The sequence below is a fragment of the Sus scrofa genome, chromosome 6 (genome assembly GCF_054392235.1).
Source record: "Sus scrofa isolate SSC_HxYL_T2T_F1_AM1 chromosome 6, Sscrofa_HxYL_maternal_Yorkshire_Landrace_v2.0, whole genome shotgun sequence".
NCBI lineage: Eukaryota > Metazoa > Chordata > Mammalia > Artiodactyla > Suidae > Sus > Sus scrofa.
In genome coordinates, this window is record NC_139388.1 from 69,793,635 (window position 1) to 69,933,523 (window position 139,889).

The 139,889-nt window shown below is 54.9% G+C and overlaps 3 protein-coding genes and 1 long non-coding RNA gene across 14 annotated transcripts; 2 read left to right on the forward strand and 2 right to left on the reverse strand.

The window, feature by feature from the left end:
• Positions 1 to 334: 334 nt before the first annotated feature.
• Positions 335 to 36,221, reverse strand: CEP104 (centrosomal protein 104). 10 transcript variants are annotated; one of them, XM_021095230.2, is made up of 22 exons: positions 36,016 to 36,221; positions 32,231 to 32,355; positions 23,043 to 23,216; positions 22,618 to 22,756; positions 21,410 to 21,472; positions 21,058 to 21,134; positions 18,318 to 18,486; positions 17,896 to 18,051; positions 17,066 to 17,293; positions 15,281 to 15,484; positions 14,620 to 14,787; positions 14,171 to 14,344; positions 12,051 to 12,227; positions 10,662 to 10,868; positions 10,249 to 10,356; positions 7,531 to 7,567; positions 7,286 to 7,352; positions 6,666 to 6,774; positions 5,176 to 5,314; positions 4,961 to 5,028; positions 3,482 to 3,572; positions 335 to 2,484 (listed from the first exon to the last, which is right to left on the reverse strand). In XM_021095230.2, exons 2-22 carry the CDS (start codon positions 32,341 to 32,343, stop codon positions 2,462 to 2,464), a joined length of 2,691 nt encoding a protein of 896 aa, XP_020950889.2. In that variant the 5' UTR covers positions 32,344 to 32,355; positions 36,016 to 36,221; the 3' UTR covers positions 335 to 2,461. The 10 variants fall into 10 exon arrangements, with proteins under 10 accessions (XP_020950889.2, XP_020950887.2, XP_020950888.2 ...); XM_021095228.2 differs by having other exon boundaries at positions 335 to 2,633; XM_021095229.2 differs by having other exon boundaries at positions 10,249 to 10,371.
• Positions 36,222 to 36,418: 197 nt separating this feature from the next.
• Positions 36,419 to 49,334, forward strand: DFFB (DNA fragmentation factor subunit beta). Of its 2 annotated transcripts, XM_021095232.2 has the most exons (7): positions 36,419 to 36,694; positions 38,787 to 38,913; positions 40,979 to 41,167; positions 42,302 to 42,381; positions 44,213 to 44,383; positions 45,451 to 45,551; positions 48,235 to 49,334. In XM_021095232.2, exons 1-7 carry the CDS (start codon positions 36,572 to 36,574, stop codon positions 48,467 to 48,469), a joined length of 1,026 nt encoding a protein of 341 aa, XP_020950891.2. In that variant the 5' UTR covers positions 36,419 to 36,571; the 3' UTR covers positions 48,470 to 49,334. The 2 variants fall into 2 exon arrangements, with proteins under 2 accessions (XP_020950891.2, XP_084818768.1); XM_084962642.1 differs by lacking the exons at positions 36,419 to 36,694; positions 38,787 to 38,913; positions 40,979 to 41,167 and having other exon boundaries at positions 42,302 to 44,003.
• Positions 49,335 to 52,499: 3,165 nt separating this feature from the next.
• On the reverse strand, positions 52,500 to 59,407 carry C6H1orf174 (chromosome 6 C1orf174 homolog). The gene is given in 4 exon segments (NM_001244820.1): positions 52,500 to 53,096; positions 53,520 to 53,972; positions 54,704 to 54,799; positions 59,280 to 59,407. Coding segments are annotated over 4 exon segments (678 nt in total). The 5' UTR covers positions 59,295 to 59,407; the 3' UTR covers positions 52,500 to 52,982.
• Positions 59,408 to 59,548: 141 nt separating this feature from the next.
• Positions 59,549 to 67,847, forward strand: LOC146402534 (uncharacterized). The gene is made up of 3 exons (XR_014806971.1): positions 59,549 to 59,951; positions 62,777 to 65,950; positions 66,882 to 67,847. It is a non-coding gene; the product is annotated as an uncharacterized LOC146402534 (long non-coding RNA).
• Positions 67,848 to 139,889: the final 72,042 nt, after the last annotated feature.

The following is a 139,889-nucleotide window of genomic DNA, read 5'->3' on the forward strand; positions in this document are numbered from 1 at the left end:
TAAAAATACCCTCTCACAGAGGAAAAAACCACATGAAGAGACTACAAACCTCTGATGGGCACCGTGAGAGCACTCAGGAAACATCGCATTTTATCCCACGGATAAAACCGATCAATAGGCCTCTCTAATCTACATGCTGCTTAAAAAAGGCTTTAGGATCTTCAGCAAAGCCCATTTTGATAAATAGCTTATTTAAGGAACTAAATTCTCTCCTGGCAACTCAGTGCCCACTACCCCTCTCTCAGCAAAATCCAGCACTCCTGAGGTGTCAGGACTGAGCCACACCTGCGTGTTTACTTTTTAATTATAATCTTAAAGTAAAAGTGACACAACATTTAGTAATCTTTTTATTAATATACTCAGGGAGAACTAACCCCTAAGCCCTAAAAACAACAACAACAAAAATATATTACTTAGATACTTTATAATTCTGGTACCTGAAATAAATAGAAAACTATGTCAAAATATTAAAAAGCTGCAAATTTTCATTAAAAGTATTTACAATGGAGTTCTCGTGCCAAATTTATAGATACAATTCTTTTAAATTAGATAGAATATTCTGAAATACGAAAATAGAAATAAATATTGTTAAATATCCGCAACATACTTATGAAATTTCAGTTATTAATTACTGTTCCCAGTTTAGATATTTATATCTAAATACGAATGGCCAAAGGAACTTACAGTTTCTCTTATATTTCTTTACCCTTTATTCTTGGTTCCTTAGTCATATATACCTCTGTAAAGCCCTTAAGAGCCACTGGTCACTGCCAGGAATCGTTTTTAACATAAACACGTGATTCTTCTATAACCAGTAAGCCTAGTCTATTTTAAATGCACTCACTTTTGTCAATCACTAAAGATTATGTGTTTTTACAAATACCTTCTTTTAGTTGTAATATATAGAAAACATTACATTTATATTTTTAAACGTTTTAATTGGGAGGAAAGCATAATTTCTTGGTTAATTTTCCCCACTGTTCTCTCTAGAGAAGCCTTTTCTCTCTACTTCATCACCAGACTGGACGATCATGGCAACGTCCCTGAAGTCAGGGAGGGTCGTTTTTAGTAATTCCTTAGCATCCACCCGCTGCCCCGTCTAGTAGTTTCACATTTTTCTTCTAAGCTCTTCATAGAGTCTGCTTCTGAAGGGCATTCTCAGTCTTGCTCAGTGCTCCGCGTCAACCGCATGAGGAGATGTTACTTTACCAAAAACGGAGGCGGATTAGTACAAGCCCATGGTCACGAGCACATCCAGGGAGCGCGGTGCTGAAAGGCGCGCTCAGCTTTTTAACATACACTCTGTCATCTCACTTGGCTGGGAATCAAAACCATTTGCGCGCTGTTGGTGCCAATTCGGTCGAGTCCATGCATCTCTAGCTGGCATCCTGAGAGCCCGTCCTGGTCATGGGTGAGACAGAGAGAGCCAACTTCTCTGGGCCTCTAGTGGACTGGACCTCTGGGGACCACAGGTGTGGACAGGAGGGTGGCATTTCCAAGCAGCTTTCAGACAAACACCGGCTGTGCCCCGAAGCCACCTGACGCCACTTGCACGGGACGGGGGGGGGGCTGCCTGGGAGCTGGTCGGGAGACTGGATGCTGAGGTTTGCTTTCATCGTTTGAAGTGGTTTTTGGTGTTTAAAGTATCAAGCGGAGGGTTCAAGAAAAGTGAACTTTCAGCTCCAATTCTGACCCGGTCTGAGCGGGACAGGATGACAGACGCCCTGAGGCCGCTGGCCTGCGTGGAAAGCTCCCCGGAGTATCACAGAGGAGGTCGCTCGGGCTAGAGTCTCTACCAGCCCTACATGTGCCCCAGGGGTTTAAGGAAGGGCTGCTGGACTGGCATGCCTGCTCAGGAGAGTAGGACCCTCGGGGATGTCCTTTCACAAGAGTAAAGCCTTGTGGCCCGGAGGGAGGGCCTGGCATGGAGCCACTAGTGTTAGTTTAGATGCCCGGGTGGGGGTGGGGGTGCCAGGCAGGCATTCAGCAGGCGAGAGCCAAGGGCCCTTCCAGGAACCGCTGTTTGGACCTTACTTCTGGCTGCTGTGGACACGTGTGCTCCGCAGGCCTACGTGGCGGGCAGGTGTGTGGGGGGCACCAGGACCAGCATCCTGTCCCACCTCCCGGCCCGGCAGGCCCTGTGGGCCTTCGGCCATGGCTGACAGAGACCCACGTGCGAGCGGTTTATAGGAGGTTTTTATGGAACTCACTCCAAGATGAAGAGAGAGGATGCTGGGCCCTCGACGTGGACCCGTGGCTGCGGCCAGTGCATTTCTCATCGCACAGAACAACCTCCCTCCTGGGAGCCCGGGCTGAGCAAGGGGGGGAAACTGTGAGCCGGGCTCCAGGAAGTCAGGGCCGGACGGGACACGGTGCCTCCGTCAGCCCCACGCACGGCGTCCATGGGGGGACGAACAGGGCAGAGGGGGTCCATTTCTGGGGAGGCTTCCAGGAGATGTGCTCAGGCAGGAAAGCTGTTCGGACCTTTGGGGACAAAGGGGACAGACGCGTGTCATGTCACCGCTTTGTGCATGTCCTGCCGGAGCGCCTACTCAGGCCCCCCTTGGGGGTGGGGATCTTGCTTCCGCCCCTCGGTCCTGAGGTCCCTGACGTGGTCGTGGCTGGGCCTTTACCTGCGGTGACAAAGACAGCATGGGCGCCACGTTGGAGGGGACACCATGGTGACAGGATGCATAGCCTAGCGAGGCCAGAGGAGCCGGGGGCGGGGGTGGGGGAGACGGTCCCACCGGGGGCTGGCACCCTGCATGGGTCACAGCCACAGGCGGCCAGGCCATGCTGGCCACGCGAGAGGCTGCCCAAGAACTGAGGGGACCTGATGCAGGGCGGGGAAGGTGCTGAGCCCTTTACCTAATCTTTAGCTTCAAAAGAATTAGCTCCCAAAACAAGAAAACCAGCAGTGGTACGACCCGAGCTGCCTCCTGGCTGAGTGACCGAGGGTGGCTCCCCGGCCTCGGCCCCTGCCTCACAGGAATGGGCGTGGGGGTGGCAGTGGGGGTGTGGGGATGGCAGCCCTCCCTCCCCCCGGGGTCTGGCGGCCTCGGCACAAGACTGTTTCCTTCTATTCTCGCAGATTATGGGCCCCTAAAACAAGGCCCTGTGGCCAGCAGGCTTTCAGGTCAAGACCGGCTTTCCAGGGAAAACTGTCCCTTTCTTGTAAGGCCTCCTGAATCGGACATGAAGTCACTGAGACTGTGACTCAGTGATCAGGCCACAGCCTTCTCTGTGGGTTACGCCGCCTGACTGCACCTGTCCGGATGTGTGAGCTGGTGGCGTGGAGACCTCCAGAACCGGGGTGGCCCAGGGAACACCCGCGTGTGGTGTTGGCTTTTGCGGGAGCCACTGCGCAGCCTGGGGGAGGGCAGGGTTGTCAGGGAGGGGCCTTCAGCAAAAGCTGGTGCCACATGACGCAATCAGGCCACTGGTTCGGGACACCGAGGGGGCCCTGGCCGCAGCCCCTTACCCGGCGGCAGCGCGGGTGGCCGGGGCAGCAGGTGCGTGCGGCGCAGGTTCAGCGTGCAGCCCATGGGGCCCATCAGGTGAGCCTTCCAGGCCTGGAATGAGAGAGGCACGGGGACGACTGAGCCAGAGCAGCTCTGCGCTGCGGCCGTGGGAGTGGCCCCCGAGCTCTGCGTGTCCCGCCTGAGGCCCCGGCACAGCGCACCCGAGAGCTGTTGAGCACCTGCTCTCTTAAGGCAGCGGCCCATACCTCACAGCCCTCCTTGTGCTTGTCCCCACTGAGCACAACGTGCTGAGGCTACTGTCACACAGGTGTGGGGACGTGTGATGCTTCGGGGTGTGTGGCCAGGGGCTGAGGGTGGCCCTGCTGGATAGTCGGCAAGGACACAGGGACCTTGGTGCTAGGATAACGAGCAAAAGGCTTTCGCCAGCGCCTGTGACAGCAGGGACAGCAGGGTCCTTCCCCAGCCGAGCCCGTGGAGGACAATGCAGCCCAGCAGCCCAGCGTCTGTGACACTTTCTGACAGGAGAGGAGAGGAGCCCTGCACAGCAGGACAGACAGAGGCTGAGGGGCAGCCTGGCCTGGTCAGTTTTCTGGGTCCAGAGAAAGCCAGAGGCATCGCTGGGTCCATCTCCCGCACCAGGGCCCCGAGGGCCGGGACCAGGGTGCCCCCTGCAGGACGTGGTGGGTGGAGGCAGGTCTGGCAGCGAAGGGCGTGGGGGCAGAAGAGGCTGAGCAGGAGTGACCCTGCCCCTGACGCTGAGGCCTGGGGCATGGAAGGCCGGGGACATGGGGGAGCCATGCAAGGAGTGGGGGGGAGGAAGACCTGACCCCCCACCCAGCGGCTGCATCACAAGCACGGCTCCTGCTGGCAGGGGTGGGGAAGCGCCTGGAATCAGACTCCACGGGGCTTGGTTTTACTCATCAAAAGGGACGGGGGCGGGGGGGGGGGGGAGTTCCCGTCGTGGCACAGCTGAAACGAATCCAACTAGGAACGAGGAGGTTGTGGGTTTGATCCCTGGCCTCACTCAGTGGGTTAAGGATCCAGCGTTGCTGTGAGCTGTCGTGTAGGTCGCAGACGAGGCTTGGATCCCGCGTTGCTGTGGCTGTGGTGTAGGCCGGCAGCTATAGTTCCAATTAGACCCCTAGCCTGGGAACCTCCATATGCCGCGGGTACGGCCCTAAAAGGACAAAAAACAACAACAAAAAAAGGGACCAGGGGTTACAGCATCCGGCCAAGACACCCGTCAGGGTCCCAGTAAGGAGAAGGAAGCCAGGAGCAGGAAAAATAAAACCCTTTGAGCTTCTCCCCACAGAGCCTCAGAGACGTTCAGAGGTTCTGGCAGGAGAGGGTGATGGGAAGTGGAGCAGTTTCGCACGGAGCAGCCGTGGAGCCGGCCTCCTCCCCAACACCCGCTGCCCTGTGGCTGGTCTGGCACCGACAGCAACCTCGACGGCACCCCCCCAGCCCGGCCCCCTCACCTCTTCTCCGGGGCTGAAGTTCTCGTGGCACAGAGGACAGCGATTTGCCAGCTTCTCCGGTTTCGCAGCTGAAATGATTTCATTGAGACAAGAACGTGTCACTCCTGTGACACATGAACGGGGGCAGAAGAGCAGGGGCGCCGGCGGACGTGAGGTCTGACCCCCCACCCCGACCCCGCAGCCAAGCCCCTGGGGGACCCAGGGCCGGGGCTCACGGTTACAGTCCTTCGTCTTCAGGTGTCTGGGCAGCTCCTCCTTGAGGACAGCCTCGCTGCAGCGGTAACACTTCCCAAAGCTGTCCCTCCTGTCACACTCCGTCAGCAGGTGCTCCGTCAGGCTGGAAATCTCCACCACCTGGATGGATGCCGAGATGCGGAGGTCACACCGCAGAGCAAGCAAGGCGCCTCCTGCCTGGCTGTCCCGCGGGAGGGGCAGTACCGTCTGTGACCTCTGCAGCCACTCGGCACACCTTGCTGAAGACCCCATGTCCTGCTAGCAGGCAAAGGCCACTGCTAAGGGGGACAGGGAAGCCATGGTCCCTGCCAGAGCAACACCCACAATGGGGTAGAAGGGCTCAGTGGCTCTCCGTGTGGCTTTGGGTTCAAACCCAGGTTCCCGGCCAGTCCTAAGACTGGGCACGGAAACAGACGATGAGAAGGGAGCCCTTCGCCACTGTGACACCCTAGGGCTTCGTGCCACATGCCAGGGAGCCAGGCCCTGCTGGTGCACGAGCCCCCCCGCCAGCCGGTGGGTGACGGATCTTTGGGCTTGAGACCCCAAGGACAGGAGAAGGTCAGCCTCCTTCTGTCTAGAGCAGGGCCGGCTGCATCAGGGGAAAGACGCAAATGGGGGCAGGGGGGCTTCTCAGAGAGGCTGCCCGGAGCATCAGCCATGAAACATCAACAGGGCGGGAAAGGTTAAGATGAAAAGCCGCTGCTGCTACTGAAAAGGCCGGACAGCGTGGGTACAACACAGGCAGGCAGCAAAGGACGCGCATCCAGCTGTGTCAAGAACGGCGACAAACCTGTCAAAATGAGGCTGGAGACCTGATTCAAAACACGGGCCAGAGACCACAGGTGCTTGATGAGAGAGGTCAGCGAGAGGCTGGTGGGGGGATGGCGCCATCCCATGACTGGCAGGAGACGCAGGTGGGGAGCCCACCTGGTGGGTGGCTTGAACCGTGGCAGCACAGCTGGGGAGGTGGGTGCCTGGCCACTTGGGGTGCTGCTCGCTCTGGCTCTGCAGCTGGACGCAGGTGCACCCCCCAGCTACGCGCTCACGTGCGCTGGAAGACGTGCCCGAAAGACTCAGTGGCAGCGCTGTTTAAAACTGTCTCCAGCCGGATGCCACCCAGATCCGACAGAGCAGGGACAGTAAGCATGGTGGAGCGGACAGCGGAGCAGCATGAACCCCGACAGACCGCCCAAGCGCGACACGGAGCACACCCGGCAAGAAAGAGGAACAGAGACAACGATGCCCGGAGGGGGAGGTGCCCAGGCACCCAGCCTGGGCTCATTTTGTGCCAGTTCAGGTGCTGCAACACCGACTTGTATACATTTACGTGTGGGTCTCACACTTGGATAAAAAAGTCGGAAAAATCAACGCGAACAAAAAGAGGGCTACACCCTCGGTGACCTTCACGCCGCCCTTCCTCTGCAGACGCTAGGACGGGGCGCTTGTGGGACGCGCCCTCCAGGAGGCTGACCTGTCTGCAGTGGTCGCATCGTGTCAGCATGAGGCAGTGCTTCCAGTAGTGCAGGTCCAGGCCCTCCTCGGTGAAGGCCTCGCTCCTTTCCCCACAGAAGATGCACAAGCTGAAACGGGGCGGGGGGGGGGGGGGCGTGAGAAACGAAGCACAGGCCCGGCTCAGCGGTCCCTTCCTGCCGGCTCTCCGGGGGCTTCGTGACTCCCTCCCCCGTCTCCCCACCGCGGGCGCCAGCTTGCTGGATGGGGCCCCACTAAAGGGCACAAAGGCGCGACTGCACCGAGCAGGCGTCTGAGATGGAGCAGCGGAAGGTCCCTGTGGACTCCGGGCTCGTCTGCATCACTGAGCAGAGGGGACAGTTTAGGTCTCAGGCAATCAGATGGATGTCTTGCTCAGACGCCCCTGGGCTTCTCTTTGCTGCTGCAAGTGTGTCTAGGACACCCCGACGGTTGACGGTCGGGGAGGCGGGGTGGCCACCTGACTCAGGGTCAGTGCCGCTGCTTTAGGTGACAACTTCCTGCGCTTGTGAAATCACTGAAAGAGCCGTTGGCTCACACGGTCCTGGTGAACCGGGGGGAACACGTTCTCTGGACGGCACCTTTGTGGGGCTGGTCACTCACTTGTCTAAGTCTTGATTCTCTGGAATTTCCGGAGCACGAGGTGGGGCCGCTTCCCTTCCTTGAGGGGCTGAGCAAATGAAAACAAAGTAGCTGAAATAGCTTTTTACAGAAAACATCTCCAAAGCATCAGCCACCAGCCGGGTGTGACCCATGTAAGAGATGCAGGGCGGGGAAGGGACTCTGTCTCATTCAGCGTGGACCACACCCGCTTCCCCCTGTTTCCCGGCGAGGGCGCTACTACGTACCCGGCCTCCTGGCCTCGGCAGCTTGGCTCTCCTTGTCCTAAGACACAAGAACAGAAAGATCAGGGACAGTGGCTGCAGAGGGTCTCTCCAGTACCTACTGTGACCCCGAAAGCATAGCCCCAGGGTCTGTGGAAGAATGTCCACCCGTGAACAACACGCGGCGTTGTTCAAAACCCTCGGCGGCTTTTCTGTCACCTTCCAGCCTTTCATCCTGTTCTCCCACAGCCCCTCTCTCGGGGACCCCGTCTCTATGGCAAGTGTTGCCCAAGGCCACCTGCCCCCTCCTCCTAGCTGCCTGCCCGCTGTCGGTGCGGCCCGGGGCACACTTCGTGGGCTTTCTGCACCACATGATCCCCCCGCCCCCCGCGACCCAGCCGGGCCCCCGTCTGTCTGCACAGACCCCGCGGGTGCTCTGCTCACGACATAAGGTGTGTGTCACCTGCACCTTTCTGCTGCTCGGCAGGACCTTGGGTCTCTCATGTCACTCAAACCCGACTTGGTCAGACCTCCCACTCTCCTCCCAGCCTCTGACGCAGACAGCGGCACGTCTTCCGGGTACTCAGGCCGCAGGACCTGGGGACATCGGTGCTATAGCCCCCACAGGCCCTGCGTTCACACCTCCCGGAGGACGAGGATGGAAGTCGGGGGATGAGCCCTCTCGCCTCGGCTTCCCAGGCCGCCTCCCTGCTCCTCCAAACACAGTGACCGCGTCACTGCCTCTGAAATGGTCTTCACTGTGCTTCAAAACCCTCGGCGGCTTTCTGTCACCTTCCAGCCGTCTCCACCATGCCCATGGTCCCCTGAGCGCAGCCCTGGCCTCAGCTCTCCCTTGGATGACCTCTTAGGGCCTGTCACACTGTGTCCCTGTGCCAGCCTGCTCCCCCCATTGTCTCCCCACTTCCTCATGGGTCTTGGCTGCTGTCCGTCCCTCCCCACGGTGAGAGGTGACAGTCTTGTGCTCACAGCTGTCCCCTGGGGGGATGAGGGCAGTGCTGGGCACGCTGCTGCCCAGGGCATGACAAGGGAGAGGACTCGCTGTGCCCATGGGCTGGAACCTGCCCTCCTCCAAGTGCTCTTCTCCCCGAGGCTCCCTGCTCAGGGTGCTGTGACCCAGCGCTGCTCAGAGCAGGTCACGGGGCAGCATGGGCCTGGCCCTCCCAGAGCTCCCCCCGGGTGTCAAGCCTCCCTCCCCACATGGCCTCAACACCTCCGTCTGCACAGCCTGACACCTGGTGCCACTGGCCGCCCGGCCTGGGGAGGGGGTCAGGCACCTGCCGTTTCACAGAGCAGGGACCAGCCAGTCCCCCAGACGCTGCGTGTTGTGCCGCAGGGCAAACGTGGACACGTGACACGTTTGTAGAAAGTCAATGTTTACATGACAGGAAGTGACTTCTCTCAAACCGATCTCTGAATACGCAACCACAGAGCAGTTTCAGAACCGGGGAGCTGGACAGTCTGATGCTTGACTCACAAACAAGGTTCGCGTGACTGATACACCAACAAGTTTGCCAAGAAAGCAAACTTACACAAACGGATTCTAGGCAGCACAAAATTAAATCTTGTTATAACTTTTAGCTTAACCTATGCTTTGAACAGATTAGAAAACTACCTAGTAATTAAAAAAAAATTGGGGGCAGGGCCAGGGTGTGCAGCAGCTTGATTTGGGACCTCAGGGCTCCGACCAGGGACTGAAGCTGGGCCACAGTGGGGAGAGCCCTGCATCCTAATGCCTAGACCACCAGGGAACTCCCAGTAATTCTGAAATCTTCCCAAAACTCATGAGTAATCAGGCAATTTAAAAATTCTCTGCTCCTCTCATGAGTTCTGAGGTGAACGAATGGCGTGGTGGTTGCGCAACAAGGTAAACGTACCTAACGGCGCACAGCCGTGCACCCACCGACGGTTAAAATAGGACACTTTACGTTATGTATGTGTGGGTTTTCTGGCTGTGCCCATGGCCTGGAGAAGTTCTCAGGCCAGTGACCAAATCTGCACCACAGCAGTGGTGGTGCCAGAACCCTGGGCTGCGGCACCGCGAGGGAGCTCCCTGTGTGGAGTGGGATTTACAACCATAAAAAGGGGAAACAACATTCCGACCTGCAAGACCCCCTCAGTCACCATCCGGGGTGGCGGGCCGGCATCCAGGCCCTCCCCGAACGCCCGGGCCACAGCGCTCGTCCTTGCCTCTCGCTTCCCATGAGACCCGCCCTCGGGACCCAGCTCGGGCCTCGCGGGGCTGGGACTCTCGTGGGCCGACCGGCCTCACGCGCCGCCACTCCCTCTCACTGTTGGCCTGGGGGACTTGTCACAAAAACCAGAGTGATGAGGTGAGCTGAGAGCACAGAGGCAGGGCAGCTTCGAAGGGACACGTTTCCATCAACCTAGTGCCGGGTGGTCCTCGCGTCGGGGCCTCAGCGCCTCCCGAGGGCGCGTTTGCCCAACACCCAGCCCTGACCAGGCACAGACACCAGATCCTCAGGTCCACGCTTGCTCCCCCGCGGCCGGGACGGGGCGCTCGTCCCGGGAGAAAGACCAGCGTGTGTGTGTGTGTGTGGGGGGGGGCTTGTTTACCCCAGACGAACTCGCAGCGCGGCAGGAATAAAGACACCCACGCGTGTGAACCCGGGAGAAGCACCCGAGCCCGCGGGCGTCTGCACAGCGAGGAGTGGTCCCAGGCCTCCCGCGCGAGCCCAGCAGCGCAGCCCGACCTGGGCCCACCTGGGACTCCGCCTGCGCGCCCTCCAGGGCCGCCAGCTGCCCGTGCAAAGCTTTCATTTCTTCCTTCTTTCGCTTCTCGGCCTCGTCTGCAGCTGCTCTTTTCTGCACCTGGTGCGGGATGATCTGCCATGAGAACTGCGTTTAGGGCGGTCTGACACTGAGAGCCGGGAGCCGCGGGGAAGCCATGTTTCCACCCGTCGTGCCACCGCCCCGGAGACTGACGGCGCACCTGGGATTCACTTTGGCTACTGTTGGTGAAACTGCAGCCACCCCGCGGCCGCGTCACTCCTGTCACGGGCAGGAGGCGGGGAGCCCCGGGCCAGGGGAGCAGGTGGGATGCCAGCTCTGGGGACTGTGTCCTCAGGCGTCCCCTGTGCCACCACCTGCTGAACTCGGGCTGAGAGTGGACTCACCCTGACTTGGGTATCCGCAGGTCTGCCGTCTATTCGGGCAAATCCCTCAAAGAGGGTTTTGTACAGGACGTTCCTGCGGGCGGCGCTGTCGTCAGGTGGCAGGTGCTCCAGGACGGGGCTGCGATGCTGCGCATACAGGTCCAGGATCATCCTCACAGCCGCCTCGCGAACCTCGCGCGCCCTGTGCTCCAGCGCCCGCACCGAGAACTAGGAACAGGGCAGGGCGGTTCCGGGTCTTAAAACAGCCCCGCTTGTGTCCTTACAAACATTTGAAAGGTAAAGATCTGGACGCCCCGCCCCGAGTTCCAGTCACTCCAGTCACTCAGACTCAGCTGTCCCCACTCGGGTTACCCGCACAGCTGAACTCAGGCTGTATACACACAGTCATGAGTGGTTTGCGTTTTTTCTGCTTCAGGTCTTAACTAACATGTTTTCAAATCTCTTTGCGGTCGTGGTGTCTGACGTGGGGGCTCCGTCCCCAGACCAGGGACCCAGGCTGGGCTGCGGCAGTGAAAGCTCAGCCTCTGGTCCACTGTGTGTGCCATGGACTCTCAGCCACAGAGAAAGGACAATCCCTTCACGCACCCCTCCAGACAGTTTGCTGTGACCGTTTACGGAAGCAGAACACTGACTGTGTGCAGGTCTCTCTGGCCCCGCCCTGCCCCCTCCCGGTGGGGGGGGGGGCGGGGGTCGAGGGGAGGCCGGGGTGGGGGTGGGCATGTGGCCCCGACTGCTCTTGCCACAAAGTGCACCCGCCTGCTGTGCGTCCTGGGAGGTCTTTCATTGGACGTTACAAATGGTTTACTGGGCTTTTCATTCTGGCCCTGTTTCCTCCTATTCAGTGTTACCTTTTAAGGCCCGGGCATCATCAAGACCCACTTCCTCCACCCTAACCGCCTGACGGACGTGTCACATGCACAATCACAACGCACTGTCACTGCACAGAGGGGCCCCCATCCCCTGCTGGTGCCCTGGACTGGACGCCCAGCCTCGTGCTGGCTGGGCCGCCTGACTGCCCCTTGCGCCCCCACCCACCACATGGCTAGACTGGACCCCAGACCCTGCAGCCCGCATCCCTGCACCCTGTTGAGAAGTCCTGACGGGCAGGGTCCACTGGAGGAAGAGCCCAGAGCACTGGCTGGGAGGGTGGACGGAGGGAGGGTCAGGGCGGCACCGAGGTCTGTGCCTGAGGCCAGGGTGAAGAGCAGGCGCCCGTGCAATCATGGAGTGGGCGCAGCTCCCTCCCCCCACGGAGGTGCTGGGGCAAGAGGGGAGGAGCGACTGGAGACGCAAGCTGGAGAGTCTTGCAGAAGACGGGCAGTGCCCCCAGGGAGACACCCGGCCCCTCCCTTGTCCTGAGGTGGCCCTCCCCAAGCAGCGCATGCTCACCTTCATCACGCTGTCCACGGTGAAGCCCGTGCCCTCTGTGCCCAGGTCCTTCAGCAGCCGGGCCAGCAGGGACATCTGACTCATGGCCAGGTGAGCCGAGCAGTTTGCTTTCAACGGCTGGACCAGGTAGGACGGGATGATCTGGAGAGACCGGACTTCCTTAAACAGGGCCACTTCCTGTAAACGCAACAAACTTGTTAACTTTCACAGGAAGGTGCAGGGGCAACTTAGCGCACTCCTCCAAGTAAGCGCTGACGCAAACCGGAAGTAAAGAAAGGACAGTGACGGTGGCGGTGACGTCACTGGCCTATGAGCTCATATTCCCATGAGTCTAATTAACACTTAAGACAGGGAGTTCCCGTCATGGCGCAGTGGTTAACGAATCCGACTAGGAACCATGAGGTTGTGGGTTCGATCCCTGGCCTTGCTCAGTGGGTTAACGATCCGGTGTTGCCGTGAGCAGACATGGGCTCGGATCCCGTGTTGCTGTGGCTCTGGCATAGGCCGGCAGCAACAGCTCCGATTCGACCCCTAGCCTGGGAACTTCCATATGCCGCAGGAATGGCCCAAGAAATGGCAAAAAGACAAAAAAACAAAACAAAACAAAAAAACCCCAAAAAAACCACTTAAAACAAAAACCCAGAGGCTACCAAATAACATCACGATCACGTGGAGATTAATGAAAGCTTTATAGAAAATGTGATCAAGACATAAAAGCTTCTCTTCTCAGGATTCTATAACCTCAAGAAGAAGGTTTTCTAATTTCTAAAATTCCAGCAGAAATTAGCTCTGCTGTGAGAACCACCATTTCAACTCTAGCTGAACTGAGGACACATGGGTTCAGACGAGAGCGGGTGAATCCCGGGCATTTTCTCCTTGCTGCACCCTCAGCGTATGGAAGTTCCTGGGTCAGGGATTGAATCTGGGCTGCAGCTGTGACCTATGCCAGATCCTTAACCCACTGCACCGGGCGGGGGATCAAACCCGCACCTCCACAGTGACCTGAGCTGCAGTCCGATCTTTAACCTACTGCGCCTCAGCGAGACCCCCACAGCATGTTTTAATGTCTCCAAGCAAACGAGTCTTCCTATAATTCAGAGACTTATCATTTAATGAGCCAGATGCATAAAAAGAAAAAAAGGGTAAAATACTGAAGAAGGAGCCTGAAGAGATGACAGAACGTTGCTAACATATGAGCTGCAACATGGAAAGGAGTCACTTTTCGGCAGGTCCACAGGCCACAGCACCCCAGACACCCTCATCTGGCAGCACAGTTAACTCTTTCTCAGCCTGTGAGTGCTTCTGAACCAAAAGGGAAGAAGCAGGAGCAGCGTGAACAGCAAAATCCCTGAGCAACAGGTGTGCGCCCTGGAATCGGGGCTCGCCGCTGGCGGGACCCTGGTGCAGCAGGAGAGCGGTGGGAGGCCGCTCAGCACCGCCAACGGCTCGGTGCCCTGTCCCCGTCCCTGCATGCGACACGTGGGATGGACCCAAACAGCATCACGTATTCCATCTCTGGAAATTTAAGTGCGCTCTTCATGTGGGAGAATTGACCCCTCTGCGAAACCACGGACGCTGGGGATGCCTTCCCCAGAAGGTCTTGGACGCGACCCCAGGCTTCCCGAGGCCCACACGTGACCCTCCGCTTGCGCCCTCCCAGGCCAGGTGCGGTCCCCAGCCTAGAACAGCCAGCTCTCCGGCTGCTCGGCTGAGCGGGGCCCCGACTGGCAAGTGCTCACGTCTGCCTCCGCACCTCCCCTGGCGCCCGGCCAGAGGCCGCGGGGCTGCTGAAGGAGCGAAGACCATCCCGGGAGAAACCGAGAAACGCCTGTTTCTTTACCGCATTCCCCTATGCTGATGGGGTTTTGCACCTACCTTGATTTTTAAAAAATAACAGCACACGCTGAATAAGAGAAACGCTGCAAGAGCAAACTCTACCTGACAATCCCGTCTCGGGCAAAATGGACCCTTTTTAGTGCCTAAGGGAAGCACGACAGAGACTCACTAAGGATGACCCGTGCTACTCCGGGTGGGCAGAACCTTGGGAGGCATGAGGACCTGTAGGCGTGGCGTTATCTGCTTATTATTTCCGGTTTCCAATTTCACAGTGACGTTCCTACCTGAATAAAATTTGAAGCAATAACACGGAGGCGAGCAGAAGAATCTCCAGTTCTCGTGAGCAAAACGGGAATGGTTCTTTCCACACAGTGAGCTGTTTCAAGTTTGCTCAGTTTATGTTTAGGAATATACTGTGTGATGATCATTTTCAACAACTTCAAAGAGGCCTGGAAGACCTGAGAAAAAGGTGATAAAACCCGTGAGCCGCTTTAACTCAACCACGGGATGCATGGCAGCTCCCAGCGCCCCACGCAGGCTTCAGAGAGACGCCAGCGAGCGTGTGTCAGCCAAGGGGAGCCAGGCCTGTGGGCACGAGGCGGCAGGCACAGCCAGGGAGGCAGCCTGATGCCGCACTCGCCGTGTCCTTTGCTCGGGGCCCCAGTCCTGCGCGGGTGGCCACAGGGCAGGGGGCCAGCCACCTCCGGCTGGCACACGCGGGGCGGGGCCTCACCGGGGTCACGATGTCTCGAGCGGCCCTCCTGACGAGGAAGACGGCCGCCCGCAGCGCGTTCTTCACGGCCTCCTTCGGGGTCCCGAGCGGCAGGTCAGCCAGCTGTGCGGACAGCGCCAGCAGCGACTCCTCCCGGTGCGACCACGTCTTGGAATAGGCGGCGGCCACCTGGGGGCGGGGCAGCTGCCTCAGGGCGGCCCCCGCCCCCCCGCAGCCCCGGCCTTGGTTTGTTTCAAAGCAAGACACAACTTTTCCAGTAAGAGGACCTCTACCGATCAGGTATGTGCATTTAGAGAAATACCCCCCCAACAAGGAAAAGCTAAGTCTGTGTTGCAGTCTGAAGGCACTGGAGCTCCCTGGTGGCTCAGTGGGTTAAGGACCTGGTGTGGTTCCTGCTGTGGTGGGGCCACTGCTGTGACATGGGTTTGGTTGTTGGCCCAGGAACTTCCGCACGCATGGCCAAGAAAAAAAAAATACATGAATGTATTAAAAGAGTTCCACCCCGAGAAATCTTTTGAAGCTGGTGACGGTGTTGTGTTTTGTTTGTGCCGCTGTGGTTGCCCCTGGAGTGGGCAGTGCTCAAGGGTGGGGGGCAGCGTCCAGGGTCCTCCACCAGCCCAGTCCCGGCCCATCCCCGGTGGGCAGGCGCCTCTCTCCTTACCAAGGCCTCGCCCAGCACATCCACGGCAGAGCTGGCTTCACGCAGGGCCTTCTCTGTGAGCGGCTCCGGCTCGCCCACGACACCTCCCCGGGGAGCCTCGGCCGGCTCCATGGTGCTCCTCTCCGGCTCCGGTTCTGCAGCCACCCTCCCGGGCTGCTTGCGGGTCACAGGAAGGGGCCGTTCGTCGTAGGGCAGGGACTCAAGCTGCGTGAGGAAAGGGCGGCTTCGGGGCTCAGGTGTGGGATCCTCCCCACCAGCCCCGTCTACACCCACAGGCGCCTCATCTGAACACAGTATTTTGCTAATATCAGTCTCATCAGATTCGAATAACTTACACAACAGGGTGTCACTGAGAAACACCAGAGCAGGGTTCCTATTTCTTTTTAAGCTCATTACGGACCTAAGGAAAAGCAGGCGGACGCTGCCCCAGTTACTACTCACCGCCAGCAATCTCAGCACACTGAGAATAAAAGTCACCACATTTTTTTTCTGGCAAGACCTCTGGTTTTCCTTAGTTTATGGCTAGGAAATGACTATCGAGCCGCAGCCCTGTACGAACAGCTCTGAGCTAACACAGGCGGCCAGAGTGTCAGCTCCTGTCGCCCCCTTTGTCTGCAGAGCTGCTAAACCTCCATCGTACCAGTGGGCAACTCCTGTGCTCGAGCTTGGATGCCCACGTGGAGTGATGGAAAGAGGGACACCCCCCCACACCACGCAGTGGGCCTACTTTCTCGGGGTGGGGAGGCAGACACGCAATTACACAAGCAAGCGTGTAGCAGACTCTCAGAGTCATTTTCTGAGACAGGTGTCACCACGACACTGAGCAGACAAGGGGACTGTTCATTCACTTGGTATCTGATGACACACAAACTGAGTGTCCAGCACATGAGAGAGCAAGTCTCTCTTCCTCTAAAGTTTACTCGTAGGTGTAAACTGAGACATGCTGAGACGTTAAGCAAGGAGAAATGAGAGTTTAAACGGAAGTATTACACGTAACAGTCACGTTACAGGCACGCTGTCCCTGGAGGGTGATGGTGACACTCGCAGAGTGACCGGGATAGCTGAGGCAGGAGGGTCCTCTGTGCTGCCTGGCGTCCTCCCTTCCTCCCCAGAGTCCCCTGGCCACACGGCTGTGTAGGCCAGGAGCTCCAGGGAGGCCCTAACAGGCCAATGGGCACTTTTGCTGTTCAATCCCGGTCGCTGCCCTGAGGCCGATCTCAGCAGGGTAAATGGGGCCTCTGCTTGGAAGGGCGTGCGCTCCTGGCCAGATGCACAAGGCACAGACCTGAAGCCAAGGCCACGTGCCCTAGGGCATCCCGGAGCCACGGAAAACAGCTTCGCAGAACAGGAAGAAACCAGGCTTTGAGCTACAGAATCAGACACCCCTGAAACCTGCACAAGCGCTTCCCTTCCTAGTTGTAAATGCCACTGGCCCCGGGGTAGCAGGGAAGCAGGCTCTGTTCCCAACACAGGAAGTCACGTGTAACGTACACGGCATGTACCGAGGCTCTGCTGCGGTCACCCCGGCTCAGGCGCCAGACCACACCGCCTCATTCACTCCAGGAAACGGCCCCTAAGCAGCCGTCTGTGCACTGTTGCCAAGGGAAAGCGGAGGCTCGGAGGACGCTGCCGGCTGGCGTCCAGCCTCAGCGTTTCTGCACGTCCCCCGGATGTAGGCGGGAGAGGCGGTCCGTGCCCTGCGCCCTGGGAAAGCACCAGGCACAGCGGGTCCCCACCGCGCATCTGCTGACTAAACTGCACACAGTGCAAAACCGAGTTACCTACGTGGGTCTTGGGAGGAGGGTCTGCGGCGGGAGGGGGCCGGTGCACGGTGGGATGCTGTGGGGAGGCCTCCAGGAGGCGTGATGAAGGCTTCTCCTCAAGGAAAGGGGCTGCAAGCTGGGTTTCTGTCCCCTTTTCTTCTGGCTGTGGCGGCGGGAGCACAGGCTGCTGGTGGCGAGGGCTGCCTGGACGGACGAGGGGCTGAAGCGGCAGATCCAAAGGCCTTCGCATCTGGGAAAGAGTGTGGCCTTCAGCTCCCAGAATCGCCGCAACACGGGGCCCGCCCTTCTCGTTCCTCCAGGGGAGCAGCAGTTTTGGAGGCAGAGCCTCGACCATGAGGCCTACGGCCACGTCGTGGTCCTCTCCTGTCTCTGGGTGGCTGCTGCGTGGACCCCTTGAGTGACACACGCACCAAACACCCATGGGACCCTGAGAGTCAGCACGGGGGGTGCTGCGGGCGGGCAGGGAGCCCCTGCTGGACCCCAGCAGACTGTGCTGTGCACGCCGTGCCCCCAGAGCAGCCTGTCCTGTCACCCTAACCACCCAGCGGCTGGTAGGTGCCAGCAGGTGCACCAGGCAGTGAGCCCCAGAGCCTGCGCTCGGCACTGCTGCCTGGGCTCCGGGCCTGCCTCCCAGCCCAGAAGGGGGGCTCTGGAGGGGGTGCACCTCCTCTGCCACTGGCCAAGGCGGTCAGGGAGCATGGGGCACGGCCATTGGTTCACAACCGGCGGGGGGAGGCAGGCAGCCACCAAGGGAGGAAGCCCTTCCACCCGACCCGCGAATCCCCCACCAGGGTGCGTCAAGGCCAGGCTGGGGCGCGTGGCCGCACCCACCAGCTCGGCGCCTGCCAGGTCGTGCAGCTGCAGCTGCTGGTACACGCGGAGGCGGTACTGCTCCATCTGCCGCTTCTTCTCCTTGGCCAGGTCATAGTCCTCCTTCTCCACGGCACAGCGCTTCTCCACCTCGTACCTGCCCAGCCGCTCGCCCACCTGAAGCACAGTGCCAGATGCAAAGACAGCTTTAAGGGGAAGGACGGGGAGCAGGGGGCGGGGCCAGCCGCCTGCTGCTGTTGGCCTCTGAGAGCCTCAGTCTCCTGCCACCTCGGGGTGCAGGTGGCACTGAGGCCTCTGGAGTGTGCGCTCACGCCTCCATCCGCCCGGGGCGGGACGGCGAGGACACCCCTGAACCCACGCTGAGCCCCGCATCCCTCGGAGCCCCGGTCGCAGGCCGGGAGGAGCCTCTTCTCTGGAGGTACCTTGTGCAGGTCGGCAATGGCTTGTTTCAGCTTCTTGGCGTGGTCGTAGCGCTCCTGCCGCACCGCCTCGCGCTTCCTCTCGTCCAGCCTGCGGATGATCTGCGCCACCTCGGGGTCCTGGTACATGTCGAACGCCAGGTCGTCCAGTGGGGAAATATAGTCAGACTTGCTGGAGGGAAGAAAAGGGGGAGTCAGAGCCAGTGTGGGCCTCCCTGAGGCTGCGGGGGGAGCGGCGCCCCGGGGGCTCTGTGCTGGGGATGCACAGGCAGGAGAGCCCCGCACGCCCCCTCGCCCCCGCCCTCTGTTCTGGGGCGTTTCCTGTTCTGGGGCTTCAGGCCCCACAGCAAGGGCAAGCAGGTCATTCTGACCCCACAGCGCCTGCTCTCGGGCGCCTGGGCCGGGCTCTGAGGGAGCTGCACGGGCAGGACAGAGCACGCCGGTCACTTGCAGATGTGGGAAACCCAAACCCAACCCAGCTCTGAGCAGGGCCCAACCCTGCAGAGCCCAGGGCTGCCTCTCGGGCCACAGTAACATTAGAGACGGGGAACCGGCGCCTCGGGGCCGCGGCTCAGAGCCTCACCATCCAGCCCTGCAGGAGATGAGAAAAACCCTCCCCAGATAAAGGACTTCAGAGTCACCCGGTGACCTGCGTGGGTAAAGGAGCCCCTCCCTTCCAGTTCTGTGGCAGCCCAGCAGCTTTCTTCTGGGCCTAACGTTTAGACCTGCGACACCAGCCTAACGACTCAGCAGAAACGGCAGGGTACACGGTTCAGAGGCAGAAAGACGCCTCCCGCTGGCTTGGACCTGGCTGTCCTTGGGCACAGACTTTGTCAAGATGCTCCTTGTCATAAAAGTTTGGCTGATTAACAATAAATTCACACAGGACAGCGGACCACGCGATCTTTCAAAACCACCAAGGACCCCATCCCCCACTCCATGAGTGCAGGCAGTCTTCGGGAACAGGAGGGGGCACGGTGGCCGGGGCGGCTGTGAGCAAACTTTGTCCTGTTCAGGGGTGACTGAACAGGAGCATGTGGCAGCGTCTCCAGGGTCCCAGTGTCTCCAAGATCCCCTCCAACTATTTCTGCCTAAACACACGCTATGCGCTCAAGTCTAAGTCGCTCTGCTTTGACGTCCCAGAGACGAAGTCACAACTTCGTTATGGTATAAACATCCCCCAGAGGAGAAAACGAGGCCGAATTCCCTCTTTCCACGGATGCCCCGTGGTACCAGTGGACTTGGCCTCGGGTGCTGTACACCCCTCAGGACCACCTGCACCTTCAGGAAGGCTCCCCCCTGGGGGAGGGGGGCAGGACAGGAACTGCAGTCTACCATCCGGTGGCCAACGTGACATAGAAATAACTTAAACAGAAACCACCAGAGGCCTCTAGCAGGATCTGAACCCGCTTGTGAGCATGGCTGTCCCCTTGGCGGGAGCTGCGCTGAGGGCGGCGTGGAGGCGGCAGTGAGAAGATGCTGACTGGGAAGCGGAGGGCACCACCTCGTGGGGCGAGGACTCCATGGGGCGGCAGGATGGGGGGGGCTGCGGGGGGGCTGGGTGGGCGATGAGGCCTCCACTCTGGTGCATCACGTTCACCCCCGACCAGGTGGCCTAGCCCGTCTCTCAGGCTGCAGCCCGGGAAGACCAGGCCCGCGCACGCTTGGCAGGCCAGGGGCTCCCGAGTGACCACACGAGAACAGACTCCACGTGTGATGCAGAGGAGAGACAGCAGTTCTGAGCATGTGCAGTGAGTGGGGAACCACAGGTTACGGACAGCCGCCTGCTGTCCACTGACACCTAAACTCTTTACCTTTTCGTTACTGGGGAGCTGCTGTCGGAGGAGGGGACCTGGGTGTCGTGTTGATTTCCTCGCCTTAACAAGCAGCAGGCAGGTGACAGGGGTGCTGAATGGCTCTGCCCCAGAGAGGTGCCTGGGACAGGGTGGCAAGGGCCATGCCCTCCACGCCTGACCTGCCAAAACCGGGGAGCAAGCCCGCCACATCTGTACGACTGTCCACGTGAGGAGTGTGCACAGGAATTCGAGGAACTGCCCTGCCCTGTGTCTTCTCACTCCCTTCAGTTTTAAAGCAGACACGAGATGAAGAGTCTCCAGGAACTGATGACTTGGGCCTGTTCATACCTTCAATTCTCACCTGTGATTTCTGCCATCAAAGGACAGCTAAGAGACCTTTCATCGGAGTGCCTCTTAGGAACTTTCTCGTACTACCGGGACACTCAAGAAGTGAAGTCAGGAGTTCTCGTCGTGGCACAGTGGTTAACGAATCCGACTAGGAACCATGAGGTTGCGGGTTCGATCCCCGGCCTTGCTCAATGGGTTAACGATCCAGCATTGCCATGAGCTGTGGTGTAGGTCACAGACACGGCCCGGATCCCGCATTGCTGTGGCTCTGGCGCAGGCTGGCAGCTACAGCTCCGATTCAACTCCTAGCCTGGGAACCTCCATATGCCGCGGGTGCGGCCCTGGAAAAAGACAAAGACAAAAAAAAAAAAAAAAAAAAAAAAAGAAGTGAAGTCATCTCTGTTGGGCAGTGACTGAAGATGCGCCAAATACAAGAGTGACCTTCATCTTCCATTTGTTTAAGGCAACCCCTTCAGCGGCCTGTCTGGCTCTAGACTGGATGGGGAGGCCCCAGGCTGGGGTCCTCGGCGCTGAGCCGCACTTTCCTGGCTCCAAGGCAAAGCTGCAGAGGCTCGCTGCCCAGCGGGCGGGGCTCTTACCCAGAACAAGTTCCTTCGAGAGCGGGGTCCTCCGCCGTGTGCCCCAGATAGTGGTCAATCAGCTTCTCCCTAGAGGGCTGTGGGAGAGAGGGTTCTGCTCAGTGTCTCCGAGAGAAGAGGCACAGCACAGGACAGAGAGACAATCGACAGAAAGACGGCCCCAGTCTTCTGGAGGCACCTGCTCAAGGTGTCAAGTGAAGGGCAGCCTGGGATTCAACAGCTGCAGAAAATTACCCACGAGCTGTTCACCAGATAATTCTGCCGAGACTCTGAGGATGAGACACTGACAAAAGTGACCTCCTCTTGTTGGCAGTAAAGCTTCCGCTTTCGGAACGAAACTCCCCCAACTTACGATATTGCTTTCGTCACCGAAATCTGCAGGGTCTCCAATGATATTTATTGCAACCAAAGCAACCTAAGAAAGAGTTAATCAATAGACATTAAGTAGAAAGCATGTGCCACGACCTCACCCCTTATAACACACTCTGAGCCACACTGTCATCAAAGGGGATGACACACATCAAAACGCAGTCCTTGGGAATCTCACGCTGCTGAGAATTAGTAATCATTTTTATAAGTTAACATTCTAATGCTGAGCCAAGTGGCTGTATTAATGTTTGAAGGATATTAAAATAGTAATCGCTAAAAAGACCTCCAACGTTTTAGCCTGGCTCAAGGTTAACTCGAGTGAACTCAAGGTTAACTTGACTCAAGGTTAAGGATGCAGTCATGGGTACACAAGGGCGGTAAATTAGACGCCCAGTGAAAAGCTGCCCCGAGACACCTCGGTTTGCCTACGTCAGCGATTCTCCCCGGAGGGGGAGGAGCTGCCTTGCTGGACCCCTTCCTAGAGAATCACCAGAGCGGAACAAACCCGGGGGAGGGGGAGGTTGGGGGGGGAAGGGTTCACGGTCGTCTCCCGCTGACGGTCACAAACAGACCAAGCAACGGTCACAAACGGACCAAGCAACGTCGCTCAACCCAGGGCTCTCCTTCCACGCACCTGCTCAGCGCAGGCCTCTGACCTGCTGGAGCCTGCGGCCTGCCTGGGGCAGTCAGTGTTTGTGCTAATGAATGAGGCTGCTCTGGACATAGTAGTTATGCCAACAAGAGAAGAAGGAAGGAAAAGGAGGGAAAGAGCCAGGAGCATTAAACCACATTCCCAGTTTCCGCCAGGAAACTTCATCTCATAAAAGTTCAGTGGGTTTATCTAGAGCAGTGCTGTCCAACAGAAACAGGAGTCAAGCCACACACGTAATTTTGAGTTTTCTAGCAGACGCGGAAAAAGAGTTTAAAACTGAGAGCGAAAGTTGATTCTAATGATACATTTAAATTTAATCTATCCGAAGTATTTGCATGTCATCCTGTAGCTGAGTCTCGCTGACACACCCCGCCCCTGCGGCCGGGCCAGCCGCACTGCCAGCGAGCGCAGCCGCAGGTGGCCGGTGGCTCCGAACCAGAGAGTGTCATTCTGCCACAGAAAGGCCCGTGTGAGGGAAGGCACGACCCCGCCACGCGGGGGAGGGACGGATGCCATCGAGGGGAGGCCGAGCTCCTCACCTGATTATATACGTTGTACTTGTTGATGTGGTTTTGGTGAAAAATCAGCTTAAGAAACTGTCCTACTGCATCCACATAAACTGATTTTAGTTCCCGGGCTTTGCAACCTGTCTTTTCATTGTCACACAGAGAGACGTAGCTGCAAGGAAAAACACAGCTCTGGAATCCTGTCGACACAAAACCACAGAGCCCCCCTGCCCGCACGCAGCTCTACAGGCTGGAAGGAACATCGAGTCTGGGTGACCGAGCCCAGAGATGAGGTTCGGAATTGTACCTTTAGCCGGGCTCCGTGTCTGACAAGCAAGCGGAGTGCTACTGGCAGGAAGGGTGACGCTGCTGCCAGTACAGGTGCCTGCAAGGGGCCAGGAGCAGGGCGGGCGGACGGCGCCCCCTGCACACACGCACGTGCGGAGGGCCGCTCTTACCCCAGCCTCCGGAAGCGCTCGGCTTGATACGGCACGAAATACTCGGGCAGGCTCTCGCTGACGTAGAACTCGATTTTACTGGCGATCATGTACTGATGAGCCAGCAGCTGCAGCTTTCGTATTCGACACCGCTCCACCATTTGCAGGACAATTTCTTGTGGAAACTGGCAAAATCTAAAAGCAAATACACTTGTTTCTGCGCAGGATCGCCAGAGAGGGTCTCGAGATGCTGGCCCCCTTGCTTCCACGTACTGTGGGGGCTGCGGGGGCTGCCCTGCTCTCCAGCCTTCCACTTGGAGCTGAAGCTCCGAGGAAGGACTGGGGGCCGGGGAGGCGGGGGTGTCTGTGGCCCCCCAGCCAGAATCATACTTGGAGCAGCTGACTCAGGGTCTGAAACGAGATCTGAAGTTTATCATGCGACAGACCCCTCCATCTAAAGAGGCTGCCCCCGTGAATCGCCGGGTTTCTACCCGAACCTAAACACCCCAGGAGCCCGCCTTCCACAGGCCTGGGCTGAGGGAGCGGTGATCCTGAGTGTCTTGTGCTCCGTGGCCGGGGGGGTGGGGGTAGGGTGGGAAGAAGCCCAAGCTGTCAACACGGGTGCTTCTAACTCTGCTCAGGAGGACACGGCACCTTATACACCTTGCGCCGCGCTGCGTGGTCACGACGGCAGCAGCAGGCGCTGAGGTGTGGATGGTGTGTGTGCCGAGCTGGCCGGCCCTGGGCATTGAGGGCACCCAGTGGGAGCGGGGGGCACGGAGGACGGGCCATCAGGGAAAGCCCCCAGCACATGGCATGACCCTCTGTGAGCACAGAAGTGACCCATCTGCTGGCCTGCTGGGCGCTCCCTGCCAGCCATGCTCCAGAGAAACAGGAGCCCCCAGCCAAACAGCACCAGAGCCAGCCTGTCCTTGCTGCCCACCAGCACACACAGACGCGTGACCCTGCACCCCTTGGGCATCAGATGCGACAGATAAAACAGGCTCCTGACCCAGCTCCCCCTGCCCCCCGCCCCGAGCCAGTCTCCTCCCGGCTTCCCCTTCAGCAGGGGCACTGCTGGTCCCTGTGACCACGCTGGTCCTTAGACTCCAGGATGGTCCGGCCTCCCATATGGCCGCTCTGGAGGCTCACGGCCGTGTGCCAAGCGCCTGCTTACACGAGGCACTCGGTGCGCGCCCCGACCATCCGGGGACTGGACAGAGAAGAGCAGAGAGAGGAGCTCCAGGCGGACGCTAGTGTTTAGCTGAGCGATGAAAAGCGTGAGTGGGGAGAGTGCCGACGAGAAAGTGGGGCCAGTGACTACGCAGGGAACAGACTCACTCTGGGGGGGTGCGTCCCCGGGAGTTCCTAATGCCAAGCTATCAAAAACCCAGAGGTCACAGGAGAGGTGCGTGTGGGCAGGAGGGCAGCCAGGGCAGAGGGGACCCGGCAGCCTGAGCCTGGGGCACCCTCTGGCCAAGCACCACTTCAGACACTTAAATACTTACTGGTTTTGTTTCTAGTTTTTTATCTGTAAATTATTTTTTGGCCATGCCCATGGCATGTGGAAGCTCCTGGGCCAGGGATCACCCCTGCACCACAACAGCGATCCAAACCACAGCAGTGACACCACCAGATCCTTAACCTACCGCGTCGCAAGGGAACTCCGAGACATTTCCTGCTTTTACTTTGTATTAATTAATGAACTTTTGGGCCACGCCCCCAGCATGCGGAAGCCCCTGGGCCAGGGATGGACTCTGAGCCCAGCGGCAGCAACACTGGATCCTCCACCGGCTGTGCTACAGCAGCACCTCCCCACTGACTGCCTTTAAATGCAGGACACGCACAGCATAGTTTGTGGTGAGGTCATTCTAGGCATAAGGACACAGTACTCTCTTGTGGAAAAAAAATCCTTTATTATTTTAAAAAACCTTCAAAATTGTTTAAAGAAAACTAAGCTGCTTGACAAAAGTTTGAAGCTGTGTATTTTAAAACCCTTCAAAAAAGGGCTATGTGCAGTTATTCAAATGTAGCTTATTAAGAATGTATGGATGGCTCAGCAAACAATCTGACTCGTATCCTTAAGGACGTGGGTTCAATCCCTGGCCTCGCTCGGTGGGTTAAGGATCTGGCATTGCCGTGACCTGTGGTATAGGTCATCGGCTCGGATCCCATGTTGCTGTGGCTGTGGTGCAGGCGGCAGCTACGGCTCCATTTTGACCCCGAACCTGGGAACCTCCATGTGCCCCATGTGAGACTCTTAAAAAAAAAAAAAAGAATTTATAGACGAATCAAAAATACTCCTTAAACGGATTAAAAGAAGAAGCAATGCACATACAAAAGTGAATGAAGGGAAGTCCCATCTAAGTGGAAGCCAGGGGCCCTGAAGGGGGGGCTCAGGCAGGCACCCTCCTCATCCTGGCTGTCCTCCAAAGGGCTTTCGCCCAAAGCAGCCCCTCCTGACGCCTCTTCTCCAGAAAGTGAGGTCTGTCTTTCTCCTCTGTCCCCCAGACTTGCTTACGGTTTCTCCACAGTTTGCATGTCCCCAGCTGCAAGTTGCTGCCACTGGAATAAGCTCACTTTGCTGGTGAGATCATGGGCTCTCTTATTTATAAGGCTGACATCACATGTGGCCAGAAGTGGGGTCTGGAGATGAGCCTCTGAGATCCTAACAACCCAGGCCCTCCTTCCCCTGGCCCCGGAGGCCTCCTCCTCCTTTGGGGCCAGCAAGTCCCCTCTCGGGTTTGGGGCTCCCTCCTTCTGGGTGAGCTCTCCCACTTTACCCGGGATCTGCTTCTTGCTCTCTGGGGAGGCAGTGTTCTCTGGGCAGGGACGAGTTCGTTCTCCCCTGGCCCTGGCCCCTCTGTTTAGGCCTCTGAGAGGTGCACGCCTGCTCCTGAGCTCCGACCACCACTCAGCCACGGGCGGAGTTTTCTTAGGAGGACACCACACTAGAGTTTCTTTCTCCTGAAAGGGGGAAATGGCTCCAGGATTTGACAGCAGCCGTCCAAGTAGCCAACCAGGCGAGTCTAACAACCCTCAATGTCTTTTATTTGCTCTGTCAGGCTCATGAGAGCTGATTTTGAGAACACTAATCATGTGCCACCTTTGGATCAGCTAACACTTTCCTTATGGGCAAAATCTCCAACTGAAATTCACAGAATCCAGGGCTCCAAGATTAAAACGAATCCCTCGAAACCTCTCCCCAGAATTAACACCCTGTAAATAGGCATTGAGCCCGTAACAGCAGATCTCAAAGCTCGGGGCCCCTTGTGCCAGTCCTGTAACACCCTGCTTTAGCTGTGAGAAAGCCCAGGGGCTGAGGATGGAGGTCTGCCTAGGAGCTCAAGATAAACGACGTGCTGAGCCCCAGCGCCCTCTTGCTGCTCATTCCTGTGGGCTCCTTCCCCACCGAAAGCAGAACCTTCACTGTGCTCCCTGGTAGCCCGTCGGTAAGGTGAGCCATTTCTTTTTGCTTTCACTGGGGAAGGACAACAATACACCTGGACAGAAATGCTCAAGGGTTTTCCTCAAAGTCCTTGCTTTGCACAGACCTTAAAGGCCGACCAGGACAATACAGCTTTCGCAGGCTCATGCTTTATTACAGTACATGGATAACTTGCATCTACACTTTCCTTTGGAAACATCACAATGAGGCAGCGTTAGCCTGTTGAATCTTTTAGCCTTAAAGGGTCAAAAAGTCTCTGAGGAAACACTGCTCAGGCCTGATGGTTCAGGCACCTGATCTTAGAATGAGGCTACATTTAGCTCTGGGTTGGCTTCATGGTGTCCCGAACTCCCCCAAACCTGAAACTCAGCCCAATTAGGAGGTGGTGTTTTTTTTTTTTTTTTTTTGGCTAGCTGGCTACTGTCAAAACTGGATTCCAAATTTCTCTCGTATGGCCCAGCCCCTACATGTCTTATAAAAAAACAACAAACCTGACCGGGGGAGACTGGGATGACACAACCTTTGGAGCCTTCGAGAAAAGCATGAGAAAGGCCCCTGCCCGTGAACATCCGAATTACCAGCTGCCTTTTCTTCTCTTGGTTGTGAGGAGGAAGGGACGCCTTCGGAGTGCTCGCCCCAAACACAGGGACCATCATCGACCCATTGGGTATTATAGCCGACAGCTGGACCCTGTGCCATGGGGACAGCCCCCTTGTCTCAGAGCCATTCCTGCGACGTACCTTCAGGGAGACACCAAAGTAATCATAACAAGAGTCGTAATGATCATGGGATTCCCTCTAACCATCCTGGTACCGGTGTGGTGGGGGCCTCTTGAATGTACCTTTGGGTGTCTCTCCTGCTAGGAAATCCTCTTAACGCCCCCCTTCCCCTCTAACGTGCTGAAATAACCTCGATGCTGCTCTTTTCCCTCCTTTACCGACGAGACCCCGCCACACTGCCTGACACTGAGTTCACCTCCTGACTCCTGCACTCATCTACAGGGCATTCCTCCACCCAGTGCAGTTTTCACGGTGTACTCATAGCTCTTATTTAAAGGATGAGAAGGTCTGCTGTCCCGACTCCTCCGGAGGTCATCAAGGCAGCACCTGTGCCTGGGGCTACTTCAGCCCAGCAGGTGGAATTATACACTTTACATATTATAAAAGGCTCATTCCTTAGCCAAGGGAAGACCCACCAATGTTTATGGTATATAGACCCAGAGCTATCTACACCCATGGCCGTTATGCCTTCAGGGTGGCCCATGACTGGGACGTCACGGAAACAGCAAGGCTTCCTTAGCTCTGATGGGACTAAAATGAAAAATGGCTCATGTCCAAAGTGTATTAGACGCCATACTTTGGTCAGCTGCTCTGGCTATTATCAAGGTCCCTGGGCACTGTGGGATCCACGCCCTGGAAGTTAAAGGAAATCATCTTGCTGATGTTTTGGCCAAAAATGCTGCTCTTGAAGGACCCAATGGCTAAAGCTCTGTCATGGTCCACAGGGATAACTCCCCACATCCACCAGATGATAATTTGGAAACACTGAGTAGAAATGCCCAATGGGCCCCCAAAAAGGAAAAAGATACTGGAAATTAAGTAACTGTAGGCTCGCTAAAAAGAAAGAATTCTTGGTTTAGGTCAAACAATAATCTTGTCCTACCAGAAGTTCTAAAGTTCCCATGACTGACCACTGTACACGCATTAAGCCATTGGTCTACTGGCAAACTGATAGAGTTCATGAACCGATACTGGTGAACCTAATGCCTCAACATTGACAGATGAGTCCATAAATGCCATGACTTCTGACGGAGTCCTACCTGCACCTCCTGGCTACTCTCCTCTATGTGGAGGTTTTGGTAATGGACCCCATGCTTGGGCAACTTGTTGTCTCGATGAAATTAAAGGATGAAAGAACAGTGTGCTCATGCTGCACCCACTGGTCTACTTCTCTTCAGAACAAAACAGGAACCTCCCATTGGTCCACCCCATTAAACCTCAGTTATCTTAAACGGGAACTTCCAGGAGGCATACGTGACTCAAGGAAAGCCTTTCTTCCCTTCAGTCCACTAAGTACTAAGGAACATATAATTAGAAATCTCTTCCTAACACTGGAAGGGTGGCTAATTCCACAGTGGAAGGAGTTGATAACTTACTGGCTAAAGTTGTTTCAGGTAAGTGCATGGCTCCCAATTACCCACTTGCTGAGCAAGTAGATGTTGGTACAATAGCACACACCACCTGTTGCACATGGATAAATGTCCCTGGAGAGGTGGATGAAAGCAAAATTTCAGGATGGTGACGGTTTCTCATTGGCTGGGCCATTGCTGGACAAGGACAAAATATTTTTGCTCCTGCTGGGGCAGTAAAGTCAGCTTCTTCCTGCCCAGGAATGAAGGAAGGTACATGTCTTAGAGCTCCCTCAAGGCTCCCTTACTCTATTTTGAGGTATTCCCTTTATTAATTTTCACATTTCCCCCTTTGGTTCAAGAACTGTCTCCAGAAGTATCACTGATCAAGAGTCAAGTTTTCTGCATTTCATGGTTTTTGTCTCACAGTGTCAGTTCACCAGCCTGAACTTCTGCTTTCATCCAATGGCCTTCTGTTCAAAGCAGCCCCTCCCAACTTCCCCTTTTGTCTATAAAGTAACATTTCTCTCCTTTGATTCCCAGACTCGCCTATGGTTTCACCATGTTCTCAACTGCAATTCCTCTGCTGTCCTGCAATAAGCTCATTTTGCTGGTAAAATAACTGGTTAAAAAATTAAAAAAAAAATTTAAGGTTGACATTACCTAAAAAGGCTAGTGTGTAGCATTCAAAATAAACTGACAACCCTAGATTCCTTTTTGAATAACATTTAACAATAAAAAATTAATGCCCTGAGGCTCTGATCATTGGTGTGAACTCTGTGCTCTCTTGGAGAAATGTGTCTCATGTGCTAGAGATTGCAGGATCCTGAATTCCCAGGTCATAAAAGGCACTGGAGAAACTTCTCCTGAGCCCCTGTAAAGACCCCTACCAGAGCTGTATCTCTCAATGCCTGAGCATATGCCCTCTTTGCTCTGGGCTAACAGAGCACCCCGTCCTCTCTTTGGGAGACTTGGTTTGAGGGCACTTTTCTTTGTCTTCCTATGATGTGCTTGTCCTTAGGGAACACTCTACTGAACTCGAGACCCTAAGCCAAACCCTGCGTGAGTCTGCATGGTGATCAAGGCACATATATCCTTTCTCCTGGTGTAGTCTAAAAGTTTAATACTAAAACAAGTATGCCCTAGAATACCAAGCCAATATATGAAAGAATCATATTAGTATTAGTTTTATAACTGTTACTAAAAAGGGTGCTCTGTCTGTATATTTAAGTACCTTTAATTTATGCATAAACAGTGAACAAGTGTGTTAGCATAAAGGATCTCTGCAGAAGGGAAACGCAGGCGTGCAAGTGGGAATGGTAGCGCTTTTGGTACTTTTGCACAAAACTGGCCCCAGCTCACTCCAGGCCCCCCACCACCTTGGGGAGAGGCAGGACTGGACTGGTCTGTGCCTGGGGGTAGAGCGTGGACATGCCCGAGGTCCCCTGCATGGAGGTGTTTCTCAAGTCCCACTGGAGCTGGCGAGGCTTCCCTGGCTGGGCGCGGGAGTGGCGGTGACCAAGGCAGCCCTGTGATGCTTACTTGTCTGCAGATCAAGCCCTTGTTCATCAACATCCACTTCACTGGCAACACGGGGCTTTGTGTCCCCGTCTGCTTTGTTCTTTGTTTCATTTCTCGGTTCATTGAGAAGGGACCTTGTGTGCTGGGGCCCCTCAAACAACCCAAAAAGAAAATATATTTGAATTTTAAATGGGATTTACATTCGATTTTTTAGCAATATATCTTCTGAATAAAAGTAAGTCATAAAAGCCACATGTAAATCAATGAAGTTAAAACACAGCCTCGCACCACACACAAAAATTAACTCAAAATGGCTTAAAGACTTACGTATAAGACCTGACACCACAAAACTCTTCGACAAGAACATAAGCTCTGAATAGTCTCTGACATAAATGTTTTCTTAGGTCAGTCTCCCAAGGCAATAGAAGTAAAAGCAAAAATAGACAAATGGGACCGAATTAAACCTATAAGCCTTTGCTCAGCAAAAGAAACCACAGACAAAATGAAAAGACAACCTACAGAATAGGAGGAAGCATTTGCAAATGATGCGACTGACAAGGGCTTAATTTCCAAAATATACAAACAGTCCATACAACTCAATAACAAAAAAACAAACAACCCAATCAAAAAATGGGCAGAAGACGTAAATAGACATTTCTCTAAGGAATATATACAAATGACCAATAGGCACATGAAAAGATGCTCAACATCCCCAATTATTTGAGGAATGCAAATCAAAACAGCACCTCACACTGGCCAGAATGGCCATCATTAAAAAAAAATCTAAAAATAACGAATGCTAGAGAGGGTGTGGAGACAAGGGACCCCTCCTACCCTGTTTGCGGGAATGTAAACTGGTGCAGCCACTATGGAAAACAGCATGGAGGTTCCCCAGAAAACTAAAAGTACAGCTACCATCTGATCCACCAATCCCACTCCTGGGCATCTATTCGGAGAAAAGATAGACATGCTCCCATGCACCCCAATGGTCTTGGCTATTCACAACAGCCAAGACATGGAGACAACCTAACTGCCCAGTGACAGATGACTGGATTAAGATGTGGTACATAAATACAATGGAGCACTACTCAGCCATAAAAGGGAATGAAATAATGCCATTCACAACATGGAAAGACCTAGAGACTTTTTTTTTCCTTTCTTTTTAGGGCCACACTTGCAGCATATGGAGGTTCCCAGGCTAGGGGTCTAAACAGAGCTACAGCTGCCTGGACCGGATCCAAGCCATGTCTGCAACCTAAACCACAGCTCACGGCAACGCCAGATCCTTAACCCACTGAGCAAGGCCAGGGATCGAACCTACAACCTCATGGTTACTAGTGGGTTTCGTTTCCACCGTGCCACCATGGGAATTCCGGAAAGACCTAGAGATTATCATACTAAGTCAGAAAGAGAAAAACAAATACCACACGATATAAATGTGGAATCTAGAATGACACAAATGAGCTTATCTATGAAGCAGAAACAGACCCACAGACATAGAAACCAGACTTGTGGTTGCAAGGGGGAGGGGGTGGGGGAGGGATGTATTAGGAGTCTGGGATGAGCAGATGCCAACTGCTGCAGAGAGGACAGCTAAACAACGAGGCCCTGCTGTACAGCTCAGGGAATTACATTCAAATTCTGTGATAAACCGTAACTGACAGGACTATGAGAGAGAAGATATAATATAATGGAACCATTTCGCTGTAAAGTAGGAAGAAACACGACCCTGTAAATCAACTATACTGCAATAAAGAAATACATAAATACAAAGAACACCAAGGCACAAGTGCAGTCGCAGGTGAGCCTGCATGACCCGCCCTCAACCAGGGACCTGGGGGCGGGGGTGGGGGGGTCAGTTCTCCTTCCACTCTTTTGTATTCGCACGCTTCCTAAGTGAATGTGGGTTCCCGTTACAGGGGAAAACATTCAACAATTAAAGAAAAACACAGCAGGAAAAAAGTCCAGTGCCTAACTTGATGGGTGAGTCTGCAGAACCTCGAAGCTGCTGAGCCATGGAAGACCCGCAGCTCGGCCCCAGAGCCCCAGAGCCCCCGCATCCCAGAGCCCCCACGCCCCGGAGCCCCACCACCCTCGGCCCGTGCAGCCCACCTCGGCGATCTCCAGCCGCTGATGGTCGGTGCGTGGATCATTAGCTCCCGGGCACTGAAGCCGTCTTCGTGTCCGGAGGAGCTGACAACTACGAAGCCGATCTTGTGGGGCATTCTGCCACAGGGCTGTGGAAGAGCAAGGAAGATCTCAGCGGCTGGCGGTAACACTGCAAGGGTCAGTTCACGCCTTGCACACACACAGAGTGACCCACGGCCCGCTCAGGACGGTGTCATCACTGAAAGAATCTCGCTTCTCCTTAAGCACTTTTAAAGGCATCTCTAGCACCCTGTGAGGCATCATTCAAGTTACCTTGACTTTGCCCAAATATATGCCCAACAAGTCTGTCCAGTGTTACGCATTGAACTGCGTCCCCGCCCAAAGCTAGGATGAGGTCCCTGTACCCGCGATGTGATGCAGTCACATGGGGGGGGGGGGCTACTCCAACACACCTTATGTCCTTATCAGAAGAGAGCGGGGACACACAGGGACGAGGCCAAGTGGCACCAGCCCGGCATCTGGAGCCAAGGGCTGCCTGGGGCCGCCAGGAACCGGAGGCAAGGTGGGGGCCCCCCGGGGCCTTTAGAGGAAGCAGAGCTCTGCACATTACACCCTGATTTTGGACTTTGAGCCTCTAGAATAAGTTTCGTTGTTTTAAGTCATCTAGTGTGTGCAACTCTATTATGGCAAAAACAAAGCCTCTTGCTAAGAAATGAATACAAAGTTTTTCAAATTAGTTAAGAAACTAATAAACCAAGGTGTGAATAAATTACATAAAAGTAAGGGGAAGGGGGCAGTTTAATCAACAGCATAATAACTGCTAAATGAAAACGCTGACCAGCGGAGGGAGAGCAGAACCCCAGGCAGGACCTGGGGAGCCTGGCTGAGTGGCTGAGTCTCTGAGACGTTTGAATGTCGCCTGGATGACTCTTTTACGACATGATGTTTTAGCAGAGCTGACTTGGTTCACGGTTAGACACCATTGCTCGGAGGGCGGCATCATTGTAGTGATGGCTAGTTTTGCCCACCCCTCTGAAAACAGCACCTCCATCACGATTTCCCTGGGGGATTCTGACCCCCACCCCCGCCGCCAACTCCCACCGCCGGGCTCTGGCTCCCACCCTGCACTCCCCAGCCCCAGCCTGCAGGGCACATCTCCTGGGCTGGGTTGGCCCACGAGTTCCACGTCCCTCCTTAGTAACCAGTTCAGGGATGAGACGTGAGAACAGGACCAAAGTGACTCAAGCCAGGACCCTGCTGGGGCTGCTGGAGGCCAGGTGGGGAGATCCTGGCCAGGTAGGGTGGGCACGGGGAAGCAGTGCCCAGAGAGATGGAGACGCCGCTGTGTGAGCCCCAGGACTTAAAGCCCAAGGACTCACGGACTTCTGGTTACTCTCGTCACTAAGCCCATGGATGCTCTTCAGAGGGCCCATCTGAGCGAGGCGTCAGTGTGCAACCACGAGTCCTCACGGACACAGAGGATAAAGACTCCTGCAGGACACAACTAACTGGGGTTCTCAGGAGGAGGCAACATACAGGCATATCTCACGTCAAATGTGCTTGTTTTACAAGCTGGAGACATGGTCTAAAATTGCCTTTGATTTTGACTGAGAACTTGAAGAGGACAACATCAACAAACTAATTATTGGCTGGCACCAGCCAATGTTTCTTGGAATATATGAACAAAAGGACTAAAAATAGAGAAACCACTATTAAAGATCCTGGTTATTTTTGTACAAAGCTCACTGCAGGATGTCACAGGATGGCAGAGGAAAATCAAACTAACCCCGAAAGTAATGAGTCGCAGCCGCAAAAACTGGACAAGTGTGATTTACTCTGCGGTGCGCTGCAGGGCTGGCCTGTGTTCCAGCTCCCACGCCGGAGACAAAAAGTCTTGCCCAGCCTGCGGCTCTCCCACGTGCTGGGGCTGTGCTGGGGCTCTCCACCTGGACTGGCTTTCCCCGTGGCCACAGTACTTCCCCTACCCCACCTACCTCTGCACCTCCCCCTGCCCTTTCTGCAGTGGAGTCTCACTCGTCTTGACTCTGGAAGGGGCTGAATACACCCCCTCTCCTGGAGCCCAGTCCACGGCCAGGTCCCCCCACCCCCGCCGGGAGCTCTGCCCCTGCCCAATGAACCCTCCTCAAGCTCAATCTGCTGTTCTAACTGGCTCTCTGTCACGGATTCTATTACTTTATTTTATTTATTTATTTATTATTTTTAGGGCTGCACCCTCAGTATATGGAAGTTCCCAAGCTAGGGGTCCAAATGGAGCTGCAGCTGCTGGCCTGAGCCACAGCCACAGCAACATGGCATCTGAGCGGCATCAGTGACCTATCCCACAGCTCATGGCAACGCTGGATCCTTAACCCACTGAGCGGGGCCGGGGATCAAACCCGAATCATCGTGGATCTTAGTCAGGTTCCCTACCGCTGAGCCAGGACAGCAACTCCTGTCATGGAGTCTAAGGCCCAGGCAAATGTGGCACCACTCAGAGTTCGATCCCTGTGCTGGGAACGCCCCATGTCCTTCGGTCGCCTTCAAGAGCAGGGCCTGCTACCTTCTCTCCTACCTTGAACACAGAGCTGCGTCTCTATTAAACGTCTTCTAGTGAATGTCACGCACCTTGAAACTCCACAGATCCCAAATACTACGCATCTTGCCCCACGTGTCTACACACCCGCTGCCTTAGGTGGTACTTTAGCAGGCAGATGGGCACCTATTTAAACTTTCATGACAACTCTGAGACTCCAACTGCAGAGAAGGGGAAACTGAGGCACAGACGCCTGCCCTGGGTCATCCAGCTCTGCAGCCAAGCAGGCAGGGTTTGTCCTAGAGCTGGTCAGATTCCAGGGTTTCTGGTCTGGTCAGGTTCCAGTACTCCCTGCTATGGCGCTATGACTTAGAAACGGGACTCTACATCTGAATAAAAAACGTGTCCACTATGGTATGTTGTGACCATAAATCCAAAACACGGTAGTGGCATTTAGGAACCAGGCTGGAGAAATGCCCGGGAATCGCAGAGGCTATGGTGTTACCTTCGTTTGGGGATTTAAAAAGGATTCCTTTCTGGCCTCGTCCTTCCACCATATACCGAGGTGCCTGCTGTGTAAATCTTCCAGGGTTACATAAGATAGGCGGGGTGCCACTAAAGGTCCCTACTGTTAGGCTTTGTAACATTTTGGGGAGAAGCAAAGCTCTGTTGAATGCGGGACTGCAGCCGCTCTGCTGCACAGCGGTCCTCATTCCAGATGCACCCGGGTTGCATCACCCGCGAGCGGCCGTCACTCTCCACGGCGCCTTCCTCTAGCCAGGAGGTGACGGGGCGGCTCCTTCTACGAAGCCTGCTTTTCAATGCGCATCAGGGGTACTGCGACTCCACATTAAATCGAAACAATGTGGAAACTCCTGGACCCCTTGCTCAAGACCAGGAGACAAAAATTGTATCCCCTTTCCTTAAAATGATTCTCGGTCAAGCAACTTCAAGGCTCCGCCGTACCCCGGAGCGGCCCCGAAACGTTAAAGGTTAAAGCGCCGGCTCGTCCCGCACCTCGCCGGCACAGAGTTGGTGTTGGGGTCGCCGTCCCGCACGGAGATCGCTCAACTCATCGTCGCCAAACTCGGGAACCGAGCGGGGGCGCCGCGGGCCGCCCGGGGCGCTGACGCAGCGCGCGGGCCGCGCCCACAGAGGCCCCGTCGCCCCCGGGCCCGGCCGCGCCACCGCCTGCACCTCCTCCCAGGACCCGCCGCCCATGGCCCGCCCGTCCGCCCCGACTCGCTCCGCTTACCTGTCAGGATGTCCGCACGACTCCAGGCTCTTCGCCGCTCCCGGTAGCGCCGCGTCCTCGACGGGGCTCAGGCGGCCCCTCCTCCGCCGCCCCCGGCCGGCCCGCACCCCGGAGCCGCAGCGGCGGTGGCGGCAGAAGAGCAACCCCGGAAGCCAGCGCCCAGTGCCCGGGCTGCGGCCGCCGCTCTCATGACAACCAGGCTGGCCCAGCCCGGCCTCCGCGCGTGCGCGACCCCGCCCTGCCGCGCCTGCGCACAAGGGAGGTGTAGCCCAACGCTCTCCCGGGCCTTCTGGGTAATGAAGTTTCCCGGGGGCCGCGCCTGCGCACAAGACGAGGTCTCCCCTTCGCTTCCCGGGCCTTCTGGACAATGAAGGCTCCCGGGGGCTGCGCATGCGTACAAGGCGGGATCAGCCGCCACATCCTCCGACCGTCTGGGTAATGTAGTTTCTGGAGGGATGCGCTCAGCCTTGATTTCCCCAGTCGTGGAGCCCACCTGAGCGGACCCCAGGCTGGGCCAGCCAAGCAGGTGCTGTCCGCGGGGCCAGAGGCTCTGAGGATGTCTGCGGTGTCCCGGAAACCCAAGACGTTCAAGCTGCGGGCCCTGCACAGCCAGAAGAAGTTTGGGGTGGCAGGCAGGAGCTGCGAGGAAGTGCTGCGGAAGGGGTGCCTCCACTTACAGGTTTCTCGGGGGTGGGGGGCTGGTGGGCTGCGGGGAGGACTTGGCTTGCACGCACCTCGGGAGGCGGGGAGCTGGGGTGCAGGGGGGCCTCTGCTTGGAGGCCCTCCTGGTTGAGTCGGGTGGCTGAGCGAGCCTGCTCGGAGCGCTCCTGGTGAGATGGGACAATGCCGACTTCTCCTGCACCGTCAGGCATGCCAGAGCCCAGGCTGCGGCGAGCCAGTGTATTCCCGAGTCCTGACAGTCGTTGGGAAGGGGACACTGTCCACATTCCACCGGCGAAGAAGCTGAGCCTGACCGCGGCCCATGGCCACGTGCCCAACCCGGTGCTTCTTACGCAGGGCTGTGGTGGAGTCCACCGACCGCCGTGGGAATCAGGCGCTAGCACCCTCATTTCACAGATGAGGAAACTGGCACCCAGCGGCTAAGCAACCGGCCTTATTCACTGAGGAACGGCTGGCATTTAATCCCAAGACTAGCTGCACCCAGAGCCTCTTAGCCCAGCTTCTGTGGGGGCGGGGGCTGCAGACAGGCGGAACTGGGGTCCTTTCAGGCTTCCGGCCGTCCTGCTGCTGCATCTCAGCGGAGGCCTGAGTGAGGTCTCTGTCCCAGCGCTCAGGTGCCCACCCACTTGGGAGAAATTTGGGGAGAATAAGAAGTGCTGCTTTCCTACCTCAGAACCAGGGAGTGGGGCAGACGTCTGGGCCCCGGAACCCCCATTTCCTGTGCTGTGGAGAAGGCCCCCCACTTCCTCCTCTGGCTCTGAAGCCAGTCAGAGCAGGGGGACTTGGTGGAGGGACCTGGGACACCTTCCCGCGTCTGACCGTGAGGCTTGCGGCAGCTCTGGCCTGAGATGCAGGGACCGGTCCCAGTCCTCGTGCACTAACTTTCTCTGGGGCACAGCCCCTTGGCCTCTCCCTCCCTCAGTTTCCCTTGGTGTGAAATGAAGGGTTTAGGCTCAGGGGCCTTTAAAGTCCCTTTGGGGAGTTCCTCTTGTAGCTCAGTGGGTTAAGGACCTGACGTTTTCTCTATGCAGATGTGGGTTCAATCCCTGGCCTCGCTCAGTGGGTTAAGGATTTGGCGTTGCTGTAAGCTGCAGCGTATGCTGCAGACATGGCTTGGATCCAGGGTTGCTGTGGCTGTGGGATAGGCTGAGGCTGCAGTTCCCTTGGACCCCTAGCCTGGGAACTTATATATGTCGCAACTGTGGATGTAAAAAGGAAAAAAAAAAAAAAAAAAAAAGCCCTTTGGCACTAATGTGCCATTGTTCTTACCCTTATTGTATTAATTTCCTCAGCTGGGTTTAGACCAGCACTGTGGTTGTGCGAGTGTGTCTGTGTGAGGTGGAGAGAGAGGGGAGGGGTTGCTATAAAAATTCATAAAACTGATGGGTCCTCAGCCTCAGCAAATTCACAGTCCCATGTGCTGGTCATCCTCCCGGAGACAAGCAGGGAGTCATCTTCAGTATGATGTTCACCTTAATTAATCATTACCCCTCCACGCCCCTGGGAGAAACGCCAGCAGTAGGCGCGGGTCCTGACACCTGCCACAGATGTGCCTCAATGACGGGGATGTGTTTACAGGCTTAGAGGAAGCAGTCAGGTGTCATTTTTGGAAAGAACCTTGGATGGAGGGTCTTTGAAAGGGTCGAAGTTGTGAATCCCATAAAGCAGTCACCGCCGTGACTGTATTTTCCTGACTCTCCATGTCTTAGAACGACCTACAAGAGGAGCCCTTGTTTTGTTTTGACATGCTCTGTTTGTGCAGACTGCATCTCGAGCATGCCTTTTTCTTTTTCCTTTTTGCAGCTGCACCTGCGGCGCATGGAAGTTCCCGGGCTAGGGGTCTAATAGGAGCTGCAGCTGCCAGCCATAGCCACAGCAATGTGTGATCGAGGCCAGGGATGGAACCTGCATCCTTATGGACAGTATATTGGATTCTTAACCCACTGAGCTGCAGTGGGACCTCCTTGAGTGATTCTTGAAAACGGAGTTCCTTCTTGTTCTCTGGGGTGGGGGGGCCTGCAGATGGGAGGGCTGCGGGCTGCCACCCCAAGAGTGGCAAATAAGCTTCCTGCTCTTGCCCTTCTCCTCAGCTCCCTGTGCCCGGCTCCCGCCTGTGCCTCTATGAGGACGGCACGGAGGTGACTGAAGATTACTTCTGGAGTATCCCCGATGACTCGGAGCTAGTGCTTCTCACCACGGGCCAGACCTGGCAGGGCTGTAAGAGCTGGGGACCTTGGAGGTGGGCGGGGAGGCTGGTGTGTCTTTGGAGGTGCAGAGGGCCTGCCTGGGGCTCCAGGGACCCACTCGTCCAGTTGGTTGTCCTGTGTGTCTTTTTTCCTTTGAGAACAGTTCCTTTAGGGGAATTCCCATTGTGGCGCGGTGGAAACAAATCCGACTGGTATCCATGGGGATGCGTGTTTGATCCCTGGCCTCGCTCAGTGGGTTAAGGATCTGGTGTTGCCATGAGCTGTGGTTTAGGTCACAGACGTGGCTCAGATCCTGCGTTGCTGTGGCTGTGGTGTAGGCTGGCAGCTGCAGCTATGATTGGACCCCTAGCCTGGGAACCTCCATATGCCGAGAGTGTGGCCCTAAAAAAAAAAGCAAAAGCAAAACAAGACAAATAAAACCCCACTTCCTATGGGAGTTCTTGCTGTGGTGCAATGGGATTGGAGGTGTCTCTGCAGCGCCGGGACGCAGGTTTGATCCCCAGCTGGGCACAGTGGGTTAAGGATCCGGCATTGCTGCAGGTGGCAGCTGCCATCCTGATCTGATCCCCGACCTGGGACTCTGTGTGCCAAGAGGCAGCTGAAAAAGAAAACAAAACAAAAAACCAAAAGAGCCCTCCAGAACAATTCCTTTAGTTTTATCTATGGTCATGTGAGGTTCCCTGGTAACCCTAAGGGCAGAAGGGAGGGCTTGGGGCCTGCCCGGTTTTGTGGGTACGGAGGAGCCAGAGAGAGGGGCTGCGAGTCGGCCGCTGCTGTGTTGGCGGGCGGCGGGGGAGGGGGGTGCTGCTGCTCAGGCTCCTGTTGGACCTTATTGGAGCGGGTGCTTGCGGATGTCCAGAGGTGCTTCTTTAGGGGGTTTTGAGTTGGATGACAAGTGCTATTTGGGCTGTAGGCAGGTGGCAAGGAGTCCCTCCACCCCTACCCCACCCCCAGCCTCTAGTGCCCTGAGAGGGAAGGGGGCTCTGAGGGCCTAAGGGGTCCCGCCGCCTCTGCGGAGAAGGCGGGGAGAGGCCTCAGGGCGCGCAGGTGTGGCCTGGCGCCTGGGTTGGGGCTCTGCTCTCAGCAGCCAAGCTGACACTGCTGCTGTGTGCTCTGGGAGGCCGGCAGCCTTCCTCTGCCTGCCCCAGCCTGTTTCCCACAGGCTCCTGGCGTTATTGCTGCTGCCTTCCTGGCTGGTGGGTGTGCCCTGGGGTCTGGATGTGCATGTCCCTCGGGGCTGAGGCTGCTGACCACCTTCTCCTGGGCTGATGGACCTTCCGTGTCTCTTGTCCACTGTCTAGTTGGATTTTTTTTTTACGGTCGAGAGTTTTCCCCTAACGTGTGCTGGGGATGAGTCTTTGTCAGATGCGTGGTTTGCACGTGTGGGCCTCCTGCTCTGCAGCTGGTTTTTTCATTCTCTGCGCAAGTTTTTAATTTCGATGAAGCCCCGCTCGTCCCCTTTCCCCTCCCGAGCACATGCTGTTGGCCTTTCGCCAAGCCCTAGGCCGGGAAGATGGTCTCCGTCCTTCCGCACCAGTTGCCATGACCGCCCGACTCGTCTTCCTTTCACTGGTTGATTTTTGGACGCCGGGCGCTCGCCCTGAAAGGACCGCGGGGCTGTGCTGCCTGCTCCTCCTGTGTGTCTGCACTTGTGTTTGGAGGACCTTGGGGAGCCTCAGCCCCCAGTGCTTGCTCAGAGGCTCACTGCTTCGGGCGGGTACAGAGTGGCCCCGGGAGCCAGCAGGACGGGGAAGGGGCCACCTGGAGGGTGACTCGAGGGAGGTCCCAGGATTGCGCTTGCGCTTGGAGGAGGGAAGGCCCAGGGGAAGAGCAGCAGCTCGCCCCCGTGGCTTTTGTTTTTCTGCATCGAATCCCCTCCCTCCCACCTGTCCTCACACCGCTGGGCTCACGGTCCCAGCCTCTCTGGCAGCTGCCATGGCGGGGTCTGCAGGTCCCAGGGGAGGAGGTTGGCGGGGTGGGGGCGTGGAGGGGGGTTTCTGGCCCCGGCAGCCCTGAGTCTCCCCAGGGCAGTGCTCTGAGAACTGGTGGCCTCTCTGTTCCCCCTCCGCTGACAGATGTGAGTGACATCAGCCACTTCCTGAGCGTGTTCCAGAAGCCGCACGCTGGGGTGATCCAGGCTGCCCGGCAGCTGCTGTCCGACGAGCGGGCCCCGCTGCGGCAGAAGCTCCTGGCCGACCTCCTGGGCACCGTCAGCGAGAACATCGCGGCCGAGACCAGGACCGAGGACCCGCCGTGGTTTGAAGGTGCCTGCTGGATTCGGATTCGGGCGGGGGCCGGGGAATGGGGGCGACTGGGAGGGGGCTGCGGGGGCGGTGAGGTCTCCTTCGAGCCAACTCGAAGGCCGAAGGGGTCTCCGTTTCCAAGATCCAAAAGCTCCCCAAGCACAGAGCCCGAGTCCAGGCAGCCCTGAGACTGGCTGTTTATCTTTATTTATTTATCAGCTGTGGGGAAGGAGGCATGACGTAAAATTGACTCTCCACCATTTCTAAGCATCGCGTTCCCCAGCATTAAATTGATTTACGTTGTTGTGCAGCCGTCGCCCCATCTGTCCTCAGATTTTCTCATCTGTCCCCAAACAGAAACTCGGTCTCCCTTAAATACTCCCTGCCCTTCCCCCCCACCCCGCCCCCAGCCTCCTTCAGTCTCAGTGCACCTGATCCTCCAGGGAGCTCGCAGGTGCGGGATGGTACCGTTGTTGCGGTCTTTGTGCCTGGCGTGCTTCACTAAGCATGATGTCGTCCTGGTTCCTCTGTGTGGTAGCAGGTGTCAGGATTCTGTCCCTTTTTTTTTCTCTTTTTAGGGCATATGGAAGTTCCCAGGCTAGGGGTCGAATTGGAGCTGTAGCTGCCCGCCTGCGCCACAGCCACAGCCACGCCAGATCTGGCTGCGTCTGCAAGCTACACCGCACGTCACGGCAATGGGGAATCCTTAACCCACTGATCGAGGCCAGGGATTGAACCCGCATCCTCATGGATCCTAGTCGGTTTCATCACGGCTGAGCCACAACGGGAACTCCGAGGGTTCTGTCCCTTTTTAAGGCTGAGACTCCATCACGTGGAAGGACCATGTCTCCTTTCCCCATCACTCGAGCTGCTCCCCGCTTTGGACCCGCCTTTTAGGCCAGGCAGAGGCAGCCCTGAGAGACCACAGCCCTCTTGGAAAAAGGGCTGAAGGGCCGGAGGGCAGAAGCCCCTCGGGGGGGCCTTTGAGATGCTCCGAGCTGGTGGCCCAGACTCCCCCGCAGAGGAACGCCGTCCAGGCTCAGGCAGGTCCTGTCAGAGCATCTCCAGGTGGAGCAGAGCTGTCCGGCCTTCACGCTCCCCGCCCCGGGCAACTTGCACCCTGGGCTCCACGCCTTGTCTCTCTCCTCCCGGCAGGTCTGGAGGCCCGATTTAGGAGTAAGTCTGCCTACCTGAGGTACAGCTGCGAGAGCCGGATCCGAAGCTACCTGAGAGAGGTGCGTCTGCACCGACGCCAGCTGTGCCAGGCGGGTTTAGGAAGCCAGCTCGGCTGTCAGAACTCCACCCCCAGGGTGGGCATGGATGTCGGTGGAGTTTGTGGGCTGGTGTGGGTGCTGGTGCTGATGCAGGTTTAGGTGTGGGGCAGGTGCTGTATAGGTGTGGCTGCTGGTGTAGGTGGTGGTGCGGGTGCTGCTGTGGATGCAGGTGTAGGTGCAAGTGCAGGTGTGGGTGCAGGTGCTGATGTCGGTGTGGGTGCAGATGTCAGTGGAGATGCTTGTGTCGGTGTGGGGTGGGGGTGGGTGCAGGTGTGGCGGCAGATGGACGTGAGCCAGCAGTGGGCTGCTTGCCCCGCGCGAGCTCCCCTAGTGCCCCTCTCGCTCGGGAGGGGGCGGACTTGCAGCTTTTGTCTCCCTCTGCTTTGCATGACCCCTCCCTCGGGTGGTGACCTGAACTCATCTTGAAACGTCTTCAGCTGCCTGGCGTCAGTTTCAACTTGAACTCTGTTCACCGTTCTGCCCATGGATGACCTTGTGGCGGGGGCGGGGGCGGTCCCCTTTCTGTCCCAGTGCTGCCGTTGGCTTTCCCCTCTGCACACTGACCTCTGAGAAGCACGGAAAGGGCTCCCATTGTGGGTCTGGGCTCTGCCTCGGTGGGCTCCCTTCCGGGGGGGCATGAGAAGCAGGTCGATGTAGACTTAGAGCCGAAAGGCTCCCAGTGGGAACACTCTTCACCTCTCAGAAGTGGGTCCTCAGGCCGCGTGCTCGGTTCTGCTCCCTTTCAGCAAAGAGGTGGCCGTGGCTGGCAGGGGACAGCGGGGTGGCTGTGGAGGGGCTGGCGCCTGCGGTGCCTCAGGAGAATGTCACCCCGGGGCCCCGCGAGGCCAGAGCCCGGCGGCTCCTTTCCAGCCTTCACAGGAGGACAGGCAGAGGGGGTGGCACGCTGGGTCCCCGGTCTCTGTGCTCTGTGTCAGCCCCTCGCAGAACGAGTGTTGGAGCCTGGGGTGCCCGTGGGCTTCGCATCTTTCCCGATGTTCTCGCCCCTGTGCTGCGTGGTTGCACGTCGGCCATGGGGCGTCTTGTTCCGCCCACTGCACCCCCCTCTGCCACCCCTTGACTCTGCCCCGGCCGGTATCGGGACTGACATTTATTGTGGTGCTGCAGAAGTGCCCCCGTGCTCCCCTGAGGTCCTGCCACCCAGAAGGCAGCCTCAGGCCTGGGGTGTGTGTGGGGCCCTGGCCTGGCCCGGCTCCCCCATCCTCTGTCCCCCAGCTCTGCCTGCTCCTGGCCGCCCTCGGGCTCCTTCCGTGCTGGCTGCCAGGCCTCTCCTGGGCATCATTCTCAGACTCTACTGAGAGCCAGCTCTTCACCCTGGGGGCAGTGTGCTGCCGTGTTGTCACTCCCTCTGGGCCAGGTGGCCACCTCGCTCCTACCCAGTGCCCGTGGGCCCAGGGGTGCCCACGGGGCTAATCTCCACCTATGCCCTGGTGGGCGGGGCGGGAGGTGGGCGGGGGACAATGAGGCAGCGGTCGTGCCTCACCTGCCACTCTCTCTCCAGTTCCTGCTGCAAAGCCGTGGGGAGCACTTGCGAGACCGGGCAGCCAGGAAGCCTGGAGCTGGAGGTTGTTATCTGTCTGAGCTCAGACCCCGACCTCAGGGCCTCACCAGGACCCCAGGGGGCAGCGTCCAGACCCCTCTCCCCGACCTCAGGGCCGGGCTGGGACCCCAGCAGGAGCATCTCCAGAGGCCATGATGTTGAATGGACCGGGAGCCCGGCTGTGGGTTTCGGGGCGTGGGGCCAGCACTCAGGGATGTCCCTTGCTTCCTCCAGGTGACCTCATGCGCCTCCTTGGTCAGTGTGGCAGCTCGGGAGGAGTACCTGCAGGTCGTGGGTGCCATGTGCCAGGAGCTCCAGGCCGCACGGTACAACGGCAGCTACTTTGACCGGGGGGCTAAGGCAGGCCGCCGGCTCTGCACGCCCGAAGGCTGGTTCTCCTGCCAGGTGAGCCTCCAGGCGCCCCTCAAAGGCCTCCGAGGTGGGGCAGCCCTCGCGTGTCAGCCCAGTTGGGGCGAGGGGAGGGGCAGCTTGGCCAGTGGTTCCCAGGCTTTGGTGGCGTTGGAACCCGTGGGGGGCTGGTGAAGGACGCTGGGCCCCACGCGGGGCTTCTGTTCCAGCAGCTCCGGGCTTGCCCCTGAGAGTCTGCATTTCTGACCCATTCCCAGACGAGGCTGCGGCTGGTGCCGGGGTGCTGAGGGGGAGGGAGGACCCAGGCGCTCGCTCAGGAGCAGAGGCCCCCCGGGGTCAGAGGGGGCTGGATGGTTGGGGTGGGCTGATGGGTGTCTTGTCCCCTGGGTGAGCCTCCAGATGAGGTCGCCAGGTTTCTGGGTGGCTGGACTTGACATTTCGGGCCTGGGCTGAGTTTGGTGCCTTGGTGAGTTGACAGCAGCTGGAAGCAGCATCCTGAGCTGTGGAGGCGGCCGAAGGGGTGCCTCCCGCTGTTTATAAGCTGTGCTTGCCTGTCCAGTGAAAACCCTCCTGCCACGGAGGGGGCGCCTCTGCCTGGGCAACCCCTTCCAAGAGGGTGGAGGCCTGGCCATCCAGACGCTGCTCCTTCCCAGCTGACTGCATGTCATGCCTCACGTGACCTCTGGCCCCTGGGGAGCGTGACCTGAGCCCGCGGTGTGTGGGGGGCAGACAGAGCCTTCACCCCGGCCTGGGCGGCTCTGGGTCAAAGACCTGTAATCAAGTGGGGTGGGGGCTTCCTGCAGGGAGGCTGCGAAGGCCCTTGGGGGTGGGTGGGGCCTGTGGTGGAGCTGGGGGCTTTGGGGGGGGCGGTGATGCTTTAGCATGAACCCGCTGCCCAGCCTGTACAGGTAATGGAAATGCTGGGGAGCCCTGGAGGGGCAGAGGGGGGGCTGGTCGTGCCCGCCACCCGCTGGGCATGGGCTGTGATTCCTGCGGGGAGGGTGATGGCAGTGGCTCGGGGAGGCTGGGGATGCAGGGGTGCACGGAAGGAGGCTGGCGTCCTGGGCAGTGGAAGGGCTGACGTGTCCCCTCCGTCTGCCCAGGGTCCTTTCGACACGGACGACTGTGCCTCCAGACACTCCATCAACCCCTACGGGAACAGGGAGAGCCGCATCCTCTTCAGCACCTGGAACCTGGACCACATGTGAGTGCGCGGGGCTGAGGGCCATGGCCACAGGCCCGGGGGGCGCCCCCGGCCCAGCCCGGCTGTCCTTGTTCCCCACGCCCCCACTCACGGGTTAGGCACCCACGGAAGTCAGGGGGTGGGGGGTGCGTGTGCCTCCTCCCCTCACCGGCGTGGTGGGCTCTGATCCCCGTCCACACATGCTCGGCCCTGCGTGTTGCACCGCCAGCTCCCATCTGAGGGCGGGGTCGGTGGTCGGCACCTCACAGGTGCTGCCCTGTGGGTCCCGTGCCTCGTCCAGGATGCGGGACCTCTGCCTTATGGCTCATAGGGCATTTCCTGCTTCAACCAGGTGAGCAAAAGTCTTGGCCAGCAGGATCGTGTTATGTGTATATTAACTCACCCTTGAAAAAGAGCAGAAGCAGAAAGTTTTATTATTGTAACTGAGATGCTTCTCTTTTTAAAAAAGTTTTATCAGAGTAGAGTTGATTTACAAAGTTGTGTGATTTGCAAGTGCCCAGCAAAGTGAATCAGTTATGCATATACATGTATCCATTCTTTTTCAGATTCTTTCCCCATATAGGTTATTACACAGTATCTGAGATGCTTCTCTTTCTTTTTTCAGATTTTTTTTATTACTCAATGAATTCTATTCCCTTTATAGGTGCATAATGATCATCACAACCCAATTTCATAGCACTTCCATCCCAAACCCCCAGCCCATTCCCTCACCCCACACTGTCTCCTTTGGAAACCATGGGTTTTTCAAAGTCTGAGTCAGTGTCTGTTCTGCAAAGAAGTTCATTGTGGAGTTCCCATCGTGGCGCAGTGGTTAACAAATCCAACTAGTATCCATCCATGAGGTTGTGGGTTCGATCCCTGGCCTTGCTCAGTGGGTTAAGGATCTGGCGTTGCTGCGAGCTGTGGTGTAGGTTGCAGACACGGCTTGGAGCCCTCATTGCTGTGGCTGTGGTGTAGGCCAGTGGCTATGGCTCTGATTAGACCCCTAGCCTGGGAATCTCTATATGCCGCGGGAGCGCCTCTAGAAAAGGCAAAAAAAGACACACACACACACACACACACACAAAGAAGTTCATTGTGCCCTTTTTTTAGATTCCACATGTAAGTGAGAGCATTTGATGTTGGTGTCTCACTGTCTGACGGACTTCACTTAGCATGGTAATTTCTAGGTCCATCCATGTTGCTGCAAATGCCGTTATTTCTCTCCTTTTAATGGCTGAGTCATATTCCATTGTGTATATGTACCACATCTTCTTGATCCACTCCTCTGTTGATGGACATTTAGGTTGTTTCCATGTCTTGGCTATTGCAAATAGTGCTACAGTGAACACTGGAGTACATGTGTCTTGTTGAGTCATGGTTTTCTCTGGATGGATGCCCAGGAGTGGGATTGCTGGATCAGATGGTAGTTCTATTTTGAGTTTTCTAGGAATCTCCATACTGTTTTCCACAATGGTTGCACCAATTTACATTCCCACCAGCAGTGTACTAGGGTTCCCTTTTCTCCACACCCTCTCCAGCACTTATTGTTTGTAGACTTTTTGATGATGGCCATTCTGGCTGGTGTAAGGTGGTACCTCATCGTGGTTTTGATTTGCATTTCTCTAAAAATGAGTGGACATCTTTTCATGTGTTTTTTGGCCATCTGTATGTCTTTGGAGAATTGTCTGTTTAGGTCTTCTGCCCATTTTTTGATGGGGTTGTTTTTTTGGTATGGAGCTGCAGAAGGTGTTTGTAAATTTTGGAGATTAATCCCTTGTCAGTTGATTCATTTGCAAAGATTTTCTCCCATTCGGTGGGTTGTCTTTTTGTTTCGTTTAGGGTTTCCTTTGCTGTGCAGAAACTTTGAAGTTTAATTTGGTGCCATTTGTTTATTTTTGTTTTCACTGTCATGACTCTAAGAGTCTGCTTTCATTATTATTTTTATTTCATCCTTTGGTCTCAGATGGCTACTCACTGTAACTCAGCCTTTCTCTGCGTTTTGGGGCCGGGCCCATGGACACCAGCCCTGTGAGCTACGGGGTCTCCAGTTCCACCGTCAGCTCATAAACTTTTCCACTTGTTACTGTGAGGGCTTTGGATCTGTTGTTTATAAGTGAAACCACTTTACACAAAGTGATGTCACAGTTATTTTAAGTGGACACACGTATATGCATCTAGACGTCCAAGATGGGGCTTGGCAAGTTCCCGTTGTGGCTCAGTGGTAACGAACCCTAGTATCCGTGAGGACATGCGTTCGATCTCTGCCCTCACTCAGTGTCGCTGTGGCTGTGGCGTAGGCCTGTGGCTTCGCTCTGATTTGACCCCTGGCCCCGGGACCTTCCATGTCATGTGAAAGTGGCCAGGTTGCTCGCATCGGGCTGGCCAGCCTGGAGGTGGGGGTGCAGACACCTTCAGCCCGTCTGTGGAGGGGTGTCCAGGTGCTTGTCCAGTGGCAGCCAGATGAGCCCTGTCCCTGCGCCCTCCCTGCTGGCTGGGACGTTCTGTGTGGTCCCTCGGTCCCTCGGGAGGTCTGAACCGCTCCCCTGTCCTCCCTGGAAGCAAGCAAACTAAGGTTTACGTCTCAGCTGAGGGGAAATGTATTCAGCCCAGTGTCTCTGCGTTTCGATGGACGGCTCGGCTTGGCCCAGCAGGTGCCGTGGAGGTGGCGGCAGAGAATAACGTCCTTGACCTTGCTTTGCAGAATAGAGAAGAAGCGCACAGTGGTCCCCACGCTGGCTGCAGCCGTCGGCGACACAGAGGGGAGGGTGGTGGACTGGAAGTACTTCTACAGCCTGCTCTTCACCTTGGACAACCTCAAGCTGGTCCATGTCGCCTGCCACAAGAAGACCACGCACAGACTCCGCTGTGACCCCAGCAGGATCTACCGCGCCCAGGCGGTGCCCAGGAGGAAGCGGCCCATTTGCCGGCGCCGGTGACGTGGCCCTGGGCAGCACGTGCCACCTTCTGACAGGTGCTGCTTTTTTTGGCCACTGGAAAAAAAAACCTTGAAAAAGGCTTCCCACAAATTCTGGTTTCGGCAGCTTTCTGCCGCTGTTTTCTGCACCCCTGCGAGCCCAGGGGACAAGTCTGGTGGCTCCCGGGACGCCCGGGGTCAGGAGCAGCCTGGCCCCTGTGTGCATGGGTGTAGTGTCCTCGCTCAGGAGGCTCCCAGGCTTCGGGGACTTGTGTGTTTCGGCCCCAGCCCCGCTGGGCCTCCACTCCCAGGCAAAGGCCTCTCCTCAACGCTCCGAAGAGTTGTGACCCTTTTGGGGTAAAATACAAGGATGTTCGCTGCTGTATTGTTTATAACAGCAAAAAGCGGGACAACCTCCCTCTGTCTGTCCAGGGGAACGGCCGATGGTGGCTGAACTATGGGAAACTGCTGTGCGTGTGGGTTGAAGGTGGCCAGTTGTCATTAATTTCTGGATTCAGTCCTACATCTATGCCATGCAGAACTCTGTAACAGTTTCAGGCATTTAGGTGAGAACTGGGGAGCCCACTGTTAGGGGCACAAGGCAGGCAGCTGGGCCAGGCCAGGGTGATCCAGGTGTCTGTCACACGTACGTGCTGTTGGTGCAGAGACAGGAGGGGGTGCCCCGTGTGGGAACAGCAGGCACGGGGGTGGGGGGTGCGGCATGACTGGATTATAAAGGATCATTTTCTCAATCATGCATTTTATACTACTTGAAGTTTCTGAAATGAGCATTTCATAATTTAAAAAATTAAAGTCATATTTTGTCATAGTTGAATTTTTGCCTTTATTGTGTAATCACAATAAGCAATAAAAAATTTTAAAACACAGACATGTCAAAAAAGTTTTCACTCATGGAGAATGACGAAAAAAGGGGTCAGCGCGTTTAAAAAATTGACCCAAGTTACATTTTCCTCACTGAGGTGCCAGTCCCGTGGGGGTGTGAGAAGTGCGGCCTCAGTTCCTGGAAGCGGGGAGGGGGAGGCCGGACGCCAGGATGTGGACAGGTCCGGTCTGTGCAGCAGGGAGGAGGGCCCAGACCCCGGCTGCTCCCTCGGGCCCGGCACTGCCAGGCCGGGGCGGGCTGTCCGCTCTCCCTGCTGAGGGGCTTCCTGGCCTGTTTTTTGAGGGTGGCTCAGCAGAGGTGTGCTAAGACCCCCCAAGCCCCCGGAAGGGCGCGGGGACCCCCTCTGGTCACGTAGGCTTGCTGCCCGGGCACCAGGGCCGCCCTGGGAGCCCAGCCCTCAGGCTCCTGTCCACCTCCCTCCTCGCTCTCGTCTGCGGGAGGCGGAGGCCGGGTCTCCCCAAGGCCCTCCCTTGGGTGCTGGGGGACTGTGGTAGGTGAAAGAGGCCCCGGTCAGGAGACTGTCCCCCAGGCCCGGGCAGGTAGCGGACCCTCTGCAGAGTTCGTCTGCCATCTGGCCTTTTTCCACAAGATGGGGAAGAGTCTAGGTCCTGGGGGTGGCGAGTCGCATGCTCAGTGGGTGAAGACCCGATGTGAGGCCCGGGAGGGGGTGGCCTGCTGCTGGAAGGTGCTGGTGTGGGAACGCACTTCCAAGGAACGCCGGGGTGACCCCCGGGCTGCGCCGGGCTCTGCTCAGCTGGCGAGGCCGTGACCAGCACTTCCCGTGTCCCCACGTCCTGGTCCTGCAGCTGTGGGCCCTGCAGGGAGCTGATGAGGGGAGGGTGTGATGGGGTGAGGACAGAGACCACCTCAGCAGAGGGCGGCCTGAAGAGGAAGCCAGGGCCAGAGAGGTCCTGAGAGGCCACGGTGGCCTGGGGGGTGTGTGGGGAAGACCCCTGGGGCCAGGGAAGTCCTGGGTTTCAACCCCCAGATTTAGGGTGGGGCTGCCCGGTCCGAGAAAGGCCTGTCTCCAAACGGCCTTGACCCATGGGGCTCCCAGCCCTGGGCACCGTGGGGAGGTCTCTGCACAGCCCAGACCCCCGGCCTCGAGTAGCAGTGACCCAGGTGGGGAGGCTGGGGTCCGAGGAGCCATGGCCCTCAGGTGGGCGGGCTGCGTGCCTGAGGCCATGCAGAGATGGACCCTGGCTGCTCGGTGGGGGGAGTGTCCCCGTGTGACTCCTAGAGGGAGATGCCAGAGGCTGGCACAGGGTTCCTCCTGGACCACGAGAGTAACGACTGGGCCCAGTCCCTGGAGTTCCGTGACTTCGAGCCCAAGGCGGGCCTGGGTCCCCGCACAGGTGTCGGCAGGGGCCCGGGACCCTCACAGAATATGCCTGTCACGCTGTGAAGACATCACAGTAAATGCTTCCGAAACCTCGCATCTGTCACACGGCCCGGCGGGTCTGGGGTTCATTCCAAACGCTGGCAGACGGCCGGGGCAGAGGTGTCCTCAGAGCCCTCACAGTTTGAGCAATTTCAACACACGTTTTATATACATACATCTGGCCGCGCCCACGGCATACGGATGCTCCTGGGTCTGGGATCGAACCTGTACCAGAGCAGCGACAACGCCAGATTGGATCCTCAGCCCACGGTGCCACCAGGGAACCCTTAACAGGTTTCACACGCTCTTTCGGACTTTCCCTCATCCCCGGGCTTCTCCCCAATCCCTTCCGTCCAGCTCGTCACCCTGGACAGGCCAGGCATGCTTGCTGTCGAGCTGCCCTGCATGTGAGCACAGGGCAGGCTCCCCTGGTCCCAGCTGCCTCTCTGCGGGGACACCTGGCGTTCTCCCCAGGGCCGCTTCGCCCTCACTGGGCAGTGACCATCAGGGCCACCTCCTCAACACCCAGAAGGCCCGGGCGTTCCCTGCGCTTCAGCGAGACCCTCCCCCCGCCCCGGAAAGGGCTTCCTGTGGCCCCGGCTGACGCCCGAGGAGGTGGGTGGGAAGGGCTGTGCACTTCTGGTCATTGGTCAGAGAAAGGTCTGGAACACCTGAGGAGCCTCCTGGGCCGCTGCGGAGGAAGCTCGGCTGGCAGGGCTGTGCCCAGTGAGGCCTGCGTGCCAGCAGGGGTGGGCATCCCGGGAGTGTGGTCACATGCCGCATTCTGGTGGGACCAGAACACGCCTCTCGGCAGGTGGATTGCGACTCAGCACGACGCTTCCCCTGGGAGTCAGCGCCCGGAGGACAGAGCCCCGAACCCCACGCCCTGCGAGCCGCCATTCCCGCTGAACCTCAAGCTGTCAGTCCCTCTCCCCGGCTGCTACCAAAATGCCTTACAAGCAACACTGTCAAATTATTAAATAACTCGTTGATCAATAAATCACCACATCATTCAGAGCCGGGATCACAGCTGCCGAAGGGATGACGGCCGCACAGGAAGCAAAGTGGCCGTGGTGGAAGGGCTTCGGGTGGCACTTCGGATCCGGACCATCACTGGCGGTGGGGGGGGGACCCACAGGGCCCCCGGGGGACGTTAGGGGAGACACCCCATGTTTGTGGCCCCGTGAAGGGGAGGGAGGCCCAGCTGCAGTCCCTAAACCAGGGGTGTCTGTTTCACAGCCCAGCAACAGGAAGACGCCGCTCACTTGTGTGCACCCAGCTGTGCCCTCCTGAGCTGCAGGTGGCTTTCCCCTCTGCGCCTGTCATAGGCACTCTGGATGCCCTCCCAGTCCTTGCCATGGTGACCTGGGCCAGCAGCTGGTGACATGGAGGGGCAGCAGACAGGTGGACCCACGGCCCCCCAGCAGGAACGTCAGCAGGTGCCCCTGGACACAAGGGCCTGATGTCTCCGGCAGGGCAGCTGCCACAGAGGGAGCTTGGCCTCGTGGGATGGCTGCCTCCCCGCCACATGGGGCCAGGAGGGCACCGACACCCAGCATCTCAGAAATTCCTCACCCTGCCCCAGGGGAGGGGCCACGGCCCACCTGCAGCCCCGTGCAGGCTCGCCCGCCACTCCTGGGGCTGCGCTTCCGGGCCCAGGCCTCCGGCCTCTCACGGTGCCAAAGCAGAGCCAGCCCCGCGCTGTTGGACAGCGAGGACCTGTTCTCAAACGTCTAGACAGGAAATCACCTGGGGGACAGACGCTTCTTTAAAAATACTTTCAAAATAGATTTTATTTCTGTCCCACGTGTACTTTGCTAAGCGTCCAAGGTGGCTGTCAGCTTCGTGCAGAGAAGCACAGGAAGTTCTCTAAGAACAGGCAGTGAGTCGGTCCCGAGGATGATCAAATTTTGATTACGGAAAATAAACTTGCATTTATCAAAACTAAAGAGCTTTGATACAAGATGTTTTTCACAAAGCATCTCATTCACGAGAAAGGTGGCTCCAACCACCACCGCGTGTGCCCAGATGTGAGAAAATACATCACCTGGAACGAGCTGCTTGCCACGCGAAGGTCCTTGGTTCACCGGAGCCAGTCTCCCACAGGCAGGCGGGGTCTGCGCGGCGGCCTCGCGCGGGGCAGTTCTGCAGTTTCGCTCTCAGAGACAAATTCTGTATAAATCCCGTAACCAGCTGCACTGTCGACTGTGAGCTGAACTCAAGAGCCCAGGAGTCGCCGTGGGGCCGTCCCTACATTTCTGCATCGTCGCCATCGTCCTCGTCATCGTCCTTGGCTCTGAAATGCATCTTCCTGAACTCCCGCCTGCTCATGGACGGGCAGGAGGAGGAGGCCGGCGGGAGGTCCTTGCGGGAAGAGAACATGGGCTCAGCACCCAGTCCCCCTGGGAAGGGGTAAGACTGGGTCCCGGCCCCCAGGCCCTGCTCTGGCAGGAGCCTGCACCCCTGCAGTAAGATGAGGGAAAGAGGAAAGGCCCCGGGTTAAGGCAAAAGCCAGCCCAGCCAGGGGGAGGGCAGACGGGACCCAGACACACGCAGGCCCGCCCACGGTGGCAACGCTCCTCATCCTGGTGAGTGTGTGTGTGTGCGCGTGCGTGTACTCACACCCCACCCGGCAACTGCTCTGTTTCCTCCTCCTGGGTTCGACTCCTCCCGGGTTAGACCCCTGGTTTGCTCTGCACTGAGGCAGCATCCACACGCCGTCCATGGGGTGATGACCCAGTGGGTGCTCTGCTGGGGGCCACCCCCGGGGCAGGACAGTGGCCTCACCTGCATGAGCTCCACATTTCCAAAGAAGCGGCTCACTGGCATGGGCTGGTTGCTGTCGTCGTCCAGAAGGACGCTGGTGTCCAGCTGCAGGGCAGGCGTGCCCCGCTCTGCGTCCAGCACTGCCCCGTCCTGCGTGGGGCCACCGCCATCAGACTCGCCACTTGAAAGGGCCCCGGGTCTTGGCGGGGCCGGCGGGTGAGCACCCTGTGCTGGGCACGTGTCGGTTGAGGCTCTGCGGTGTCCCGGGGGGAGGCCTGCCACCTCCTCTCCCGGGAGCAGTGCACTGGCCTTGGCCAAGGCCAGAGGCTCAGGTCCACGTGGGCTCTCAGCGGGCACGGTGGTGCCATCACTCTGGGGGACTAGTTTCTGTAATTCTGATTTCCCAAGGTGACCTCTGTCGTGCTTGAACTTCTTGGAGGTCCGCCTGTCGGGGGCTCTGTGTGAGGAGGCGGTCTGCAGGGACGGAAGAACGCAAGGAAAGACCAGACGTGTCTCGCATTACAGGCAGGTAGCAAATCCAAGAGCCTCAACCCCAGAGGCTGCCACTCCTGCTTGCATTTAACACTGTTGCTGCCAGAGCCACGACTTCTAGGACAGGGTGGTCTGCTGTCTGACACTAAAGGGGCAGGATCCGGACACGCCCGACGCCCTCCCCTGGGGGTGTCGGCACTTAGCAAAGGCAGAAGCAGGTCCTGACATAAAACGATGGCCTGAGAACCAGCTCGCATTCATTTCCAGTAGACGGTGAGCCCAGGAGGTGGGGCCTCTGCTTCATGGCAGCATCACGTGCCCAACAAGCTTGTGAACTTGACTCAGCGCAGCTTTAAGGAGCTGAGCCCTGGGCTGGGGGAGGGGAAGCCCACAGTCGCTCATGGAAAACCAAGTCCAGCGGGACCCCTGCGCTGCAGCTTGAGAGAGCAGCCCCTGGAACTGGGACCACTGGGCCACCCGGGACAGTGGGCGCAGGACCCCCCTGCTCCCCTGTAGGGTAAGCAGCACAGCCTGTGCCAAGGTCACTGAGACTGCCCAGCAGAGGCATGCAGCCCACGGCCCTGGGCGAGGAGCCCCAAGGGCGGGTCCTGCCCGACAATCACGGCCTGTCTCACCTTGCCTCTGGTCTGTTCCCGACGACCAAGGCTTTCTAATAGAGTGACACGTTCCGTGTAAAGGGCGGTGAGACTCACCTGACATGCCGTCCGAGCGGACGTGGTGACGCGGGCTTCCTGGGCCAAGCAGCTCCGGGCTCGGAGGCGCGCCGAGGACCGCACTGCACCTGCGAGCTGGGCCAGACCACAGGCCGGTCAGAGACCCCGAGGACAGGCCCGCCCGCCCTCACGTTTTATGACTGTGGGCAGACAGACACCCAGCAGGCCCGCTAGATTCGCAAGTTAACTCTGGTGGCACTTTGGCTCTAGTTTATCTGTGAGTAAAACTACCTCTAAGGTCCTGGCTCCAAAATGTCAAAAATCAATCACGTTTTTTCTAACCTGGAGAACTGCTGCTCTTCAGCCAGGCAACCCTGTTGTTTCCATGTAAACAATCCCTAAATGAGAAACTTGCCATCACCGAGGCCTTCCTCCTTCCAAGTGGACTGGTTAAAACTGCGATGTCAAGAGCAAAAATGTGGTTTCCCAAAAAGGGTGGGAACACACAGACCTCTGATCCATCAGCAAGAGGTGCTCCTCAGACCCTCTGCCCCCGTGAAAGTGGTGAAAAGTATTAAAATACACCCATGAAGTGAAAACACTGACAGAGACGTGGCAACACAATTGCGAGTCTGCGGCGTCGGAGCTCTAGGCGGCGAGGTCAGCGCCCAGGACGCCCTCCCCTGCTCCCAGGCCCAGGGCTTCTTCCCAGGGGAGCGGGTGGGCAGTGGGTCTCATGCTGCCCTCAGCCTACCTGTCTGAGGCTCAGTCCCCAGCAAGTGCTGCCGAGGGGGGCTGCCTTCTGCCAGGCCCCCACCTGTGAAACAGAGGTTCTGCATTGGGCAGACCACGAAGGCTGGGCCTCTGCTCCTCACACCTGCTGGGGAGCCGGTGGGTCCAGGCCTGGAGAGGCTCTCGGGCCGCTGCCCAGCCCTTCCCCCACGCCTCAGGTCCTAGAGCAGGGGTGTCATACAGAGACACCAGTCACTGTCCCCAGGGGGGCCCTGGCTCAGAGACTGTGCCTGGCGGGGGTGCAGGCATCAAACAGGGAGCTCTTGATGTCTTGCGACTGCATTTACAGCAGCGAGCGGAGCGGTTCACGCCTGGGGTCCTCAAGAGCAGCGGAGGTCAAGACAGGTCAAGACGAAAGGCAGATGGGAGGAAAATCAAGACAAACTGCAGGCCAAGGGCTGTGCAGGAAAGATCGGGGAGGCAGTGCGGGAAAGAACAGGGAAAGACACAGCCGAGGAGCCCCGTGGGGGCAGAACAAATAGCAAACACTGACCTTAGAAACATTCCTTCCAAGAAGCTGGAAGGTGAGTGGGTGAGTCTGCAGAAAATTTATGCCCCAGGTCATGGCTGAAAGCAACGGAGGCGTTGGCTGGCAACCAGTGGAGTTTGAGAGCTGGGTGTGGCCAGTAAGGGGGGGGGCGCCCCAGAGAGCACTGGGCCCCCTGCCAGCTGACTGAGGATGCCCACTCTGCCCCACAGGAGCACCTCAGAGCTGCAGCCACGGGGGCGGGGGGCTCCCCTAGGTTAACCCGCCCATGTCTAAACAATAATAAGGTGGAGACGGGGACCAGTACCCAGAGCTGCCACAATATATTACCTAAAAGGTCCAGTTTTCAACAAAGTTATGAAGTATGCAAAGAAATAGGAAAGCAGACTCATGCCCTAGATTAAAAGCAGGCAACAAAAACTGCCTGAGAGTAATCAGATGTTGGATTATCAGGAAAGAACATCAAAGCAGCCATCATAAACATGCTCAGAAACTAAGAGAAACCATGTTTAAAGAAGTAAAAAAAAGCTTTGATGACACTAATAGGGACAGAGCAAAAAGGGCGAACATAGGTGATTAAACAGTTAATTCCGCTCGGGGATTGTAAGGAGAGGAGAAAGCCTGGGAGACCCCTGTAAATTAATGACCACACTCTTCTCCTTCAACAAAATCGAGCGGGCCAGCTGACCAACAAAACCAGGCAGCAGGAGCAAAGCCAGGTCTCCAAACAATCAAAGACTGAGACCCACATCCTGCTCAGGGAGGTAAGTTAATGATTTCTCGGACACGCTTCTCTGCACACACTAAAAACAAAAATGTAGGAAAGGGTGACATTATACTGCAACTTTAGATGATTTCATATTTTAGTACATGCTGCTGCCTTTGTGCTCATTCCACTGCACCACGACAGTCCCAGTTTGACTACATGGGGACAAGAAAACTCCCCAACCGACGGGGAGGAGGAGCTGATGATGGAAGCTTGATGTTTACTCAAGAATAAGGAAGAGTAAACACTCACTCTTTCTCTGATTATAAAACTATCCCGCTAAGTTCTCAGGGTGGCGCTCCCCTGCCTACCTGCCTGCGCGTCTCACACGCACCCTGATTCATCACTTCTATCTACTACTGTGTCTCTGCACTGAGACGCAAAGAACCAGAGCTCCTCAGAGCCCACCCCCTGCCCCCAGATGCATTTCTGCGGTTTCAACATCACGTCAAATAGAGATCATTAATCAAAGAATAGAAATCATGAAAAAGAACCAAATGAGAATTCAGGAGTTGAAAATGACTAAAATAAAAAAAAAATTCACTCGCAGAGGCTCAACTGTAGATGTGAATGGCAGAAGAAAGAATAAGTGAACTTGAAGAAAGGACTGTAGATTTGACAAGAACCGAGAGAAATCAGAAAGGAGACTGAGGTGAGCCCAGAGAGTCCACATGGTGGAACCACTTCGTACAGCAGCGTACGGGGAATGGAGTACCTGGAAGAGAGCAGCAGGAGAAGTAATGACCGAGGACTTTCCCAAGTTACTGAAAACACAGGAATCTCAAAGAACTGAATGCCTGGGATGAACACAAAGAGATCTGTAAGCAGACACAGCACCACATAAATGCTCAAAGCCAAAGACAAGGGGGAAATCTCGGAAGCAAGAGGAAAATGACTCCTTAGGTACAAAGGGAGCCCAGTAAACAAACCACTGAGTCAGGAGAAACAACGGCAGCCAGGCTATGGAGGGTACAGTCAGACACCTCCAAAGTTCTTAAAGAAAAACAAACAAACCCCCTGTCACCCAAGAATACTATATCCAGCAAAGCTACTCTTCAAAAATGAGGGGAAAGCAGACACTTCCAGATAAAGCAAGTGACCCCAGACTGTAATCCAAACCCACAGTTAAAAAGAGAGCACCAGCAAAGGTAGCTGTGTTCTAATCAAAGACAGTTTACATGTATGTCCCCACCCCACCCCCGTGATTAAGACGACAACTGCCTACAATAATCCACATGCTATGTATGCAGCAAAGTGCCCTGTTTGCTCATCACAGTTCAAAGGAGGTGCAAGGGGGGGCGGCTAAACAAATGACCACCGACCAGGTAGAGTAATTGCCACAATGTATTACTGGGTTTTTTAACTTTAAATAGTCACAATACCCCATCGGAAAAGTGGGTTAAGGGAACACAGCTATATAGGAGTCATTTTGTATTTCTTACTGGAACTGAGCTAGTACAATCTGAAACTGACTCTACTGTTACAATGTCCATAGGGAAACCTAGAGCAACCCCTGAGGGAAAGAACAAACTAAAGAGTGAAAAATCGTTAAATTAAAATGATACATGAGAATAGGAGAACAACATATAAGTGTGAAAAAAACAAAAAGTACAATGACACGTGAACACAACTAAGTTGATAACTGGCTATAAAATCCATCAAAAGGTGGAGACGTCAGACTGGGAATGACCCATCTTCGCGGGGTGAGCAGGAGACACACTTCAAGTCACAGAGACAAACAGTAAAAGGGAAGCCCAGGTGCAGCTCCCACCGGCAGGAGGCCACCCCTCCCCAGGCAAGGGCGCATCCTGAGCCAGTCCCTCACCCTAATTCCCACCGCTCGCCAGCTACCCAGGGCCAGGAACTGGCGCCCCTCAACCCTCACCAGCCTCTGGGGTGGACCACTCATCACGCGCCCCCGCTTGGGCTGAGTGACCCCGGGCTCTGGTGGCGGCGGCAGCAAGCACAGGAACCTCTGGCTGGGCAGCATCAGCACCAGCGGGCCAGACCAGTTCTGGAAACGGAGCCCGCACTCCATCCCAGGACGAACTGGGACCCCCTTCCCGGGATGTAGCCTTGAGGTTCCCACCGTGGGGGCGCGGCCGGAGGGGGGCGTCCCCTTCAGGGGCGTGGCCCTGGACGTCCCTTTTGGGGGGCGTGGTCCCAGAACGCACCTTCCTAGGACGTAGCTTTGGAGTCCCCACCCTTGGGGCGTGGGCCAGGAGGAGTTCCCTCTTGGGGGGGCGTCACGTGTGGTGGGCGGGGGAGTCCCTTCCAGGGGCGTGGCCCTGGGGGTTCCCTTCTGGGGGCGTAGCCGGGGGGGGGTCCCTTTCCAGGGGCGTGTCCCGGGAATTCCCTCCTGGGGGGCGCCCGCCTTCCGGAAGGCACGTTGGGGGGGGGTCCCCTTCCAGGGCCGTGGCCCGGGACCCCCTTACGGGCGACGTCGAGGTCCAGGCAGGGACCCCTATCCGCCTAAGGCGTCCCGCGGCTCCTCCTCAGCTCTCAGACAACCGACTGCTAGACCCCTTGCCCCGCCAGGCGCAGCTCCTGACTGGCCGACGCCCTCTCACCTTCCGGCTCCTCATGAGTGTGAGCGGCGCGCTGCCGCCCCCAGCCCCGCCGCCAAGGCCCTGCACCCTGCCCAACGCTCTCCAAGGGAGCAGCGACCCCGCCGTTCTCGGCTCGCGCCGCGGCGTATGACGTCACCAGAGACCTGGCCAATCACAGCTGGGCGTCCCAGGCACGTGCCCCAACAAACTCGGCGTTTTACGTGGCGGGCAGGGGCGGAGGCCATGTTTGTGAGGGGCATCTCCCGTGGGGCCGTGGGGTCCCCACGCTTAAGCGGGGCAGGCGGCCATGTTTGCGAGGGGCTCCGTTGTCGTCCCAGGCCGTGTGCGTGGAGGCGGGCGGGAAGCGCCTGCGGGCCGGTCTTTCCACGTCCGTCAGGCCGGCGGTTTCCCCGGGCGCTCGCCCTACCTTCGGCGCAGCGGGAGCGGTGCTGGAGTCCCTGGCGAAGGGCGCGCCAAGCCATCCTCCGCCGTGGTCGCGAGGCGGCGGATGCGCGCGGGGGCCTTCGCGGGCCGGGGTCTTGGGCAGGTGCGTCGGCTCCAGGTGGCCGAGGCTCACGGACGAGGATGAAGTCCGCGCGGTTCTCGGTGCTCTGGGGCCGGGGCCACCCGCCTCCGCGAACCGCCCACCTTCCCATCAGAGACGCAGGGACCACCCGTGCTTCACAAAAAAAAGTATTGTTTCCTTTTGTTATTTATTTTTTTTAAATAAGTGAAAACATTCAAATCGGGCAGTTTTGTCGGAAACATTGGGTTGAAAGTTGTACCGTCGAGGGTCCCTCCGCGCGTGGTTCCCTGGCAGAGGCGTGGTTCCCTGGCAGAGGCGTGATTCCAAAGACTGTCACGGTGTCTCTGCTCGGAGCCAGTGACTCCCCCCAAGGCTGGAGATGCCTTTGGGGCTCCTTGTCCGTGCTTAAGGAGTGAGAGCCCTTCAGGATCCCGCCAGAGCTCTGTGCAGGCTGTCCTCTGTTTCTTTATTATCATCACCATTATTTTTTTGGTGTGTTTTTAGGGTGGTACCCACGGCATATGGAAGTACCCAGGCTAGGGGTCTAATCAGAGCTGCAGCTGCTGGCCTACACCACAGCCATAGCAATGCAAGATCTGAGCCATGTCTGTGACCTACACCACAGCCACAGCAACGCCAGATCCTTAACCCACTGAGCGAGGCCAGGGATGGAACCCACATCCTCATGGATGCTAGTCGAGTTTGTTATCACTGAGCCACAGCGGGAACCCCGGCTCCCCTGTCTTTAGAAACGCACTCTTAAGCAAGCTGGTGGAGCCCCTCTGCTTGGAAGGCAGCTGGGGTTTTGCTTTCGGCAGTGGTGAAGCCACTTGCAGCCTTAGTGCACATGACCCCCCCCCCACACACGCAATGCCACACGCCCACCTCCCTGCCTGTCCTGACCACTTTCCTTCCCAGCCTCGCGTTTCTCACCAAGGGCAGTTCCTCATGGTACACGCCCCAGGGAACAGACGAAGGTGGCCTGGCAGGAAATCCATTTGAAGAGAAAACTGATAAAATCACTACCAGCCATTTAAAACAAAGTAGTACCATGTTAAATACCTAACCTGTCCCATTTCCACTAAAATTGGTGTCATCATAAGCTGGGTTCAGGGCTTTATCCTGGACTCCTTGAGAGCTCTGAGTTCTCATAAACTAGAGGTGGGTTGATCACTAGAGTTTTTGGCCCCACGGTTGTTTTTGGTTCATGTCAGTTGAGATAAACACCACACTGCTTGAACAGGCATGGCTGGCGGATCCTCTCCCGGTGGTTCTGAGTCGAACATCCCAAAGGACTCTGCTCCCCTCTCCCCACTGCCCACCTGGGTTTCCAGCTGCCCAGGGCCGTCCTTGACAGCTGGAGGGCACTCACGGCCCTCATCCAAACAGCGACGGTTCTTGCTGCTTGTCAACAGCAGGGCCCCACAGCTGCCGCCCCTCCCTTGTGGGTGCTGCCCACAGGAGCCAGGCCTGCCCCTGCTAACCGGCTTCCTCGTGGCTTCTAGGTTCAAGCCCAACAGAGTTCAAAGAACCTGTTTGGCCCAGAGCAGCGCCTGGCACAGGGCAGCCGCTCCGTGACTGTTGGTTGAATGAATACACAGAAGACTCTATGGGATGGCTTCTGGACTCATCTAGCCCTGCTGCTCCTCCTCCTCCCTCTCCGCTGGGCTCCCCCCTCCCCAGCCCCCCCACCCATTTTACCTGGCAAATTCATTCTTCAAACCTCAGTGTGGCTTCGACTTTGTGTCTGGGAGGGAGGACAGTAGCAGCTGTCCCTGCCAAATGCCCAAGACAAGTCTGCCTATTAGAGGGTTTCTTGGGATTTTTAAAAATAGCATCCTGCATGCTTCTTCCAGGACGTGGTCCTGGGCTGGCTCCCTTCTCCCCTCTCTGCTGAGGCGCCATGCTGCACCCTTCCCTCTCTGGCTCTCAATGTGGGGAGTCCACAGTGGTGATGAGCTCGTGCCAGGCTGGCTCTTTTGGTGCTTTGGTCTTGGGGGATGGGCATCGGTGGAATAATCGCATGAGAAAATCTGCAATGTACAACCGTGGTAAGAGCCATGGGGGAGAAGCCACACCAGGGGCGGCACATGGGGTGTCAGACCCACTCAGGGGAGGTCAGATAAGGCTCCTTGGGGGAAGTGACAGGACGTTGGTCGGGAGTCACCTCTGCCCTCCAGAACCCAAGCCCCTTTCAGGTCCCCTGCGCCCCGAGCAAATAGACAAGTAACTGGTGACCGGCAGAGTGCCCCCCACCCCTGCCCCCCAGGTCCCCCCTCATGGTGGGGAGGAGTCCTTCCTGGATTCCCCACCCTCCCCACCCCCCAAGCTGCCACGCTGGGATGTGACCCCTCACTGAGGGCAGAGCCCAAGTCACGCCCCTGCATGTCCTCCTGGGTCCTCTTTGTGGGCCCTGTGTATCTCTTTTTCTTCCTTATCGCCCGGAACCCCTGCGCCTTCAGGGTTAGCAGCCCAAAGAGGGCGTCCTCATGGTGGCAGGAGGTAGGATGCTGGTCCTTGTTGGCGATTGGTCCCCCACATGGACCGCAGGCTCCCTGAAGGCGGAGACTGTGTTCTACTCACAACCGCAGTCCCCAAACCCACCCCGTGGCTGGGACATGCTGGCCCAGGAAGTGCTCGCCAGTGATGGGTGGCAGTGATGGCACATAGAAGCCGAGGATTGACGATTCCGAGGATACTGTATTCTCGTCCATGACACCACTTTCCTGCTGAGCCCTGGTGTGTCCACAGCTTAGCATCTGCCTTTCACGAACCCAGCGGGGCAACCCTGCAGGGCCGGTGAGAAAGTCAGAGGGTTTTCCACTGATTAGCAGTTGGCAGATTCATCAACTGGGACCACCCCTGGTCTGGAACACATCTCATTAGTGCCAGCAGGCGGTAGCCTGTGCGATGAGGGATTGTCCCTTATAACCCGACCCTTTGTATTTAAAAGGAAGATGTAACAGGTTTTTTTTTTTTTTTTTTTTTTAAGTGAGAGAAAAACCACAAGCAGAAAAAATAAAAGGCTTACGGTGGGATGTGGAGCAGACGGAGCCCTCGTTTGTTCCTGGAGGGAAGGCAACAGGACGCAGCCGCTCTGAAAGACGGCTGGGTAGATTCTGACAAACCCAAACACACTCTTACGTACGACCCAGTAGTCATGCTCCTTGGTATTTTCCCAAAGGGGCTGAAGGCCTGTGTCTTCGCAAAACCTGCTCATGGATGTTTATATCAGCTTCAGGCGCAATTGCTGGATTTCGGAAGCAACTGAGGCGTCCTTCCGTAGGTGCATGGATAAATTCACTGCCCTGCATCCAGACCGTGGAGCATAATTCAGGGCTAAGAAGAAATGAGCTGTCAAGCCAGGCAAAGACATAGAGGACCCTAAATGCGTGTTACCAAGGGCAAGACGCCCATCTGAAAAGATGGCACAGTGTATGAGTCCAACCGGAGGATGGTCTGGAAAAGGCAAAACTACAGAGATGGAAAAAGAGGGGTGCTTTCTAACTGGGGGTTAGGTGGGGAGAGATTTTTTTTTAATACCCCAATCAAGTTTGACAAAAGTACTATTTTATTTTAATACCAACATGAACATGTTATGGGGAACTCAAAACTTTGCTGGATGTCACACATGACACACAAAACTTGAAGAAAACTTCCATTTGAGGTGGCGGCATGATCATCTTCCTCTGCCTTTTGGATCGGGGTCACGAGCACAGGGGTTTTTTAGGGCGCTGAGCTGTAACGATCGCTGCAGGTCATCATAAGCTTGTCCAAACCCTTAGAACATCCGACACCGAGCATGAACCCTAGTGTAAAACGATGGACCTTGAGTGGTGTCGGCGTTGCTTCATCGACTGTAGCAGACACCTCCCTCTGGTGGGGACGTTGGGGCTGGGGGACATGCGAAGTCTCTGTATCTTTCCTTCAATGTTGCTGTCAACCTGAAAATGCTCTAAGAAACAAAGTTTATAGGGGGAAGAAAAAGTGGTCAATTTCAGCAGCAATTAAAAAGCAAAAGAGAAAGCTCACAGCCTGATGTTTATTGTTTTGACGTGGAAGAAAGTTTGCTCGGTAGCTCAGCTCTCCTGCCGGACGCGGCTGGGCAAGTCCCACAGGGCAGTCACAACCCTGCAGTTGTGCAGCCGTCTAATTCCTCGCAGGAGTCAACCCCACGCACATTTGCCAAGGTCCTACAAGGCAGCAGGCACCTACAGGGGGTTGACAAGGACGATTAGCCTCAGAGTCCCAGAGGGCACATGAGAGGCACAGAGCTCCTGTGATGCTGGAAAGGGCCAAGACGTTCCGAAGGGCCACTGGCGCTGAGCAGGAAGCAATCTGTGCAGTGGGGTTGGTCACGGAAGGCTTCCTGGAGGAGGTGGCACTGGCCTTGGGCTTTAAACATATTAGGAACATCTACCAAGAGGTGGAGGAGATGCAGGTACGGGACCCGGTGTGCCGGTGTCTGTGTGTAGGAGCCCAGGGGGCTCTGATGGATCTCATTAGTGATGGAACATCAGTGCCTTTTCTGTCGGTGGCTTTGCAGGCTTATCAAATAGTCCGTGACATTAAAACGTTTGAGAACAATAGGTCATTTTCTGCTTCGTCTCCTGCACCCTGCCAGGAAGAGGGGTCAATGGCGGGTCTGTCACACAGGCTTGTGTTTCAGCAAATTCATGGGCAGGGGAAGGTTATCATCCAGGCCAGACGCCAGGCTTCTTCTGAGACCTCTCCCCACGCTGGTGCCATATCCTCTCTGCCTTCTTGGCAGGAAACGCGGCATCTCCCTTCTTCAGAATTTTTCCTTCATCTTGTTTTTCCTCGTTCGCTTGGCTTTCCATTCTGGGCTTCTGTCTTTCCTCTGCAGCTCATCGTGTGTGCTCTAAAAATCTAACCGTGTTTCTGTCTTCATGGAGAGCAGCTCCACACCACTTGGGGAGGTAGTCAGGAAGTCCCCATAAAGCCTCACGCCCCAGTGACACTGGCTGGGTGGAAGATCCCCAGAATCAGCCAGGAAGGGTCTCCAGATGCCTTCTCGATGCACTGTAGCTGCCATCGTCATCCATTCGTTTCATTTGTCCAACATTCATCGACCTCTGAGTGTGGGCTGTGCTTTGGCGCCTTGAGAAATATCACAGCCAATCACACAGCTTGACTGATCGCTGGCAGGGAGCTCCTGAGAAGGGGCCTGGGTCGGGGGGCTTGGGATCCGAGGGACCCCAGAACATGCCTCGAAGCGGCAGAGAAACACCTCAGGCAGCTGAATCTCAGGAACCGCTGGGTTCCCATTTGCCCTGACAACACAAGGAACACAGCCGGGTATTAACGGAACCGCAGTCAGCACGGAACGTTCAGGCCTTGAACCCCATCATTGTCCTGGTGCTGAAGCTCCAAGCGGTTAGCTGTGTTGGGACAAAGCCCCTGGCTGGGGAGGGGAATCGCAGTGGCCTTGTCCTTTGAGTTGAACTCCAGGGATCTGCAGAGCCTGGAAAAGGCTACATTTCCAGCAAGATGCAGAAAATGCTGTTTTATGAGACCCTCTGGGAAGAGCTCCCTGCTGGGTGCGCTGGCCCTCGCGGGTCAGGGGCAGCAATGGCGGAAATCAGCGTATGATCATATTAGCATGAAGCGAGGCCCGGGCGTGGAAGGGAAGGTGTAAATTAGTCTCTCGCGGCAGATTTCTCTCTGCCTCCCACGCACAAGTGCTTGCGAGCTCCTTCGCCCTCTTGGCTGATTTGGCTCAATGTCAATGACACGTAAGGGACAGCCGCCAATGAAGCCAATGAGCCCATGCATGTGGCTGTCACTGACTTGGTGCTTTTCCCTCTGCCGCCGAGCTGGCACACAGCCCGGGCGCAGGAATGACCTGCTCTTCAGGCACGGGGTGTTCAAGGCGTCGCCTTCGTCAAAGTCAGAGCATCACAGGACCCTGCCCCCAGACCCCGGGGAAGGCCACCCAGGAGAGGGCATGGTGTGGCTCTACCGGCTCTCACTGATGTCCCTTTCTGGTGGGACATGGAACCAATTAGTGCCAGGAACAACTGACCTCGTCTAGGCTCATCCCACCCAGAGCCTCACGGGTTAATTATCATCGGGTTCCACACCCTCTGAGTGTCACCTGACTGCAGGGACGTTTCAAGATGCCACACCCTCCCCAGATGTCCAGGTGATGAAGCCCCTCTGAGGGGACGGCGAAGGGGTGGGAGGGCAGACAGCGGGGCAGTGGGTGTGCGGCCGGCCCGAGCCTTCCCTCCAGGCACCTTTCAACCCCTTGAAAGCCTGGAAAGCCATTACCATGCAATTTTGCTCTCGGGGCTGTGGAGTTGGAGGGATTCTGCAGCAGCAGCCTTTGCTTGGGAAGCAGGCAAGGTCTGTTCCCCCATCCCCTGTGGCCACACAACCCGTGGGTCTGCCTGTGAGCTGGGGCGCTAAGGCTGCCAGAAGGCCCCCCCGTCCACCTGGGTCAGAGGGGTCTGGCACAGGGAGCAGAATGCAAGTGGCTGGCCTCTGCTGACACTGGATGGCTCCTCTGCCCGCAGGAACCTCCCTTCCTTGAAGGTGTCTGCTTGTCCCCCCCGTCTCTGCCCAGGCACCCCCATCATCCTGCTTTCTGAGAATCAGAACCGACGCAGGTCTCTGCGTTCCGAGGCAGCTGCATGCCGGACGAGAACTGAAGGGGTATCCCCAGGTTACCTGGGGCCCCTTCCCACAGCCCGCAGGTGTGAGCGAATGTGCAGGTGTGAGCGGATGTCAGCACGTAGCCTTGCTCTCAGGTGCTGCCTCTGCCGGGGCTGCCCTGCCCCCGGTCCGCTGCCATCTTTCCGTCTCGCTTGGGTGGGAGCCGCCCTCCTGCCCCGCTCCAACCTCCTTTTCAGTCTGGGCCCCAAACAGGAGGTGGATCCTGCTATGTTGTTTGGTCTCCACACTGGTCTCGGTTCTTGGGGCGCTGGCTCCGGGACAGGGAGCAGCTAAGAAGGTTTGTGCCTTCTTGAGGGATGGATGGTGAGCCATCGGGAACTGTGGATATTTTCAGGTGAATGCAGCGCAGGAGCTCAGAGTGAAAAGGAGGAGGTGACTTTTTCTGATGCATTTTTCAGGCTCAGGACACATCGCTTCAGTCCCGGAAGACAGATTCACACACACGCGTGCACGCATACACCCCTCCTGGGGACTTCAGACCAGCTGCGAAGTTAAAGGACACAAGATGTCATTCAGTCACAAGTCTGGGGTCCCCAGGACCACCTGCAGAGTTGCTTATTCTCTGGAAGGACTCCCAGAACTCACGAGAACTGTTACCCGCAGGATCACGGCTTCTGCAGGGAGAGGATGCCCTGATCAGCCCAAGGAGGCCACGCATGGGCAGGGTCCCAGGACATGCCCGGGGCGGACCCCTCCCCGTGGAGTCAGGATGCCTTACATCTCGGCACTGATGTGTGACGCCAGCCTGGGAGGCTCTCCTGAGCCTGGTGCCCCTTGCCCTTGTTGGGGAGCCTCGGTGACAGAGGAGTGACAGCCATTAGTTGATTACTGACTGATGGCTGATGACCACATGGCTGACCTCAGTCTCCAGGTGACTGATACTCAATGATTCCCCCCAAATCATGAGCTTGCTCTTTCTGGCCCTGCCAGCCCCACCCCGAGCCTCCCAGGAGAGGCTGTCTCCCCCCCACCTCACTTCACTGGACCACGCAGGGCGACCGGAGGCCCCCAGAAGTGACGACAGTCCTATCAGGCAGCACGTCTTAGGGGTGACAGCCCGCAAGTGGGGCACAAAGGCCAGATTAAACTCTAACACAGGCAGACACACAGACACGCAAAGATGGATGTGCAGACTGACACACAGACCCACACAGACACACACACGACACAGACAGAAAGACAGACAGACAGACACACACACACAGACATACACAGACAGACAGAAAGACAGACACAGACACACACATGACACACACACAGACAGACTGACAGACACACAGAAAGATACACAGACACATAACATGATGCAGACAGACAGACACACACACATAGAGACAGACAGACAGACACACACACTCAAAGATAGACATATACATTGAAAGACACAGACAGACTCACACACACAGATACACAGGCAGACTGAAAGACACACAGACACACACACAAACACAGACAGACAGACACGGGCAGACTGACAGGCGCACAGAAAGACACACACACAACACAGACAGAGAGACAGACACACGCACAAAGACAGACACACACAGACAGAAAGACAGACACAGACACACACACAACACACACACCGACACAGACAGACTGATAGACACACAGAAAGATACAAAGACACATAGACACACACACACACAATGCACACAGACAGACATACACAAAGACACACAGACACACACACACAAAGACACACACAGACACACGTGCAACACACAGACACACACGACACACACAGAGACACAGACCGACAGACACACATAAAGATACACAGACACATAGACACACACAGACAAACACACACAGAGACAGACAGACAGACTGACAGCCACACACACACACAGACAGACACACACACTGAAAGACACACAGACACACACACAAACACAGATAGACAGACACACATGGGCAGACTGACAAGCGCACAGAAAGACACACACAGACACAGACACACAGAAAGACACACACAGACACAGACACACAGACAGACATAGAGACACACAGACAGACAGACAGGCACACACAGACAGGAGGGAAACCAGAACAGCATGGCTCCGTGGTCTGTAACTCCCCCTCGCACAGGCTGGTTGGAACTTTCTGATCTCTTTTTCCTGATTTCTGCTGAATTCCCTGGAACGAATGCCCATTGTATGTACCTGATGACAAAGCTTTTAGAGAACATTTTTCCTCTCGGGAACAAAAGGGGCACCCTGCCCTTCTCCCTGTGAGAGAGAGACGTTCTTTTGAATGATTTTTTAATTTACTAAACGTTTTTGATGCTGTTGCTTGGAGGATACAGCCTTCCAGCAGAGAGGCACGCAGATAATGATGCTTTAATATTTGTGCTGCTCCGGACAGCGGCCAGTGAAGGCCCGGGGCAGAGGCTCGGTGGTGATTTGCAAGACAACGCCTGTCATCTTGCCGTGACCATGAAAACAGGACACCAGGCTGCCAAGCTCAGCCTGGTCCCCTCCCCAAGGCCACGCGGGGACCAAGCGAGGCTTCTCTCTCCAGCCCAGAACGACCGCAGCTACCTGTCCAGACCAGAGGCCAGCCTTCCCTGTCTGCTGAGAAGTTCATTATGTGTACCCCCCAAGAGACGTTGTGGCCCGCTGGTCATTGTCTCCCTGGAGTGTTAAAAAAATAACATATTTCAAGGTCAGTAAAGTTGTGATGGTTCCACGCACCTGAATTGGTGGTGACCTGACCGCCTGCAGGCAGACCTCTGTGTCTGAAGGGTGAACGTTTCAGCGACTGCTTTCTAGATTTCCCTGCCAGGACGCTCGGAGCCATGTACTGCTGACTCTGGAAATAGCAGGGCTGCTGCTGAGGGCTGTGGTCCAGGCTGGGGACGCCCACCCAGCTCCTGAGCCTCCCACCTGTGCGACTTTTGTGCCATGGACCCTGAACCGTGGAGTCAGGGTGCAGCGCCCTGATGGAGGGCTCAGGCCAGAGATGCTGAGCGGGATAGGGGGGCCAAGCAGAGGCCGGACCTGGCGCTGGAGTGGATATACAGGTGTCCCAAGGGGTGGGGTGCCCCCAACTTCTGACCAGCACAAGAGCCTCCCCTTTGCAGAGAATGGGATGTCCACACCAAGTGGCATGTGCCCGGATGGGAGTGGGGTCCCCAGCAGGCTCCCCATAACTTTGAGGAAATAACACTGGGGACATTCCGGCATCTGAGTCCCATGCTAAGGGGACAAGCACAGTGAGTCTGCGTGGCTTTTTTGAGCACTTTGGGGGTGAGGCTGGTTCTAAGGCTCTCTGTGGATTACAGCCTTCCCTGCTCACTGCCCCACACTTCCATCTCTCAGCAGAGAGCTTCTCTCTTGGCCCCATTTAGACCTGGAAACTGGGGCCCAGAGATGGGCTGTGACTGGCCCAAGACCACAGATCAAGGAGGAGGTGGGTCGGGCCCAGGATCCGTGTCCCCACTTCTCCAGCACCTGGGGCTCTGCAGGGAGGGACCTCGACTCCAGGGCGGGGCTGGGGGCTGAGCAGGCAGCCCCGAGGGAGGGAAAGCCCTGACGGATCCGGGCCTCCTCACCCACCAGGGTCTGGTGTCTCTGTCCCCAACGCCAGGGGGCAGGATGAGACAGGGAACGGCTGCGGTGGCTCCTGGCAGCAGTCGGAAGGCGGGTGCCGCGCTCAGGGCTGGGGGTGGGTGCGGTGGGGGCAGAGAAAGTGGCTCTTTTCTGGGGAGCTTCAGACCCTCTGGCAGGCCGGGAGTGGGGTGAGCAGCAGCTCCTTCTTCAGAAAATGTGCACTTTCAGCTTCTCAGGTTCTGGACACCTTGCCGATCGCCGGGGAGTGAAATCAGTTGTACAGTGGGAAAAGAAAATAAATTATTAAAAAAAAAAAGATGAATTAAGGAGCAGTGGCAGCTGCTCTCAGTACGGAGCTGTTGGAGGGGAGCAGGCCTGCTGGGCGGTGCCTGCAGGGACGCCCGTGTCACTGCCTGGGCTCCCCTGGAGACGGCGTGGACTCCCTGGGGGTCCCCGTGGCTTCTGTCCCCGGGGAAGTGGGCGCTGTGTTTCTGCTGCCCGGAGTGTTGCCTCCGGCCTGGGACTGGCTCACTCCCGCTCCCCTTGGCTGGTCTTTTTAAAAGTATACACTTAAAAAAAAAAAAAATCGAGGTCTAGTTGATTTACAGTGTTCTGTTAGTTTCAGGTGTTCAGCACAGTGATTGAGTCATAAATGCATGTATGTTCATAGATATGTTTTTTCAGATTCTTTTCCCTTGTAGGTTATTAGAAAATAGGGGGCATAGATCTCTGTGCTGTGCCTTTATTCCTTGCTGCTTATCTAGTTTATTTATAGTTGTGTGTATCTATTTCTTCAGAGAGATTCTATTTTATCTCGCCCCCCCTTTCCCCGTTGGTAACCGTAAGTTTGTTTTCTTTGTCTCCAGACCTATTTCTGTTTTGTAAATAACTTCATTTGTATCTTTTTTTTAAGATTCCACCTACAGGCAAGAGCATATGATATTTGTCTGGCTTCGTCTGGCTTCGTCCAGCTTTCTCTGTCTCCTTTGCTGGTCTTTCCAAGCTCATTTGTGGCTCAGGGACCTTCCTGCGTATACGCGGGAGCCCGGACCCTCGTTGGGTTCACCAGTGTAGACCCTCCCACCTGGCGGGTGAGCCCAGCTCCTTGTGCTTGGGCCTCGGCCCGCTGGGACCCAGGAGGTGCCACGGGGACTTGGGACTGGGTGTGGGGGGGTTGTCTGTCCCTCCCTTCCTTGCCCCACACTTCCCTGGACTTCTAGGAAACACCTCTTCTTTTGTAGGCTCATCTACTGGTCCAAATCCCTGTTGCCAGGGTGGGGAACAGAAGCCCAGGGGGCGCAGGCAGTACCCAAGCCCTGGAGGCCCCTCAGGGTGGCTCTCTGGGGACTCCCCCCACCCAGGCACCAGGGATTCCTGCCTCTTTTGCTCCTCCAGCTACACCGCTTCTTCCCTTTTCTCCCCGAGGTTTCCCTCTCTCTGCTTGTGTCTCCTTCTTCCTTCCTCTGCGTCTAGGGGACATGCATCCAAGCCCCCAGCCTGGTAGCAGGAGGGGCGTTGCCACCCTGTCTGCCTTTTGCTGTGGTGAGAGGTTTGGGGGACAGGGGCTGGGTCAAGGGGTTCCCAGAGCATGGGTGGGGCTGTGCTCCCCAAGCCCCAGAAGAGGCTAGTCCTGGTTGGGCAGGGCCAGTCCCCGCCAAGGCTCGGCCTCGATGCTGCCAGGTCCCCGCCTGGGTTACTGCCTCCACCCCGGGTCCTCAACCAACGGGCAAAGAAACCGAGTCGGGTCGAAACATGCGGATGTGCTGTCAGACGCCAGCGGACACAGGTTTCCTCTGGATCGAGTCTGCTGGGCTTCACGGGGATCTGAGAGGGGGACTGTGGTCCCAGGGGCAGGAGCCCACGGGTCTGTCGGTGAGAGGAACCAAAACCCAGCAGAGACGTGGAATGCCGCCCGCTGGCCTGCTTTCCTGAGGCTGCCACCAGCCTTGGGGCCCGGTGCCTGCTGCCAGCACAAACACAGATGCGGCCCTGTCCCGTGTCCAGAGAGCAGGCGGGACACGTCCCTGACCCCTGACCCAGACCTGGTTCCACGTGGCCTTCGGGGTCGCCAAGACCAGGCGGCCTGTCTGCAGCCTCATCTCACCCGGCTGAAGCAGAGCCCCCTCTGTCCTGATCAGACATGCTGCCTGGGGAGGCAGGCAGTGCTCCAAGCTTGGCCACCCTTGGTACTCAGGATGTGTCTGTCCTGAGTCATCACTGAGGCCCTGGCACCTGGGCATCATTGCAAGACCACAGGACTTTCAGGTGTCACCTGGGCTGGGCCACGGTGCCCAGATACACGGCCAGCCATCATTCTGGATGTGTCTGTGAGGGTGTTTGCGGGCGAAAGGAACAGTTAAATCACCGGGCTCTGGGTGAAGCAGGGTGCTCTCCATGGCATGGTGGGCCTCGTCCAATCAGGCGAAGGCCTGCCCAGAACCAAGGGCTGCTGACTCACCAGCAAGAGGAAACTCTGCAGCCAATGGGCTTCGGATCTGAACTTCAGAAGTGCCTCTCCCTGTATCTGCAGCCTGCGGGTTTGGGGCTTGCAGGCTCTGTGACTGCAGGAGCCGATTCTTTGCACTAAATCTCTCTCCGTGTAGACACACATCTTTTTGGACTCTGGGTTGGAGTCAGAGCCTTGACTCCAACACCAGGGCAGGACACGGTTGGAGTTTTCTGAGACAGAAGAAGGAAGAAATAGCGACTGAGAAGCAGCACCGAGGGAGGCTGAAGAGCCTCCATGATGCACTCGGGTGAGGGGTCTGTGCGGTGATTCTGGGAACGTGTTCCTCGTTACACGTGTAGACAAGGGACACGAGATACTCAAAAACTCTAAATAACTCTGAGTTTTTTTTTTTTTTTTTTAAGAATTCCAAAATCAAGTGCTAAGTGATAAGAAAGCATTGTGGGGAGTTCCCATCACAGCTCTGCGGTAATAAAGCTGACTAGCATCCATGGGGATGTGAGTTCAATCCCTGGCCTCGCTCAATGGGTTAAGGATCCAGCGTTACCATGAGCTGTGGTGTAGGTCACAGATGTGGCTCGAATCCCATGTTGCTGTGGATGTGGTGTAGGCCAGAAGATGCAGCCTGGGAACTTCCATGTGCCATGGGTGTGGCCCTAAAAAAAGCAAGCAAGCAAACAAACAGCATTGTGTTCAGATGTGATAGGCAACATATTTTGTTCTTTCTTTGTGGTTTATAAAGCCATGGCACACCTTGGAACTGATGAAATGTGTTTAGTTTTTATTTATTTCAGGCTGATTCAGACAGATCTGAGTTGGAGGTTTAGCTTTGTGACTAAGCAGCGTGTGACCTTGACCCCATTCCTTAACCCCAGGTGCCCCGTCTGAGAGGGGGGATGATGGGGGGGTAATACCCTGTGGGGTGCAGGCGAAAAGGGCAAACCAGGCACATTGGCTCCAGCCCAAGAGGTGATGCAGGTGGCAGAACTGCAGCCCCAGGCCTGGCCTCAGGGTCTGCTTCTCCTCGCTTCAGGTTGTGGGCAGGGGCAGGATGCCAGCTCCGGGCAGGTCCCCCCAGCTTCCTGCACCTGTGAATGCATCAGGACTGGTGCTGACCGGGTCCTGACCGGGTCCCAGCCCCTGTGTGAGCCAGGGGACGGCCAGAGCTGAGTGGTCCGGCTTGAGTTACGCCCCCTTCCTGAGTGGGCTTCCCGAGCTCGCCCCAGATGCCAGGGGAGATGGGGTTCCCAGGGCAGGGGTGGTGCTGGGGGCCCCTGCTCCCTCTTCTGTGAGACAAAGCACCCGGCAACCTGGCACAGGGGCTGGGGTTCTGCCAACTGGATTTTTTCCCTCCTGCCCTCCCCCTTAGCCTTCGCTGGGTCGGAGGGTGCAGAGAGAAGGGGGTGGGGGCGGCACTCTGAAGGAGACCCCCACCCCTTGCAAGCACGAGAGAGCTCAGGTGGTTTTTCTCCATGGGGGGCTTCTCTGTGCAGAGTCCCCCCACCCCACCCCCATGAGGGGCGCACTGGGAAACCCCTGGTCATGTCCTGGTCTCTGCCTGCAGGCGGGGAGCCAGCCCTTAGCCTCCTTTTCCAGAATAAGCACAGGTGTTTCTGCCTGTGGGGTGGGGCGGGAGGGCAGATGAGAGACAGACGCTGGGGGCACCCCAATGACATTCACGCAGCAGCTTTCCGACGAAGCTCTTGAACTAATTCCAGGTCGGAGGCTCATCCAAAAACTCCCGCAGCATCCAGCCCTGGATGCTGGAGCCGTGTCAGATGGTGATCAGAGGCCGCCAACCACCGGGAAGGGCTGTGTAGAGAGTCGGGGGCTTACTTCCAGGGTCCCCACCCCTGGGACTTGCGGAAGAGGAGCCTCACGGAAGACGAGGCCCACGGGACCCTTCATCTCCCAGCTGGATGCCCCGACTGCCTCCCTCCTGCCGCTGGACCCCCATCAGGCCATTCACTGGCTACAAAGGGCTCGCCCTCTCCTGCGCTATTTGTGGCTGCACGGCTCACGTGGGTCTCCTGCTCGGTGGGGAGGAAGCCTTTGTGCGGCAGGAAGGCCCGGGGGAGGCCAACCCCTCCTCCACCTCATCCCGGCCCACGCGCATCAGCTGCTCTGGCGGGGACAGTCCTCCTCCTTTTCCAAAAGGGCCTCAAAGTCATCTGTGTGGACACCTGTCCCTCCCAGGGACAGTGATGCGCTTCCCTGTTCAAGGCATCGATCCTCTGTGAGGGGCAGAGATGGGGGTGGGGGGCTGGGCTTGTCTTGGCGGGTTTGGGACCCTCCATTCTCTTTGGCCACTGTATGTTGTGATCAGGGCATGTGTTGGCAAGGTGGCAGCTGGAGCCCAGGAAGCAGTGGAGAAGTGACCTCTGGGGACTGCGTCTGCTTAAAGTCCAGGGATGTTCTGACCGACGGATGGCACTATCAGAGAATGACCCAAACACCAGCCACGTTCCATACCCTGAAATGGGCTGCTGCCGGCCGACTGGCCCCCTGTCCCGGGGGAGCCCAGGGGGAGGCCATAAAGGCTCCCAGCTGCCCAGCCCCTGTGGCACTTCTCACCACTCAGGAGTGGCACCTGTGTTTTTTCCCATTCCAGAAATTGCTCTGCGTATCTGCCAGCCTGCTGCCCGGAGCTGTCGAGGTGTCTGGGCTCTCGTCCCACGAGCAAAGGTAGGCTCTGTGGACTCTGCAGTTCTGGGGGTGTCGTGGGCCCAGGTGCCACGCCCACCTGTCCCTCGTCCCCAGATGTTCACTGACGGGCATATCCTCCTGCCCATTTCTGCAGGTTTCTGGGGACCGTGGGCAGGGATGCAGCCAGGGCCTGGGGGACAGGCAGCCAGCCTTGGCCTCTCCTTTGGGGCGAGATGCAGCTAAATGATGGCAGAAAGCCTTCTGAAAACCGCCTTAATCGAGTTTCACAGTATGAAGGTTGAGGCCTCCGGGAGAGGCGCCGGGCTGGGCTGGGGCCCCAGGGAAATTTCCAGGGGGATGCAGACCCTCCTGCAGCTCCTCTTTGGGGTGATGGTTACACACTTCTGTGTCATCACCAACGGCACAAAGTTGTGTGTACAATTGCCAAAACTCTTGGAAATGAACGCTCTGGAACTGTGCCTTTTGGAGGGTATGTAAATCATACATCCGTTTAAAAAAGTTTCCCCCTATCAGCTAGCACTGTCTGTTTTTTTCTTTTTCACATCTAAAATGGGGATTGTGGGAGTTCCCGTTGTGGCTCAGTGGGTTAAGGACCTGACATGGCCTCTGTGAGGATGCAGGTTTGGTCCCTGGCCTTCCGCAGTGGGTTAAGGATCCCGCATTGCTGTGGCTGTGGTGCAGGCCGGCAGCTGCAGCTCCGATTGGACCCCTAGCCTGGAAATGTCCATGTGCCACGGGTGTGGCCCTAAAAAGACAAAGTGGGGATGGTCGTGAAAACTAAATGAGATACAACCAGGCAAGGCTCTTGGTAGGGGCCCCGGGACCTGGTAAGTGGGCAATAAAGGCTAGCTGTCAGCATTACCACTACCCTTCTTTTTTTTTTGTCTTTTTGTCTTTTCCAGGGCTGCACCTGCGGTATATGGAGATTCCCAGGCTAGGGGTCTAATCGGAGCTGCAGCTGCCGGCCTACACCACAGCCACAGCAACACAGGATCCGAGCTGTGTCTATGACACACACCACGGTTCACAGCAACACCGGATCCTTAACCCACAGCACAAGGCCAGGGATCGAACCCAAAACCTCACGGCTCCTAGTCTGATTTGTTAACCGCTGAGCCACGACGGCAACTCCTTTTTTTAAATTTTTTTTATTTTAGATTTTTAGGGCCGCACCCGCAGCATATGGAGGTTCCCAGGCTAGGGGTCAAATCAGAGCTACAGCTGCCGGTGTACACCACAGCCACAGCAACGCCAGATCTGAGCTGTGTCCACTATCTATATCACAGCTCACAGCAACACTGGATCCTCAATCCACTGAGTGAGGCCAGGGATTGAACCCGCAACCTCATGGGTCCTAGTCAGATTCGTTTCTGCTGGGCCACGACGGGACCTCCATTCATTACTACTACTTTTTATCATTCCCAGTAGTGGGTCTGGATCCTTCTGCTGAATGAAAAGCATTCATTTGTCAGTGGAAATGTGTTCAAATCCATCTTTCCCGAGGCTTCATGTGAAAACCTCCCCCGCCCGATTCAGGTCCTCTCCTTTCCCGAGTGCAGCCCATCTGGATCAATGTGGTGACTGTGCCGTCATCTCGGACGCGGGGCCTTGCCTGTCCATCACCTACCTACCTGTCCCGGGTGGCAAGTTTCATGGGTGGAGGGAGAAGGGTGCCCTCGTTTCACCGAATGCTCAGCACCCAGTGTGGTACTGGACACGGGCGCTCTTTAGGAACAAGGCTGGAGTTCCCGTCGTGGCTCACTGGTTAGCGAATCCGACTAAGAACCATGAGGTTGCGGGTTCGATCCCTGGCCTTGCTCAGTGGATTAAGGATCCGGCATTGCCGTGAGCTGTGGTGTAGGCTGCAGACGTGGCTCAGATCCCATATTGCTGTGGCTCTGGTGTAGGCTGGCAGCTACAGCTCCGATTCAGCCCCTAGCCTGGGAACCTCCATATGCCAGAAATGCAGCCCTACAAAAGAAAAAAAGGGAAAAAAACCTTGGTTTTGACCTTCTTATTACATTCAACCTGATAAAGCTTTTGTCCCTTTTAATGGGAGGTTCCATGTCTTCCCCCTCTCTCCCCGGCACCCTATCTGCGGGGCCCTTGAATGGTGGCAGTGCCTGCTTTCCGGGTTTGCTGACTGCATCCTCCTGGTGCTGTGTATCGTGTTTCTCTGTCCTGAGTCTTCCTGAGAAGAGGCGGCTGAGAGCAGAGGCTCAATCAGACTCTGGTTCGGTCCCCTGGGAGAGGTGCACGCAATGCCTGCCTTCGCCCTTTTGCGGTGGGAGCTGCTCTAGCAGGTTGCATTGTGTTCCTCCAAAGCGTAGGTTCAAGGTCAAACCCTATTCCTGTGACTGTGACCTTATCTGGAAAGAGGGCTTAGCAGACATGGTCGGGTTAAAAGGAGGTCATCCCGGATGAGGGTGGGTTCTTATCCCGTGACCGGGGGAGGGAGATTCGGACACAGATGGACAGAAAGGGGACCGCCTTGTGAAGACAGGGACACACACACCTGGGGGAGAAGGCCACATGGCAATGGAGGCAGAGGCCAGGTGAGAGGTCAACAACCCAAGGCTGAGTCACCAGCACCGGAGCTGGGAGGGGCCTTCAGCAGGAAGCAGTCCTGTGCCCCCTGGTTTGGGCTTCTGGACCCCGGCGCTGTGGAGCTGCTGCTGTTCTGAGAGGCAGTGCAGAACCAAGGTTGTCAGCCAGAAGCTTGGATCCGGGTCTCCATTCTGCTCTGAAGCACGGGGGACCTGGGACCAGCTGGCCAGCCTCTCCAGGGCTCGGTGTCCTTACTGGCAACTTCTGGGCAGTGTTCACACGACCTCCTGTGGCTGTGCCAGGGAAAATGGGCTGATGCCCCCGAGGGCTCGAGGAGAAGCCTGGCAGGTGGTAAGTGCTCACGACTGGTTGTCCCTGTTTTCGGCTGAGACAAGTGGCCCTGCCAGGGGTGGGGTAGGGTTGGGGGAGCAGCGTGCCCAGACCCCTGGGCTCCCAGCCTGGATTCAGGCCCTGGCCTTCAGGGGCTCCACTCCCTTGACTGCCGGCCTTGCTGCATCTTCTCAGGATCACACACCTGGGGATGGCTCAGGACCCCAGAGTCATGCCTGGTGGTTCCCCAGGTCCCCACTCTCCCAATGACAGGCCACCATCCCACATGGTGTGGGTAGGTGGGTGGGCATGGCTGGAGGAAGGAGAAACAGACACAGGCCCAGAGGGGTTCCAGAGGGGATGCCCAGCCTCCTCTGTGTCCCAGGGGAGGGGCTTTCTATAGGGCGTGAGGGGAATCAGCCTTGGCCGTCGTTTGGCACCAGGTGGGTCTGGAAAGGCCAGCTGCCCAGCATGTGGGCCCCTTGGCCGAGGCGTGGGAAGTGGGCTGGGGAGCAGCCTGATGGCCGGCCGGGAAAAACAGGCCTATCCTGGGTGTCCTGCTGTTCAGAAGTCGGGTCGCGTGGGGACAGGCCTGCTCATTGAATATTCTGCGTCTCCCTGGTCGTGGACGGAAGCATTAGGTAAGGCACTGGCGGAGTTGGAGGGATTAAGAAAAAGTTTGAAATCATTACAGATGCTGGCAGCTCCGACTGAGCCAGAGATGCTTCCCATGGTGGCCTTTTTGAAGTTGGCTGTCCTGAGGGTGTTGCTGGAGAGACTGACTCAGGGCAGCTTCCAGGAGCTGGATGAGGCCCTCCTGCCCCCCCCAGCCCCTCCTCCCGGGCCCCGCCCTCCCTGGGGTCCTGCAGCCTGCCCCCACCCCCAGAGGAGAGGGGTCCCCACATTCTCCGGACCATTGATTTCTTAAGTAGCACGGCTGCTGCTGCTGGCACTGCCCTATCACTGTGGGCGAGGGGAGTGACAGGTGGCTTCCCCCAGCTGTCAGCAGCCAGAGAAGAGCAGCGATGGGGGCGGAAAATTGCCGCCCAGAGGGGACGAGTCCGCTCTTCCGAGAGGCCTCGCGGTGGATCAGCAGCCTCTGTCTTGTTCTGATGGGTCATGGCCTCCCGAGCAGCCCCTGTGGCTGCTGCTTGCACCTCCATGCAGAGGTTCTGTCGGACCTCGAAGTCTGTAGCCCCAAACAGGTTCACGCTCTGCGTTCACCACCCCCCGCCCCCCTATCCTGGCCGATGGCCCTCTGTCCTCCAGCCTCCCAAGCCACTTGCAAGTCCCTTGTCCTCCCGGCCCCTCAGGCAATCTGCCCCCCCACCCCCCGCCATGTCATGTCTCTGTCTCCCCCCTTCCTCCAGTCAGCCTCCCAGGGACCCTGAATTAGTGGCAGAGGACACAGCTGTCTCCAGTCAGATGAAAAAGGCCCTTCCCAGCTGGGGCCGCCCGGACCAGTTTGTAATGAGGTGCTGTGTAAGCAGGGGGGCTGTGTAAGTGAGCCTGGCCTCCCTCCTCCAGGAAGCCCTCCTGCCCTCCAGATGGGGGGTCTCCCCACAGGCTCAGACAGACGGCGGGAGACCAGAGGAGGACTCAGGCACCTGCCCAAGGTCCTAGGGCCAGGAGCAGCGGGGGTGGGTCTGCAGCTGGGCGTTGGGAGAGCCCAGGGGGCCGGCATTGACCGAGGGTTCGAGGGGAAGTTGGAAAAGAGATGCTCGTGGTGTTAGTTTTCTGCTGCTGCCGTGACAAATTTCTACACACAGTGGCTTAAAGCCGCACAAATTTGTTCTTTTACCCTCTGGAGTCCAGAACTTTCAAACGGGGCTCTGGGGCTGTTTCCTTTTGCAGGCTCCTGGGAGAATCCATTTCTTTGCTTTTCTCGGCTGCTATAGGCACACACATTCCTTGGTTTGTGGCTCTTCTCCATCTGCAAAACCTACAGTGAAGCATCTTCTGTCTGACGCCGACCCCCGCTGCTTCAGTCTGTGAGGTCTTTGGGATGACATTTGGCCACGTGCGACGACGGAAAAAAAAAAATCACAACCTGAAAGTTAACTATTATGCTTTATGTAGTGGCTTTCTGAGGACACAGGCCCGGAAGGCAGCCTCACAAAACCAGCTCTGAGGGACAGCCGAAGAGGTCAGAGAGCAGTCAGGATTTAAAGAGATGTTTGCAACAAAACCCAGGTAGTTGGAACATCAAAAGATGACGGTTAATTAAAGAAAACCAGACATCTCGAGTTAATGAATTTAGTGCTTTTCTGTGGATGGGAGAAGCAAGAGTCTGGGCCCATTGAAATTATTCCTTTGATATGCACCTCGGCTCTGTGGGGCCAGCATCCTGCTTTTCTCCATCCTGAGTTCCCTCAGGGTACAAGTCCGTTGTAGGAGGGCGGGGGAGGTGGCTGGTGGCTTGATGGCTGTAACATCCTTTGTTTACTGAAATGGCAGGTGGCACTCTTCATCCACAGAGTAATCCAGGGTAATCCCATGTCCAGGTCCTTAACTACATCCGTCAGCTCCCTTTGGCATGTTCACAGGTTCCAGGGACCAGGATAGGGGCATATTTGGGGGCCATCGTTCAGCCAACTGCAGCCCCTGTGGGCTCTGCTTAAGCAGTGCCGAGCGTCCTTGGCTTTCAGAGAGGTGGGGGTGGAGTGACACCTGATCTGAGCTGCCCTATCGAATGGGGGGCTTGCTTGGACGGAGACGTCTGACGCCCCCAGTCGCGAGCGAGCTTGGCTTTGGCAAACCCCGGGGCAGGATTCAGCGCTGTTTGTGGGGGGAGATTAAAACTGCATCAGGCTCTGGAAGCTTCTGCTCCCAGCACCTGACAGGGACAGAAGGGGCTGCTTTATGGGAGGCTCATTAAAAATGAAAACATGATGTTGATTTCAGCAAACCTAAATTACCGAGGCTGGTGTAAGTGGGTAAATATTTCAGGCTGCTGTTTATTAAGTTTCCACCCACAGCACCTCTCTGAATGTCTCTGAGGGGTCTCGGCTGGGTGATTAAGGGAAACCCCACTTCCTGCCCCAGCGAGGAGCTCATGGGGTCACCTGGGGGCCAGCCACCAGTCACCGGGACCCTGAGGCTCTGCTTGGATGCAGCTACCGGCACAGGGGTAATTACAGGAGCCAGAGGAAAAGGAAAGAGAGTAATGGCTTGGTGATTCTGTTCTTCCTGGGGAGGGAAATTAGGACACAGACAATGTGCAGACTCAGCTCCTGCCCTCCTCCCCCTTGCGTGGGTGCAGAGGCTTCCAGGGCGCTGGCGGTGGCGGAGGCCACCTGAGCCCCACTTGTAATGGGTCTGGATCTGCTGGCTGCAGAGGTGCCTGGACACGGGATGTGTCTGCTTGGCTTTCTCCCCCGAAGCTGCAGGTGTAAGAGCACCCTCTGCCCCAAGAAACCGCACAAAGGGCTGCTCCTCCTTCCAGCTACCTCTGGAGCAAGAAATACCCGTACCAGGCCGTTGGGGGCACCGGACACCAGCAGCGCGGTCACGGGCCAGCCTAGGCGACCTCACCCTCTGCTGTTAGTGCCCCCTCTTGACAAGCTTGTGGGCAGGAAAGGGTTTTAACTCAAGAGGGTGGCTTATGTGGTGGATTTTATCCCCCAGACCCATGTGCTGAAGTCCTTGGCACCAGCATCTCAGACCCCGACCCCTTTTGGAGATGGGGTCTGCTAAGAGGTCGTTAAGGTTAAGTGAGGCCGTGATCCAGTGACATCGGGGTCCTTATGGGGCAAGTTTGGCCATGGAAGTCCTCATTCAGGGGGAATGCTGTGAACACAGATGGCCACCTACCACCAGCGAGCAAGCCGGGAACAGCCTTCCCCTGGCCTCGGAAGGACCAGACCTGCCGACACCTTGGGTTTGGACTTCAGCCTCCAAAGTAGGAGGGACTAAACTTCTGTTATTGAGGCTGCCAGGCTGTGGCGCTTGGAAACAGCTGCCCCAGGAAACGAAAAGAGCAAATTGTGTTCCTTCTGGGAGGGAAGAGCTGGCTTGTCCTGGCGCGGCACCTTTAGGCAGCAGAAGCTGCGTCTCGGTCAGTTTCCTTTAACAGCACGGAGCCATTTCTTTCTTTCTTTTTAGGGCCGCACTCATGGCATATGGAAGTTCCCAGGTGAGGGATCGCATCAGAGCTGCAGCTGCCAGCCTACACCACAGCCACATCAACTTGGGATCCGAGCTGTGTCTGTGTCCTACACCACCGCTCACGGCAACGCTGGATCCTTACCTACTGAGCAAGGCCAGGGATTGAACTTGCGTCCTCATGGATACCAGTTGGGTTCTTAACCCACTGAGCCACAACGAGTACTCCCCATCACCGAGTGTTTTCTATATCCCCAGCTGTCCAGAGTGGGAAGGTGAGCTCCCCCAGCACAGGAGAATACAGGACTGTGGGGGTGCTGAACCCTGCAGAGGTTGGTTCATTTGCTGCTGTCCCTCCAGGCAGAAGGAGAAAGCGTTCGGCAGGTCCCAAAGCTGGTGTAGGCCTTTATAGGGCTGAAGACACGGGCAGATGAGCCATGAGCTGCAGCTGTGCTGCTGGAACCCGGAAGCAGGTGTGTCCAGGGTTCCCCTTTCTCCTTTACCCTGATCTCAGCTGCTCTAGTCAGGGGTGGGCTTAGGGATGGATGTTTGTGGTTCTCTGAGATTCTCCAATCTGTGGGTTTATGTCTGTCACCAAATTGGAGAAGTTCCTTAACCGTTATTCCCCAAGTATTTTTTCAGTGCTGTCCTCTTTCTCCCCTACTTCTGAGGCTCCAATGAGATAAATGTTAGACCTTTAAAAAATAGTCCCATAGGTCACTGAATTTTTATTTTTTCAATTATTCTCTCTACTGTTTTTATGATTTCTATTGATTTAGCTTCAACTTCACTGACTCTGTCATTTCTGATCTAGTTTGACCCCATCCAGTGAGTTTTAATATTTAAATTATAGATAGCATTTTTGAATTCTGAAATTTCCCATGGAAACAAACTAAATATCCATTGAGAGGTGAATGGATTAAGAGATGTGGTACATATATACAATGGAATACTACTCAGCCACAAAAAATAATGAAATAATGCCCTTCACAGCAACATTGATGTAACTAGAGATTATTGTATTAAGTGAAATAAGTCAGAAAGAGAAAGATAAGAAAATTACCATACCATATCACTTACATGTAGAATCTAATAAACCTATCTACGAAACAGAAACAGACTCACAGACATGGAGAATAGACTTGTGTTTGCCAAGGGGGAGTTTGGGGTTAGTAGATGTAAGCTATTACATCTAGAATGGATAAGCAAAGAGGTCCTATTGCATAGCAGAGGGAACTATATCCAATTTCCTGGGATACCACGAAAATAATACGTAAAAAAAAAAGAATGTATATGTATGTATGACACTTTGCTGTTCAGCAGAAATTAGCACAACGTTGTGAACCAACTACACTTTAATAAAAATTAAAATTTCCATTTATTTTTTCTTCATGTCCTCTGCTTTGCCAAGACTTTCTCTTTTTCCTTTTGTTTCAAGAGTGTTTGTGATTGCCTATTGGAGCATCTTTATAATAGGTGATTCAAAGTGTTTGTCAGACAGTTGCAATGTTGGTATAGGCTTGGCATTGGTATAGGCTTGGCATTGGCAATGATTATTTTTTTCCATGTGTGTTGAGGAAAAAAAGCTGGTTCATCACATGCCATGTAATTTTGGATTATATCCTGGGCATTGTGAATGTTATGTTATGAGACTTGGTGCTTTGTTTAAATACTTTGAGAAATGGTTTTATTTTTATTTTAGCAAGAAGTCAACTTGGTTGGGTTCAAACCACATGTTCCAACACATCTTCTGTGGTTGTGGTTCCAGTGTGGGGGGCTCTTCAGATCTGTCCATGGGTGCACGATCCAGAGGCCAGCCTTTGGGCTGGGAGGGGGGGTCAGTTCTTGAAGTCTTTGATATTCTGTCTAGGATTAGATTCGTGCCTGCCATGTGCAACTTGGGAGGTGAGACCAGGAGTTTATACCACACTATGGAGACCCTTTCCATAGCTCTTCCTCTCTGCAATCTTCCTCATCATCTCTGGCCTGTTATGGTCCTTCGGTTAGAAACCCAGGGCTCTAGTGACCTTGCTCTGACATGCATTTCTGTGACTACACCGTGATCTGGTGTCACGTGGCGGAGAAGGAAAGCGGAAGAGGAGCAAAAGGGTTTTCCATGGCTTTTTGGGATCACAGTTCCACGAATTGGAGAGGAAGTTTCCCCTTCCCTCAGAATTTTGGCTTTTGTGGGTTGTAGTTGTGGTCCTACACACAGTGCCGCTGGGGGCTGAGATGTGAAAAATAGAGAGGAGAGAAATGATGTGGGGTTTCTACATTCACTTTGAGCATTTAGGAGGATCTGTTCCTGCTCCTTGAGCCAGAATCAGAGGGCTTTCCCTGAAGCTTTCTATTTGTGCCAGTGCTCACTTTTTGGTTGTGGGTTGCATTGTGTTCAGGCCAAGCGTCACTAGAGGGGAGAATGGTGACACTGTTGATTGGGTGGTATTTTAACAAAATCTGGTTTTCTTTCTCCATCTCCCTGCTCTGTTTGCTTTTCAAAGTCCTCCAATAACTGGTCCATGCATATGTGCAGGTGTTGCAGTTATGTTCAGTGGGAGAGACAAGTGGTGTGTGCTTACTTCAATTTTTTTTCTTTTTTGTCTTTTTCTAGGGGCGCACCTGTGGCATATGGAGGTTCCCAGGCTAGGGGTCGAATCAGAGCTGTAGCCTCCAGCCCATGCCAGAGCCACAGCTTCGCTGGATCCGAGCTGCGTCTTTGACCTACACCACAGCCCACGGCAATGCCAGATCCTTAACCCACTGAGAGAGGCTAGGGATCGAACCTGCAATCTCATGTTTCCTAGTTGGATTCGTTAACCACTGTGCCACGACTTCAATTTATCTGAAGTTGGAACCCTTGCCATTATGTTTTAAAGATAATTTCACTGTATAGGATTCTAGGGTTTTTTCCTTCAGAAATTTAAGGATGTTTATCTGCTGTCTTCTTCCTTACATTGTTTTCAATAAGAAACCTGCTGTCATTTTGATTTTTGTGCATCTTTATATATCATGTCTTTTTCCTCTGGCTAATTTTTATATTTTCTTTTTATCCTTGAAGCCAAGCAACTGGATTATGATATGACTTTATTTCTGTTATGCTTGAGGTTCATCCATCTTCTTGAGTGTGTGGTTTGTAGTTTTTTTAAAAATCAAATTTGGAATATTTTCAGCCATATTTCTTGAAATAGGCTTTCCGTTCTCCACTTTTCCTTTGGGGATTCCAATTTCACAGTTCTAGGCTATTTGAAATTATCCTCCAGTTTACGAATTCTCTGTTAAATTTTAAAGATGATTTTTTCTCTTTGTATTTTGTTTTGGATAATTTCTATTGCTTTGTCTTTCAGTTCATTGGTCTTTTCTCCTGCAACACCTGATCTGCTATTAATTCCATCCAGTGTATTTTCATCTCAGATATTGTAGTTTTCATGCCTACAACTTTGAGTTATTAAAAAAATTTTACATGTGTCTAACTTTTTGAATATATGGGATTGGTTGTAATAACTTGTTTCCATCTTTAAAAAAATATATTTTTTAGAGCTATTTTAGGTCACAAGAAATTGAGAGGAAGGTATAGAGACTTCCCATGTATCCTGTGCCCACACACACGCATAGCCTCCTCTGTTATCAACATCACTCGCCAGATTCATACATTTTTCACCAAGGAGAATTTAGTTCAACACCAAGGAGGAACCTACTTCAACACGTCATTATCACCTAAAGACCTTAGTTGACCCTAGTGTTCACTCTTGGTGTTGCACATTCTATGGGTTTGGACAAATATATAATGACCTACATGCAACACCGTAACCTCATTCAGAGCATTTTCCTGTCCTAAAGCCCCTGTACTTCCCTTCATCCTTCCCATCACTCCTAACAAACACCTATCTTTTTATCGTCGACATAGTTTTACCTCCAATGCCTAAATGTTATATAGTTGGAATCATACATATGTAGTTTTTCCACTGGCATCTTTCGCTTAGTAATCACCTTTAAGTTTCCTCCATGTCTTTTCATGGCTTGATAGGTCATTTCTTTTTTAGTGCTGTGTAATATTCCACTGTCTGGATGAACCAGTTTGTTCATCCACCCACTGAGGGACATATCGGTTGCTTCCAAGTTTTGGCAATTAGATTAAGGATGCTATAAATAGCCATGTGTAGGTTTTTGTGTGGACATAGGTTTTCAACTCATTTGGGTAAATACCAGGAGCATGCTTGCTGGATTGCATCGTAAGAATATGTTTATTTTTGTAAGAAGCCACCAAACGGTGTTCCCAAGTGACTGTACTGTTTTGCATTCTCACCGGCAATGAATGAGAACTTCTATTGCACCAGATCCTTGCTAACATTTGGTGTTGTCAGTGTCCCAGATTTTTTTGCCATTCTAATTGTTGTGTAGTGGCATCTCATTGCTGTTTTAATTTGGAATTTCCTCATAATATGATATGGAACATCTTTTTATATGTTTTTTTCCCATCTGTACATTTTCTTTGATGAGGTGTTTGTTCAGGTCCTTTGCCCACTTTTTAATTGGGTTGTTTGTTTTCTTATTGTTGAGTTTGTGTGTGTGTGTGTGTGTGTGAACTACACAACAGCTGTGGCAACACTGGGTTCTTTAACCCACCGAACCCGGGCTGGGGATCGAACAGTGACCTGAGCCACCGCAGTCTGATTATTTTATTTTATTTTATTTTTTTGCCATTTCTTGAGCCGCTGCTGCGACATATGGAGGTTCCCAGGCTAGGGGTCCAATCGGAGCTGTAGCTAGCTGCCAGCCTACGCCAGAGCCACAGCAACGCGGGATCTGAGCCGCATCTGCAACCTACACCACAGCTCACAGCAACACCGGATCCTTAACCCACTGAGCAAGGCCAGGGATCGAACCCACAACCTCATGGTTCCTAGTCAGATTCGTTAACCACTGCGCCACGACGGGAACTCCGCAGTCTGATTCTTAATCCACTGCACCACAGCAGGCAGTCCTTATTGTTGGGTTTTGAGTGTTCTTTGTATATTTTGGATAACAGTCTTATCAAATGTGTCTTTTGCAAGTTTTTTCTCTCAGTCTAAGCAGAAAGTTGTCATTGTCTTTCACATTGCAGAAGGTTTTAATTTTCATTAAGTCCAGGTTACCAATTATTTATTTTATTGTGCCTTTGGTGTTGCAGCTGAAAAGCCATACCTGACGTCTTCTAGGGTTCCTCTTGTCTTATCTTCTAGGAGTGCTCTAGCTTCGTGATTGACTTTTTGGTCTATGATCCATTCTGAGTTTATTTTTGTGAAAGCTGTGAGTCCTGTGGTTAGATTTTCTTTTCTTTTCTTTCTCTATTTCTTTTGTCCTTTTTTTGTATGTGGAGGTTCAGTTGTCCCAGCACCACTTGTTAAAGAACTTCTTTGCTGGATTGCGTTGCCTTAGCTCCTTTGTGAAAGAGCAGTTGTCTATATTTACATGGGTCTATTTCTGGAGTCTCTATTCTGTTCCATTGACCTATTTGTCTATTTTTCCCTGGTACCACATTGTCTTGGTTACAATAGCTTTATAGTAAGTCTTGAAGTCAGGTAGCATCAGCTCTCCAACTTTGTTCTTCTTCAGTATTGCTTCGACCTTAATGCCTCTTTAAGTGTTCTTGTCTGCTCTTCGAACATCGATGTCAGTTCTGAGCTGATTGATTTTTCTTCTTATTACAGGTTGTGTTGTCAAGCTTCTTTGCATCCCCAGAATTTTTGATTGGATGCCAGACACTGGAATTCTATGCTTTTGGGTGCTGGATATATATATTTTATAGATCTAAAGAATTTCTGGGCTTTGTTCTGAGATGCAGTTATTGGGAACATTTTGACTTTCTCAGATCTTGCCTTTAAGATTTGTCCGGTGGGACCAGCAAACCAGCCACAGTTACCCTGAGTGATTACTCCTAGACCAGATCAGGATGTGGTCTGGGGGGGGTTAATCCCCATGACTGAGCCAAGACCCTTCTGAGTGCTCTATCCAACCCACCATGAATCATGAGAATTTGAAGATTTGAAGTCTGGGTGTGGGAACAGTAACAATTTGCAGCCTAGTGTGAGCGCTAACACGTTGGGGGACTCCCTTCTGCACCCCTGGGGAGTTTCCTCTCTTATCTGCACAGATGCCTCCTTTGCCGAATACCTGAGGGGATCTTCTGCAGCCCTTCGACATTCTCTCTGCAGCTTTCTCCTCTCCAGTGCTCTGTCCTGTGATCTGGGTCCTTCGGTCGCCTGGATTCCCAGCTCTGTCCCCTCCCCTCAAGGTCCCTGTGCCGCAGTCTGGAAACTCAGTATAGCACGTGGGAGTCATCTTCACAGTCACTCTGTGTATTTCCTCTGTCTCCGGAACTGCTTTCCTTTCCATTGCTGCCTGATGTCCATGCCATGAAAACTATTGTTTCATCTTTTTTTTTTTCTTCTCCCTTTTATGGAGGTTGTTTTAATTGGGACTGAAATCCAGTCCCTGTTGGTCCACTTGGCCAGGTGCCCAAGCCTCTGCCTATAGACCGTTTGACTAGAGGAGAAGTGTCTAGAAAATGACACTAACACTTATTGAGCACTTGCTGCATGCCAGGAATAGTTCTAAGAGCCTTGTTTCTCTTATCTATAGAATTTTCATGTTAGTTCTTGGAAGTAGGCCCCGTGGTCATCCCATTTCCCACAGGAGGTGACTGAGCCTCGCAGAGGTCACTCCTCTGTGAGCAGTGAGGTCGATCTCGGCAGTGGGGCCCAGCCGCCCTGCTGTCCTCCTGCCCCATTAGAGGCGTTACGGACAGGCTTCTTCAGCAGGAAGTTAGTTCCAGGAGGCTCTTTGCAAGGGCCTTTTTGGGCCAGTGAGGGCTGTGTTTGAATTAAATTTGACAGTACTTTTTGTGGGTCTTCAAACACTGAGGTGACCTTTTTCAAAAAGCCTAGAATAGAATTCTGGTGGAAACCTTAATTCCATCATTCCTTTTTCCCCTCCTTTATCCCACTGCGTGCTTCTCTGTGGATGTGTATTTTGCCCACAGTTGAAGCTTGGACATTTGGGGGGCCAGGGGAGACCCTTTCACTTTAGAAATGGGGATCTTTCTTGGTATTCTGGTGGTCCATGCCAGGGAGGAGGAAAACAACCCAGCTACGGCCCACGGTCTCAAGATGACTGGTGCAGCAGAAGCCAGAGCTGCTTGTACGGGGACCTTCCTGAGCCCACCTCGTTCGGCCCCCACTCCTCCATCCAGGCTTTGTCAGGTGCCACCAGGCCCTCCCTCACTGTCTCATGTGCACCTGGGTGCAGCGTGTCTGTTTATACGCTGTCTCCCCTCCTGGGGTGTCAGCACTTGGGGCAGAGGGGTTCGATTTTTATTCCTTACAACAGAGACAGTGTACAGCTGTATTGGGTTCTCAGCGAAGACAGCACGAATGAATGATAAATGAGTGAATAACTCGGACATGTGCAGTGAGGACACCTCAGGCCATCAGAAACGGAAAAGCCGATTCCAGATGGCTTAACTATGAAGAGATGCAGCGTCTCATGTGACCACAGGTGCTGGGGTGAGGTGGGCTGCAGGCACAGCACCGTCAGGGCTCCAGCTCCCCTGTTCTGCAATTCCCTGGGCTTGGCCTCTCTTTGTCCTTAGGCAGCCTCCCTCATGGCTTTGAGGAGGGTGCTGCCAGCGCGCATGGGACCCACCGCTCATTCACTCCCAGAAACAGAAAGATGGGTGGAGTGAAACTCCTCCTCATCCCTCTGATTGGCCAGCCTGATTGGTCACATGTCCGCTCCTGGACCTATAATAGTCAGCAGGAGAATTCCATGTGTTGATTGGCTGAAATAATCACTGGTGAGGAGGATGGCAAACTGTGATTAGTTAATCGGGGTCCATCCAGGATGAGAGAGGAACTGGCCTGCCAAGTCCACAGTGGGTGCGGAGGAGGGGTGGGAGGCTCCCTTCCCCCCACCCCAGTTCTCCCTCTCTTCTGTGAATGTTTTTTGGGCGCATGCTTGGAGCGACACGGGGCTGAGTCTTGGGCTGCCCAGGGACTGTCCCATCAGGCCCCTCCCAGTTTCCCTTTGGGGAGGGATTATAATCACTCCATGTTATAGATGAAAGAACAGAGGGGCAGACAAGTTAAGAAACTTGTCCAGAGTCACCCAGCTTTCAGGCTGACACCTGCATCCACAGAAGAGGCCATTAGGCTTGTGACTACCAGTCTTTTCGAGATGGGATGGTCTCTGTGATTCCCAGGGCACTGGGTCACACCATCCTACATCCCCCCCGGCCCCCATCTTTGCGCCTCCCTCCCAGGGCCGAGCATCCTCAGCGGGCAGAAAGCGCAGGCTGCTCGGGCACCTTCAGCTGCATCCCAGAGTTCTTGAAGTGCAGGCGACCCTGCCTGCCTGGAAACGGGGACCACCACCCACCTGGCTGGGGCGGGAAGGGCAGAGTCGCAGCCTGGGGCCTCCACCCTCATCCTGGCCCTTGGCCCCCAATTCAATTCCTTTGGGCTTGCACAGGGTTCAGTGACTGTGAGGCCCTTAGAGGGACGTTGGCGGGGCTCATGGCATTGAAGTTCCCACTGAGCACACAGGTGTCTAACAGCACAGAGAGATGAGTCCGTGAATAAGGAAGATAAAATATTTAGAGAGCATTGAGGCTGAGGCTAAGTGAGCACCCTGGGGGCAGCCAGCTTGAGGGGCTGGGCCCTGGCCGCTGCAGCTCAGTCAAGACCACCAGTCCCTGCTGCCGTGGCAGCAGTCAGGTCAAAGGTTACAGATCTCAGAGTTCCCCTGTAGCAGGTTAAGGACCTGGCGTTGTCACTGCTGTGGCTCAGATTGCTGCTGTGGCACAGGTTCAATCCCTGGCCCAGGGACTTCCACAAGCTGTGGGCACAGCCCAAACCAAAAATTAACCATTCTCACTGGTGGTCTGCCCATTCCAGGCACTGGGCCATACATGCCCAGCCACTGGACAAGCATTTGTCATGCGCCAGTGACATCGTGCTGTCCAGGCTGCCTGCATCAACTCATTAAGCCCTCGTGACTGCCCCGAGCATAGACACTCTCTTTCCCATTTTCTTTTTTTCTTTCTTTTTTTTTTTGCTTTTTAGGGCCACACCCGCAGCACATGGATGTTTCCAGGCTAGGGGTCGAATCGGAGCTGTAGCTGCCAGTCTATACCACAGCCACAGTAATGTGGGATCTGAGCCATGTCTGTGACTTATACCACAGCCTACAGCAATGCTGGATCCTTAACCCACTGAGCAAGGCCAGGGATCGAACCTCATGAACCTGCGTCCTCATGGATCCTAGTCAGGTTCGTTAACCGCTGAGCCACAACAGGAACGCCCTCGTATTCGTTTTATAAATGAGATAGCAAAGGCTGGGAGAGGCCGAGCAGGCCATCAGGCAGGAGGACTTGAACCAGCCTCCCTGCCCCGAACCTGCAGTCGGGACCCCTCTTCATGTGCTGCGTAACTGGGGTCTCCTCTGCCCCTCGTGCCAGCACCCCTCCGCCCTCAGGCCCAGGGCACGTGGCCACGTGTCACTTCTGTGCTCTGAAATCAGGTGCTTCTTCCTCCCCGGCCTCTCTCCTCATTGCTGTTCACAGGCAAAGAGGTGCAGACGGCTGAGGCGCCCTCCTCACTTCCTGCTCCAAAATTTGGGTCCTCCCTTCCCTCCTGGATGCGACAGAAGCAGCTCTGTGAGCCGCCTGTGCCCCCACCATACATCACCCCACACGTGCCTGGAAGAACGCAGATGAAAATAAGGTTAGGAAATTCTTCGTCAGTAAGCGATGCAGCAACGCCGATCTGGTTTGGGCTGTCAGCCAAACCCACCACAGAGACACCGACGTTGAAATATTTGCGTATGTTCTCATGGAACATTTATTGCGGCGCACTGGGCTCCAATAAAGCCTTTGTATAAATTATTCATTATGGAATTCAGATGAAACGCCAAAAATCCGCCCACCCAGGGGCTGCCTGTTTCATGTCCCCCCTTTGTTTCTGCTGCCTCTGAAAAGCTGGTCCTGGTTAGCATCTAATGCCACCAGCCAGGCAGGCGACGTAATTATCTTGGAGAAATGAATGGGTCAGCGCCACGGTTCTACCCTTACAATTGCGTCTCTTCGAGGCAAGTTGGCTTTTCTTGAAAGGATTTGCTCAGTTGGCAGAGCGTGTGCGCATGTGCCCTGGTGCCCACTGGGACTGGTTTTCTGAGGGCAGTGGAGACCCGTGCCACCTGTCTTGGGAGAGGAAAGTCTGCTCCTGCCATTAGCTCAGCCCTTGAAGGCTCCCAGGCAAGTTCCCAGGCCCCAACTCAGGAGGGCCTCACGTCTGCTCTTCGGGCGAGTCGGGCAGCTGGAAGGAGAGTAGGGCCCAGCTGGGGGCTGGATTCTGCTCCTTAAAGTCCATGTGTTGAAGTGTTAGCCATAGTGCCTGCGAATGTGGCCTTACCTGGAAGCAGGTTGTCACAGAGGTAAGCAAACGAGGCCGTGTCCTGGGCGGGCCCTGATCCAGCATGATCCGTGTCCTGGGGAGAAGGGGATTTGAACACAGAGATGTGTGTACAGGAAGCGGGCTGGGGGTGCAGGAGGTCGGCCGTCTAGAGCCCAGGACAGGGCCCCTCAGGAAACCAGTGCTGCTGACACCGACACCTTGATTTCCAGCTTCCAGCCTCCAGAACTGTGAGAAAATACATTTCTGCTTTGCAAGAGGCACAGTCTGTACTATTTCGTTACGGCAGCCCCAGCCAATCAGCACAGCAGTGCAGGGAGGTTTCCAGGTTCCCAAATGGTGTATTGGACAAAGAGCAATCAAATGAAAAAAAAAAAAAAAAAAACAACAAAAAACAAAAAAAGGAAGTTCCTTGGTGCCTCAACGGGTTAAGGCTCTGGCGTTGTCCCTGCTGTGGTGTGGGTTTGATCCCTGGCCCGGGAACTTCCATGGCCGAGGGGCCTCAGTGTCTAGCCTGCTGGTGTCCTGGGGCTGGAGGAATTAGGGACATTCCCCAAAAGGGCCCTGAGACCTTCTGTGAGGCCCGAGAGTTAATAAGACAGAGGCTGGAACAGGAGCTCTGCTGGCACCTGCATTTTTCCTTTGGAAGCGCTCTCTGTAAATGTTTGTGGAATTAATTCCACAATATTCGCAAAACATTCGTAAATGAGTGAGCAAGGAAGTCCCGCTGCCAGGATGACTGCCCCCATGCAATGCTGTCCCCACCGCTGCCCTAGGTGTTCGGTGACAATGACAGGCCACGTCTCAGGAGCCCAGTGACCTCCAGAGCCCTGGCTGAGCTGTCAGGGGCGAGGCTGAGCATGGCTCAGTCTTTGGGAGCAGAGGGGTCTCCCTCCTGGAGCCGGGAGGCCCGAGGGCAGGTTCTGCAGGGAAAGGACAGCTGGGGACATGCTGCCCGAGGCTGCGGGCCATCAACCTCGGGCCTCGCTTTCTCTCCAGGGCCTTCCCCTTGGCCCCAGGAGGTCCACACCTGGGGCAGACCCGAGTGTGGCCCGGCGCGGCTTCTGCAACCTGTCAGGGGCTTCCCATTTCCGTGGTTAACGTCATTAATCACTTCTTTTCTCTGAGGGAGATGCAGGCGGCGCGTTAAGAAAACTCTTTGTGAAGTTTATTGGATTTATGCTCAAAGCGTTTAACAGAGGAGCTTGGGTCCTGAGAACCTTCCGGATGGGTCCTTGGTGCCTCTGTTTCCCCCGACTTTGAGCTGGGGCGGGACCCCCCAGCGTTGGCTTGGAGCAAAGCCGGCACCAGAAAGGCGGTCCAGCCGTGCTGTGCTCAGCTGCGCAGACGGTGCCTGAAGAAGGGGAGCCGAGCTGGGTCTTGTGTGGGAACCGCAGGGTTAAGCCTCCAAATCACCGCTGCTCAGCCCTCTCCGTGACTTTCTCCTTGGTCACCGGTGACAAAGTCGATTAGCTGCGCCGGAGGCCCCCTCTCGCCTCCTTGAGGCCCAGCCAGCTGGCTTCCTGCCCTGTGGGGTCCATATGCATGTGAGGACGTTAATTCTTTCTGTGTGTAGACACTTACTGTTATAGCATCTGGTTGAAATTTCCAGCTTGCGGTGAGGACACAGTCACAGACGTTTCTGGGGTCCCTGTGGTCTGACCAAACCTGGACCTGTCCCCTGGCCACGTCTGTGCCCACCCTCCAGCTTCGGGGGAACTCCTCCCCCTCCACGCCCCACATCCCCCTCCCTGCTCCTCCTGGGATCTGGGGTCTGACCTGGGCTGCGGGGTCCCACCTAGGCTTGGGGTCCTGCCTGCCCGTCTCATTGTCCTCTGTTCTTCCAGCCTCCCCAGCCCCCATGTCAGCCCAGAGCATGGTGCCAGGCAGTTGTCAGGCCCCAACTGTCCCCCTCCCGCCTCCTGGGGCCAGGTCTCAGGCTGGCCCCCTCCCCGGGTCTGTCCTGGGTCGACTGTACTGTCACCCTTGGTCTTCGAGGGTGACAGGCCTTCAAACACACATGTGAGTGAGCTCTGGGAAGAAGGAATGACAGGCATTCGGTTACCAAGAAAACCCATTCATGCGATGACACATTTTTTTTTTTTTTCCTAAAAAGAGCAGCGTTTGGGAGTGAGGAGACCCTGCTTGTGGCATTGGCAAGGTCAAGGATGTCTGTCTGCAGCGGCAGCAGGGCCAGGGCTGCGCACACCTGTTCTCTTTTGCATAAAGCAGGGAGGCCACTGGGGGCCCCTCTCACTGTCCCCCGACCCCGTGCTGGACTCTTTGCTGTGATGACTGGGCTGGGCTTTGGCGCAACTTCCAAGCTCCTGGTCCTGAGTTTAAGGCACAGTGGCGAGGGCGTGGCTGCCCTGCCCCAACACCATGTGGGTGTGACAGATCTTTCTCCGAGGCCCGGGTTTCTGTGCCCCCGGGTTCTGACCCCCCTGCACGGTGATGAGAGTTGAGGCCCCAGGGACAGTCAGAGGCACAGACTGAGGCAGACGGGCCAGGTCCCGCCCCTGGTGCCCAGAGTCCCTCCAGGACCCCGTCAAGCTGGGGTGAAGGCAGCCTGTCCGCTCTCCGCTGCTTGGCGATGTGTCATAACACGTTCCTGGAAGGCATCCTCGCCATCTGTCTCGTGCGATAGGGTACCATGTGGGCTGGGAGAGGGGAGCTCCAATTTGCAATTGTAAATTGCCTTTTTTTCCCTCTTCACTCCTGGCGTCAGGGGCTGTCACCGTTTGCAGTGAGCGTGGCTTGTTTTCCACCCGGCGGGAAACCTGCTCTTTGGAGAACTCGGACTTGGGATGCCCCCGTGGGGCTGGGAGGCCTTCCTCCAAGGTGACCCCAGGGCTGATCCTGGGCCCCGACCTGGACTCCAGCACCCACTGCATTGAGCCCACCCACCAACCACCTTGGGCCTCCTGGCGACTTTCCCATCTCACCAAGATGTCCACTGCACTGCCGGCCAACACTGGGTGCCTTGCCCCCTTTCCCCATGGCCCCGACCTCCTCACTGTCTCGGCCAGGGACCTTGCATGAGGCTGGGGCTGGCTCCCTCGCCCGCCCCCCACCTCTGCCCCCAGCGACGCTGACCTGCATGAGGTTTTGCCTTGAACGCCCCAGGCACACGCTCTGCGGGCCTTTGCTTCTGTTAATTCTGCCCAACACGTAAAGAATCATTACCAGAACCTCAGAAACTCTTTCAAAAAATAGAAGATGTGAAAACACCTCCTGACTCATTCTAGGAGGCCAGCGTGAACGAATGCCGAAGTTCACGGTCAGCTCAGGCTGCCAAGACACATCGAGTGGATGGGGTGTGGACAGAAACCAGGGTTCTGGAGGCTGGACGCCTGGGGTCGGGGTGCTGGGCCACTTCTCTTCCTGGTCTGCAGATGCGCCTTCCCACAGCGCCCTCATGTGCTGGAGACGACCCAGCTCTGGTCTCTCTTCTTCCTGTTGTAAGGGCACGAATCCCACCACGGGGCCCCACCCTCAGCCCTAATCTCACCCCAATCGCATCCTCAAGCCCCCACCTCCTCCACCACCACACTGGGGCCACGTCTGCAACTAGGAATCTGGGGACACAAGTCAGTCCCCAGAACACCCCAAGACAAAATGGTGCCCAGAGCCTTCTTCCCTACATCCTCCCCCCCACATCCTCTCCCCAGGCCAGCCCACCCCCCTTGCCCCACTCCTGTCCTGCACCAGGCACTGCCCACCAGGACAGCCGTCTGATTGCCGGTCCCCAGAGGACGCTCCTGGGTCTGTCTCTCCCGCCCACCTGCCCCAGAACTCGGGTGGGGCCTCTGCCCACATGGGCTCCCCCAGGAATCGTCCAGAGTTCTCACCTCCTTCAACCCTGATGCACCTGCGCCAGCTCAGCCTTGGCTTTCGCATCTACCTCTTTTGCTCTGCATCTGGGGTGGGGGTGATCCCGTGGCAAACGTCTGAGAAGAGCTATTGGATCGAAGGTCCAGAGAGGGACACTGAGCCTTGGGAGTGTGAAGCGAGTTCCGAGGGCCCGCTGTTTCTGCCACATCATGTTGCGTGTCGCAGGGACTAGAATGATGGCGACAGACAGACAGGTGGATGGACAGTCTGGACAAAGTGGCTCCCAGCGGTGGGCGACGGTTGTGGCATGTATGGAGCAGGGGGTGTTAAGGCCACACGAGAGCCCTTACCTGTCCAGTCCACCCTCAGGGGCTTGACCTCAGGGGCTGGGTCTGGACACGTGGGGCCACATACCCGCTGGTGGGGAGCCCCTTTCAGGCCGAGTGGAAGCCATTCTGCAGAGATGCCAGGAGGCCTGAGACCCACAGCCAGGCCTAGGGCAGAAGCGAAGTCAAGGGCAGGAATGGTGCCTGTGGTTGGGGTGTGGGGGGCTTCATTCCAGGCTGGGAGGAGCCTGGCTGATGCATGGGCCCCTCGGGAGAAGGTAGGACCTGGGAGTCTGAGCCCCCAGGAGCAAGGATGTTGAGCTTGGCCATAGAGCCAAAGCCATTTGCCCAGCTACCTGTGGGATTTCCTATGTGGGTGAAGAGGGTCTCTGAGACGGCACCCTGGGGTCTGAGGCAAAGGGCACCTCTGCGCACATTGAAGCCTCCCTCCTGGGCAGCTCCTGCCCCCCGCCCCAGCTCCACATTCTCTCACCCTTTGCCCTGAGCCCCAGTCCCTGTCTGGTCTCCTCCATCGACCTCCCCTCCCCCTCTCCCACCCGCTCCCTGCTTCCTTCTCCTGCCTGTGCTTTCTGGGTTAGTGCTTCAATTTCAGCGAACACAGGCGATTCCTCTTCTCACCTGGGATAAGAACCACCAGAAATATCACGGCGAAGGCAGCCTTCCCGACTCCAGCCAGCTGCGGAAAAGCAAAAATCGATGGGCGATGCACAAAGTAATGATTGAGCTCCCCGACCTCGCCTCCCTCCCAATCGAGTATCATCTCAGGGCCAACCGCAGCCCTGAGCGCCCACATTGCTCCTGGACACCCGCGTCTGTCAGAAGGCGGCCACGGGGAGGCGGAGGCTCCTGCCATGGGCCAGGGGACACGAGTGACATCAGCACAGGTGGAGAAGACCCTTCCCTCGGTCGTGACTGTCCTGCGAGCTTTTGTCCCAAATGACCTCCACGTCTGGATTAACTGCAGTGAATCAGCTGCCGGGACGGTTGCCCCCTTGTGTGGTCCGGTGCAGGGGCTGGGGTTCCATCACCCGGGTGCCTCTTTAGGGCGCGTGAACTGGAGGCTGGCCCTGGCCCTCTGCCTCTGCACGGATTGAATCATGAGCTGCTGCAGCTGCCAACTCGCGGACCCCTGATGGACACCTCCTCTGTCCTGGGGGACATGGGCATGGCAGGAGGGGGACATGGTGTGTCTGTCGGTGTGATGGGGGATGGCAGAGAGGACAGGCTTTCCTGGGGCAGGACCTGCCTGGCAGCTGTGCTGTCTCGAAAAGAATCGGCGACTAGTGTCTGTATTTCATCACCCCCGGCCTCTGGGCAGATCCACCCTCCACAGTTGGCACAGGAGGCTGAGCAAGGCTTTCCAGACTCGCCGAGGGTCAGGTGGCTCTAGGATTTAACTCTCTCTGCAAAGCCCACATGCATGTGTGTGCAGGCGTGCATAAACCTGAGCGTGCACGTGCACACGTGCACACGTGTGTGCATTTTCAGACCCAGCTGCTTTCCATCCACAGCACAGCGTCCCCTGGTGCCTGGCTGCCCTGTGGCATTGATGTGATGCAGATTAAGAGGCTGGATGGAGCCCCTGGGTCCCCGGGCCTGGAGAGGATGCTCTGGAAAGCCTCCTGGAGCAGGAGGAGCTTGGCAGGTGCACCTCCCACCTCCTGGAGTGTGAGCACCACCCCCCGTCCCAGACCCCTCCCCTGTGGTATCTCTTTCCCCAGCCCTTGGTGGCCTGGGGCTACTGCCGAGCCTGTGACCTGCTGTGGGGGTTCCCCTCCTCCTAGGGGCCAGCAGAGTCCCCCCGCCCGGCCCCCCTGCCAGCGCCATCCAGGCAAGGCGGCATAGCCTGGGGTCTGCAGGGGGCCTGCCCCCTTTCCAGGCACCACCGCCCAGCCAAAGTCTGCGTAACCACCCCCTCATTCAATGCTGCCTCGTTGGGTTTTTATTTCTTGTCCTTCAGCCAGGGACTAGTCTGGCGGCCCTGAGGGCTGGCACTCCCCAGGCCCCAAGGGGATAGAAGTTTTGGGTCACCAGCTTCAAGCTCTGTGCAGCCACTCGGGTGGAAGGGAGCAGATGCTGGCCGGGGGTTGTGGCTCCGAACACCTCTCCCTAGTACCCAGTTTCTGATCCGATTTCCCGCTGCATTATTTACACCCAGAGCACCCACTCCCGCAGCCCCCACCCCAGCTTGCAGTCCTGCCGATGCCTCCGCCCAGGCCTGCAGGGACTGGCCTTCCTTGGGGTAACAGAGGCATAGCTTCCTCAGACTGGGGGAAAGCCCTGCCTTCTTGCTCGTGCAGGATTGTCATGCCCCACCCCCCAGCCAAACATTTAAAACGACCCTAATTTAATTGGGCTAATTTAGGAGGAGGGACAGTGGCGATTCCTCGTGTGGCCGCGTCTCTCTGAGAGATGTGTTAATATTTTGATTCCAGGAAGGATCGGTGTGAATTCTTCGGTTACACATGATACAATTATATTTTTAAATGCTTCCCCTCAATTAGTACAGATGGTTAAAATTAGTCTTGCCTTTTAATTAAGCTTCTGAACAATAGTCTTACGAATACAAATGGATTATTATTGCCCATCACAGGCAGGCTGTGGGGGAGTCACAGTTTCCAGCTGTGCTCCGGTCTCTGGCCAGTCATGAGGCCTCTGGGGGGCGATGGGCCCTAGGCCTTAGCGAGGTTGGGGGGTTTCAGCCTTAGGGGAGAAAAAGGGTCCCCAGCTTGTTCTTCTCAGTTCCTGCCCCTTCATTCTGCTGGGCCACATGATAGAACATGATTGGACCTGAACAGAGAAGGAGATTCTGACACCTGCCACCTGACGGGTGACCTTATGCTGAGTAAAGTAAGCCAGTTGTGAAAGGACACATCCTGTGTGATCCCATTTATATGAAGTCCCTGGAGGAGCCAGATTCATAGAGACAGAAAGTAGCGGGGTGGGTGCCAGGAGCTGGGGGTAGGGCCTGGGGAGTTAGGGTTTATGGGGACAGAGGTTTAGTTTTGCAAGAAGAAATGGATGGTGGTGACAGTCGCACAACGTTGTGAATATACTTAATGCCATCGAGCTTGGCACTTAAAAATGTTAAGAGGATAAATTTCACGGTGTGTAGATTTTATCACAATTTAAAAAAAGCCAAATTCTCTTGGCCAGACAGCCTACTCCTGCATCCAGGCTAAACATTCTCCCTGGCACTCACCCTGGGCCCGGGGTCAGGGTGAGAGCAGAGCCCATCAGAGGGAACCAGAGCCAGGCAGTAGGTACAAGCGATAACATCAGATTTTATTCAGGACGATTGCAATAAAGGAAAAGATACTTCAGTGTAGACCTGGTCTCAACTCTGAACACAACAATGACACGCCATCATTTATAGCTGAGAAGAATGGCGGGGGCAATGGTTGGAGAGGAGGCATCAGGAGTAGGGGGGATTCTGACTGAGGGCAGGCAGGTGGTCAGATGTCACCTGGGGGGCGGGGTGGGGACCTGATCTTATCCGGAGGCGGGGGTTCTCTGAGCTGATTTAGCAGGATTCTTGTTACCACTGGAGGATGCAGGGCCACAAGGATCGATGCTAAGGCTGGAGCCTGGAGGGAGGGCTTGAGGATGCTGAGGAAAGTTTAGTCAAGGAGAGAGTCTTCATCAAGATTCCAGAACTTGAAAAGGGGATTCCTCAGCTGCAGGCTGGGTTAGCCTAACCTGTCTGCCCGCCAGGAAACGACCCATGGAAACAGATGGATCTGCATTTGTGCAGAAAAGCTGCTTCCTTTTGGCAGCTGGGCCTATAAATCCATTTCTATCCAGCAGGACTCCAGGGCCTTTGGCTGACTTTCCAGATCTCACGTCTGGCACTGACGGGTCCCGCGTAGTCAAGGCCAGAGCTCGGGGCATTTTCCAGGATGAGAGCTGAGCTGCAGACACTGAGAGTGAAGGCGTGGGAAAGACTGAGGGGTTCAGAAGGTCAAGATGGACAGACCCCAGGGTCAGTGGTGCGCTGGTGACCCCACCAACTCTCTGGTAGTGTCTGCACACGAGTCCTTATACATTTTCCTGATGTAAGGGACACACGGCAAAGTTTACAAGTAATAACAAAACACTCCAAGCTCTTTCCTGTAGATTCCATGCAGTCAGTTGGGTCTCACAGACTGCTTGTGTTGATTTTTGCCAAACTCTTGTATTTGTCATAGTCAATGCTGGCCATTGCTGAACGGGTGTAGTTCCGACACATATTAGTTCATGCTTTTGTTTTATGTTGGTGAATAAGACGAAAAGTGAAACCACAAAGACCTCTGTCTGAACTTCATCGGTTTCTTGCTGATGTGAGTGGCTTCCCTGCTGAATCAGATGAGGATTTTCAAATACTAGACCATTTCCTCACATGTTCTGCTCTTTGCCATGTTAACACTTTTTCATTCAGTCTCTGGATTATTAGCATTTTCTTTGCCATTTTCTTTTTTTTTTTTTTTTTTTTTACTTTTAAAAATTTATTTTTCCAATTTGAATGTAGCAAAGTCAACTTCTTTCTATCATTTTCTAAGCCCAGACATATCAAACAATCAAGCCTTGATTTCCGGTCCTTGCCTCTTCTGTAGTGTAAATTCTGCTACTGTGGCTGATGCCAGGCTACCCACTCATTACATCTGCGGTGACTATATTTCTAAATAAGGCCACATTCTGAGATAACTGGGGGTTAGGACTTCAACATATGAATCTCTGGGAACATAAGTCACCTCCATAAAAGGGAGAATAGAGAACTGTCATTCATCCATCATCTGTCCTTCGTCCATCCATCCATTTATCCGTCCATTTAGCCATCCACCATCCATCCATCCTTCAAGCATCCTCCATCCATCCATCTGTCCATTGATCCATCATCCATCGATCCATTTATCCATCCATTCACCCATCCATCCTTCATTCATGCATCATTTATGCATCCACCATCCACCCATCATCTATTCATCCATCTGTCCACCCATTCTGACATATTTATGGAGTGCCTTCCATGCTCCAGGCACTGTTGCTGGCGCTGGGAATTCCGCGATGCACGGAGCAGATGTGGCCCCCACCTTCCTGGAGTTCTGGTTCTAAACGACCCATCATGTGATTGGTTAGTTAGAGCTCATGATGCGAGAAGTGTGATGAAGGAGATCCAGGCCCAGGCTGAGGAGTAGCCGCTTCCTACAGGTCTGGCCTGGGAGCGGTCAGCAGGCGCCCAGATGCCCACGCTCACCTCCACGTGTTTCACCATTCTTTTCTCCAACATGACTCCCTCCCCCCCTGGGGCTGGGAATGCAGACACTGGGTGTCCTGGGACCTCCCAGGGCAAAGCCTGGCACAAAGGGACTCCAGATTGACCCTAGAGTTGCTGGCGAGATATGGCATCTCAGGCACATGCAGGAGAGGACCCGGGGCCTGGACAGTCTAGGGACTCTCAGGACCAGTCTCCCCCACGTTATGCCCCTTCTTGAGGGCTGGCCAGCCACACCCCTGTGTTCAGCTCCTGCCTCGGCTTCACCAGAAAGGTGACCTTGGGTCAGACTTTTAACCTCAGGCTCAGTTTCCTCATCTGAAAAGCGGGATGACGTCAGGTTCTGTCTTGGACGTTTGCAGTGAGGGTTGCGTGAGTGAACGTCCACAAAGACTGGTCACCACCAAGGCACAGGCGCGGAGCAGAGCACACAGGTGCGGAGCAGAGCAGCGGCTGCGTGCCCTGCGGAGGAGCCTCTGGCCCGAGCTTGGCTATTTTGCAGCTAGGAGGAGGTGGTGTGGAGCATAAGGGGAGGGCAGGTTGGCTCGGCTCTTGGCCTGTTCCTAGTGTCTGTTTCTGGGTTGGAGGCAGCAGATCAGAGAGGAAAGGCAGGGGCAGCTCCCTGGTCCCGGCCAGCTGGGGCAGCTGGGGAGACCTCAAGTGTGTGAGTCTTGCTGGCAGGACTCAGGCGGGCAGGAAGGGGTGGGCGAACAAAGTGGGCTGCTAGGAAGGAAGGCCTCTCTGTTCTGAGAGGGGATTAGAGCTCTAGCTGGGGTGTCCCCTGCCCCCCTGCCGCCGGCAAGGTGTGGAGGGAGGAGCCATGGCTGTTACAGCTGGCCTCACTTTGGACTCACTCACCCCAGAGGGCTAAGCCGACACTGCCCTGGGCTCACCCTGGCCAGCCTGGGCTCTGAACCCCCCAACCCCCTGGCTGGGTTTCCCTCCTTCCCCTTGGTGCCCATGGCCACCCTCAGCTTGCACTGCCCGACTTGGAAACAAGATGGCACAAACCGACCACTGCTGGAACAAACCGCCATGAGACCAGAAGCCCTTCAGTGAAACCAGAGCTCCTGGCTGAGGGGCCCAGGCCTGGGAAGTGCTGAGGGGATGGGGTGGGGTGGGGGGTTCCTGCCATGGACCTGCCGTCTATTTGCCTGGCAGCCAGGCCACATGCCAGCCTCTGGGACCCACCTGGGCCCCTGGTGCCGGCTGAGGGGCACAGAGCCTGGGTGCAGACATCCCCTGGGGTGGCAGGGCTGGGCCACTGGCCTGGCCAAGCCCCACAAGGATGGGGGTCCTGGGCTGCTCTGTGCAGATTCTCCGTTGCTGTTATCAAAGATGAGATGCTCTTAATACCTCTTCCCCCAGAGCATCGTTTACTCTGCTCCTTCGTTTCAATCACCTGGCAGGCAGGTTCCAGCCTGTATGCGGGAGGGGGTCAGAACAGACGAAGCTCTGGTTAGTGATGTATTGATTCCCACTGTTGATGAAGGGCACTGGGGGCCGATGGGGTCAGTCCGGGTGCCGGGTCCAACCTCACGCGTCTCTGTTCTGCCTTCATGATTCTGTGCCGCCGCGTCCGCCTGTCCTGCTGGTGACTCACTTCTTTTCTTTACATCAACTTGCATCTGCTCCTTCCCACCCTCCTTTTTACTCAGCCTTGTCCTAAGTAATGCCCCGAAATTGCAGAATTGACAAACAGTTACGTACTATTTCTAATACATGTTAAAAGAAGCCTTCAGATTGGCTACAGCTCCGATTTGACCCCTAGCCTGGGAACCTCCATATGACACGGGAGTGGCCCAAGAAATGGCAAAAAGACCAAAAAAAAAAAAAAAAAAAAAAAAAAAGACCCAAAAAACCTTGAGATTTAAAATAAAAACATTGAGTGCAAATCCCCCCAAATCTCCTGGAGGACCAGAGTGGCAGGTGTCCCAGCCCTTGGGAAACCCTTTTGGGGACAGCCATCAGGCAACAGCACACAGGGATGGGCGCAGGGAAGCTGGGCTCTGGAGACAGCAGACCTGGTAGACATGGTATTGGCATGGAGACAGGCCCTCTGAAGCTCCGGGCACAAAACCCTATGTCCTCCATTGCTTTTTAGGGAAAGAGGCCTCAGTCAGTCTCTGAGACCTTCCCTGAGTTCAAACAGGTGCTCACCAGGGAAGGGAGGGGTGTGGAGACCAGGGGGGAGCCGGCAGGGGACCACAGTGCAGCCTTGGGGCAGGTCCCGGTCCCTCCTCGAGGAACATACAGAAGAGTATCTTTGAGATCTTCCGCAGAACTAAATCCCCCACAAGTGAAGATGTTGATGAAGCATCTGCATCCCTAAAGACGGACTGAGAACCAATCCTGGGACCACCTACACACCAGCTTTGAAAGACAATGAAAGTTTACTGCTACCCTAATCCTGACCAGCGGCCCTATTTTCCACGCCCCAAACTATACCATCTCCCAATCTCTCCCACGGGGGGCGGGGGGGGGGCACCGTCTTTAGGGCATTAGCCTGCTGTGACCCTCCTTTGCCTGGCAAAGCAGTAAAGCTATCTTCTCCTTCACCCAAAACTCTGTCTCCATATTTGTATTTGGCACCGGTGCACAGAGGCTGAGTTTTGGCAACGGTATCTTGTCAGCTGTCCTGGCCGCCTCTGCCCCCCACACAGAGCAGCAGGGGCATTGGGAGAAGATGCTGCCTGGTTCCCCCCACCCCCACCCGCCCCCAGGAACTTACACTTGAGCTTTGGTGCCACCTTTTTTTAAAATTTTTAAAAAAATTTTTTAAAATTTTTATGGCTGTACCCATGACATATGGAAGTTCCCTGGCCAGTGGCTGTATCCGAGCTGCAGCTGTGACCTCAGCCATGGTTGCAGCAACACCGGATCCTTTGCGGGGCTGGGGATCAAACCTGAGTATCTGCAGTGACCTGAGTGACTGCAGCTGGATTCTTTTTTTTTTTTTTTTCTTCTTTTTTTCTTTTTAGGCTGCACTTGCAGCATATGGAAGTTCCCAGGCTAGGGGTTGAATCAGAGCTGCAGCTGCTAGCCTAGGCTAATGCCATATCCAAGCCATGTCTGCGACCTACACCACAGCTCATGGCAACACCGGATCCTTAACCCACTAAGGAGGCCAGGGATTGGACTCGAATCCTCATGGAGCTTAGTCGGATTCATTACCACTGAGCCACAGTGGGAACTCCCTGTAGTTGGATTCTTAACCCACTGTGCCATGGTGGGAACTCCCTGGAGGTGCTCTTAGGGAACTGTTCACACTGTGTTCACATAAGGCAGCTTATAGGTAAGAGCTGAATTGTGTGCATTTCAGAGGCGTAGGTGTTCCTGAGAACACGGACGTCTGGGGAGAGAGTTTGAAGTCAGCTTCTTGCACCTGCTGTCTAGGCTGGAATTGTCACTCACCCTTCCAAAGACTGGTTCCCCACTTTCCTGTCTACAAAGCAGGTGGAGGGGGAAGAAGGATCCCTTTTCTCAACCCTCTAATGTTCAGTGACAGGGCCTGCAAATTAAACTGGACAGAAAGACAGATTAACAGGAGAAAAGTCTTATTTTGCATGGGCAGGGGTGTTTCCCAGAAAAGAAATGAAAAACCTATAAACTAGCTATAATGAAAAAAAAATCATTATATAAAAAGTTAAAAAAAAAAGAAATGAAAAACCTCAGGAGGCACATAGACCTGGGTTTAGCCCTTTTAATTAATAACAAAGGCTGATAAACCATGGAGAAGAGATTAGAATAAGAAAGAGGGAGAGTTCCCACTGTGGCCCAGTGGGTTAAGAACCCAACTAGTGTCCTTGGGGATGTGGGTTCAATCCCTGGCCTTGCTCAGTGGGTTAAGGATTCAGCATTGCTGTGGCTGTGGCTGCGAGGTAGGCTGGCAGCTGCAGCTCTGATTTGTCACCTAGCCTGGGAACTTCCATATGCTGCAGTTTTGGCCCTAAAAAAAGGATGAAAGTAAAAGGATAAAGGGGGTTTGGACTTCTGGGTAGTTAAGCCGTGGAAGATACCAGGATATATGTGGTAAATAGGGGTTTTTCAGTAAAGTTCGCTATGCAGACTCAAATTGTCTCCAAAGTCCTTTTCTTCCTGGTAAGAAAGGGGAGGAAATGTTTACCACCAGAAATGTCCTTTACAAAAGGGAGATTTATGCCTGGCTTTTGGGCAGGAAGAAGAAGGACACAGAGTTCCTTGTGTGCTTGCTGCTGCTTAATGGCTTTCAGCTTAAAATAGTGCTACTCCCTACAGCAGAGTGGCTCATGTGGGGTGAATGTGGGGACCCTCTTCGCAGGGACGAGTCGGAGCTGTGGAGACCAAAGGAGCAGAGACACTCCCACAGGGGCCCGGGCCCTGAGACATGCGCTCTGGGGGCTTTGTGGTCCTCTGGTTCAGGCCTGGATCAGGGGCCAGGGTCAGAGTCATGGTCTTCAGACAGGGAGCCCTCCACCCCAGGGGAGCCCCCAGAGCAGCATCTTGGGATGATGCTGAAACTTGCTAAGAGCCTCTTCCTCATTCTGAGCTGCAGCCCTTGGTCCCTTAGGGCTGCTGGTCTGGTCCCAGGCTCCAGGAAGAGTTGGGCTCGGTAACCTGGGACCCGCTCTGAAAGCTCTCTGGATACTGGGACTGGCATGGCCTCTGGGCGGCCCCTGGGTCCGGGTCCTGGGAGGAGTGGAGCTGGTACCCTTGTTGCCAAAACGTGGCCTCTGTCTACCCGTGCCGAATAGGAATGTGGAGACAGAGTTTTGGGTGAAGGAGAAAAAGAGCTTATATTACTTTGCCAGGCAAAGGAGGCCAGAGCAGGCAAATGACTTGGAGATGGTACCCTCCCATCGGGAAGAATCGCGGGGAGTTTTATAGTGTGTGGCTCTAGTTCTTGACCTGGAGACAATGACGAGGGGGTGAGGGGTCCAGAGGAAATAAAGCAGCACCTTAGGGGCCTGAAAACATGAAGCCTTTTTATGGTCATGAGTTTAGAGGAGGTTTCTTTCCTCTAGAAAAGGCAAGGTTCTTCAGAGAGCTCAGAGGATGAGATTCAAGAGTCTCAGGTGCGTTCACCAAAACGCATCCGTCCCCTTTTGACCCAGGGTCCCATGCCTCCTCCACCAGCCCTTGACGTGAGCCTCAAAGACCTGGCCAGGATATGCACTCAGTGTCTGTTATAGTTTTCCCAGCTTACGTTTAATTACAGGCCTGATTTCAGCACCACCTTCCCTCTGCCTGCAGGAGATGAGGGTAATTTAAAGGCTGCTATGGAGGCATTCTGGCTTCGACTGCAACTCTCAGCTGGTAATTGGCTGCCCTGAGCGTGTCAGTGTCTTCCATTAAGTCCAAGGCAGTTAACAAAAGGCCAGCAATGCTGCAACCTTATAACTCCCATCGCTTCTGTACACCACGAGGGACAGGGACTGCATCAACCACGGCTTTTCTTTCACCTGTACCTTGTCCCACACCCTGCAAAGGAGAGGTTTGAGAGCAGTGAGGCTCCTACACACCAGGGATTGTCACCGCTCTATTTATCACCCAGTAATGGGCTCTTTGTGGCTGTCACACAAGGAGCCGTACAGTTCCCAGATTCCATCTTGGAAGTCAGCTTTCTAAGTTTAGTTTGGATTCTCCAGAAGCAGACCCCGCAATAAGGGATCGGGTGCAGGTGCTTCAATAAGGATGCGATCCCAGGTAGTAGGGGCGGGGATGGTGGGAGAGGCTTAGGGCAGGAGGAAAGCTCAGTGAGAGGATTTGCTGTGGAGGTGATGATTGCGGGGTTCAACTGAGCTTCAGTCCCTGCGGGCACCCCGTCAGCACCGTGCAGAAAGCCTCTCGTGATTGTATCTCTGAAGGTAGTGACGCTGGACCATTTATCCACCAACGCCCACACCCTGTGTTCCCAGGGTTATGCCTCTTCCCCCACACCTCTGGGCTGTGCTTATGCAAGAGCAGAGTGGCCTCTGTCATCTCTGGGAACGTTCTGATGCCAAAAATGCAGTGCCAGCCTGGCGGGGAACTGTCCACGGCCCTGGTGCTGAAGTCAGTTGGGCGGAGGGGCTGAGCAGGGGAATCCCACCAGCATCCGTGTCACCCAATAGGAGGATTTAGATCCACAGTGCTTCCAAAACACTTCAATGCCTTGACCCCCAGAAACCTTGCCTTCCACACACCACGCATTTGCTTAGAAAACCCCATTTGCTTTACCTAGCGTCCTGACGCTTCAGCCCAACCTCCTAAATCCCCGTGGATTTACCTTATATGGGGGCACCAGGAGAGCAGAGGGCAGTACACCAGCTGAGTGCCTGTTGTAACTTGTCTGTCAGTTCTTGTTTGTGCAGGGAGAAACCAGACAACCAGCTGTTGCACCGGCGCATGGAGAAGAATCACGTTGATCCTTGTTTTCGTATGTTGGGTGAGTCGTCTGCTAGAACCTCAGGGGGTGTCAGGTCAGGACATCATAATCTCTGGCTGGGATAAGTAGCGCCTGCCCCATTTTTCTCAGTTTGGGCTCCTGGAGACAGACGTCAGCTGTTTCATCAAAAACAAAGTGCTCCCTGCGGGAGAGTTTAGGCAGCTCACCTATGGAGGGTATTACTTTCTCTTCCGCTTCTGAAGTCTGTCCTAGTTTTCTCTTCTGCTGGCTGCACCCTTGTGTCATGGGTCTCCCCAGCCATAAAATAGACATAATATTCATCTTTCGTGAGTGAGAGGCCCAGGGGCACTTGCCTTTGGCTTTGACCTTCTAGCTACAGAAGCTGCATCAGACGGGACTGAGGGTCCCAGGTGTGGGAGGATATGAGGACCTTGTGGGCAGAGAGGCAGCTGGTGGGCAGGTGGCCCCTGGGGTGTGACCTTCACAGCACCTCACCTGGTGCAGGGGAGTTGGTCATGGTTTCTCTGTTCTAGAGTCCCCAGGACACCAGTGAGGAAGAATGAGGAGACGCAAGGTTTGAGGATGTAAATAGTTTCCAAATTGTGTTAGACTTTTCTGAAAGCTCAGGACCCAAGGTGATTTCCCCAGTGGGCAGCGGGAAGAGAGCGTGGGCTGGAGACAGACCTGGATTTGAATCTTGACTGCCCATTTGTCACATGGAGTGACCTTGAGCACGCGATTAAGTCTCTCGAGCCCCGGCTTCTTCATTTGAATCAAGGGCATAATGCTCTTCACTCACAGGGTTGTCATGGGGATAAGCGATGAGCTGGCCCTGTGTAGGGCACAAAATGAACACGCAAGGCAAGCTTGCTCTTTTTCCTTTTCCTCGTGGCAGGGAGAAAATGAAGCTCTGTGCATCCGCTGCCTGGGAAGCACACAGGGTTTGGGAAGGATGAACCACGCTGTCGTCCGCTGACCTCCGGGCAGACTGAAGAGTGATTAAAAGGATGGCTTCAGATGTTGGAAGCACCACGAGCTACCTCTTTGATCTGCCTGCTTTAAAAATTCTATCCTTATAGTGGCCTTACTTTAGGATTTTCACTTTTGCAGGATTTCCTAATCCCCTTTAAATAAAGATCAAAAATAGCCAGCTCTTGGCAGCATTCCCCCTGTCCTGCTGGTCAGTACCCTGTAGAGGTTTGGGTTGAAAGTCCTAGTGACTGGCTCATGGGAACTGAAAATACTAGATCTGGGCTCCAAACTGGTTGGAAAACTTGATCACCTAGAACCTGATCTGACCCTGAGTTTTTGAAATAAGAGTTGCAACGGCATCTATGTGACAGGTGTGGTTTCAAATGCCGTAACCCCGTTCATGTGCATTAACCCATCTACTCCTCACAATAACCAGTAAGGTAGGTGGGCCATGGTTTTCATCCCATTTTGCAGATTGGGAAGCTGAGGCTCAGAGAGGGGCAATGACTTGCCTAAGGGCATACAGAGGGAAAATGGCAGAGCTGGGGTTTGGGGTCCAGAGTCTATGTCCTTAACCGCAGGGCTGAAGCACCAAGGACTGAACCAGTGGTGAGTCCTCAGCCCCACTGGGAGTTTGGAATAATTCCCTCTGCAAAGAATGCCTTCCGCTCCAGTGCAGAGGCTCCCCCACGTGCTGTCTGGGCACCAGGGACTCCTGGTGTCCTGGGGAGACTTGGGGAGTGACTGTCGACCAGCATCCTAGGGAATCGGTAGCTGTGGGGCCAGATCATCTCTTGGGATCACGTCGCAGGCAGCTGGAAAAACATCTGCTGCTTAGTCTCAGGTTAACCATGGAACTGAGAAGCACTTTTCCTCTAAACTTTTTTTTTATTATTTTTTTATTACTCAGTGAATTTATTACATTTATAGTTGTACAATGATCATCACAATCCAATTTTATAGGATTCTATCCCAACGTTTCCTCTAACCTTAAAACAAGGGCAGAAAGGCCCAGTGAGTCAAGCTGCCAGCCCAGAAGCCGTCAGCCCAGCTCTTTCTGTTCACAGGAGGTTGGTGAGTGGGGGCTGAGGGGTTCTGGCCCTGGTGCTGGGAGAGCAGATGTGACAGGCAGGGACTCAGTGGGGAAAGGATCCACCAGTTGTGAAGTTAGCAAACACTGGTCTTCAGGGAGGGAGAGTCTCGAGCAAATATGAGAAGGGGCTGCGGCTGAGCAGGCAGAGGGCCCCACGCTGGGCAGTGGGGCCGGAGTGGGCTGTGGGCACTGCCTCTTGTTCTCATGGCTCAGGAAAGTGCTCTCCAGACCTGCTCCAGGGTGGGGACCTCCAGCCACCCCTGCCTCCCCTTAAGACCGTGGGATGACTCTGGAGTGGCATGGAGTTGGGATGAGCAAGGAGCTGGCTGCCTCTCAACGCCTGACACATGCACACACAGCCATGCACAACCAATGCACAGATGTGCCCACACGTGTACACACACACACTGCAGGGCGGGAGGGATTCTAGGCTTCGCCTCTAAGGTTTGGTGTACAGAGAGTAACAGAGAGCAGGGGCCGATGTCCCCTAGGAGTTAGGGCAGAGCTGGGGAGGTTGGAGAGGGAACAGAGACCAGGGAGGAGGGCCGAAAAGTCCACTGACATGGTTGGAAGGTGAGGTTTTGGCCGCAAGAGGGACTGTGGTGTAAAGGAGAGATTTCTGCCCAGGTGACCCCGTAGCCCCCTCTGCACCTGTGCCCTGGGGGCTCCCACTCAGCCTCTGGGCTTGGCATGGGACTTGCCCAGCCAGTGGGATGTTAGCAGCAGGGGCTTGTCACTTGCTGTGCTTGGAGCGCAAGGTCACCACCTGCATGAGCCTTTGTTGGCCCACTGGGAGATGAGCCCCACAGGCAGATGGAGGGGCCAACCCAGGCTGACCTCAGACAGGTGAGGAGGCCCAGTGAGGTCATCAGGCCTCCAGCTCACCCTCTGGGGACAAGAGACACACGGGGGAGCCCAGATGGAATCAACCTTGACCAGCTAGAGCAGGAAGGCCACCCAGGGATTTCCTACTGTGGCTCAGCGGTAACCATCCGACTAGCATCCATGAGGACTTGGGTTTGATCCCTGGCCTCGCTCAGTGGGCTAAGGGTCTGGTGTTGCCGTGAGCTGTGGTATAGGTCATAGACGTGGCTTGGATCCTGCATTGTTGCGGCTGTGGTGTAGGTCGGTAGCTACAGCTCTGATTTAACCCCAGCCTGGGACCTTCCATATGCTGCAGGTGCAGCCCTAAACAGCCAAAAAAAAAAAAAAAAGAAAAAAAATAAAGAAAAGAAAAGAAAAAGAAAGAAAAAAGGCCACACAGCCAACCCACAGGATCTTGAGAAGTAACGAAAGTCGTGTTTGTTTGCGCTGGGGACACCAGGCCTTGGGCTAATTCGTTACTCAGCAAAGCTAACTGACAGAGTCAGAAAGCCATGGTGAAAAGTGAGGAGGCCACCTCCCCCCACCAGCCCCAGGCCCAGAGGTCGGAGGTTGTTGGAACAAGAGGCTGAGGGACCCGCCGGGGAGGAGTTTGAGGATGGGGGGGTCCTGAGGATGGTCTTTGGGCTCCAAATGTCAGAGGGCTTTGAGGACGGGAGTGGGTGGGCGAGGGAGGTCACAGCAGAGCCAGGGTCACCTCCACGAGGAGGAGGGTGGGGTTCAGAGGTTGTGGGCGCAGTGATCCACCCTGACTCATCAGTTCAACAAACGTGTCCCGAGGGCTGGCCGGGTGGGTGCAGGGGCATCTGCCGTGGGAGCCCGTCCTTCCTCCTCCGTGTGCAGCCGAGTGGTGGCCCCCAGTCAGACAGGCATGTGCAGCACCCTTCCCTGAAGGGACAGGTTGCCTCTTCAGCCCTGACCCCTGACCGTCACTGGGTTTCTTCTGTCTGTGGGAAAATGCCCTTGTTTTTAACTAGGAATGTCAGGAGGAGCTCAGGGCACCTGCACGTTTTCTTTGTTAGCAGCGTCTTTCCTATCGGCAGAGGGCTGCCTGGCGAGTGATGTGACCCACGGGGAGAGCTGCACTCACCTGTGTGCTGCCAGGCCAGGCAATGCTTGGCAGGGGTGGGGAGAATTTGCACGTGCCCTTTGCAGGCTCTTTAGCTTGTAAACCAGCTGTCATTAGATTTTGGAACCCGTGTCTATGGTTCACTAACGGTGTAATGAACTTCCCTCCTCTGAGTGTCACGAGGAGGCATTTGCCCAAGAAGGTGGAGGACCTGGTCCCACGGAGATGGGACCCAAACTGGCACAAGGGCCATAGCCATCCAGCAGGGCTGGTGGAGGCCCGTCAGGCTGACCCTGTGTTTCTGGATCCCTTGACATCTGGACATTAAGCCTCCACACTGCCCTCCTGGCAGGGACCCTGCATGAATCAACCTTCAGCCTAATTGCCTCTTGCTCAGGAGGGGCGCTGTCAAGCCTCCAGGACCCCCAGGTCCATGGGGCAAAGTGGCAAAATGCTATTTCTTACTTGTGTTTCAAGGGCCTGTGGGTAGAAGCTGGATTCCCTGGAGTCTCAGAGTGATGGCTGTTCTGAGCCGCTGGCTTTGGGGAATGCAGCCTGGCTTGACTGGACCATCAAACACTGGATTTTACAGCCCAGTGAGCCACCTTGGAACGTCCTGTGGAATCCACGTGGGCATTGGAGGCTTAGAGAGAACCAGAAATTTATTTGTCCAAGGCCTAGTTTGACTTGTGTGTGAATTTGCTGGCGTCTTTCTTTTTGTGAGTCATGCCTTCACGGTTGAGATGGATTTTTCTGCTTTACTGATCCACATAAAACAGTCATAACATTTTATTTAAACAAGTTTGTGTTTGAAGGGATGCGTGGTCCATGAGGAAGATTCCTGAGCATCCATCCATCCATCCCCCTCTATTGATCTGTCTGTCCATGCATCTGTCCATCCACTCATCCTTCTATTGAACTGTCTTCTCATCCATCCATCCATCCTTCCATCCATCCACTGAACTGTCTGTTAATCCTTCCATCCATCCATGCATCTATCACCTAGGTATTGATCTGTTTGTTAATCCATCCATCTATCAACCCATCCATCCATCCATCAACCCATCCATCCATCCACCAATTGATCCATTCATCCCTCCATCCACCCATCCATCCATCCGTATGTCCATCCATCCATCCATCCATTTGTCTGGAGGGTGAAGGAGACGGCAGGGTCCTGGCCTCAGGGATCACAGAGTTACATGGAGACTGACAGTGGCTTTCTTAGCCAGGGTGATCAGGGTGAGTTTCTCTAATCAAGTGATTTGATCTGAGGCCTGAAGAATGAGAAGACACCAGACATTTGGAAAACAGAAGAAATCCTATGCTTTCCTCTGGGTCCATTCCAGCAGACCATTTTGAGCGCTGGACATTTTCTCCTTGTCTTTAGCGTCCCCTTTAACTCCTGACTATCTTCTCTCCCCAAATCCTTGTCTGCCCCTGAATCTTTCTAATAGAGGCCCAGATGAAGACAGTTCAGGGCTGAGGCACAAACCAGGCTCCTTCCACTTTTGTGTTCTGTCATCCATACAGGTGGCTTCCGTCTTCAAGTCTGCAAGAAGGCTGCAGTGCTTCCAGGCACTGCCTGCACATCCCAGGTAGGAAGAAAGCAAGAGGTAACCCGAGACATACCCCACCCCCGCCCTGGGGGGGGTGTCTGTCCCATTGGGCTGAGTTCATTTTCCTGGTGGAGCATCAGGGTATAGTATTTTGTTAATTGCACACCCCCACCCCCGACCCTCACAACTCTCAGCTCCATGAGGGCTGGCACAGTGTCCAGGAATCTTTTTTTCCCTAATGCCTGGCATCTCTTTGGCTGAACAAACCAAAGTCCTTAGGCAGGAGGAGGGCATGTCCCATTGGCCAAACCCACCGTCTCTCCATGCCAGCCTCATGGCGCTGCTTGTCTGTCATTTCTAGATTTCTTCCTGCTGCACCACTGAGCCCCATGGGGTATTAATCCTCATAAGGAGCTGGCATCTAAGTGTCATCCGTCCCCCCACACTTAGCCCCGAACCCGTCCATCTCCTTGCTCCTCCTCTCAGGCCCGTGGCGTTTGCCTCTCCATCCTGCTTTTTCTCCCGGTAGGTCCTTTGCGGAGGTCTTCAGGATGTGGGTCTGCAGGGGAGGCTCTGAGCAGGGGTCCACTCAGCAGGGTCACGGGAGAAAGGATGTCACAGGGTGCGGCGTGCGGGAGGTGGAGGAGGAGGCCTGGAAGCTGCCGTGAGGACCAGCCCATGGACTCGGCCAGGGTCCTGCATGGCGTGCATGCAGCAAGGACGGCCACCTTGGCCTGTGGCCCAGGGCCCTTCCTCCGGCCCACGGGGCTGCTGTGGGGGCCCAGGCTTGTTGCCTGGGCCTGGGGAGGGGAGTGTCGCCCCTCAAGGCAGCTCCTGCACTGGAGCCACAGCTGGCCTTCCTTCAGAGAGAATAGGGCCAATGTGCCTCCTTAAGGACGTGCGGACCTGCAGCCCAGAGACTCTGGTCGCTGCTGCAAGATCTCAGGTTTGAAGTTTGGATGCACAGGGGTCTGGGAGCCGGCAGTGCCCTCCCCCGTCATTGTGGGGGCCAGTTACCTAAGTCTCCAGGGGTGGTGAATGGGCCAGCAGGTGCGGTCGCACAGCCAAGCCCCCTAGAGCAGGGGCGGGGAAGGCCGGGGTTCCAGGTGGACGGCCTTTCCTTTAAGATCTGGGTGTTCGTGCTGTCATCCTCAAGCAGGGCACTTTTGTCTTCCCAAGGGCCTCTTGTCCGGAGGCATTTTTGGTGTCACACTGGTGTGTGTGTGTTTGTGTGCAGCCCCCTACCCCGCTTGTTGTGTGAGTGCTGTGTGTGAGTGTGTGTGTGTATGAGCCTGTGTGTGCACTTCGGGTGTCTCAGGGTAGAGGCGGGGCTGCTGCTGACCTTCCTACAGCTCACAGGACAACAGTCATCTGGCCCAGGACTGCAGCTGCATGGAGGCTGAGGGTCCCAGTGGCGGAGGCAGAGCACCCAGGGTCCCTTAGGAGGCGTTTGTGGCCCCCTGTGTGGCATCGCCAGCCACCGTAGCTCCTGTTTGTGTTCATAACGCACAGCCTGCCCTCTCACTTCTGTGCTGCAAAGGGAATTTCGGGCCTTGATTTCAAGGTCCTGTGTGTTGCTGGGGGGAGGTGGTGCCCAGAGGGGGAAAGACCAAGCCCCTCCTCCCCCTGCCCCCCCCAGCAGAGGGAAGACCCTGAGCGCTGGACGCCCTGTCCTGTGCTCCCACTTCTCTGCCTTCCTCCTGACTCCTCCTGGAAGATGAAGTGACGCCATCAGATGGAGCGGGCTGGACCGGATGGGCTCTGGGGCCCAAGCTCAGACCCTGCATGGGGGAGGTGATTACTGGGAGCCGCTGCCAAGCCAGCTGAGTAGGGGGCTTCCCAGCATTCCTGTATCTAAATCCAGGGAAGAATATAGATGCCCCCCTCGACAGCAGAGAACCTGGGGTTCAGAGAGGGTGAGTCAATGGCTCACACCACCCAGCACCACTGGGAAGGGCTCAGATTTGAACTTGGCCTCCCTCTACTCGCCCTCTGGACCACGGCTGAGAGCCAGTAAGCAGCCCCCTCTCTGAGTTCCAGCTGAGGACTGGAGGTGCCAGGGGTGGGCCCAGGCATGGCTGTGGGCACAAAGGCTGGCCTGCCGGGTGCAGCCTGCGGGGGTGTCTCCCCTCCCTCACAGGGCAGTTCCCTGATGTGGCAGGAGTGCCTACTCGCCAACACCACCCAGTGTCTTGAGTTGGGATGCATGTCCTTTGGGCAGGGGCGCCTTGCTCACCGGTGGGGTGGGCACTCAGTTCCGGGCATGGGGCTTTGCTGGGGGAGAGGGATGAGGCAGGTGTGTGCTCAGTGCTGGCTCCATCCCTTGTGAAGTGCCGAGGCCAAGACCCAGCTTTGAGTTCTGAGCTTTGCCTGGGACTCCCTCACTTTCCCTGCAGCCAGCAGAGGTCAGTGGGTGGGCTTCTCACACCTGCCACCAAAAGAGCCTGAGCTGGTGCTCCTGACGGCCTGGAGACCCTCGGATGGTGGGCTGGCCACAGCAGCCAGTCCTGCCTGGGACCCTAAAGAGCCTAGGGCCTGTCAGGTCATCCTCCACTTCCTGGTGGAACCCCAGCAGAGGCCAGGCCCACTCGCTCCTCTGGCTGCCCTGGGGACAGGGACACTCCTTGGAGGGTCCTGGGCCCTGTGCTTGGGAGGAGGGCTCTGTGTGGGGCCATGAGTGGGGGTCAGACTCCCTGGGCTCCCCGGGTGGTAGGATGATGGGTAAGAGGTCCTGGCTGGCCCTTTGTGGGAGAGCTGGAGAGCTGCTAAGTTCAGAGTCCAGGCTCAGACCCAGGACCATCTGTTCTTAGGGCCTGTCAGCTCTGCTGGAGCTTTGGGGGCAGAGGTGCGGACAGATGTGCTTAGTCTGAAGGAGCCCAGCTCGCAGGCGTTTGGCCTGAGTGACTCAAGGTGGGACAGGACACATGACATCCTTGAGGGCCGGACAAAGAAGTTTTGGGGCCAGGTTCTCTCTCTGGGTGTTTTTTTTTTTTTCCTTGTCTTTTTTTAGGGCTGCACCCTTGGCATGTGGAAGTTCACAGGCTAAGGGTTGAGTTAGAGCTGCAGCTGCCAGCCTACACCACAGTCACAGCAACGTGGGATCTGAGCCACGTCTGCGCCTACACTACAGCTCAAAGCCACGCTGGATCTTTAACCCATGGAGAGAGGCCAGGGATTGAACCCTTGTCCTCATGTATACTAGTCAGGTTTGTTACTGCTGAGCCATCGTGGGAACTCCTCTCTGGGTCTTAAAATAGGACAAACTCCGTGGCTCTCCCAAATAGAATGCTGCCTGCTCCAGTCAGCCCCTAGCCACATCTGTGGGTTTCATTCTACCTAAAGTTATGTGACGCCTGGTGCCAGGGTCCGGAGGCGTCAATGTTACAACTGCATCGTCTTTTGATAAATTTCAGGCTCTGCGGTGACTGGCATCGCTCTATTTCAGGCGCTCCTGTTTCCTTATTTTCAACCTGGAAAGGAGCCCTTCGGAAATTCTGCTTTCCCATCATGGACATGATGAGACCAAGGCCGAAAGGCTTAGGGGAGAAGCCCGCGGTCAGCCAGCAGCCGGGGGCCGGGCCACAGGCGGCTCCCCCTCGCCGCTCTTGCCTCGTGGACAACGGTCTCATATATATTTTCTCCAAAGCTGAATAAATGGGTCTTTACAGAAAATTTAGTAGTGAAGTAAACCACAGATGAAAAAAATCAGACACTTAGAAAAATCATTGGATGTGTTTATTTATACCCTCTGTGAAAAGACCGGCTCAGTTTGGGATTAGACTGTTACATAATTTATAGCCACAAAACCAGTTCCTAACGCAACGTGCTCTTAAGTCTTGCTGGTCCCCGAGGCACCCGTTTTATATTCCGCTCCAGTGTGGGGAGAAGGAATGGCACAATGGTGGTGGGTCGGGGAAGCAAAGGCAGCTCGGGGAAGAGGGAAGACAGACACGGCACGGACGTAGGAGAGCAAAGTGGTTTATAATGGAAGGACTGTAATTTATTTTGACACTGATCATGTATTATTCAGCTAGAGTAAAAATAAACCTTATTAACCAGGAAAACAGATCCTCTTCTTCAACCCACGCTGTGCCAACTGCAACTTAACAGTGATGCTCGGACAAGAGTGGGGTTGGCGCAAACATCTTATTGACACTCGAAGAATCAAATCCCTCGCTGGGAGGAGATTTACTCAAAGGCAGCACATAGTACATGAGATCTCTCCCGCAAAGGAGCCTGAGCTGCAGAGTTACGTCCTGGGGAGAAGCTGTGCCTGGCTCCGTGGTGTCAGGACCTAGCCGGTGGGGCATCTCGGGCCGTTCACCTCCTCATTCTTCCATCCAGCCAGCCATTTGCCCATTCAATCATCCATCCAAACATCCATCGATCCATCCATCGATCCATCCATCCATCCATCCATCCCTCTATTCCACGGCAACTCTGTGCTGGGCAACCGACCCACAACCCCCTTCAGAGCCTCTTGACTCTGTGAAACAGAAACTACTCATCTTGACTTTGCAGCCCGAATCCAGCTGGACCGAGAGGCTTTTGGCTGGAGGTACGGAGAGAGCCCCTCAGGCAGACAGCCAAACTGCACCCTCGTTCCTCTCAAGACCCATGAGCTGGGCTCTGTGTTCTTGCACCCATTTCACAGATGAGGCCCTGATGTCTCATGGTCATGCCCTAGACCACAGGGCAGGGGCCGGGGCTGGGGTCCACTCTGTGCTCCAGCCACCTAGCCGGCCGCACCCTCTCCAAGGACCAGCTCAGTAGAGCAAGGTGGCCCAAGTTGGAGAAGTGGATGCTGCCCAGGCTTCCAGATGCTGTGGACACAGGGTGGGGGAGGCAGAGGAGAGGCCCTCTCCCCTGTGACTTTGCAGAGCTTCCACTGGGGGGAGGGCTGGGGAGGAGGAAGAGCATAAGCAAATAGCCCCGTTCATTGATTCTAAGATGAGCAGGTCTGTGTGCTTGGATGTCTCTGAATCGGGATGTGACTTAGGACCAGAGGCATTGTCGCCGTGTGGCTGATGTGCTCACGTCTGCATGAAACAGGCTGGGGGCAATTCGGGGGGCAGCAGTGAGGCGGGCAGGCCCGGAGAGGCCCGGAGAGACAGCAAGTTGTGGGGAGGGGGTCAGGGAGGGTGCTTAGCACAAGTCAACTGAGTGGAGGCTGTGGGCTGACCCACCATCCCCGGGTGGCTCTGGACCCCCGTGATGCTCAGAGGATGCTGACTTGGGGAACTGCGCTGGCCTCCGTGGCTCGGAGCAGAAAATTAACGAGGAAGATTGGACTTCAGCGGGTGCCAGTTTTAGGAAAACCTTAACCAGTTTATTTGGCTAATAGCTTTCTTTTTATGTGCACACTGAAGTGGTGGCCAATAAAAATCCGGGTCTAATTAAGTCCAGAAGAGCTCCTTCAATAAGTATGAAATAAAAATTATAAGTGATAAGAAAGCTTCGTGTCAGTTTAATTGGCGGTGTTTTTTCTTTCTTACCGGTACATAAAGTAATGAAGTATTTTGCTGTGGACGGCGTCTTGAATTCAAAGAAACACGCGAAGTGAAATGCAGCGCTGAGCCGCGGCTCCATGCCAGGCTCAATCACACACATGCCAAGGGTTTACCTCTTAGTTCTGCGGTGCCTCACAAGGCACTGGCTGGGAAGGCGGATGCTCCTGGGGCTGTTCCAGGGCTTGGGAGGGAGGGGGCTGTGCCTGTGCCCGGGGAGAGGGGCCCAGCCGTCTCGGAAGCCGCCTGGGCGAGGGGTCGCTGGTCACCAGAGCACGTGGATGCCACGCCTCCAAGGTTGGACTGTGACCTGCATGAATGTGCCAAGTGTCCCCGAATTTACACGGCCCTGGGGTCCCATGAGAAAGGAGCAACTGTCCTCTTCCTATCAGTTTTGCTGCCTAAATGCGGCCCTAACTTGTCTGACTGTGGTCAGAGACAGAGGCTTGAGGTTGTGGATGAGAAGCATCCTATAGTCCCACTTGCACTTGCTAATCTTCTCTCTCAGCTCATGTGTGTTGAATTCCTCAGGCTGGGCTTGGAAATCACGGCGCCTTCTCATATATGGTCAAGGATGTCCCAGAAAGGTAAGGGGAAGCAGATGGCCCCCACTCCCTGAGAGCTGCAACAAAGAAGCAGACGTCACTGATAAAAGGCATCTTGGGGACCCTTGGATGCCATGTCCCTGGGCCTTGAGAGGGTCACTTTTGTCGTCAAAGCAGCCCGTGACTCTGATAAGGCCCTGGTGACAACCCTTAAATCAACAGCTTTGTTTTCTTGAATGGATAAATGTTGGTTATTTTTTTCTTCATTAGACCAGAGGAAAAAAACCCACGGGCCCTACTTCACAAGAATGGAGGAAAAATAACAAGAGAAAAATGACCCTCTTCAAATGACCCTGTTGAATTTTTAAAAACAAAGTGTTTGAGAATCTAATTGTATGTAAATAAACAACTCTACAAAAAGTTTGACTCATTCCATTGTCAGAGGCTCCGTTTGCAGCTCTGTCTTCTGGAGGGAGCCTGGGGACTCCCCGTTGCTAAAATCAAGTGATCCGGGCAGTGAGGATCTGGGCAGTGAGGCCGAGCTGGGCTGGTGGCATTTCCATGCCTGCGTGCCCTGGGTCATGCTCTATGGCACAGGGTTTGGGAGATGAGGTCATACGATGTCTTATCTTCTGAAAGGAAGCCCTGACGTTATCCTTGAGGAATAAACCGTGGGTTTCCTGGAGCCTGTCTCTGGGGATGTGGGGAGTTTTCGCTAAGCCTCTTGTCTGGACACTTGGGCAACCTAACAACGGTGTCTTTGCTCTCTACTTTCTCACAAAAGCCCAGCGGTGACTTTTGCAACTAGATGATTATTTGCAGGGCTTGATGGTCCATCCAGCTCTCTGGTGCCCTGTATGCTCTCTCTGGAGTCAGAAGTTTGCCTATTCAGACCCCAGGGCCCTATCTTGGCAAACCTCCGTCTCTTTTGCCCCTGACCTTTGCTGAGATAGCTGTGAGAAACAGCTGCCTAAAGTGTAACCATGGTCCTTTTCCACAAAAGTATTACCCAGGATGTTTTTGCGTTATCCCACGGGGGTCCCACCATCAAGGGCACAGACTCCTCTTTTCTGGAATGCACCTGCTCCCTTTTTTCTGATAAAAGACCCTCCCCTGTTCATGTCCTTCCCTTTGGTTTGCAGGGAGCTTGGGACCAGATCCAAACTCAACTGCTACTTCTTAAAAAGAAATTCATTAGAGTGTAGTTGATTTACAATGTGCCAATTTCTGCTGTACAGCAACGTGACCCAGTAAAATATGTCATCACACACACACACACATACCTTCCTTTTCTTCTATTCTCTTCCATCATGGTCTACCCTGAGAGACTGGATAAGTTCCCTGTGCTGTACAGCAGGACCTCATGGCTTAGCCATTCTACATGCAATAGTTTGCATCTACCAACCCCAAACTCCCCGTCCATCCCACTCCCTCCCTCTCCCCTCTCCCTTGGCGACCACAAGTCTGGTCTCCATGTCTGTTTCTCTGTTTCTGTCTGATAGATGCGCTCATTTGTGCTATATTTTAGATTCCATACAGAAGTGACATCATACGGTGTTCGTCTCTCTCTGCCTGACTTATTTCACTCGATGTGAGACTGTCCCGTTGCATCCATGTTGCTCCAAACCAAAGCTCAATTACGGAAGCCACAGCTTAGATGCCCTCTCATCTCCAGTTCTCCTCGTCTCCTTGCACTTGTTCTCCCAGCGCCTGATCCTCCGTTTGGTGGGTACTTATCGTCGGGAAGTGCAGGGGCTCAGGAGTCAGGAACTTGGGGTTTGATTGGAACAGGCTATGTTCAGATCCCGGCTGTGTGGCCTCGGGCAGGTGACGGGCCTCTCTGAACCTCAGCATTCTGTGGTTTCCGTTTTTTCCATCGAGGGAGCCCTATTTCACAGGTCAGGGCATCAAAGCCTCATAGGATCCAAAGAAATGTTCGAGTCTCTCATTGGGCTTTTAGGTAGCTGAGCCCACAGAAATTAATGCTTTCTGTAGGGAGCACAAAAAGGTCCATTTTCTGACTGTTGTATTATTTGTTGTTTTTTTTTAAAATAATTTATTATTTTTCCCCTACTGTACAGCATGGGGATCAAGTTATCCTTACATGTATACATTTTTCCCCCCACCCTTTGTTCTGTTGCAACATGAGTATCTAGACATAGTTCTCAATGCTACTCAGCAGGATCTCCTTGTAAATCTATCCTAAGTTGTGTCTGATAAGCCCAAGCTCCCGATCCCTCCCACTCCCTCCCACTCCCATCAGGCAGCCACAAGTCTATTTTCCAAGTTCATGATTTTCTTTTCTGTGGAGATGTTCATTTGTGCTGGATATTAGATTTCAGTTATAAGTGATATCATATGGTATTTGTCTTTGTCTTTCTGGCTCATTTCACTCAGTATGAGAGTCTCTAGTTCCATCCATGTTGCTGCAAATGGCATTATGTCATTCCTTTTTATGGCTGAGTAGTATTCCATTGTGTATATATACCACCTCTTCCGAATCCAATCATCTGTTGATGGACATTTGGGTTGTTTCCATGTCCTATTATATTATTTGTAATCTTCGGCGAAAGGCAGATGCGCTTTTGGTTCTCCAGGGTTGGAACGTTGCCTCTGCATATTTTCAGAGAAGAGCCTCCTGAAGCAAGGAGAGGTCCTTGCTGCTCAGGTCTTGGGGAGTCAGCCAGCACTAATTCCTAGACTTCCTGGGCCATGGAAGCCTCCACATCCTGACTGCAGTTCCAGTGTGTGGTGGGCTTTTCCAAACCATCGAGCGATTCTCAGACACCAGCTGGGCGTCCTGTGACTCAGCTAGATTCTCAGCCCTCCGGTTAAGGGCTCAGTCCCACCTGCCTGACCCACCCCTGACTTCAGCTGTCACCTGTGCTTCTGATCAAATAGTTAGAGGTTGGAGGTCATGATGACTTTCCCCTCGGGGTCGAGTGACTGGCTAGAGTAACTCACAAAACGTAAGGAAACCTTTAATTTATAGATTACAGATTGCCATTTTATTGTAGAAGGGCATTCCCCCAAGGCAGGGGGAGAGGGGGTGGAGCTTCCTGCCCCACCACCCCAGGTGTGCCACTCCCCCCACATCTGTACCTGGTCACCAGGCTGGAAGCTTTCGGAGTCCCGTCCTTTGGAATTTTTATGGAGGTTTCGTTCCATAGCCCGACTGGTTAACTCACTGGCCATATCGGTGCTGGGTTCAGCCTCCAGTCCCTCTGTCCCCAGCCAGGGGGCCCGGAGGTGTGGCTGAAGGTCCCAGCCCTCTGAGCGCGGAGAGGGCTCCCATCACTGCATGGCATCCGGCCACCATCCTTAGGGGCTTCCCAAAGTCACCTCATCTCCACCTAAAAGACGCCTTCACCGTGTTTAGGGCATTCTGAGGGTTCCTCTGTGCCAGGGACGAGGTTGAGGACCAAGTACATATTTCTTGTTACAAATCATCACAGTATCACCGCCTGGCGTGAAAAGCACGGTGGGGACCCACGCAGGCCGATGCTTTAACCAAGCGGTGGCCGGGTGGCCTCACTAGCTCTGGCCACTGTGTGAGGACGGCCTGAAGGATGCAGGGCCGGGGAGGCAGGAGAATCAGAATGACCAGAGTGACCGGTCAGACCTCAGCATGCAGAGCCCCAGGCCTCTCCCTGGACGTCTGGTGCAGCAGGGCCAGCAGGGGTCCAGGGTGCTTCGAGTCCTCCAGGCTCCCAGGCGATGCCAGGGGTGGGGTGGGGGGGTCTGGGGGGTCTCCGGACCACTGAAGTCAGGGCCTGGTAATGCTGATCCCTTCCCGGCCCTGGGTTTGGGTCAGGCCCAGAACCTGCCTGGGAACGTCTGTCAGAGGAGCTTTCTCCGATTTCATGCAAACCACCAGGAACTAAACACATTAAAAAAATATTACTTGTTATCCCCTTTGGCTTCATTTTTTTCTTTTGGAAGTGAGTTGGCTCTGGAGATGATAAAGCTGGGGAGGGAGGCATCAGGAAGGAGCATGTTATTAAAACTCTCAGCCTAATTCAGATTGATAACAGCATTTAAGAGGCCAGCTTTCCAGGCGGTAATTGAGTTACACTCTCAGCAGCAGAGTCCCTCCAACTCCATCCCTGCCCAGTGTGTTTTTGTGTTTAGGGAATGGATGCCGCATCTGAGGCCCACCCCAGGCGTCTCCAGGATGCCAGTTATCCACCTCTCCTGGGCCGCCTGGCTTTCCTCTGCCTGGAGACCGAGAGCAGGGGTGGGGCCCTGGGTGCTCTGCTCCCCTCCCTTCTCTGCTGTCTCACCAACCAGGCAGGGTGGTCCTTCTGGAAGCTCCTCTCGTTGGGGGAGCTGGCTTCTCTCCATGACTTCTCGCCCAGGACTCTTGGCAGTCACACCGATCAGACTCTCTGGTATGTCTGTCTCTCACTGGACATCTGTGTAGACAAAATCCCCTCCATCTGGATTATCTTCTCTGGTTGTCCCTGCTCATCCATCCAGCTTTTGTCCCCTACCTTCGGCCAGGCAGAGAGCCCTTTCCCAGAGCCTACATTTCTGCTCCCCTCCCTGAGCCTGTATGCACCTTCCACTTAGCGGGGCAGGTATGGCTGGGTAGAAAGGCAGGAGATCCAGGCAGAGATGGGCAGAGGTGCCCTGGCCTCTAAGAATTGTTGAGACTCATGGTATATTAAAAACTGGGAGAAAGAGAGAGTTCACGCTTAAAGGGCTTCAATATTCTAGACCCAATTTTAAGTGCATTATGCAGATTGATCTATTTAATCCTCATGTTAATTCTATGACGCAGGGAGTGTTAGAATCACCATTTCGAAGTTAAGAAAGAAAGACACACATAAAATCACTCCCTACAAATAAAAGTCCAGGACCAGATGGCTTCACAGGTGAATTCTATCAAACATATAAAGAGGAATTGGTGCCCATCCTCCTTAAACTCTTTCAAAAGGTTGAAGAAGAAGGAATACTCCCAAAGACATTCTATGAGGCCACCATCACCCTCATTCCAAAACCAGACAGAGATACCACCAAAAAAGAAAACTATCACCCAATATCATTGATGAATATAGATGCAAAAATTCTCAACAAAATCTTAGCCAACCGAATCCAACAACATATCAAAAAAAATTATACACCATGACCAGGTTGGGTTCATCCCAGGTTCACAAGGATGGTTCAACATACGCAAATCAATCAGCATCATACACCACATTAATAAAAAAAAAGGTCAAAAATCATATGATCATCTCAATAGACGCAGAAAAAGCATTTGACAAAGTTCAACATCCATTCATGATCAAGACCCTCGCCAAAGTGGGTATAGAAGGAACATTCCTGAATATAATCAAAGCCATTTATGATAAACCCACAGCAAATATAATACTCAATGGGGAAAAACTAAAAGCCTTCTCACTCAAATCTGGAACAAGACAGGGATGCCCACTCTCACCACTGCTCTTCAACATAGTTTTGGAAGTCCTAGCCACAGCAATTAGACAAACAAAAGAAATAAAAGGCATCCATATAGGAAGAGAAGAGATCAAACTGTCACTGTATGCAGATGACATGATACTATACATAGAAAACCCTAAGGACTCAACCCCAAAACTCCTTGAACTGATTAATAAATTCAGCAAAGTGGCAGGATATAAGATTAACATTCAGAAGTCAGTTGCATTTCTGTATACCAGCAATGAAACATTAGAAAAGGAATACAAAAATACGATACCTTTTAAAATTGTACCTCACAAAATCAAATAACTCGGAATACACCTGACCAAAGAGGTAAAGGACCTATATGCCGAGAACTATAAAACTTTAATCAAAGAAATCCAAGAAGATGTAAAGAAATGGAAAGATATTCCATGTTCCTGGATTGGAAAAATCAATATTGTAAAAATGGCCATACTACCCAAAGCAATCTACAGATTCAATGCAATCCCTATCAAATTACCCAGGACATTTCTCACAGAACTAGAACAAACAATCCAAACATTTATATGGAACCACAAAAGACCCAGAATCGCCAAAGCAATCCTGAGAAACAAAAACCAAGCAGGAGGCATAACTCTCCCAGACTTCAAGAAATACTACAAAGCCACAGTCATCAAAACAGTGTGGTACTGGTATCAAAACAGACAGACAGACCAATGGAACAGAATAGAGAATCTGGAAATAAACCCTGACACCTATGGTCAATTAATCTTTGACAAGGGAGGCAAGAACATAAAATGGGAAAAAGAAAGTCTATTCAGCAAGCATTGCTGGGAAACCTGGACAGCTGCATGCAAAGCAATGAAACTAGAACACACCCTCACACCATGCACAAAAATAAACTCCAAATGGCTCAAAGACTTAAATATACGACCGGACACCATCAAACTCCTAGAAGAAAACATAGGCAAAACACTCTCTGACATCAACATCATGAATATTTTCTCAGGGCAGTCTCCCAAAGCAATAGAAATTAGAGCAAAAATAAACCCATGGGACCTCATCAAACTGAAAAGCTTTTGCACAGCAAAGGAAACCCAAAAGAAAACAAAAAGACAACTTACAGAATGGGAGAAAATAGTTTCAAATGATGCAACTGACAAGGGCTTAATCTCTAGAATATATAAGCAACTTATACAACTCAACAGCAAAAAAACCAATCAATCAATGGAAAAATGGGCAAAAGACCTGAATAGACATTTCTCCAAAGAAGATATACAGATGGCCAACAAACACATGAAAAAATGCTCAACATCGCTGATTATGAGAGAAATGCAAATCAAAACTACCATGAGATACCACCTCACACCAGTCAGAATGGCCATCATTAATAAATCCACAAATAACAAGTGCTGGAGGGGCTGTGGAGAAAAGGGAACCCTCCTGCACTGCTGGTGGGAATGTAAACTGGTACAGCCACTATGGAGAACCAGTTTGGAGATACCTTAGAAATCTATACATAGAACTTCCATATGACCCTGCAATCCCACTCTTGGGCATCTATCCGGACAAAGCTCTACTTAAAAGAGACACATGCACCCGCATGTTCATTGCAGCACTATTCACAATAGCCAGGACGTGGAAACAACCCAAATGTCCATCGACAGATGATTGGATTCGGAAGAGGTGGTATATATACACAATGGAATACTACTCAGCCATAAAAAGGAATGACATAATGCCATTTGCAGCAACATGGATGGAACTAGAGACTCTCATACTGAGTGAAATGAGCCAGAAAGACAAAGACAAATACCATATGATATCACTTATAACTGGAATCTAATATCCAGCACAAATGAACATCTCCTCAGAAAAGAAAATCATGGACTTGGAGAAGAGACTTGTGGTTGCCTGATGGGAGTGGGAGGGAGTGGGAGGGATCGGGAGCTTGGGCTTATCAGACACAACCTAGAATAGATTTACAAGGAGATCCTGCTGAATAGCATTGAGAACTATGTCTAGATACTCATGTCGCAACAGAAGAAAGGGTGGGGGAAAAAACTGTAACTGCAATGTATACATGTAAGGATAACCTGACCCCCTTGCTGTACAGTGGGAAAATAAAAAAATAAAATAAAATAAAAAGAAAGAAAGACACAGACAGAACTTAAGAGTAAAAAGACCCACGAAGAACAAAAGAACACTGTATCATCATAACTAAAGAAGTATTCATCATACACATATAGGTACCTAATTACATAGCTTCAGGAATAAACAACTGAGCAATACTAACAGAAAACCCAGGAGAGGAGTTTCCATTGTGGTGCAGTGGGTTAAGAATCCAGCTGCAGCGACGTGGGTTCAATCCCCAGACAGGGGAGGAGGATAAAGGATCCAGTGTTGTTGCACTGTGACGTACACCATAGCTGTGTCTCAGATTCAATCCCTGACCCTGGAACTTCCATAAGCCATAGTGTGGCCATTAAAAAAAAAAAAAAAAAAAAGAAAAAAGAAATCCAGGAAAAAATGGAGCTTTTAATGATAGATCGAGCAGACAAAAGGAAAGAGAGATACTGAAGTCTTGACCAAGACAACGAGTCAGCAGAGCTGCGAGGTGTACAGGGATCATTACGTTCAACAGAGAAAGGGTGTGTACTCCCCCCGGCCCGACGCACAGAAGCACCTACAGAAGCAGGTCGTGTATGAGGCCATAGAGGAAGCCTCAATCTGCTTCTAGGATTTAATGGAGGAATGAACCACATATCAATGACATTCAAATCAGCAGAAGGATAATTTTTTTAGAAAGTTCACTTCTGGGGCAACTCATTAACATACCTCTGAATGACTCATGGAGATTGTCAAGGAAAATAAGAAAGATACAGAATAAGCGATCACAGCGTTTGACATGTCAAAATGAGTGGAACAAAGCCAAGGCAGTTCTTCAAGAGGAACTGACAGTTGTAAACGCATTTATTGGGAAGCAACAGATGTTAAAAATGAATGAGCCAGGTCTTGGATGTGAACTGTTAGAAAAAGAGCAAGAAAGACCCTACCCTATCTATTCTCTCTCCCCCTCCCCCAAAAAGGAAGGAAATACAAATTTAAAAGCAGAAATAAATGGAATGGATAGACCCCAAAAAGGGTGATCAAACCCAAAATTTGGTTAGAAAAAATTAACATGTTAGACATCTGGAAAGACTAATCAAGAAAAAGATCAAGGAGTTAGAAACAAATGAGAAATTTGGAGTTCCCGCGGCTCATCGGAAACGAATCTGACCAGCACCCATGAGGTTGCAGGTTTTCAATCCCTGACCTTGCTCAGTGGGTTAAGGATCCGGCATTGCCGTGAGCTGTGGTGTAGGTCCCAGACACGGCTCGGATCTGGCATGGCTGTGGAGGTGGCGAAGGCTGGCGGCTACAGCTCCAATTTGACGCCTAGCCTGGGAACCTCCATATGCCGTGAGTGCAGCCCTACATCCAAGAGAGGAAAAGAAAAGAAATAAATAAGACATTTAGATCGTGAATAGGGATATTTTACTACATGTGATATTGAGATGGACTGGATAAATTCTCGTGAAAGCATAAAATTCCAAAGCTAGTGTAGGATAAAACAGACAGCTGGAGCAGACGAACACATGTCAAGGAAGTTAAGTGGTTAGATAAGAACTTCCTTCACCAACAACCCTTCAAAGTCCAGATAACTTCTTTTGAGAGATTTCTACAGTATTTTCTAGGAACAGTTAGATTCTGTTCTATACAAAACATTTGGGAAAGTGGAAAATGAATGAAATGTGCCTGGCTCATTTTGTAAGGTTGGTGTAATCTGGCTTTCATAAACAAACAAGGACAATAAGAGTAACTATATATAGGTTCATTTCATTTATGAACCAAGTTGCAGAAATCCTAAGTGAAACATTAATTATCTGAATCAAATAGTGTGTTAAGAAAAATGGGGTGTTCCCGCTGTAGCTCAGCAGTAATGAACCCAATTAGTATCCATGGATCCCTGGCCTCACTCAGTGGGTTAAGGATCCGGTATTGCTGTGGCTGTGGCACAGGTCGGCAGCTGTGCTCCGATTCGACCCCTAGCCTGGGAACCTCTACCCTCAGGTGTGGCTCTAAAAAGAAAAAGAAGAAAAATGACATGTGATGGAAAAGGATTTATCCAGGAACTCTTGAAAATCTCTCACTGTACCTCATTATAGTAGCCGACGGAAAGAACAGTGTCACAGTTGTATCTTTTCTTTTTTTTTTTTTTTTGTCTTTTTGCTATTTCTTGGGCCACTCCTGCGGCAGATGGAGGTTCCCAGGCTAGGGGTCTAATCGGAGCTGTAGCCACCGGCCTACGCCAGAGCCACAGCAACGCGGGATCCGAGCCGCGTCTGCAACCTACACCACAGCTCACGGCAACGCCGGATCATTCACCCACTAAGCAGGGGCAAGGACCGAACCCACAACTTCATGGTTCCTAGTCGGATACGTTAACCACTGCGCCACGACGGGAACTCCCACAGTTGTGTCTTAATCAATGAGGAATAGGTGCTTCCTTGATAAACTCAGCACCAAATAGTGATAAGATATGGAAAAACAAAAACAAAAACAAAAACAAAACGAAAAACAAACTCAGCCTTGAATCTTTACCTAACGCTGTGCACCAGCTGGATTCTGAGTGGGTTTAAGTCCCGGTAGGGAAAAGGAAAGTTAAAGAAAATCCAGCCGTCTTTGTCCCTCAGGAGCAAGGATTTCTTAAATAAAAATTCAAAACCACAACCCCCAAGGCAGCAAATCGATACATTTCATTTTCTCAGGGTTAGAGATTGTTTTGTTCAGTGAAAGACAATAGGACACAGTTAATATACAGCAAAGGAGAAAAGATACTTGCAATGCTAAAAAAGGACATGGGATTAAGACCTCGCGTTTGTACGGAATTCTTGCAAATCCCGAAGTTGAGGATGGCAACCCCAGTGGAAAAATGGGCATACAGTCGATTGGGAGGAAACCCCAGAGCTGGTAAGCATAAGAGCAGAGCTCAGAGGTGTTAATAATCGCACAGGGAACATTAGGGCAAGCACGGCTTTACAGCCACTGGGCTGGGGAATTTTACAAAGCGGTTGAGCTGAATGTTGGCGTGGATGTGGGCCTCAGGGACAGACTGAGGCAGCCGCCATCCCGCAAGGGGACAGAGTGGTATTGCTGCAAACCCTACACGTCTTAGGACCCGGCGGTCTTGCCTCCATGTATCCAGCCCAGAGACATCCTCGGGGACCCACCAGAGCGTATGGGGGGACAGTGTGGGAGGCAGGCTGGGTGCCCACCTGTCGGAGGGAGGACGCACAGGGGACGTGATGCCGATGCATGCGCACTGTTGGAGGCTGGGCAGGAGACAGAACCTGCCCGCTGGATCTGCACACAGGGACACGGTGGGGCTGAAGAGGGAGACCCCGACACAGCATCATTCTCACAGATAAAATACCTATGTCCCTTTTGTAAGAACACTAACATGCCGAGAAAATTGCGCCCAGGTGGAAACAACACGATTGCCTCTGGGGAGAGGAGCGTGGGGGGTGGACATTCAAGGGAATCGGTGTCCAGATAATAGGGAGCAGTGGGAACCCTGCAAAGTTCAGGGATGAGAATGGAGTACCAGGTGATCCTTAGTCTGGGGTCTCTTTGCCCAAGGACGTAGAGCAAAGATACAGACCCTGCAAAGCAATGGCAGCTCCCACATTCCCTTCCTTCCTTCCTTTTGGCTTTTTAGGGCCACACCTGCGGCATATAGAGGTTCCCAGGCTAAGGGTTAAGGGTCGAATTGGAGCCATTGCTGCCAGCCTCCGCCACAGCCACAGCAACGCCAGATCTGAGATGCATCTGTGACCCACACCACAGCTCGTGGCAACGCTGATCCCCAACCCACTGAGTGAGGCCGGGAATCGAACCCGCATCCTCATGGATGCTAGTCAGATTTGTTAACCACTGAGCTGTGATGGGAACTCCAGCCCCTACATTCTTTTTTTTTTTTTTTTTTTTTTTTTTTTGGCTTTTGTCTTTTGTCTTTTGTTATTTTTGTTGCTATTTCTTAGGCCGCTCCCGCGGCATATGGAGGTTCCCAGGCTAGGGGTTGAATCGGAGCTGTAGCCACCGGCCTACGCCAGAGCCACAGCAACGCGGGATCCGAGCCGCGTCTGCAACCTACACCACAGCTCACGGCGACGCCGGATATTTAACCCACTGAGCAAGGGCAGGGATCGAACCCGCAACCTCATGGTTCCTAGTCGGATTCGTTAACCACTGCGCCACGACGGGAACTCCCCAGCCCCTACATTCTTAACCACGGTGCCAAGCCGCCTCTTGAGGGAGACAGGACATCGGTTCATCCTGAGCCCTCCGTGAATCCCTTCCAGACTTGGTCATTGAAACAGCTCCTGGCTAGGAGCCCCATGTTCCTATCTGCAGAGCTGTTCACTAAAAATGTGTGCACACACAAACACTCAGGGCAAACGTGGGTGCACACCTCTCAGCCTGCAGATGGGTGAGCAGAATTTGGGAATCTTGTTCTTTTTTGTGTGTGCTGAGATGAGATAAATTTGATAAATTCTCTTATTAAATTTCATATCTTTGATCAAACACAATGAAACCCAAGAAAATGAATTATTAAATGGGCTCCTGTTGCATAGGGCTATTGTTAACGCAAACGCATTCCGCGGAGGGGCTGCCACAAGCCGAGCGTGGCACCAGCCCTTCCCCTGTCTGCAGCGATGTGCACCATCTCTGCTTCCTAAGGTTTCATTTCTCAGGGAGCCGCAGGCTCAGGACACACGCCAGTCTCCACAGAGGCATCTCTGTAAATGATGACCTCTGGGTAAGGCCATGCAGGGCTGGCATTTGCCTTGGGCCGAATGAACGTGTGCAGAGCGACTTGGACGATGCTGGCAGGGGAATACAATTTTTGTTTGCAATCGTGAAAGTCCCAGTTTTCCAAAGCTTGACCTCTCCATCCCCATGGCTTCAAATGCATCTTTCTGGGGACAACTCCTAAATGGATGGCTTGTTCCAGACAGCTAGCCTCCCCTGGACAGCCAGCCTCCAGGATGGGGTGCCAGCCTGGCCTCCCCCTGGAAGGTCTCCTAAGAAACCTCCTCGGTCTTCCTGCTCCTCCCCATCTTCCATCACTCAGAGTAGCACCTGCATCTCTCCACTGCTCAGGGATACCCTGGGCCCCCTACATCCGACCCTCTCTGTTCGAACTTCATCTTCTGTTGGGGTCTAAGCTCAGGCCCATCAGAGGAGGCCCCCGCTGGCCCGGCCTCCCTGGGGGCTGCCTTGATGTTGTGGACCCGCTCCTGCCCGGGGTCTCTGCTCCAACACCACTGGCCCCCAGCTCCCCTCCCTTGCTCACCTCGGGAGCTCCCTCCCTGGGCTTCCTCACGCCTCCCTCAACCCTGCTGTGCACACAGAGCCCACTGGCCACTGGTGGCTGTTACTCAGATGGAGCCACGTCTCTGCCCTCCGGGGCTCATCCTGGCCTGGGAGGTCCTAGGAGGCCCCCCGCCTTCTTCTCCCCTCCCCCCACCCCCGGTATGTCACCCTCTGCAGGCCGGCTGCTGTGCCGTGCACACCCAGTGCCCCTACCTTGGAGCATTCCTGTGGCTCTTTCCTCTGTCTGTGGCCCTGCTCGTGGCTGGCGCCTTCCTCCAGGTCAACTCACTGTACCCTTCCCATGGGGCGGGGTGTCCACTGCCATAGTCACAGCTCTCTGGGTCCCCTGGGTTAACTCTTCCGGGTCTGTTCTTATTCTATGTTTCTGTTTAGTTGATAACTGCTGTCTTCCTCATCAGACTGGGTGCCCGTCTGTGCTCTGTGGGGTCGCCCCCCAATCCCACACCGTGCAGGGGCTCAGCCAGCCTCGGCCGAGGGGGAGGGGATGGAGGGGACGAGAGGGGTCAGGGATCCAGAGGGAGATGCTCGGGGGTTGGGCAGATGAATGGTTCATGGCTAATGTCTCTGGTGACCCTGAGCTGGGGCACAGCGGGGTTCACCTTTGTCACAGAAAGTGTCACTTCCAGGGCTGAACCCCTAGAGGCAGTGACTCTGCTCTTGGCCTTGGCCTCCTGGGTCACAGGCAGGACATTCAGGTGACCCTCTGTGGGGCGGTGGACTCAGGAGAGGGGGCACAGGTGCTCAGCTGGGGCCTGTGAGCAGGGCTCCAGGAGAGCAGGTCCCCCTCTTCCCTGGCCTTGACCACACTCTGACTTCCGAAGGCTGGTGGTGGCCACTGTGGAGAGGGTGGGGGACTCCCCCCCCAGGGCTGATTCTGTTCCCTTGGGCTGCAGCCAGGAGCCGTGGTAGCTGTGGTACCCAGCCTGGGGGAGCCAGGAGACAGCAGAACCTCACTCCATCCCAGAGGCCAGGGAAGGAGACGCTCAGACAAGAGTCAGGGCCAGCCCGGGGCAGCTCAGAAGCCAGCAGAAGGTCCAGTGGAGGAGGGAGCTGCTGGGGTGTGCCATGTGGGTGGGGGCCAGGAGGGGCCAGGTGCCCCCTGCTCTGCCTGGATGTGTCCTAAGATGCACACAGGTCTGGACCTGCTGAGATGAGAGAGGCTGTTGTTATAACATAGACCCTTTGGCTCCATCAGCCCCAGCAGCTTTCAGGCCACCTGGGGCATCACTGAGGTGCTGCAGCCTGGGTGCTGGGGATGGGCCCTGGGTGACCTGCAGAAAGAGACAGAGGAGGATTTGGCACTTAGGACATCGAGAAACTGGGGAGAAATGGGAGAAACAGCCCCCACATGACTCACCTGGGAAGCAGAGGAGGACAGGTGTTTGGTGAGGGCGTCTGAACGTGAACACAGGCCACAGAAGAGGTGGCTCAGTCTGTGCTGGTCCGGTACCACCTGGGTCTGCCAGCTCCTGGCCTCCAGGGTCCTGTGCAGATGCCTGGGTCCACCCATCGCTGTGCCCTGCAGCCCCTGTGACCCAGGGACAGTGAGGAGAGGAGGGGGCCCCCCCTCCCCCACCCCTCCCCCCACCTCTGGCACCTGCCACAAACCCGCTCTTCCAGCCTGAAAGTATTAATGCTCTATTGACCTGAGTCTCTTTTGGCGTCTCAAATTAATTTCATTTTATTTGGATCTTGATGGGTTTTAATGTAAAATAACAGCAAACCTTTGCCAACCTCAGGCAGTTTAATAACCAAAAACTTTGATTAAAAATTTTAATAGTCTGGGATGACAGAATGGCGGGGAGCGGGGACAAAATTAAGTGTCTGCCATTCACGGAGCTGCACGTTGCTCTGCTCTGCCTGGGGTGGGGACAATCCATTTTCTTCTTTTTTCTTTTGTTTTTGCTTTTTAGGGCTGTACCTGCGGCACGTGGAGGTTTTCAGGCTAGGGGTCAGATCTGAGCTGTAGCTGTTGGCCTACACCACAGCAGCAGCCACGTGGGATCCGAGCCACATCTGTGACCTACACCCCAGCTCACGGCAACGCCAGATCCTTAACCCACTGAGCAAGACCAGGGACCAAACCCTCATCCTCGTGGATACTAGTCGGGTTCATTACTGCTGAGCCACAGTGGGAACTCTCGAGGATGTCTATTTTCATACTTTTTCCCAAAGTAACCAAAAAAAAAAAAAAAAAAACTCTAAAACAAGGTTTTCTTAGAAAATTAGCCTCAATTCCTACCTTGCTTCGTCGAGCACATGCCCTGATTCTCCGGAGAAGATGCGAGAAGGACCTCCTGTTTAGCCCGAGATGCCTGATATGGGGCCTCCGCCGGCCCGGGCCCATCCTTGGGCAGATTCTGGGGCTGCCATAGTTAAGGACTCAGAACCACAGGAATTACTCTCTCCTGAAATCAAGGTGCCTGGGGGGCCGGAAGATTCTCGGGGAGGGGTCTTCTCACCTGTTTGCTCCAGGGGCCCAGGTGTCCTTGGCCTGTGACCGCATCCCTCCAACCTCTGTCCCCATTGTCTTGTGGCTTCTCCTCTCCGTCTCTGACTGGGACGCTGGCCACTGGGTGGGGTCTACCTGGATAATCCAAGATGCTCTCAGAGACCCTCAGCGTAATCCCAGCTGCGAAAGCAGGTCACACTTGCCCTACTCATCAGGTCACACTCACAGGTACCAGGGGTGAGGGTTTGGCTGCATCATGTGGGGGCTGTTGTTCAAGCCATTCCATCCTCATAGACCCAGGGGGAGGGTCACAGATAAGAGACATGGGGCCAGTGAGAAGGAAGAGTAACCAACATGGAGAGCCCCCTGCTGGTGGGAGAGCAGATGGGGCTGTGGGCTGAATGTGTCCCCCAAATCCGTAGGCTGAAGCCCTAACCCTAGTGTGGTGGTATTTGGGAATGAGGCCTTTGGGAGGGGCTTAGGGTCATGACCCCCACAGGGTCATGAGGATGGGGCCCATGAGGGATTAGCCACCGTATAAAAGAGACCTGAGAGCCCCCTTCTCTGCCCCTCACATACAAGCACGGTTGGAAGCATCCCTCTGGAAACCAGCAAGTGGGTGGGTCTCTGCTGGAATCGAACTGGCTGCTGTCTTATCTCGGACCCCCAGGCTCCAGAAACAAAGGTCTGTTGTTTAAGCCACTTTCTATGGGATTTTGTTATGGCGGCTTGAGCCAATTTGGGGGGGGGGGTCAGATTTCCGGAGGCAAAAGACAGATTATCTATCTATCCATCTGTCTGTCTATCCATCTGTCTGTCTATCTATCATCTATCATCTATGTCTGTCTTCATCTGTCTACCTACCTATCTGCACATCTGTCTGTCTGCTTCTCCGTCGTCTGTCCGTCTCTCTCTTTCTCTATCTCTAGGGCTTCACAATGTGTGGACCTTTGACCCAGAAACCCGTCTCCTAGGTGTTGGTTTATCCCAGGGAGCGCTCAGAGACAGGCACTGAGATGTATGTCCCGGGGGCTGGGTGCAGCATGTGGTCTTAAACACTGGAAAATTGCAAATGACCTAAACATCCAAAGTAGGGAAAGGGTCTCTCAGTGAATTCTTGGGTCGCCATGAAACCCTCGGGTATTTAATGATATGAAAGCAGTTCAAGCTGCATCACACCATGGAAGAAAAGTTACAAAGGAGGATAGAAAGCAGGTACCAGTTTTACAGAGAGGACGCATACACAGGGGTAGCTGGACGTGGAGGCATCAAATGGTACCAGCTGCTAACTCTGAGAGATCTTTTTTTTTTTTCTTTCTTTTTAGGGCTGCACCTGCGGCGTAGGGATGTTCCCAGGCTGGGGGTTGAATTGGAGCTGCAGGGGCCAACCTACACCACAGCTGCAGCAACGCCAGATCCTTAACCCACTGAGCGAGGCCAGGGAGCAAACCTGTATCTTCATGGATACTAGCCGGGTTTGTAACCCACTGAGTCACAACAGGAACTCCCAACACAGGAGATCTTTTTATTTTTTATTTTTATTTTTTTATTTTTTGTCTTTTGGCTTTTTGCCTTTTTTGTTGTTGTTGTTGTTTTTGTTGTTGCTATTTCTTGGGCCGCTCCCGTGGCATATGGAGGTTCCCAGGCTAGGGGTTGAATCGGAGCTGTAGCCACCAGCCTATGCCAGAGCCACAGCAACGCCAGATCCGAGCCGCGTCTGCAAGCTACACCACAGCTCATGGCAACGCCGGATCGTTAACCCACTGAGCAAGGGCAGGGACCGAACCTGCAACCTCATGGTTCCTAGTCGGATTCGTTAACCACTGCGCCACGACGGGAACTCCAGGAGATCTTTTTAAATCTGAGTTTTCTCTGCTTTCTATTTTTGACACCTTTCAGGGACATTGATTAAGACCTGGAGTACCCAGTTTTGGCTTCCAAAGAGGCCCCAGATTAGTTGGGAAAAAGAAAGACCCGTAAGCAAGCATGTATGATACCATGTGGTTGCCATAAAACAGGCCAGGGATGACATCACGAGTGACAGCGAGGTTTATGGGGGTCGGGGAAGGAGGTGGCAGAGAAGGCATTTGGGGTCCAGGGACAGTGAGCAGAGAGTGAGGGCAGGGGGACAGCTGTTGTGGTTTTCCGTGGGGTTTGGTCTTCTCTTGGGAGGACTGTGGGGAACCACTGGGCATCCAAGCAGAGACGTGAGCCCTCTGGAGGGCCCATCGGGGTGATGGGGCAGGTGGACTGCAGGGAGGTGATCCAGGAAGCAGGGGCACCAGGTGGGAGGCTGGGCTGAAGTCCAGACCCTTCCTCCCACCTGAACCACAGCTGCTTTGCTGAGCCGAGTGCTCCGGGAGGCGTTTCATCTGAAATGGATCAGAAGTCCTGGCTCTCATTCCTGCTGGAGAGCCCCTTCCCCGGCACCCCGGCCCTGCCTCCAGGTGGGAGCCGCGTCCAGCCAGGGGCCTTCGTCGTCCCGCATTTATTCACATCGGCAGAGCTCCGGGGAGAAACGGCACATGACTCTCATGCCCCGTGGAGACAGAAAACGGCCACACTCCTGTTTATTTGAAATGCCACCCATCTCGGACCTGGGGAGAGATGGAACTACGTCAGCCGAATCTCAGAAACACCCTCCAAAGTCCAGCAAATGGGATCGGGGACCTGGGGAACCGAAATCGCCCGCAGCCCTTGTTGGGAAAAATCATTTCCCTGCGAGTGAAGCCAAGCACACACTGCGCTTCCTTATGTCGATTTTGTGAGACGCGCTCGGGCCGAAAAGGAGGCCAAATGAAGGCGTTGAATCAGAGGCGAGTTTGGCCTCGGTGAGGCCTGAAGAGCTGGCGTGGAGAAACAGCCGCTGGGGAACCAATTGCTCTAGGGGGCGGCCCCACCCCATCTGGAGAGCAGGCTGGAGGCTGGAGGAGAGGAGGGCCCAGAGGCGCAAAGCGGCGGGACTAGGTTCGGCCAGGCTTTGGTTCCTGTTTTCCGCCTCCTGTACACACCGATGCCCCAGAGGCGCCCCTCCTCCCCCAGAGGGCATGGGGGTGCTCAGGGAATGCCTTCCAAACCCACACCTCTAGGGCTGTTGAGGGCACTGCGAGCTCAGCCCAAGAAGGATGGTACCTTAGGGCATCCACAGTGCAATGCCCCCCAGGGATGCCGTGGTGCGTTGACCTGAGCAGGTGCCATGGGGCTGGAGAGGCCGCCTGAGGACTGGGTGAAAGAAAGGCTGTGGGTTGGCTCCTTCAGCTCCCTCCAGGCCTCGTAGCCCATCCTGGGCAGCCCTTCCCCCAGCCTGAGATCTCTCCCCATCAAGCTGGCCGATGCCGTGGGCCCTGCCCCTCCCATGTCAGGAGCAAGAGCGGACCCTGCAGGGAGAACAGCTTGGAAGGTGGACCTCGAAGCTTCCCGCAAGGCGAGCCCCTCCTGCCCCCAGAGCCAGCCTGTGAGCCAGCCGAAGGACACTCGCCTCAGAGTCATCCCAGGGGACAGCCGGGGGCCTCAGTGTCCTCCTCTGGACCAGCCCCAGGCTGTGCAGGTGCCCAGAGTGGGGGGGCAGTGAGGTGGGAGGAAAGAGTCTGCTCTGGAGGCAGGCAGGCTTTTCCTCACGGGAGAGAAAACATCTTTTTAAATTCAATTTATCCCTCCTTTTAGAATAAATTATTTTTAAATTATCATAGCAAAGTGGCCTTAATTCCTATATCAGGACTCACAAAGTGGAGGCTCTGCCAGTGGCCCAGCCCCCAACACAAATCTAAACAGGATCGGCCTGCACTTGGGCAAACACTGGGCAAAGGACCCTAGCAGCCGCTGTCTTAGCTTGGCGGGCTCACCCGGCCCCAGAGAAGAGCCTGGCTGGGGCCCTTCTCTGGGGGCGCTCCCGGGAGAACTGGGTAGACTCCTGGCTTTTGGTGTTTCTACCGCACACAGAATTTGCACATTGCTTTGTTTGTTAAGCGACCCAGGTCAGCCAGGGGCCCTCCTGACAGGGGGCCAGGGGTATGTCCTGGGTGGGCCCAGCCAGGCTGCCACCCCAGGACAGCAGTGCTCAGCCCATGGGTTTCCGTTGGGGCTCCCAGGCCTGGGCTGGGGGTTTTGGCCCACTCCAGAGCCTGGATCGCACGGCTGAGAGCAGCAGCCTAGTCTGGGGTCCCTGTTGGTGAGACTCCATCGGGGCGTTGCTTGAGCCCTTAGGGTCAAGGGGCCAAGGGGGAACTCCCAGAGCTCAGAGCTGGTCCCTGGCCTCTGGGGGCCTCCCCCTCTCACACATCCCCTCCTGGGCCCAGATGTTTCTGAGAACCTCGCTTGGAGAAACTCTTCTGCTCTGGTTCTGAATGCGGACCTTTTTGCTTCTTGAACAGGCAGCAGCGTGAGAAATAAACCATCCTCTTAGTAGCTGGCAGCAGAATTCCTTTCCAGGAGGGAACCGTCTCCCTTTGGGACAATCCCTGGCTGGGCTGCTGGAGGTGGAGGTGGGTTCCTGAGGGCCCAGCAAGGGCAGAGCCGTCTGAGAGAGGACCAGGGGTTAGGGGTGGGGCAAG

Coding starts and splice junctions, on each gene's coding strand:
- CEP104 (XM_021095224.2), bottom strand. CDS start 32,343: ATGCCCCACAAGATCGGCTTCGTAGTTGTCAGCTCCTCCGGACACGAA. Junction 14,345..14,619: donor CTCGAGACATCGTGACCCCG/GTGAGGCCCCGC, acceptor CCTTTTTCTCAG/GTCTTCCAGGCCTCTTTGAA. Junction 6,775..7,285: donor GAGAATCAAGACTTAGACAA/GTGAGTGACCAG, acceptor GCCCCGTTTCAG/CTTGTGCATCTTCTGTGGGG.
- DFFB (XM_021095232.2), top strand. CDS start 36,572: ATGTCTGCGGTGTCCCGGAAACCCAAGACGTTCAAGCTGCGGGCCCTG. Junction 42,382..44,212: donor TCCGAAGCTACCTGAGAGAG/GTGCGTCTGCAC, acceptor TGCTTCCTCCAG/GTGACCTCATGCGCCTCCTT. Junction 44,384..45,450: donor AAGGCTGGTTCTCCTGCCAG/GTGAGCCTCCAG, acceptor CCGTCTGCCCAG/GGTCCTTTCGACACGGACGA.